This window comes from Dromiciops gliroides, chromosome 6 (assembly GCF_019393635.1).
Source record: "Dromiciops gliroides isolate mDroGli1 chromosome 6, mDroGli1.pri, whole genome shotgun sequence".
NCBI classification, from domain to species: domain Eukaryota; kingdom Metazoa; phylum Chordata; class Mammalia; order Microbiotheria; family Microbiotheriidae; genus Dromiciops; species Dromiciops gliroides.
In genome coordinates this window covers 243,262,490-243,406,448 of record NC_057866.1, presented here as the reverse complement: position 1 = coordinate 243,406,448, position 143,959 = coordinate 243,262,490, and the positions used below count along the sequence as shown (strand labels likewise).

Genomic DNA, 143,959 nt, shown 5'->3' with positions numbered 1-143,959 from the left:
GTGTGTATGTATATATACATGTGTGCATATGTATATGTGTGTATATACATATATATGTATAGATATAAAGTCAGGAGGATGAGTAATCAGATTAAATTTATCTACCACCAAAGTAAGGGTGTTCCACGCCAAATTCTAATTTTAGATGTGAAAGGACCTAACATATTCTACAACACTCCCTTTGACCTGCTGAAATGAGTTAATTTGTTAGTGTGTTGGGGGAAAAGAGACAAAAGGTTTTTTGGAGGAATTGAGACCCATAAGGCTCACTTTTGGCCGTGACCTCTGAATACAACCCCCTAATACTACTACCCTTTGGGGTAAACTTTAATAGCCTGTGCTTGCTCTTTCCCAGCCAACATTCCTTATCTCTGTGCCTGTGATGCCAAAGACTAGAAGCTAATTTGCTATGCCTGATAGAGAACCATCCCCCTATACAATGGATGGCTCCTTGCTTGCCTTACTTAGGAAGCTGCCCTGGTGTAGAGAGCAGAACGACCAGGGCCATCCCATGTATCAATTAGGAGAAATGACTGAGAGCTGGAAGAGCTAAATATGGCAAGTCCAAAGTTAGCCCCTCTAAGACCATCCCTGACCCTGTTTCCTCCTCTGCTTTGTCCTGAAGACCATTGCACTGGAAATCCAGTGGCCTCGCTACTTGTATCCTTCCATTGTTATTTTTGCCCTCACGTTCTCAACTGCATAAGATAGAATTTCAACAACTTTCCTTGTATAGATGAGAACATATCATGAGAAGACATCTTGCTTTGTCAGATAGGAGGTCTGACTCCTTTTTGTGAAAACCCCCAAGGTAAGTCTCCAAACTTCTTAGAAGAGACTTGGAAAAATTAGCAAGTTCACTTTCTTTTTTCCTTCCTTCCTTCCTTCCTTCCTTCCTTCCTTCCTTCCTTCCTTCCTTCCTTCCTTCCTTCCTTCCTTCCTTCCTTCCTTCCTTCCTTCCTCCCTCCCTCCCTTTCTTTCTTTCTTTCTTTCTCTTTCTCTCTTTCTTTCTTTCTTTCTTTCTTTCTTTCTTTCTTTCTTTCTTTCTTTCTCTCTTTCTTGTGAGGCAATTGGGGTTAAGTGACTTGCCCAGGGTCACACAGCTAGTAAGTGTTAAGTGTCTGAGGCCAGATTTGAACTCAAGTCCTCCTGAGTCCAGGGCAGGTGCTCTATCCACTGCACCACCTAGCTGCCCCAGCAAGTTCACTTCTAAGGCAGGGTATCAAAAATCTCCTTGTACTCCTGAAGAATATCATCTATGTCATTCCATGAGGTAGAGAGTGGCTCCATTAAGAACGGCCCTGGGGACAGCTAGGTGGTGCAGTGGATAAAGCACTGGCCCTGGACTCAGGAGTACCTGAGTTCAAATCCAGTCTCAGACACTTTATACTTACTAGCTGTGTGACCCTGGGCAAGTCACTTAACCCCCATGGCCCCACAAAAAAGAAAAGAAAAGAAAAAAGAATGACCCCAAAAGGCCATTTGAGTCTGGCCAGCAGAAAATCCCAAGAGTTGTAAGTCTATAAACAAGTTGTATTGGGCCCAAACCTCTGAGAAGTTCTCCATTCAGTCAGTGAAAAAGTCTTAGTGATGCTGAGTGTCATCTGGGGCCAGGGCTGCTGCCTCTAAGAACAGCCCAAGCCTTGGGACCTGAAGTGAGCTTTGCAACTAACTTGACCATGTTTTTAGAGGCCTGAGAGCAATGGTTGTCCTATTGTCAAAATCTCTGAAAACCCCCAAACTTGGTGGTCAGGCAATATGTCATACAAGAAATTTGTCATAGTCTATCTGGGGCAAAACAACTCGTGCTAGTAATTAGGAAAATCGCCAAATTGAAGTGGAAGATTTAATCCTTGCCTGTGGTTCGGGAAGGAAAGTTTGAGTTAGGAGAGCAGACATAATCCAAAAGTCACGGGGCATTAGTTCCTGGCATTCCTATCCTTTTCCAGGGCACTGAGATCTAAAGAGCTAAAATAGATGGGAGAACCAGTAATAGCAGATCAGAGGATCTGCCAGAGATTAGCAAGTCAAAATACAGGGGATGGGGAGATGATACTTTGTCCCCAAAACTAAAGCTGCCCCATAACATGTTTTAATCATAAAAGTATTTTATTATTTTCCAGTTACATTTTCAAATTTTGTTTTTATAAGATTTTAAGTTCCAAATTTTTCTCCCTGCCTCCCTTCCCTCCCCCCTCCCCAAACAGAAAGCAATCTGATAAAGGTTATATATGTACAATCACATTAAATATATTTCTGCGTTAGTCATGTTGTGAAAGAAGCAGAACAAAAAGGAAAACCTCAAAAAACAAAAAACAAAAACCAGAACAAAAGTAGAAACAGAATGGTTCAATCTGCATTCAGATTCCACAGTTCTGTTTTCTGTATGTGGAGAGCATTTTCCATCATAAATCCTTTCGATTTGTCTTGGATCATTGTATTGCTGAGAAGAACTAAGTCTATGACAGTTGATCATCGCACAACGTTGCTGTTACTGTGCACAATTTTCTCCTGGTTCTGCTGGCTTCACTCAGCATCAGTCCACTTAAGTCCTTCCAGGTTTTTCTGAAATCTGCCTGCTCATCATTTCTTATAATTCTTATTCATATAACACAATTTGTTCAGCCATTCCCCAATTGATGAGCATCCCCTTGATTTCCAATTCTTTGCCACCACAAAGAGAGCTGCTATAAATATTTTTGTACATGGGGGTCCTTTTCCCTTTTCTATGATCTCTTTGGGATATGGATCTAGTAATTGTATTACTGGGTCAAAGGGTATGCACAGCTCCATAGCCCTTTGGGCATAGCAGAACATCTCTACTTAATGTGGGAGCTTGTGTGCCTCATACCCAACTAGCAAAGGTGACCCCTGTGGTCCTGGGTCAGGCATCTCTCACTTTCTTTTGACTCTGATTCTCCTACTGAGCTTTGTGGCCATTGAGGGGAAAGTTGGATCCTTCTTCCACATACTTTTCATAGATCAGAGATTTAGAGCAGGAAGGGACTTCATAGGCCATCTAGTTCAACTCTACAATGGAGGAAAACATCAGAGAAAGGATTTGAATCTAGGTCTTATGACAACCCTTCTTTCTTTCCTTCTGTTCTGGCCACTCTCTCCTTACCCCTACCCTCAGGTATCTGGTGCCCTGAAGGGGTCAGAGAATGTTATTCTTCTCTCCTCTCTCTCTCTGTTTCCCTCCCTCCCTCCCTCCTTCCCTCCCTTTTCCCATCTCTTCTTTACTTTTTTTTTCATTCTTTCTCATATATGAAACACAACTCTATTACACAGTTTAAAATATTTTATTTTTTAACACCATGCTAACAAAACTATCTTGCTTGTTTGCATTCCTTTATGGCTTCTATCGTCTTTTGTGTATTTTTTAAAGATTCATTTGCTCCCTTTTCTTTTTTTTTTTACCCACTAACCTCCCTAACAACTCCCTCTCAAATAGAAGCCATCTCTTGTAATGAACATGTATAGTCAAACAAAACAAAGACATTGTGTGAAAATATATTTTTTTTATTTTGTACCTCTAATTCATCATTTTTTGACAAGAAGTGGGAAGCAGGTTTCATCATTCTTCAGAAGTTGATTAGTCATTGTGTAGACCAGAATTCTTAAATCCTTCATTATTTTTTATAGCATTGTAGTCATTATAGAAATTATTCTCACAATCTCACTCATTCATCAGTTCAGTACAAGTCTTCCCAGTGTTCTCTGAATGCATCATCATGGTACCATAATGTTCCATTCCATGGGATATTGCTGACCTCTGCTGACAGAGGGAGTTTCCTCATCTGGGGGAATTCCACCTGTACCAATGAAGCCATGTATCCAGCCTCTATCCCTATCCCCACCTTGATAGATCATAATTTGTCCCATTATTCTCCAGTTGATAGTCATCCCAAATAGCTGCTGTGAATATTTTTCTATGTACAGGTTGTTTCTCTGTTCTCTTTTGGGTACATGCATGGTAGTGGGGTCACTGGGTCCGAGGGTATGCACAGTTGTAACTTTTTTTTTAAGTACAGTTACCAATGGCTTTCCAGAATGATTGAACCACTTCAGGGTTCCACCAAAAGTGTGTTAGTATGTCTGTCTTCCCATACACACATCCCCAGAATCACTATTTTTCTTTTTTTAGGGTCATCTTTTTCCAATTGATACATGTGGTAGAACTTGAAATGTTTTAGTTTGTAATTTTTTTTACGATTAGTGCTAGCCTTATCTGCAAATTTAATATACCAAATGCATTTCACTGGTAAAATCAATGTGGGGGGCAGCTAGGTGGAGCAGTAGATAAAACACCGGCCCTGGATTCAGGAGGACCTGAGTTCAAATCCAGCCTCAGACACTTGACACTTACTAGCTGTGTGACCCTAGGCAAGTCACTTAACCTTCATTACTTCATTACTCCCCCTCCCCCCCAAAAAAAGATAAAAACAATGTGCTGAACAGCACAAGGACCAAGGACAAAGTCCCAGGGCCTCTACTACAGACCTCCCTCCAAGTCAACAGGGATCATTAAAAACCATTGTTTCTAAAAAAAATTAAAAAATAAAAAAAAAAGAGGGGCATCTAGGTGGCGCAGTGGATAAAGCACCAGCCCTGGATTCAGGAGTTCCTGAGTTCAAATCCTGCCTCAGACACTTGACACTTACTAGCTGTGTGACCCTGGGCAAGTCACTTAACCCCATTGCCCCGTAATAAAAAAATAAATGAAAAAAACCCCATTGTTTCTAATCATTCAATCAATTTTGGAATCTACCTAATCATAAGATCACTCACATCCCTCAATTCACAAGGATATAATAAGACACTTTCTCAAATACTTTGAGGAAATTGAGGCATACTATGTAAATAGCTTCTCTCTGAACTTCCATCCTGACAATTCCCATCAGAAAACAAAAGTAGATTTGTTTGGCATCATCTGTTCTTGAATGTACACAGTGCTTTTTATGCTTCCATGCCTTTGTATATGCCCTTCCTTGTGTCTAGAACACCCTCCCCTTCCCCTCTTCTTTTTTTCCCTCTCTCTCTTTTTTTTTGAGGGGTAGGGTGGGGCAATGAGGGTTAAGTGACTTACCCAGGGTCACACAGCTAGTAAGTCCTTCCCCTCTTCTTCTGTGGAATTCCTGCCCATCCTTTAAATCCCAACTTTAAAGCACCAAATGATACATTTTTCTCAGAGATCCTAACATTAGGATCATAGATTTTACAGCTAGGAGAGGCTTCGGTGGCTATCTTCTGGTATAATCTTCTCATTTTACAGATGAGGAAAATGAGGCTCAGAAAGGTCAAATGACTTGTCCAGGCTCACACACTAGTCTAAGACAGCGTTCAAATCTACACCTTCCTGACTCTAGTCTAGTGTTATTCGCCATGCCAGGCTCCCTGCTTCCTCCTTGCACTTCACATAAAACTTTACCTTATACCTCTTTGATATACTTGTTGTGTAATAGTACATATAATAATTTGTGATTCTTTGTGTCTTGGCATCAGGAATTCAGAGCTTCAAGGGACCCTAGAGAAAATGTCCTGCTCTACTCCTCAAATTCCCAAACTCTGGTTTTGGTCCAAATTTAGAACCCATTCTTTAAGCGACTGGAAGGTCTTAAGACAGCTTAAATCTAAGAATATGAAATTGTTATACAACTCCTATCAGATTTTTATTCAAATACTGCTGAAGTAAATCAGTGTTTTAAAATATTTTAATGTTTATCAATAGCTTTTGGCTTTGTATCACTTTCGTTTCCAAATCACTTTCATTTCCTCTCCTATCCAGAGTCATCTCTTGTAACCAAATAAGAAGGAAAAACAAAGTAGTATAGAAACCCATCCAATCAGCCAAGTCTGACAGTAAGTGCTGTGTTCCACATATAGACTTTAGTCAGCCACCTGTGCAAGAAAATGGTGGAGGCATATTTTCTTTTTCCTTCTTTAGGGTCAAGCTTGGTCATTAAAATGACACAAGTCAAGATTTTTTAGTTATTCTTTCCCTTTACATTGTTGTAGTTATTGTGTATACTGTTTTGCTAAGCAACTTGGCAAGACCTGGGGCCTGCAAGGTCTGAGTTCAAATATGGCCTCAAAGACTTACTAGGTATGACTCTGGACAAGTGACTTAATCTGTTTGCCTCAGTTTCCTCAACTGTAGAATGGAGATAATAAGAACACTTACCTCCTTGGGTTGTTTTGATGATCACATGAAATAAATTTATACAATACTTTTAATAATATGTAAGAACACTTACTGTGTTCCTGGCACTGTCCTAAACACTTTACAAATATTATCTCATTTGATCCTCATGACAACCCTTCAAGGTAGATGCTATTATGGAATTGTTTTACAGATGAGGCAGAGGTTAAGTGACTTGCCCAGGGTCACACAGCTAGTAAGTGTCTGGGGTTATATTCTTCGGGCCTCAGGTCTTCTGGACTGTAAGAACTGCTCTATCCACTGCACAGCTACCTGCCTAGTTAGCACATTGTAGGAAATCAATGCATATTTGTTTCCTTCCTTTATTTCTTGGCTCTGTTTATTTCACTGCACCAGTTCATGTAAGTTTTCCCCTGTTTTCCTGAATCCTTCATACCAAAGGGTATGGAAATTTTATTCAATAAGTCAATCTTTTTCAGGACCTGACAATAATGGCTGTACCGTTGTCTGGGTACACTCTCATTTGAACAATGCAGGTTAATGTTCCTTTATTTACAAGGATGATTTCTCCATCAATGCACTCTAATCTATGTTTGCCAGCCTTCTGCCTCTAAATGAAACAAACATCATGTTAGACTTAAGAGGCCTAACTCAGGTGAGATGACTAAAGTTTTTTCTCAGCAGGCAGAATTTAAAGGTGACTAAATTGAAAGGGCTGTGACAGCACTTCCAGTTACCTAGCCTCAGACAAACAAGAGATCTTAGCTTTGTGAGAAAATAATGGGATTTGGCAGATACTCAAAGGCTCTCCTGGAGATTAATCTAAACTAATTGAATTAAGTGAGAGTAATTGATTTTGCTGATTAGCCTACTTAAAGTTAATTAGATTGTAACCATAGTGGCCAGCCCTTAAGAAGGTATTGTTCTCAGAAGCTAAGGACTTTGAACTCAAGACCACCTTCAAGTCCAGTGAACCAATGGATTTGGATGACACTAACCAATCAACTTGAAGCAGTATGTAAGGACTGCCTTTGCTCTGGACCTATAATTTCCACATTCAGTTTGCTGAGCAATTCGTGGTTGAAGCAGACTCCTGGTGGAAGACTTGAGGAAAAACCCAACCAGGTTGGAACTCTAGGCTAGATAGGCCTTTTCTTAACTTTCTGAACTCCACGTGAATACCTGGTATGCTTTAATAAATGCTTAATGCCCAAAGACTGGTGCTAAAGCTTCTAATTAAGGTGACCACACATTTAGATTTTAAACCTCACAGCTCTTAGAGGAATAATCGGTTAAAACAGATAGCTACCAGATGGTGGGTTCGGGTGATTTCCTGCCTCACTATGTCCTGTTTCTTCTCCTCCAACTGATGGAAGACTTTATGCTTGTTTGCCTTAGGCATGGTAGATGATACTTGTCCTAGTTATGGCTCTCTAGTAGCCATGTAATTATCCTCCATGATCAATCAATAATAAACATTTATCAAGCACTTCCTATGTGCCAGGCACTGTGCTAAACACTTCAGATATAAAAGGAGGCAGTCCCTGCCCTCAAGGAACTTACCCCTAATGGGGGAGAAAAGATTCAAGCTGTCAAGATAATGGAATGTGATAGATGAGATTTGGCAGATACTCAGGAGCCCACCTGAGTGGATTACTGGCTGATTTGACTGGATTAGTAATTGACTAGATTCTAAGCACATCTGGCTGGTACTTGAGAGTACTTAAGAAAGCACTCTGAACTTCCGGCCCAATCAACCAACCAGCTTGAAGAACCTCCCCATTCTGGGAGGGGACAGGAAGGAGGAAAGGGGAGCCAGCTGGAAGAGCGCTGTCTTTTTGGTTCCTGACTTGGTGACGGCAGAGAAGGACAGAGAGGAGCTGAGGAAAGATAGGATTGAGAGGTTGTAGGAATTCTCTTCTCAATCTTTCTCTTTCTATATTTCAATAAACCCTTAAAAATCTAAACTTGTTTTATCGGTGATTTTAGTCAGTTTCCCCCCAAACTGGGGGAACAGATTAGAACCCACATTTAGAATTTTAAATTACACAAAGCAAATATACAAATATACAAAAAAAAATACACACAAGGTATATACAAATATTCACAAACAAGGGTAAATAGGAAATACTTAACAGAGGGAAAGCACCAGAATTAAGAGGGTTTGGGAAAGGCTTCTTGTACAAGACAGGATTTTAGTTGGAACTTAAAGGAAGCCAGGGAAGTCAGTAGGTGAATTGGAGGAGGGAGATCATTCCAGGCACAGGGGGCAGCCAGAGAAAATATCTGGAGCAGAGAGATGGAATATCTTCTGCATGGAACAGCAAAGAGGTCAGCGTCACTGTGGTGAAGAGTAAGGTATAATGCTGGAAAGGTAGCAGGCAGCTAGGTTATGAAGAACTTTGAATTCCAAATAGAATTTTGTATTTGATTCTAGAGGTGATAGGGAGCCACTAACGTTTATTGGGGAGGGGGAGTAAAGAAGGGAGTGGGGGTATACTTGTTAGACCCGTGTTTTAGTAAAATCACTTTATTGGCTGAACGGGGATGGGCTGCAGTAGAGACTTGAGGCAGCAGACCTTCCAATGGCTACTCCAGTCATTCAGACATGAGTTGATGAGGACCTGCCCCAGAGTAGTGGTAGTGTCAGATATAAGGGGTTGTATTTAAGATGTGTTGAAAGGCAATAGTTTGGATGTGGATGGTGGGAGATAGGGAGGAGTTGAGGGTGACTCCAACATTTTGAGCCCGAGGGACTGGGAGGACGGTGTGTTGTCCTCTAAAATGAATAATAAGGAAGGTGTGGGGGATAGCACAGGGAGAGTGAAGATGTAGAAAGAAAGATGGGTAAAGTTAATTAAAGATAATAAGAATAAGGGGGGGGGGGAAACAGTTCAGCAAAACTAACTAACCAACATCTCAATCAAGTTCGACATTATATAAAGTCTTTCACACCCATATTTCTTTATATCTGCAAAGAAGGGAGGGAGGTACATTCTCATCTCTTCTTTTAGGCCAAGTTTGATCATTATAATTGGACAGAGGTTTTCATATTTTTGGTTGTTTTTCTCTTTATTTACATTGTGACAGTCATCGTGTATATCGTTTTTCCTGGTTAGGTTTACTTTACTTCGTATTAGTTCATATGAGTTTTGCCACAGTTCTTCGGAACCATCATATTAATTGTTCTTTACTGCCTAGTGATATTCCATTCCTTTCATCTACCACTGATGGGTTAGCCACTCTCCAATCAAGGCAAGAAGCATTCAGTAAGCACTTACTGTGTGCCAGAAATAGTGCTAAGCCCTGAGGATACAAAGGAAGGGGAAAAAAAGTCCCTGCTTTCAAGGAGCAAATTCAGTTCAGGAGACAGCATGCAAACAGCTATGTCCAAACAAGATACAATATAAAGCAGCTCATCTTAGAGGAAAAACACTAACATGAATGCCCATTCAATAAGGTTTTCCCTTCTTCCCAGTTCTTTACTACCACAAAAAGTAATATAAATATCTTGGTGCACCATGGGACTTTCTTTTGTTAATTTTTTTTTCTGAACCTAACAAAGACCAAATAAAACAAGTTTTTCCATATATGTGTATGTGTGGGTGTGTATTGATAAACACATTGAGAACTTATTGACTTCATCTAGTTTGGTTTACAAGCCAATGAATTGCTGAGGCTGCCCAGACTGTTAATTCTAGCTTATTTTGTAGATCTCTCAAAACTCTTTCCTCAGGCAGCTAGGTGGTGCAGATAGAGCACCGGCCCTGGAGTCAGGAGTACCTGAGTTCAAATCCTGCCTCAGACACTTAACACTTACTAGCTGTGTGACCCTGGGCAAGTCGCTTAACCCCAATTGCCTCACTAAAAACAAAACAAAACCAAAAACAAACAAAAAAATCTCTTCCCTCCAAAGCAGCTTTCTTTATATGCAGTTTTCTTATGTAAAACAACTTACCTTATGCAACTATTACTTACCCCCTCCTAAAAATAATCTCATCACTCTTTTTTTTTTTTTGAGGGGCAACGGGGGTTAAGTGACTTGCCCAGGGTCACACAGCTAGTGTCAAGTGTCTGAGACTGGATTTTAACTCAGGTCTTCCTGAATCCAGGGCTGGTGCTTTATCCACTGCTCCAATCCTTCAGCTTCTTAATGTAAAAGACCTTAACTGGTGAAACCTATAAGGTAACCAATTCACTTTTGTCTTTTTTAGCCTATAAAAATTGTGCTAACCTCACTCTTTGGGTTTTCTCAGCATCTGCTTGCACTATTCTGAGTTATAATTCCTCTGCCCCAATTAAAGACCTTAATTTTATTATATTGATCCATTAATTTTTAGGTTGATGAAATTTATGTATATGTATATATACATATATGTATAGTTGAACAGAAAAAGAATGCACATGAACCAGCAGACCCTTATTATATACAGCTTGCTTGTGGGACCTTTCTTTTTATCATTAGCATCCTTGATATCAATGCCTAGTAATGGGACTTCTGGGTCAAAGAGCATGGGCATTTTAATCTTTTTTTTAGCATAATTCCAAATTGCTTTCCAGTCAGACATTATTAAGCATTCCTTACAGTAAAAAGTCCCAATGTTGTAAAAGTCCCAATGGAATTCTTAAGGAGATGAGAGCAGTCTCTCTTCTCTCTTCTTAAGCAACTCTCCCATCTATGTTACTGCATTCCCAGAGCAGTTTGGACAAACTCAGCCTGTCAGCTTCTGTCACCTCCAGGCTTTTCAGAGGTGTGTTCAACTTGCAACACAAAAAGTGGACTTGCTTCTTTTTATTTTGGAGGAAGAATATCAAGGGGCTGAAGAGAATTAAGAAACCCCTGCAGGGAGTGATAAAATAAATCACTGTCATTTTGACAGCACAAGCAAAAGCTTGTTGAATTGTTTTATTGAAAGCAGGAAAAAATTATGTGACAGGAATTTTCCCAGTGATATTTATATATTAAATATATACTAATCCAATATGGGAGAGTTGCCTTACTCAAAGCCTGTTTTCTTGCAAATCTCGGCTGTGTAACCACAGGGAAGTCATGGGATCTTTCAGACCAAGTCAATTCTCTAAGATTCTGGGTTATAGATAAGGTGCCAACATATATCAGTGGAGGGAGTTTCCACACCAGGAATTTCCTATAATGATGATGAAATCACATGACCAGAACACCACCAGAATAGACTGTACTCAACAGTCTTTGCTTAAATACAATTATATTAATAAGAAGACTGGTAACAAGATATCTTTGGTTCTACCTGGAAGGGCATACAAACTAAAGTTACCAGACATTATCAACAGACACATAGAGCTGAAGATATCAGTATAAATCTGGCTCTAGTAGTCCCTTCGGTGGAGAGGCATGGATAATGACAGGATAAATGACAGTTCACAGCCATCTCTGTAAGTAGCAAAATAAAGGGTTTTTCCAACAAGTTTGCAAGGGGGTGGAGAATCTAAAATTGTGTCACTCCTTTGGAAATAACTTTGATGAGTCATCAAATCTATCCCAGACTTACAGGGAGGGCTGTGCTAAGGGCACTTAGGCAGGCAAAACTTGATCCTATTTTTAAGGGAGCAGTTGACAATGAGCCAACAAAGTGAATTCTTCAGCCACTCCCAGGACCCAGTCCCAGCGTTTTAACTCTCACTATCAGGAAATTCTTCTTCATATCTAAGCTAGATCCTTCCCCACTTTTAAGTTTAGGACAGGGGGCAGCTAGGTGGCACAGTGGATAGAGCACCGGCCCTGGATTCAGGAGGACCTGGGTTTAAATCTGGCCTCAGACACTTAACACTTACTAGCTGTGTGACCCTGGGCAAGTCACTTAACCCTCATTGCCCCACCAAACAAAAAAAAAAGTTTAGGACAATTTCTTTGAATACGTCTTCATTGGAGTACAAGAACATATGATTTCCATCTATGAAAGTCTTCCTCATTGCTTGGAAGATCATTATTAAATTGTTCCTTGGTTGTCTCTCCTCCCACATAAATAATCTGTTCTTTTATTCTTTGTTCTTTGGTCATCTTTTCTGACGCTTTAATCATTTTTGTGGCACTCATCTGAATCTTTTCCAAGTTCTCCAATGCCTTTCAGTTGTGAAAGCCTAACCCTGGATGTGATATTCTTTTTTTATTTTTTTTAAATTTTTTTAGTGGGGCAATGAGGGTTAAGTGACTTGCCCAAGGTCACACAGCTAGTAAGTGTTAAGTGTCTGAGGGTGGATTTGAACTCAGGTCCTCCTAAATCCAGGGCTTTATCCACTGGGCCATCTATCTAGCTGCCCCCGTGATATTCTCTTTTTAAAAATTTTTAAAATTCATTTTAAACTTAAATACAAAATGAAAACCAAGAACATTTTCATGTACACAGCAGAACATGAGATGATTCTATATTAAACAATAAGTTTCCATTTCATGAAAACCTATGTAATAAGTCCTACGTGTTGTTTTCAAAGCAACCCAGCTTTTCTGTATTTCCTTCTAGGTTTTCTTTTATTTCCTGCTGTTGTACTTGTTATTTTAGTGTATTTCCCCCTCTAGAAAAGGCTACAATTAAACTCAAACATATATGTATATAGAAGAACACATATATATATATATGTATATATATATCTCCATACACATATATATTATGCATATATGTGTATACATATACACAAATAAACATCCATGTAAGACCATACTAAGCATATTTCTATTTGTCAGTTCTTTCCCTGGAAGTGAATAGCATCTGTCTTCAAAGGTCCAAGTCTTTCCATGTTTTTCTAAATCAACCAGCTCATTACTTCTTATATCACAGCAATATTCTGTTACAATCATATCCTATCTGAGAGATTGTCTATGAACATCTTTTCCAAATTTTCTGCCTTCCTTCTGATCTTGGATACATTTGTTTTATTTATATAAGAAAATTTTAAATTTAAAAATAATTGAATTATTCTGGATGTAATATTCTAACAAGGCCATAGTCAATGCTAATTAGAATGGATGACTATATTGTTTCAATATACTGCATTCCTATTTATACATCCTAGTAAGGCATATACCTAAAATCTCATTATGCCAAATTCCATAGGAGTGCCAGATTGCATTCTAAATTTTTAGAGGTCCATTAGGGGGGTGGGGGTGGGGCAGCTAGGTGGCACAGTGGATAAATCACTGGCCCTGGATTCAGGAGGACCTGAGTTCAAATCCAGCCTCAGACACTTGACACTTACTAGCTGTGTGACCCTGGGCAAGTCACTTAACCCTCATTGCCCCACCAAAAATAAAAGTTCCATTACAGCATGTCGATTTATAAGTCTCTTGGGGTTAGATTTGAATGGACTCTAGTAAAAATTACACAGTGATCCTCCTATCCTCATTAACACTGATAATGATTAGAATATGATGTTGAATATGAGGCTACTGAATTCATGAATGAATTTGTAAAACAAATCTAGATACTGGAGCAGTTCTGAAGGACATTCCTTTCAGGTTCACCCTGATCTGCTCATTTATCCATTCAACAAACATGCACTCTGTCTACTGTGAGTGAAGCACTGTCCTGGGTGTCAGAGAGATTTATTTAGGTAATACATGCTCCCTGCCCCCGTGGAGCCCTCAGTCTGGCAACGGAACATTGAAAGCACTAACAATTGTAATATAAAGTACTTCTCTTCTTGAGGTGAAGATCAAGTGTCACTATAGTCCTCTTATTATTATTATTTTATTGTTTTTCTGATGATATAATGGGCAATATATTATATAGATTCCTCATTGTCTATCATATATAGGAAATTATATATAATTGTGAGATATATTAATATATATCATACAATATAGTAAACATACTATATACATATATACTATACCAAGAATAACTATAATATATAATATAAATTATATATGTATATATAAAAATATTACTCTATATGGAAAATCAGGAAAGGCCTATTAAAGGAAATTCCACTTTAATAGAACTTTAAGGAAGAGGTAGGAATTTAACAAGTAAAAGAGGAGAGAAAAAGAACATTTCAAGAACAGAGAATAGTCTAGAAAGGGCAAGACACATTTGAGGGGGAGAAGGGTTGGGTCTGGCTGGAGTGTAGAATGCATAAAGAGAAGTAAAATGAGATGTGGCTGAAAAGGTAGAGTGGAGGTAGATTGTGTAGTATATGGAATAATAAACCAAGGAGTTTGAATTTTACTTGGAAGGCAATACTGTTGTTGCTCAGTCGTGTCCAATTCTTTGTGACCCTTTTTGGGGTTTTCTTGGCAAAGATACTGGAGTGGTTTACCATTTCTTTCTCCAGCTCATTTTACAGATGAGGAACTGAGGCAAATAGGGTTAAGTGACTTGCCCAGGGTCACACAGCTAGTAAGTGTCTAAGGACAGATTTGTACCCATGAAATCTACTTCAACACCAAGCTGACCATTGGCAATAAGAAGCCACTATTTTGATGAAAGGCGTGGCATGTCCAAGTGAGGGAGATCTTGCTGGCAGTAGTATAAAAGATTGAACGGAAAGAGAGTGAAGCAAAGAAGACTGTCTTAGATGCTAAACTAAGCATGTGGTATTGAAAGCACAGGCTATGTATGGTTCTGGTAGTGTGCACAGAAAGGGGACTGAATGTTCAAGATCCTGTGGAAGTTGTATTTACAGAACTTGGAAACTGATATGATTTGAGAAATGATGGAAAGAGGCAAAGATAATCCCAAGAATTTAAATATGGGAGATTGGACTTTTGGTGGTGCCATGGATAGAAAAAGTAAAGTGAGAAGAGGTTCAGGGCTTGGGGAAAAGATAAACTGATCGACTTAGCCAATAAGCATTTATAAGCACCTACTATGTGCCTGGCAAAAGAGGCGAAAGACAGTCCTTGCCCTCAGGCAGCTCACAATCTAACCAGGGAGACAGCAAGCAAACAAATATGTACAAACAAGGAAATAAATATGAGAGGGAAGGCACTGGAATTAAGAGGTGTTGGGAAAGATTTCTTTCTTGTTGTGATTTAAACAAATTTTGGGGGGTAAAGATCAAAGTTGTGGGTAGAGGGGTTGACCTTAGTGAAAAGTAGGGCTACCTTTTCTTTTGTGATTTGATTTGATGGAATGGGATGGAATGAGAGGCTAGAGCTCCTTACAAGGAATTGAGGAGAAAGTAAGTGGGGACAAGGTGGAGGCATTAGGACAAGTGTCAGGAAAGGAGAAGTTGAGAAAGCTTACGTTAATGATCTCAGTGAGGTAGCAGGCTATTAGAAGTTGGTAATTATCCTCAGTATTACCTCCCATTCTGATCTGATAGGTGTGTGAGCCAGACCAGAGGTGAAAAACATGAGGCCAGCAACACTCCAGAGTGCAGTCCGAACCAGATTATAATGTAATTGGGAAATGTTTAACAAAAGAAACAAAAATATAATAAGGCATACATAACATTGCATTTTAAAACTAAGTCCAGATATGGCCTGCAGAGATCCCTATGTACAGTTTAGAGGCCCCTGTTTCTATTTGAGTGTGATACCATTGCTCTTGGTTTTAAACATGTAGAATTGGGACAGCTAAGTGGCAAAGTGGATAGAGCACAGGCCCTGGATTCAGGAGGACCTGAGTTCAAATGTGACCTCAGACACTTGACACTTACTAGCTGTGTGACCCTAGGCAAGTCACTTAACCCCAATTGCCTCATTAAAACAAAAACAAAAAAAGATTAAACGTGGAATTAGAGATTCTATTAGAACAGGCAGGTAAAAATACCCCACGTGCAGTTAAAAGATGTTTGTCTGGAGTTTAGACTAGAGATAAAACCGTAAGACATAGACCTAGAAGTCATTTTCATAGAGGTGGTAGTTGAAAATGTGGAAGTGAATAAGAGGCTTAAAGTAGCAAGTAAAGAAAGATAAGAAGAAAGCAAAGAACCATATTTTGGAGAAGACTCACATTGAAAGGCTTGGAATAAGACAAGGAGCAGTTCAAGAGTTTGGAGGAAACCAGGAGAATATTGTTTCTAAAGCTCAGTGGAAAGATTCTATAGAGAGTAGGTTAAGGCACTTAGCAAATGGAACAAGACCATTTTAACTGGTGACTAAGTCGCTGATGACCTTTTCAAGTATAGTTTTAATAGAGTTGCAGGGATGTAAGTTTGTTACAAGGAACTGAGGAGTAAAGGACAAGGTGGAGGCAATAGGGAGAGGCAATTTTTCCTCCTAGAAGGTTGTTGACACAAGCAGGAGAGAGATGGAAGAGGTGCTGATCCAGAAGCAAAGTTTATTTCAAGATTAGGGAAACTCTACTATGCTTGTAGGTGGATGAGAAAAAAAATCTAGGGAGAGTGAAGAAAATTAGATTTAGACCTGGTTTCAAATCTGGCTCAGTAATTATGTGATCACGGGCAAGTCATTTAACACCTTTGAGTCTCAGAGTTCTTATTTATAACTTATTTGTTACAAGGGGAAAGCTTTTTTTTTTGGGGGGGGGGAGAAGGATTAGCGGGAGTTGTGACAATTACACTTTTTTTAAAAAAGTGTCAATATATCATTTAAAAAGTAAGTCAAACAGGATGATTTCAGAAAAGCCTGGAAAGACTTGTACAAACTGATGCATAGTGAAGTGAGCAGAACCAATAGAATGTTGTTCATAGAGACAGCAATATTGTTTGATGAAGAACTGTGAATGACTTAACTATTCGCAACAATACAGTGATCCAAGACAATCCCAAAGGACTATTGATGAAACATACTATCCACCTCCAAAGAAAGAACTCAGGGAGGGGGAAGGGGAAAGAGGGATAAAAATTGGAACTCAAAACTGTAAATAAAAATATATATTATTTAAAAAAATTAAAATTACACTAAAGAAAACAGAAGAGGACAAGCCAAGAAGTGTTGGAACCATACTGTTAAGTTTTAATTATATTAGAAATGCAAATTACACATAGTGGGGGAAAAGCCCAAACTTTAAATAAGTTCCCGGTTTCTCATGTGTATGTATACATACATATATCCCTGTTTTGTTTTCATTTGTATTTTGACATGTTTATCTTGGTTGGTATTTAAATCCATAATAAAAAAATGAAATAAAAATTTTCAAAAAGATTGGGGAATGCTTAGTATGCAGGCAGATAGGAAAAAGCCAGGGTGAGGGGAAAAGCACTGGCTTTAATTTCAGAGGATCCTGTGACCTTGGGCAAGTCACTGGGCCCCAGAGTCCTCACATGTAGGATGAAGGGCTTAGAGATTCCACTTAGAAACTCTAAGATTGGAAAAGATGACAAAAAAGTTTGAGGACAATTGTTGGAAGGGTTAGGAGAGGACAGGCACACTAATGAACTGTCAATAAGCTATTGTAGAAAGTACACCTATCAAAAGACCTCACTTCTACCCTGTTAAAGCTCTAGTTTCATAAATGGCAGATCTTCGAAATACTGAGTAGTAGACAAAGTGAAGAAATTACTAATAATTCATAGGACCTAAAGAATGACAAAAATTAGGATTGACTCAAAATAATTCATAGAAACTGACTAAATACAATTTGAGTAGCACAAATGATTTAATCTGGATGAACAGAAAAATGGAGGTTTGGGCTTGAATTATTATTATTATTTTTTTTTTTGTGGGACAATGAGGGTTAAGTGACTTGCCCAGGGTCACACAGCTAGTAAGTGTCAAGTGTCTGAGGCCAGATTTGAACTCAGGTTCTCCTGAATCCAGGGCTGGTGCTTTATCTACTGTGCCACTCAGCTGGCCCGGGCTTGAATTATATTGAGATGAAAGTTTTCTGAATAATATAGTAGAATTGTACCGATATTATTTTAATGAAAATATACTAGAGACAACTAGGACAACAAATGAACCATAATATTTTCAGGTCCAATGTTACTTAACATACAAATTTGTTTTCTGGAACCTTTTTTAAAAAATTGTTTCAGAGATAACTGAAATGCTTTATTTGTAACCATATAATGTCAAGGGAATATAAGGAAGGCTCTCAGACACTAGGTGTGTTTGTAGTAGATTTTTTGAGAGGAAGTGGAAAAGTTGCATAGAATAGGCAAGCATGGCTGGATTATAATCTACATTGTTGGTGGTAGTATCCAAAACAAGAAGAATACAGATTCATTAGAGCACTGAGGATTACTTTGAAATTTTCTTCTTTAAATGGATACATGACAGAATTTGCTTTAAAAATTAATTTATTTTAAAAGGTTATTTGCTTTATTGAACTAAAGCCTCAAATTCATTCAATGTTGCGTAATGTACTAGACAGTTGTATCATTAGACACTGCAAATACCCAAACAAATGAAGAAGTAGGGGAACAAACTTCCAGAAGTTCTGATCAAGAAACCAGGTGATCTCAAAAGAATTGCAAAGTATTCATAACCACATGAAAGAATGCTCCAAATCACAAAAAAAATAAGATAAATGCAAATCAAAACAAACCTGAGGTTTTCCTTCTTACCCTGTAAATTTTCAAGGTTGAGCAAAACAGTTAATAATCAATATTGGAGGGATTGATAGGGGATGATTTAAGCACAGTAATAACATTGTTGGAAGAACTATGAAATGGTATAGCCATTTTGGGAAGCAATTTTGAATTAGGTAAATAAAGTGTCTAAAATGTTCATACCCTTTGAACTAGAGACTCCATTGCTGGGTTTATGACCCAAAGAAGCCATTGATAAGAACAAAGTCCCCATATGTGTTAAAATATTTATAGCAGCTCTTCTTGTGATAACAAAGAATTGGAAACTAAGATGTCAATTGACTGGGGAATGGCTAAACCAATTGTGGTATGTGAATGTAATAGAATATTATTGTGCTGTAAGAAATGAAGTATGTGTTGAATGCTAAGTAACAGAAAAACCAACATGAACTGATACAGAGTGCACAAAGCAGAGCCAAGAAAACAACATGCACAATGACTCTATAAGAATGTAAACAAAGAACCACACACACAGAGCAAAAGTGAATATAACAAAAAGATCAAGCATTACTCAAATGAAGAGAAGAGTGGATACTCCCAACCCATCCTTATGTGGAGGTGGGAGGTTTACCGGTGTTGCATGTTGCACATTTTCAGACTTTTTTTTTGTTTGTTTAGACTTTTTCAATGTATTAAGCACTTTTGCTGATATTCTTCCCTTTTTTGGGGTGTGTGTGTGGGGTGGGGCTTTAAATATATTATTTGTTATATGGAATGGCTCTCTGGGAGGGGAGAGGGAGGGATACTAGAAAAAATATGAAAATGTAAAAACCACAGAAAACCAATAAAAAATTATTTAAAAAAGAAAATGAAATTGGGCAGTTCTAAGCCATGGGATTCATTCATCATCATTGCCTGGGAAGGAGAGAAACAGAGAATAATGAGGGAAGGATGGGCAGGGAAAGAGGGAAAAAACCAAAACAAAGGTGCGATCCGATCCTTGGATCAGGAAATTTTACAAAGTTCTAGTACTGCAAAATACTCTCAGGCTACAGCACCGAGACCTGTCCATCAGTGATTACCTCACATTCACAGTGTAATATGGGTAAGGACTATAACTAGTGTATTGCTAAAGGTGTTCAGATGTAAATCCCCTTTCTTTTATATGCCTTTAGTAAGTCTGTTTTATGTAAGTGCTTTGAAAACTTGAAGCCTGGAGGTTTAGGGGCCCATGAAGCAGGCTTCTAATGACCCCAGTGAAGATCTCTGGAGGGGGACCATGAGTCAGATTTACAGTTATGGTTTTATTCCCCTCCCCCCCAGCTTAACACAATGTCTGGCACCTGATAGGTGATTAATAACTTGGTGGATTGTTAAAGATTCTTTTAAAAATAAGTTTTTATGCCTTTTGGCTTTATTTGCCACTCCTTATCCAAACTGAAACCCTCTCTTATTACAAAAACACCAAATACACAAATCTCATCTGACAACGTAACATAAGTATTTTGTTCTGCGTTCTGCCCACCTCTCTGCAATGAAGAAACAAGTCTCCACATTTCTTCTCCAGATTATTCTCATTTCCCCCCATTATTTAGAATTTAATTTTTAGTGACTATATTTGTCATTCTTTACTGCATGATATTCTATTACATTTATATACTTTTTAAGTGCCATTTCCCAACTGATGGACACTCAGTTGTTTCTAGTTATTTGCTAAAATAAAAGTGTTAGTGTTAATATGGACATTGGACCCTCGTTACTTGGGGTGGGGAAACTTAGAGATTATTAAGAGAAGCCTTCAAGACTGAACCCTCTTTTTCTGCCAGAGGAGAGGTCTCAGGGATCCATTTACCTTTGCTACACCATCACAGAGATGTCAAAAGAAACAGAAGTTAGCCAGATGCTACCAAAGGAGATATTGAAGGTTATTCTGAGGGAAGTTCTGGCCAAGAAGAAGGCTGCACTACGTACTTCTGCAAGAAATGGAAAATCTTAAATTAAGGGTTAATGACATCAGCTAATGGAATCGTGCCAAGGGGATTTACTAGGAGGTAGCTGGTTAGCTGGTCTTTTGTTCTCAGTGTATTGTGAGATTTAAAATTGAATATACAAGCATTAAACTCCCCCTTTAACTTTTCCCTTATATATCTCCCAGACCACTAAGAAAAAGAAGCCCCTGAGCTTTAATCAGTGAGGGATTAGCTTTTATTGTTTGGGAATTAATTAGACAACAAAAAGGTGATACCAATTAGGGAAATAGGAAAGTAGAAATACAAATGAATAATCTTAGATCTAAGCATAGTCTATATTCCCTTATAAAACTCACGGAATCCCAAACTGCCTGCCAGGCCAAGAACAAGCACCGAACACCAAAAGCATGCGCTGTCACGACTAAGCTGAAACGTGAGAGAGCGAGAGCGCGAGAGCGAGAGCGAGCGAGCGAGCGAGCGAGCGAGAGAGAGAGAGAGAGAGAGAGAGAGCGCGAGAGCGAGAGAGAGCGAGAGAGAGCAAGAGCGAGAGAGAGAGAGAGCGAGAGAGAGAGAGAGAGAGAGAGCAAGAGAGAGAGAGAGAGCGAGAGCAAGAGAGAGAGCGAGAGAGCGAGAGAGAGAGCGAGAGAGAGAGAGAGCGAGAGAGAGAGCGAGAGAGAGCGAGAGAGAGAGCGAGAGAGAGCGAGAGAGAGAGCGAGAGAGCGAGAGAGCGAGAGAGCGAGAGAGAGAGAGAGAGAGAGAGAGAAAGAGAGAGAGTGAGAGAGAGCGCACTTCCGTTCCACCCTCAGTTTTTAAACTGCTGTCCCTGAAGTTGGTGCCCTTGGACACAGTGTGACAGGAGTGCTTAGTCGAGGTCTCCTCCCCAAAAGGTCGGTCCTTCAAAAGCCGCTTCAGTAGCATGCCCTCGACTCTCAAATGATTTAGCTAAAACTTCCGTTTCTTACCACAGTATGCTGGAAAGACAATGAAGAGAAAAAAATGAAAAAGCAATTGACCTAAATCAGGTGTACATAGAATTCTTTGCTGTAGGTAATAATTTTGAGGACACTGAGATATTGATTATCAAGGTATCTGAAGGAAAAATACCAGTGAAATGCAAAACTGCTGATATTATCAAATAAGGTGACAGAGACTGTTAATTATGAAATCACATATGCACTTTCCCATCTATAAGATTTTTATGAGAATAACCTACATATGCATCAAGAGCATACTTGATGAGGGTTGTAGAAGGGAAGAGGTTGTTTTTTCTAAGGAATTTATGCAAATAAATCACATTTTTACTCATACAATTGACAGTAAGATAAAAAGATTGAGATCCCACCAGTGTTCAAATATTAAAAAGCATTTCCTTTGGTAGTGCAAAATGTTATCTTAAAGGAGAGATTCTTAATCTTTTTTGTGTTATGGACTCCTTTGGCAAAGTCTAAGGCCTCTGTTTCAGAATAATCTATTACAAAGAAAACCAATTCTATTGAAATGCAGTTATCAAAATATTTTTAAAAAACACACCAAGTTTTCAGACACCAAATTAAGAACCTTAAAGGTTTTCTTCCAAGTAAGAAGTACATCCTATGAATGTATCAAAATTATACAAGATTCCTTGAATGCCTAGCAGAAGTAATTGCGTTTAATGTCTTGTGATTATTCATCCTGATGGTCATTTGTAGATGTCCACATACGATTGGCACAAAGCCTCCAACACTGCATGGCCTCCAGAAAGAGAATCATCATTGCCCAAAAAATTTTGGCCTAAGAATCCTCACAAGAAAAATCAGGTGGATGAAGAATGCCTATCATTCAGGTATGTTACAAATTACCTATTAGTATGTTCATCAATCTATGTCTTAGACAAACAGTGCAAATGGATAATAAATTGGGTCTATAACTTAATGTAAAGGGAAGTGGCTGAATTGACTTTGGGAAGTTCTTTTAAGGACACCAAAACTTCTCCCTGAAGCAAAAGCCCAACCTTTTAATATTAATGTTCTTCAGGTGTTGTATGTCTGTAAGTCACTGAACATTTGAAGAAATAAAAGTGAAACCTCAAACGATAATGGAAACACTGTATATGGTGGGCAGAAAAAGATGATGTGTAGGGCTAACATGTAGTTGATACTCAGGAGTCAGGAAGATTGAATTCAAGATTCCACCTCAGATACTTACCAGCTGTGTGATCCTGGTCAGGTCACAGTCTCTTTTGGCCTCAGTTTCCTCTAAAAAGAAAGACCCAGACTTCATGATCTTTATATGATTTACTATGATCTTAAGATCAAATAAAGATGGGGTGGTCATGTTTGACCAAATACCTATTGAACAGACCATAAACTCCTTTAGTATCCTCAATCTGTTAAGAAAAAGGGAGGTAGACCACCCCCTGCCGTGAATTTATGGGTGTAAATGGTAAACATTATTTAGGATAAGTTACAATCTGTATTGTTGGGAGGAAAAATGCCTCTGTAGATTTTTAGATCACAGAGCTGAACCCGAGTTGAATTTATATTTTGTAGAAATCTAGATTATTCTGGAAAAACTGCTTTAATTGAAAAACATGTTTAAGATAGTGAACCCATTAAACTAGTGCATTCCTGAAGTGGCAATTCCTGGTCCCTAATTCTTAAAACAGAAGCAAAACATATTACATATAATTTATATATATGCAATATACATACATACATGTATATCTATATGTGTGTGTATATCTAGCAGATTCCCACTTTGAAATTATATACAATTACTATTTTTGAATATCCTTCCTTCCCCATCCATATCGTATCCATTCTTCAGGATTCAATTCAAGTCCCATTTCCTTTGTGAGGCATTCCCCCAGTGGTATCTAATCTATACTGATCTCTTTTTACAAATTCCTTTAACACATAAATTAGATTATGCATTTATTTCCTTGTATTTTTACTTAACTTTAAACACGTCTACTTATCTTTTGACTACTGCGTAGTAGCTGTTTGTCCTTCTCCAAAAGGATCAGACATCCGGGTGATGTCATGACTTGCGGCAAGTGAGGGAGGGGCTGAGCAGTCACCAGCCTCCCTCTCTCCCCCAGAGCCATCTGGTTGCAGTGGCAAGATAGAGATCAGGACGATGGGAGATGGCCCCCCAGACGTTTGAGGGAATCAGGGTTAAGCGACTCGCCCAGGGTCACACAGCTAGTAAATGTCAGGGTCCTCCCAACTTCAAGGCCAGTATCCCACCCACTGCCCCACCCGGCTGCCTCGCCTAGAATGTGCCTTCAGGGGGCTAAGATAGGGTCTTAAGGCCCACCACCCCTTCTTCCACACTACCCATTACGTATACTTCGGGTTTCAGGGCACCGCTCTCCGATTCCATCACCACAGGACTGATACTTAGTAATTGACGCCGGAAAGGACCGTTGGCTTCTGTCCGCGGTAGCGCGTGGATTGGCGGCCTGGGCACGATAACCATCAGCTCAGGCAGCACCTCGGGGTCGCCCCGTTTCGCTCTCACCGTGACGCAGGCGGGTGGGGGCTGGGGCCGTCACCCCCCTCCCCCTCCCCATTTTACAGATGAGGAGCGAGGCTGGCAGGGCCCCCGCGCCATCTCGGGCAGCCACGCCCCCTTCCCTCCCCACCCCTTGCGCCGCAGGACAGAAACAGACAGCACAGACGGACAGCGGTCAGGCGGACCCCCGCGTCTCCTTTATTGACTGTTTAGCGTGCCGCCCCCCGCCCCCCTCCCGCCGCCTCCCCCCACCCCGCCCCTTGGCCCCTCCGAGGGCGCCCCCGCGGCTCTGCCGCTGCCGCAGCCGCCACCAGGCCATCACTTGTAGGTCTTCATGTGCCAGAGGCCGTCGTTCAGGTAGTGGATGTTCTCGATGCCGATGCCCTTGTTGACCCGCTCGATGTCCTCGGCCGACATCTTCATGACGCCCACGCAGAGCGCGTGCTGCTTGCCCTCGGCCATGATGGCCACCACCGTGTCTGCGGCGGCCGGGTAGAGGCGCGCGCCCGGGGAAGTCAGGCCGGGGCACATGATGTTGGCGCCGCTGAGCACGAACTTGATGGCGCCCTTGTCCACGCGCTGCTGCGGCAGGATGAAGGGGTACTTGTGCAGCAGCCGCAGAGTCGGGTAGAAGGGCCCCTCCCGCTGCCGGAAGAAGAGCAGCTCCCCATTGACCGTCAGGATCTCGATGTGCTCGTGGCAGCGCACGATCTTCACCGGGTCCTTCTTGGGCATGATCTGGTTCAGCCACGGCTCGATGCCCGGGAACTGCTCCAGCAGCTGGTTCTTGATGCCTTTGATGACCGACGTCTTCAGCTGGATGCAGTTGGACACGTTCTCCTTCTCGTCAAATTTCTTAAACATGATGGCGTTCACAGCGGCTCGGCACGAGTCTCTCACGGGGGAAGGTCCACAGGCGACGGCGGCCTCCTCGGTCCCTCCGCTAAGCCTGGTCTGAGCGGAGCCCGGAGTGCTGCACTCTCCCGCCGACCCACCTCCTCAGCCGGTGAGCGGGGACGCGCTTTACGGCTCCGCACACGAGGGCGTGTATAGAGAAGTCCTTTACGGCTGCAGGTCCTGCACAGGCGCGTGTTGGCTGCAGACCAGGCTCTGCGCCTGCGCACTTCCTTTTAATTTTGCGGGAGCCTTACCACCTAAGGATTGTCAAAATATCACACAGGCACTTTTAGTTCTCAATCAAAAAAAAAAATCAAGTGAGATTTTCTTTCTGTCTGTGGGCAAGCATTTATTATGGGCCAGACAGTCCTGGCTCCACGAGTTCCTCTAAGGGGCCAACCACAAGGCGCCAGTAAGCCACGTGGGGGCGGTGTGCGGAGGCTGGCTTGCCCGTCCGAGCGTAGGAGCGCAGAGAACCTAAGGGATGGGGGGTCGGAGCAAAGGCAGGGGGACAGGCCGAATCCTAGGTAGAGAAGACTCCCAGAGCGGCTGGAGTTCTAGAGTGTCAGGGAGGAAATGAGCTGGGAGAGGCAGGAAGGTGCCTAGCTGTGAACAGCTTTAAATGCCAAGTGGCGTGCTGATGAGGATTTAGGGTGTGGGAGGTGATGGGATCACACTGGTACTCTTAAGAAAACCACTGTCTGTGGTACAGAGCCTTTGGATTGAAGTGGAAAGAATCAGGGAATACTAGTAAGACCATTCAACACCCATTCACCTAACAACGGCCAAATAAACCCTTTAAGAACTGTAATAATGCAATTTGTCTTCAAGCTAATTAAATTAAAAAGACAAAACTACAAAGGGTGGAAGGGAGAAGACAACCCATGTATACACTCAAGTCAAATACTAGAGAGGATAATAACAAGGAAAATTCTTCTATTCTTAACGGTGGACACAGCAGCTCAGAAGAAAAACAAGAATAAGGCCAATAAGTGAAACCCAAGGCTTCAGTAACTGATGGAAACCACTCCTCAGAGTAAGAATAAAGGAGAGGAAATCTAAACATAGTCCAGCAGGCACTCCAGGTTATGGGAAAGCAGATTTCAAAGGGCTCAGAGGAAATATAGGATTTCATGTAGGAAAAATGGGATCTGTCAGACATTTGGGTGTACCGGAAACTCAACAATCTAAGACTCAAATAAGAAACGTACAAAAGATGGAAACGAGGATGAATGTAAGAATGTGTGGCAAAGTCTGGAAAAAATCATCAGGGATGCTAAAGCTCAGAATGGACCTTCTGGCTGGTGAGAGAAGCTAAGGACAACTGAAAGTTTTTTCCTTTTCTTTTTCAAAACTATACTGGGAGGAAAAAATTGTAAGAGCCAAGAATTTTTGCTTGGGGCAAGTGTACCAATTAAAAAAAAGGCATGCAAACTATTGGCTTCTGAGCTTGACAGCAAAATTCCTGGGAAAGTTCTACAAAGGATCATTAAAGAGCTAGCTGTGGAATATTTAGAAAGTGGTAATTTATTACAAAGAGCCAAGATGGCTTCATCAAGAACAGATTATAAAAGATTAACCTCATTATTTTACTACAGGCGGGGAATGCTGTTAAATTTTTTTTTAACAGGCTTTTAAAAAAAATAAGCTTTATAGGGGGCAGCTAGGTGGCGCAGTGGATAGAGCACGGGCCCTGGAGTCAGGAGTACCTGGGTTCAAATTCGGCCTCAGACACTTGACACTTACTAGCTGTGTGACCTTGGGCAAGTCACTTAACCCCAATTGCCTCACCAAAAAAAAAATAAGCTTTATACAAAACTTTTTTTCTTCATAACAAAACTTTTGATAAAGCCTCTGATGTTATTCTTATGGATAAGACAGAAAAATTAAGATCAGACTATCATACAATTAGATGAACTCAGAACTAATTGGATGGATGGAATGTTAATGGTTCAGTATCACTGGGGCAGAAGGTATCCAGTGGAGTACTTCAGGACCTCTTAGCCCTGGGCTCTTTAATATTTTTTATTAATGACTAGAATAAAGATATAGATGGCATTGTCTTCGAATCTAGACTTCATCTGTAATATTTTATTTGGTTCTGGTCACCAATTTGGAGAATGTCAAAATGAAGGCAACCAGGATGGTGACAGGCCTGTGTTTTTGTCACATGAGGATTAGTTGAAGGAAATGGGGGTGTCTGTCTTGGAAGACTAAGAGGGGTAAATGATAAGCTGTTCAGGTTCAGGGATGTCAAGTGAAGGTATCAAATCTGTAGGTTGGTTTCAGTGTCAAGTCAGAAGCAGTGGGTGGAAATTGGAAAGAAGCCAATATAGACTTGCTATTAAGAAAGATTTCCTGACAATCAGCTGTCCAAAAGTAGGATGAGTTGCCTCTCTGGAGGTCATGGGGTCCCCATCACATTTACAGTGAAGGCTGTATGATCCCTTGTGGATATGTTATAGTAGGGAGTCCTTCTGTGTTTAGACTGGCTACCAAAATTCCTTCCAATCTTTTATTCTGTGACTTACTGAATACTATATATGTATGTATATATGTAATCATAACTAAGGAAAACTGTTTATATCCAAATTGTATTTCCTAGCTTAAAAGGTTATTTTTAACTAGTGTATATTCTCTTAGGCCTATCTCAGAAAGGATAAACTGTCTGTTTCAGAATTCAAATTACCCATTTCTGTTGAGGGTCCCATGTTTGTAATCACCCTGGTTTATCACCTCAGTCATCTATGACTTTTCTGACCCCTTTGGAACATCCCTTGAATCTATCTCATCTCTTCACTTACAAAAGACCATGGATCTCATTCAGGGCTTCACCAACTCTTGCTTAGAGTACTATTACAGTAAAGACTCCTTTTTGTTCTCCTAATACCTAGTCTCCCTCCTTTCCAATACATTTGACCCATAGCTGGCAAAAGTAATCTTCCTAAGGTCCACGTCCGTTTCTTTCCCACTTTAGGATCTTCAGTACTGTCACTCTCCCTATTTTTTTGCTTCTAGAATATGCAAACTCTTCTGCCAGGCACTTAACCCCCCCCCCCATTTAATGTCACGCTCCCCCTATTCTACCCCCAAATGACATTCCTGGTCTATTCTCATCCCTTTGTACAAGTTCTTATCTGTCTGGAATATCATTCTCATGTCTGGTGCCACTGATGTACAAACCTTTTCTAAGACCCCCTAATGGCTAAGTGGTCTCTCCTACTTTGTTATTTTTTATTTATTTAATGTTGGGTTTCTTTGGTGTGGGAGTTGACCTAGAAAGCCAATGAGTATGTCTCCCTATAACTTTCAAATGGGTTGTCTCCACAAGAATATAAGATCAAGGGAAGTAACATTTTGTTTCTTGTCATTGTTCAGGATAATGTATGCATTTGTTAAGTACTGCATTTAGGTTTTGTTTGTTTGTTTGTTTTGTTTTTTTGGTGAGGCAATTGGGGTTGACTTGCCCAGGGTCACACAGCTAGTGTCAAGTGTCTGAGGCTGGATTTGAACTCAGTTCCTTCTGAATCCAGGGCTGATACTCTATCCACTGCGCTACCTAGCTGCCCCAAGTACTGCATTTAGTAAGTACTTAGTTGTTCAATTCAAAGCCACAAAATTTCAGAACTGGAAGGGACCTTAAATTAAGCTCAGCTACCACTGATCCAAACCATATATGGGGAAAAAAATCCCCTCTAGAACATACCTGATATGAAGACCTCAGTTAAGGTCGGCGGAAGGGATTGATCCATTATCTCCCAAAGCAACCCCTTCCACTTTTTGGTTAGCTCTATTGTCAGAAGTTTTTCTGTACAAAAATCCAACACCTGCTTTTCCACAATTCCCATGTGTTGCTCCTAGTTGTCCCAGAACAAATTTAATCATTCCACCTGACAGTCTTTCAAAGAAATACTCAGTTTTCATGCTTTTACCTTGCCTTTTCTTCTCCAGACATCCCTACCTTTTTTCATATGACCTTCACTGTCTTAGTTGCCCCTTTTCTGGACCCTTGTTTATTAATGGAGGCAAAATGATGAAGGTGGAAAAAGACAGCATTTGGAATCAAAGGTCCTGGGTTCAACTTAACAGCTCTGCTGCTTACTATTCCCTGTGATGGTGGGCAAGTCACTTCTCTGGTCCTCAGGTTTCCGCATACGTAAAATAAGGGGGCTGGACTAAATCATCTCCAAGATGTATGACCCTAGGATATGTCCTTCCTAAAATGTCATGCCCAGAACTGAACACAATCCCTACAGATGTGGTCTGAACAAGGCAGAGTACAGTGAGACAATCACCTACTTATTCACACACCTCTCTTCATGAATCTCAAGAATGACTTCACTTCTTGGCTGTCATGTCACTCTTTTTTTTTTTTTTTTTTGCGGGGCAATGGGGGTTAAGTGACTTGCCCAGGGTCACACAGCCAGTAAGTGTCAAGTGTCTGAGGCCAGCTTTGAACTCAGGTACTCCTGAATCCAGGGCCAGTGCCTTAACCACTGCGCCATCTAGCTGCCCCCTGTCATGTCACTCTTAACTCCTACTAACTGAATTTTCAGGTAAATAAATTCCCTAGTTTTTTCACATGAATTGCTGTCTGGCCACACCTCCCTATGTCATGTATTTGTGAGGCTTTTTCAATGTGCAAGACTTTACATTTGTTCCTATTAAATTTCGTATTATTAAGAGTCAACCCAGTGTTCTAGCCCATCGAGGTCTTTTGAAATCCTGAATGTCAACCAGTGTGCATTAGCTATTCCTCCCACCTTTGTGTCAGCTATGAATTTGACAAATATGCCAACCTGGTCTTTATCCAAGACTTTGATAAAATCCTTGGGGCATGCGTACCATTGAAGATTTCCTCCTAAAATGACATAAAGCCATTAATGCTGACTCTTTTGGTTCAGCCATCAACCAGCTATAAATTCTTCTGCATTTTGTCATATAGCTTATGACTCTCCATCTTTTCCACAAGAATAGATGCCAAATCCTTTGCTAAAACCTAAGTAAACTATAGCTATAGCACTGCCCTACTTTAATAGCTTAATAACCCTGACAAAAAAAGGAAATGAGGTTAGTCTGGCATGACCTGTTTTTGATGATGCCACACTGACTTTGTGGTCACTCCTTCCTCTTCTAGATGAATATATAGATGTTTGAAATAAATTAGGAAACTTATCTAGGTGAATGATCTTAAGACTCCTTTCAGCTGCAACACTAACTGGCCTACTATTATTGTTTTTGAAATTGTTCACAATTATTATATGAAGACTTAGTTACCTAGTACCAGTCAGAGAATAAGAAAGATCTAGTTAGAAATGGTGGATACTCCCTTATAAAATCTTTAGAAATTACCTCCAGAATAAGCTCCTTTTAAGGAGCAACACAGTAGCAGTAGCAAATTGTGAGCACGTAGTCAAGGCAGCCAGGAATCCCTAACCTTTATTACCTTGTTTTTGTCTGAAGGTACCAAAAGAGAATTGGTAAATCAGTGCATGTATTGAATAGCCACTCTGACAGAGGTAAGGAAGATGCTGCAAGGGGAACAAAAGTTATAGGCATTTGGTGGTTTTTTTTGACAAACTTTACAATCTGCTAAAATTATTTTAACTATATGAAAGATGAGGTGAAAAATACACTCAAGAAAACACTGGATCTAAACAAATCCAGCTGTGAAGAGTTTGGTATATACATCAATACCAGGGATATGGTGGAGGGATTAGAAATTCATCTTTTTGTCAAGACTTCAAATCTTTTTTTTCCTCATGGAAACAGGATGTGGACTCAAGGAAGATGATTAACAACAGGGGAAGTCTTTGTCAAAAGCTTTATTATATGAACTGATTTAAGTTTTATGGGGATTTCCATTTCTGCTTCAGACTCTTCCTCTGGATCTCATAATAGTCTGGCATTATGAAAATAGCCTTATGCATATTGTAAGAAGGTGGTCTGATGGTGGCTACTATCAAAAAGAAAGTACCAGTAAGATCAGAAGTTACTGCTTTGACTATATTAATGTTCTTGCCCTCTTATTTTCTCAGAACTCTCCAACATATCTGTACATAATGGAAGTCTTTGATACATTAATTACCTTTGACACTGTGGGGGAGTTTAGATATCAAAAGATGATGACTTTGGGGCTCGTGGCCAGCCCTAATTATGTGCAGGCCAATCCATCTTCCATTATGCACTCAACAATAGGCATGACCCAGCCCCGGCCACCAGCTTCACTAACAGCAAACAGGTATATGGCAGAGCTATGATTTTCTGCGACAACATTCTTAAAAGCATGGGCAAGAGTGGGGAGGGGCGTCGTTCCTCAAAGGGCCCTCTCAGTGGCCCGTGGTTAGATTTCTTTTTCTGTACCTGCCTTATTAATAAACAGACCCTGTGCAATGGCACCGACCTGGACCACGATAGGTACCGAAAGCTGTCGGCTGGGGGCGGGGAGGAAGGCCGAGGGTAAACTCCACAGTCATAAATAACCTTTTACTGAAGGCGAACTTACCTGGGCTGGGCTGGGGGTGGAGGAGCGTTGATTTTTTTTAATTATTAGGGAAATTCAGGGTTACCCAGCCCACAAACAGAGGGGAAAGCCCAACAGGTGGTCAGGCGGCGCGGCGGCCGGGCCGGGCTGGGCCGCCTCTTGGGCCGGGCGCGCTCACAGCCCCGGCCCGGCCCGGCCGCCGCGCGCCCTTGTGAGGTAAGTCATCTTTGGGCCGCGGGCGGGAAAAAGCGAGGCCCCGGCCAGGTGGTCATTGTTAGCCAGGCCCCGCCACCCCCGGCCGTCAGTCCGGCGCTGGGTGACCAGGGCGGCCGGGTGCTGCTCCGGGGGGGGGGACTGGCCTCAGGCGCCTGACGCGGCCGGACAGCGAGCACCGAGCCCCGGGCCTGCGAAGCCCGACAGTCGCCTCCGCTGCTAGAGCCCGCTCCGGGCAGGTCGCCCCCGCCCCCGCGCAGGCATGGCCGGGAGGCGCCGGCGCTAGCCGCGCCCGCCCCGCGCCGCGCCGGCCGCACGTCCCCGCTGCTCTTTCCGTTCACTAATGAAAAGAGAATGAAGGCGGCCGTGAGGACCAGGGTGGCGGGAGGAACAAACGACTCCAAGTGAGAGCGGCCCCGGGGAGCCTTGCGGAGGCGCCCAGCCAATGAGGTTTCTTCCTGTGAGCTGAGCCCACGGGGACGATGGGAAGCCGGGGGAGCCGGGGGCCGGCGGCGCACGGGCAGCTGTAACGCAGAGGAAGAACGCAAGACGGAGGAGACCCCCTCCCGCAGCAGCCTCACTTTCGCAGTCGGACCGAGCCCCACTCCTGCCTCACCTTCCTAGCCCCACTCACCCGCCCGCCGCGCAACGCCGCACCGCCTCCGTAGACACGTGATCAGCCCTTCTCTTCCCAGCTTTCCTCCTCACTTTAGGGGAGGGGGGGAAAGAGAGGGGGGGAAAAAAAAAAAGACTCCACTTCCCAGAAGCCCTCAGTTACCCACACACCCGCCACCTTGCGCAGGCGCTGCCCGGGCCAAACGGACACGTTCGTCACGTGGGGGGCGACCGGCCAATCCGGTTTGAATTTCATTTTTTTACTCTCACCCCCCCTTCAGGAGCGGTTGTCTGATCAGATCGATCTAAGATGGCGACTGTGGAACCGGTGAGTGTTGCCTTCGGCCCCCCCCACCCCCTACCGGGTCCCCGCGCCCGGTTCCCCTGGGGCCCGGGAGACTCCTCGGGACGGCGCTCCCAGCGCGCACGCAACTCCTCGCCACCCCCTCCCCCTCTGTCGGGCGCTGACCCCCTGGTGGCGGCGGCGGCTGGGGGCGCCGGGGAGGCGGCGGCGGCGTGTAGCGCACACATTCTAGTGGGGGCAGGCGAGACGGGAGAAGTGAGGTGGGGGAGGGGCGGCGGGGAGCCGGCGGTGGTGGGAGCGCGAGGTGCCCGGATGGGCGGAAGGGGGAGGGGAGGGGGTCCGAGTAGGGGCCGGCTGGAGAAGTTGCCGGCCCGCGGGGGCCCGCGGTGGGGAGGAGGCAGGATCGGGTCTCTGGTCGGGGCTGGCGGGCTGGGGGCGGGCGCGTGAGGCTCGCTTGTGACGGGAGTCGAGGGGAACGGGGAAGGTTGGCGGCGGGGCTTCGGGGAAGCCGGCCACCGGCCGCCGTAGGGGCGTGCGCCGCGGCTTCGCGAGGTGTCGGGGGTTGGCCGGGCGGGCGGCACGCGCGGAGGGCCTGGACCACGCCGGCCGCGGGGAGCGGAGGGGCGGGCGCCGGGGCTCGAGGAGCGCGCGCGAGCCGCGGACCGGGCTTGGCGGCGCGTGGGGCCGAGGGCGGTGGGCGGCCCCGGATCGCGTTTCGCCCAAGTGGCTTTTGGGGGAAAGGAGCGTGCGAAAGTCGGGGCGGGAGCACTTTGTCTTGGCTGCGCGGCGCCGGCCCGGGCTGTCAGGGAGGAGCGCCGGGGAGGGGAGGGGGCAGTCGCGGCCCCTCCTGGGCCTCCTTCACGCGCCGCTGGGGCCCGGCCGGCTCGCGCTTCGGGCTTTCGACTGCCCTCCATTCATTCATCCTTCCCCCCGTTCTGCGCATTGCGCATGCCTTGGAGCCCTGGTAAGGAGGCCGGAATCTTCGATTCCTCCCAGTCCAGATGGATTGGGAAATTTGCCCTCTTGGGCTGTACAGGGGAGGGCGGAACTTCTTCCAAAACTGGGTCTTTTATTTTCTTGCCGGTTCCTTCTCCCCACCTTACTCGTTCCCCTCCCAATCACATTTCAAGCAGGCCTCATTTTAGACTGTGAGAAGCAAGCTGATGTAGGGTAGGAAATTAGACTACACTCCTACCCCCCAAAGGGAGACTGAAACATGTGTCACAATGTGGGACTTGCCATCTGCCCTACTGGCTGAAACCTCTAAACCCCTACGTGGCAGTTTTAAATCTATATAACGCCCAGACTCTAAAGCTACCTCAGTGGTAATTGAACTGAATTATCACTTTTATAGTAACTAACTTAAAATCCTAATTCCTTCAGAACTTTTTTCCTTTCCGGGTATCAGTTCTCTCCATTTTATTGAGGAATACTTTCCTAGTCCCCCACCCCAAGTTGTGTTCAAAGGGACCATAAATTTCTGGCATACTTGTTATGTGTTTAGAAAAGTAGTTGCAGTTGTGAAACACTTTAAAATTGAGCATATTGGTTTTCTTCTTGTGATTGGAAAACCTATTTACCCGTACCGTACTAAATTAAAGTTACTCTTTTTTTATAAAGACATACATGAGATTTAAATAGAGCTCATTTTACATGAGAAAACCGAGGTCCAGAGAGCTTAAAAGATGTGGCTTAGTAAGTATCTGAGCTAAGATCTTCATCTAGGTACTCAACGTCCAATTCAGTGCTTTTCCTAATATATCTTACTACTTTCTTTTGGGCCTTCTTACTAAATATTTTCCCCAGGCCTGCACAGAGTAGATTTTTTTTTTGAGAGTCTTAATTGCTTCGACACTATATTGATGCTTATTCTTTTCAAAACTATGCACTATTGCTTTAATTATCACATAGCCAGGACCAATTAGTTGAGTAAATATTGAAAGTCTAGCACTCTTGAGGAAGACTTCTGTAGGTTGTAAAATTGTTCAAAACAACATCCCTTGGTTTCTTTAATGAACTTAATGAAATTCTTGCAAGATTCTGTTGCATGTTTACATTGTATGGCAGTCCTCTGAGCCTGCCAAACAGTGTATGTCTGTGTGTATACATACACATGTACATATGCATATACACATAATATACATACATACTTACAGGTGGTGTGTGTGTGTGTGTGTGTGTGTGTGTGTGTGTGTGTGTACACAACATGGGTGGGGTGGGAATCTGGAGGCCATAGTGGATCAATGTAAATTCAGAGTTTGTATAAATTTGTACTTGGATTGTTTTGTCCTCCATCTTTATGGGTTTTTTAATATTTTAAAGATCATCTTGTGTTTCTAAGTTAAGACTCTTAAAACCCCCTCTGTGCCTCAGCTTTCCTTGTTTATAAAAAGGAGAGGTTTGGACTTAGAACACTTAAGAACTGAAGTTCTTAATTTTTATGTCAGGGACCCCCTTTGATAGTTCCATGAAAACTGTAGACCCTTTTCCAGAATAGAGTTGTTGGTGTTTTTTGTTTTTTTAAATTAGTATTAAAGAAAATGCAAAATTTCAGCCATAAGTTAGTGAAAATAAAAAAAAAATTCATCCAAATATATGGACCCCCTACAGAACTGAACCTTTTAAGTGGGTGATCTTAAGAGCCTTTCCAGACCCCTAAATAAAAGGTTTTCCCCACTTATTTATAGTTAAGGGAACTTGTTGACCCTGGGGAGTAGTGGTTATTATTATATTTTAATTATTATAGGCATTTTGGATTACTTAATTTTAAATGAATGTTCTCTGTAAAACGCCCAGTTTTGAGAGAATTCTTGATTTAAATAACAAATGAAACAATCCTGGATTGCATTCTATCAGATCTGCAGCCTATAATTTGAAAAACTAGCATGTTGATTCAAGGCTGATTCAGAGGTGGCTTGTGAGTCTCACCATGAGCATTTACTACCATGGCTTCTTTCTACCTGTCCTCTTTTCAAGTACACATTTAAGAAAGCTTCTGTGTATCTGGATTACACCAAATAATGAACATTTGAGTTTTGTTACTGCTTCTAATTTGATATTAATGGAAATACATTAAAAAATGTAACCTTTTGGTTTAGTTTTTATAAAATATCAGTGTATTTGATGATGTTTTCAACTTTGAAACAGACTTACCACTCTCTAAATGTTTGATAACAATTTAATGTTTATCTAATAACCCAGTAAACTGTAATTAAAATGTAAGTTGCTTTATTCTCATTCATGTGCTTTATACTTAAATTCAAACTATACACTTTCTCTTCATAGACTGCCAAGTAATAATTCTAAAAAAGTTTTACAAATAAATCTGGTCACCTTTGGTTTCAATTTGGTTTGATTTAGTTTAGTAATGATGCGGGCCCCCTAAGCCACTACCTTCATTCTTTAGCTCATTATACAACATTGTACTTTTAAATTTTCAGCCTCAGCCAGAGGCAGTCAGACTTTCATTATGTTTTTGTTTTTGTTTTTGTTGAGGCAATTGGGGTTATGTGACTTGCCCAGGGTCACACAGCTAGTAAGTGTCAAGGGTCTGAGGCAGGATTTGAACTCAGGTCCTCCTGAATCCAGGGCTGGTGCTCTATCCACTTCGCTGCCTAGCTGCCTCAGACTTCATTATGGTTTTTGTTGTTGTTTTTTGTGGGGCAATGGGGGTTAAGTGACTTGCCCAGGGTCACACAGCTAGTAAGTGTCAAGTGTCTGAGGCCAGATTTGAACTCAGGTACTCCTGAATCCAGGGCTGGTGCTCTATCCACTTCGCTGCCTAGCTGCCCCCAACTTCATTATGTTTTAAGGGAAAAACAACTTGTGTATAAAAATCTTAAAAGAAATTAACCATAATTAAATATTAAACTTGCATTTTATGCAAATGTAAAATGTATTCTTTATGGTTCAGCTTCTCCTAAGGCCCCAGGCCCCCCCTCTCTCCCCTAACCAAGCACACCTACATCAAATGGAAAGAGAAACATTGAATTTTCTAATTTTTTGAGAATTTTCTGTCAAAGTGAATTATTTGAGGTAAAATATCACTTTACTCTTTTGCCATTTTAGTTATCTCTTGGCTAAGCCATAGCCAAGTGTTGCTGCCACAGGTGATGAGGTTACTTGATAGTTAATTTTCTTTTTTGTGAGATTTTCTCCTGTTTCTTTACTATTTAATAATAATAATGTCATGTAATATGTATAATTATGTTTATATAACAATATAGAATAAAAAATAATGTAATACAAGCCATTGAAATTTGGTTTTTATTGTTCTCTTTGATTGAATTGCTAAATGCCTAACAAGGTACACTACATTGTAACTGCTTAATAAATTCTTGTTTAATACAATTCTGGATTTCTTGGGGGTGATACCTTTACAGTTAAGGATTTTAGAGTCTAGTATATATAATTTCAGATTTTGAGTTGAATTGGCTGTTTATTTACCTCTTCCTTTAGGTTGTCTTTTAGCCCTAACTGTATGTTAATATCCTGTGAACCTTTTACTTTGAGAAACTTTTCTTTGGTTTCCATTTTTTGGTAGTATTTAGAAAAGCAACTTTAGTTTCTCTGCAGGTTTATTTACTAGAGGGAAATGCTTAAATTGCATGTGTGTATAATTTAATTCTCTAATGATGGGTAATGGATGCCAGTCGACTGGCATACTTTTGTGCAAAGTTTTTACAGGCATTCTTGTTTTAAAGAAGCCAGCACGTGAAAATCCAGATTTTTAACATAAAATGGTTAAAGTGGACATCTGTTGAATAAAGTGAAAACGTACTTTTAAAGTGGTTGGATTTGTACCATGTAGAAGATGTTAGCCAAGAACCCAATCTATTAAGTTCATATGAAAAGGGGTGATTAATATAATCAGTTCTGTAGTAAACTTGCTGTCATAGGATAATGGATTAAATGTGGGAGAGACCTCAGAGTCCACCCAGTTCTACCCCTTTATTTTATAGATGAAACTCTTGAAGCCCATCAAGGTTAAGTGACTTGCACAAGGTCACTTAAACAGAGAGGGGATTTGAGCCCAGATCCTCTGACTCTTCTTTTTTTTTTTTTAAGTGAGGCAATTGGGGTTAAATGACTTGCCCAGTGTCACACAGCTAGTAAGTGTTAAGTGTCTGAGGCTGGATTTGAACTCAGGTACTCCTGATTCCAGGGCCCGTGCTCTATCCACTGTGCTACCTAGTTGCCCCCTGACTCTTCTTTTGACTATGTCATGCTGCTCTTTTCTTCCCCGCTGTTCCTGGGACTTCAAAATTCATTTCTGAAAGAACAGTAATATTCCATTAAATAACAATAGCATTTATGTTAATGTTTGCAAAATGCTTTACAAATATTTTTTCATTTGATCCTCACAAACCAATAGGTAGGTGCTGTGATTATGATGATTATTTGGGCTTACAGATGAGAAAACTCAGGCAGAGAGAGTTTAAGTGACTTGCCAAGAGTTACATGTACAGTAAGTGTCTAAGGCAGAATTTGAACTATTTCCCTGATTCCCTTTCCAGTGTCTATCCACTGTGCCACCTGACTGTCTTCAAATATCAGTTTAACAATTCCCCAATTAATGAGCCCTCATTTTCTTTCCATTTCGTTGCTAACAGAATAAAAGGCTCTCGAGCGAGCACACACACACACACACACACACACACACACACACACACACACACACAATCTTTTCCTTCTGTCTTTGATCTGCATGGGATAAATTCTGAGTAGTGTTTTATGCTGATCAAATGCTATGTATGGTTTAGTGAATTTTCTGGTTTCCTATTTCTTTTTTTTTTTTTGGCAGGGCAATGGGGTTAAGTGACTTGCCCAAGGTCACACAGCTAGTAAGTATTGAGTGTCTGAGGCCGGATTTGAACTTAGGTCTTCCTGAATCCAGGACCTGTGCTGTATCCACTGCACCACCTAGCTGCCCCCTTCCTATTTAAGAAAAATTGGATCAATTCACAGGGGCACCTAGGTAGTGAAGTAGATAGAGTGCTGGGTCTGGAGTCAGGAAGACTCATCTTTGTGAGTTCAAATCTGGCCTCAGATACTTAATAGCTGTGTGACCTTGGGCAAGCCACTTAACCCTGCTTGCCTCCGTTTCTCAGGTGTAAAATAATGAGCTGGAGAAGAAAATGGCAAACTACTTCAGTATCTTTGCCAAGGAAAGTCAAGTGGGGTCTTGGAAAGTTGGACAGGACTGAAAAATTACTTAATAGCTTGTCAACCAGACTTTTTCCAGAACTGGTCCCTAACCTCTGTATGGCCGGAGCAGCACAGATTAGGCCAGAGACAGGTATCAGGAGTTAGAAAGTTTATTTTCTAAGTGAGGAAAAAGGCCTGCAAGCAAGGTGGAGTTATAGACACATGTGCCAGGGCCTCATCCCTAGTGGGAATTCCAAGGTAGCTTGGGGAGATCTCCATTCTTAAACTAGTGACTTCTCAGTGAACTGTAGCCCTAACAATGAGGGGGCAGCAAGTATGATTCACTTGCAGGATGTTCAGACTTTGTCCAGCGTTTGTCTTTGACCAGAGAGCACCTGCTGAATTCTGTGACTAGCCCAGAGGGTGATTGCAAAGGATTGTTGTCTGCTAAGCTGAGGGTGCATCTTACTTGCTGGGCCTTAGCTCTGGAAAGCAGGGAGTCTATGTTTTATTTTGTCAAGCTTGACTTGGACCGATTCACAGCTTTACCGATGTTGCTTTAACCACCCCTTCTAACCACCCCCTCAATTTATTAATTTTGTTTATTAGTATGACTGATGAAAACCTCCAGACTTTTTATATTTTTGTAGTGTATGTAGACCTGGATTCAAGTCCTTACTCTAGTATATAGTGGCTGTGACCTTGGTCAAGGAACTTTGATATGTGCTATAGGCAGATCTCTTAAGACTCTCAAGTTGAAAAGAAGGTGCTAATTTGCATTGATGGAGCAAGTTTGCTCATTTAGGTGTTTCCTATACGAAGAAAGCACAAGTCTAATTCTAGTCTCTTTTATTAGCGATTTGGGTCATTCATATGTGATTGTTAATAGTTTGCATTTCTTTTAAAAACTGTCTGTTTGCTTCAGTTCCCTTTATGTTGGTGATGCCTGGATGCTGTTCCAACAGCTCTTTGCTGAGATTCACATATCTCGGTATCCAGTCCTCTCACTCTAAGCTCCAGTCCCCATCACAAACTCTGCTGAACTTCTCCTTTTGGCTGCTTCCATGGGCTTCTTACACTCCACTTGTACAAAATTGAACTTCTCCCCTCGTTCCCAATCTCCTTATTCTCAACATCTCTTTCCCTTTGTCAGGAGTGCCACCATCCTTCAGGCCTACAACCTTAGTCATCCTCTTGTCTTCACTTCCTCATTCTGAATATCCAGTCGCTGTTCTCCTCTTGTCATTTTTACTTCACAAACATCTCTTATGTTAATAGTTCCTCTCTAGTTAACTCAGCCATCACCGCTTCTGGATTATTTTATTGCAGTTGGCTACCTTATTAATTAATTTCCCCACAGCTGTTAGATTGATACTCCTAAAGCACAGGTCTGACCAAGTTACTCTCATGCTCACAAAGTTTCAGTGCCTCCCTGAATATATATATGATATATAGCCAACTGCAATAAAAGTGAAGACAAGAGGATGACTAAGGTTGTTTCAAAAGAAGCAATATAAAGTCAGTGTAAAAAAGCTGGAGCCAGATCATGAAGGGCTTGAAATGCCACACAGACAAGGGGTTCATATATATTGCTTCTGCCAGGTATTCTATTTGCCAGGCAACTGACCTCCTAGGTATTTTCTATCCAGGACCTTCCCTCTCTTGCCTCAGTGAGTGTTTTGTACAGGCTGCTCCTGATCCCCCCAGTTGCTAATGAATTCCTGGCATAATTCCCCTCTTTCCCTGGTATAATTTTCTTTGTATTTAGTTTATGTTTGCTTTACTATTCCTTATATACAACATTTCATCATCTCCCATTTCTAATCTTTTGCACTGGCTGTCCACTGTTCCTGGAAAGCAATCCCTTCTTCCTTTGGTCTCTTTATGTCCCATCTCAGCACAGTCTTTCCTGATCACCTAGTCGTTAGCTGTTGGTGCTCACCCTCTTCCTCCTCTCTTTTTCCTTGTACATGGCATTTCATTGAGAAATGAATGAGGGCAGGAATTCTTGCATTTTTGTCTGTGGCACAGCACCTAGCACAATAATAAGCATTTATACCAGGGAAAGGGAACTTAAGAGAAGGAAGCCATTGTATCCTTTTCACAGTGACTGGAGGGGGTTGTAAAGAGTAAGAATTCTGGAAAGGTAGAACAAAGCTAGTAAAAATCCACTGAATTTGGAGATGAACGATCTTGTGCGAGGTTAGCAAGGAAGGCCAGGGTCCATAGATTGCAGAGTATGTTGAGGAGGAGAGGGGTGGGGTAAGGTGTAGGAAGACTAGCAAGATAGTACAGGGATCAGGTTGTGAAGGGCTTTAAAAGCCAAGCAGGATTTTTTATGTTCGATCCTGGGGAATGAATAATAGAGAAGTGCTGGAGTTTAATTAGGAGGGTGACATGGTCAGCCCTATGCCACACATCACTCTGGCAGCTGAGTGGAAGATGGACTGAAAGACTTGAGGTTGGAAAACCGGTGAAGTAATGAGAGCTTCCCTCATCAGGTGGCAGCTGTTTTGAGTAGTGAGCAAGGGATATACACAAAAGATGCTGATCGTTGCATTAATCAGAGTTCTTCATTCTTTCAAAATGTTTTTTTTTTTGCAATACTGCTGTCCTTATAGAAAATATTCTCTTGTTTCTGCCTCATTTTACCCAGGATTCCCTAAAATAATCTTTGACAATACTGAGGGCACAATAATAGTGAATCACATTCATCTACCATAGTTTGTTTAGATATTGTTCGGTTGTTGGAAGAGGCAACCTGAGGCACCCTTTTAGTTTGTAGTTCTTTGTTTTTCTTTTTTCCTCTCCCCTTCAGCTTCAGCATCAGGGATTCTTTTGCTTTTTCTTGTGACTATTTCTTTCTTAGTATTATCCTCCTTCTTGATAACTACTTTCCCCTTTTCTTATCCCTGCTTTTTTCCCTGTTGAGTTTAATATTTCTATGTCAGACTCTTTAATAAACCTTTGTCCGTTTCAGATGAGAATGTTCAGTTGATGTCCACTCCCCCTCCCCCTCTGTAATCTTCTCATGCAACCTGTTACTAGAGATAGCAAGTCCCATCTCCTTCTTTTCTATACCAGTATATATCCCTGTTACCTTCTCTTGTCCTTCAAATCCACAGAATAGAACCAATCAACCAGCAGAATCTGTTTTTCTTATTTAATTCTCAGTACCCTCTGAAGGTATTAAGATTCTGGTGGTATAATTGTTTTTTGCCCCCCTATTAAAATGTTAGCACCACATCATCATTACAATTGCTCAAAAAATTTTACCTTTCTAGGTTCCCACTTGGAGTTCTAGGCTTTTCATCAAAAGTTTTTGGAAGTATCCAATTCTATTAGTGGATCACTTTACCCAGTTTTGCAGGGCAAATTATTTTTGGTCTATATCTTTTACTTTATGAGATACTGTATTCTAAGTAGTAGTTGTCAGGTCTTTGGCACTTCTTCTGTAGCTTGTGGTGTTTGAAGTATTGCTTTGTATTTTTTTTTTTTTTGTAGGGGGAGGCAGGGCAATGAGGGTTAAGTGACTTGCCCAGGGTCACACAGCTAGTAAGTGTTAAGTGTCTGAGGCAGGATTTGAACTCAGGTTCTCCTGAATCCAGGGCTGGGGCTCTATCCACTGCATCACCTAGCTGCCCCCGAAGTATTGCTTTCTAGATGCTTGTAGTGTTTTTATAGAAACTCCAGGTAATGTTTATGAAATGATTGGGACTTTGGGACTTTCTTCCAGGAGGTGATTGGTTACTTCTTTCTATCTTCATTTTGCACTCTATTTCTACTTGACTTTTAGCTCCTTAAAGTGGGGCACTGTTTCCAGGCTGCACCATCCCAAGCTTAAGGAGTCCCAGGTGGTATGATTTAAGGAGGAGCAGGTTCTTCACTTGCTTGGCCTGTTCCCTGGTCCATAGATGACCCCAGACCAATTTGCTAATCAACCAGCTTTGTGTGTTGTGGTTGTCAGCTCCAACGAGCCTGTGCCCTTCCCCCACCTGGGCCACTGCTAGTCAAGCCTACCTCCTGGTTCCCAGGATGGGTGAAAAACCCCAGTTCTGCCTCAGCACCAGCAGAGACCCCTGCAATCTCCCCCCTGCTAAGGGCTCAGCCTTCTTACTACCAGACTGTGAACTTAGTTCCAGACAACACTGGTGCTTCAGCTGATTCAGAGGCTGTGGGGGGGGGGGGTCTCCTTCTCTGGTGAGGCCTTCCTGGGACTGGATCTGTGTCAGGGTGACTGTGGGATTGGGCTCTACTCTTGTCTCAGCACAGCAGCTCCCTCCTTCCGACTTTTCAAGCTGTCCTTAGTTGGAAGATGATTTCAACACATTCTTTTGTGGGTTTTGCTGCTCTGGGAATTGTCCTGTGGCATTATTTGGATGTTTTTTGGAGTGATCATGTCAGGAGTTTGAGAGCTCACTGCCTTTCCTCTGCCATGCACTCATTTCTTTTTTCTTTTTTTTGCACTTTTATTTCTAAAAACAATTTTTCAATTATGAATTCTTGCAATATAGTGTCCAGGCTTTGTAAAAATCATGGTTTTTAGGTAGCACAGTGATTTTCAAGTTATTTTGTGACCTGTTTACCAGGTCATTTTTAAAATCAGTCTTTTGAGTTATTCTAATTCTTGCTGTCATTTTACTTCATATTTCTCTTGCTTAAATTCTTTTAGATATTCATGAAGTCACTTCATGTGGAAAATCCCCCCCCCTTTCATTCTTTCTTTGCTTGCAGTTTTTACAGAGTTGAGTCTTTAATGATTTTTACTAGTTTTTGATAGTTAACCTCTCCAGCTTTATTTAGTTCTTGATTTGGGGCTCTTAACATGGGTCAAGCTTAACTCCTTGGTGAGCTTTTCTAAGGATTGGTTGGGCCTTTGTTTTTGTGCTGACTTCCACCTTCTGTCATCTTTGAGGTTTAAAATGCTAGATATTCCAGGACCTAGCTCTGTCTTCTCCAAATAAATCTCTGAGCACCTTGGTCTGGGGCTGTCATCTCTGTGTCTGGGGCTCAACAAGGGTTTGGCTGTGGTCCCCACTCTGGTTTCTTTAGGAATTCCTCATTACTGCCTCAAAGCCACTGAACCCTGCCAGGCTTTAAGTAGCCAGTCTGCTGTCTGCAGGGCTATTCAATCCTGGTTTTGGCTTTGCTGGAGAATCCCCATTTGTTTTATTTTTTTTGGCTTATGGCTGATTTTTTTCTAGTTTGCTGTTGAAGACAATGTAACTTGATATAGTTTCTCATTGGATAGATTTGTTGATCATCATTCAGTCTGATATAACATGGTTTTCAGAGTTTCATTGCAATAGTAAGTATGTGGGAGCTAGGCAGGGTTGCTTCCCATTTCAGCATTCATCTAGGCAAGAAGTCTTTACATTCTCAATTGTCTTCTGTGGGATATTCATTCATATTTAACTCTGTAGAGATATTCTGCATCTCTTTCATATAGAAAAACTGGCAAAATGTTAGTATTTTTAAAATGGGCCTTTGCTTTTATGGGGATCTTGAGGTTAGTAAGAGTTTTGTAATTTCCCAAAATCCAGCCTGCAGTCTTTCTTCTGCCTGCCCAGAGAAGAGCAGTGTTCCCAGGACCAACAGTTCTGCTACCAGACTAGTCATAAGAGTCGTCATTCAATAAAACAACCTTTAGAGAAGGATCCCTCCATCCTCACTACTACCACCAAAATTGCTCACCAACTGCCACACTCATGGTAAACCTGAGAGCCCGAGGAGCCAGCACCTTCTACCTCCCCTCTTTCCCAAGTCATTAGCTGTGCCCCCCCCCCATCCCTCAACTATTGTACTGAATTGTAGCATTTCTCAGCACGATTACCCCCCATCTCTTCATCAACAGCAGCTACTGAAGAACTAGGAAACAAAAGTTCTTATTAGAGGTCCTTGGCACCATTGATTCGTTTGCAAAAGAAACTAATGCGGTTTTATTAGTAGACGTGATATCGAATACAAATTATCTTCTACCAAGTCATTGTATTTTAAGGACCTGGCCCTTTTAGTCTGATGTGCCCTTCAGTTGAAACTTAGCATATATATTGGCTCCCCTCATTAGAATGTGAACTACTGGGAAGCAGTTTTTCCATTTGTATCTGCTGACTCACTGTTCTGCCTAGTAGATACAACTCTGAGTTGTTTGTCTAGTTGTTTATTATAAATCTAGACAATGGGTTTTCTTTATCCATTTGGTTTTTCCTGTGTAAGTAACTTAAGCCAAACTTTTGAGTGATTATGAATCTCATTTGGGAAGCTTTAAATTCTAAAGTTTGATGCAATTGGTACAACGTCATGAAAATGGGAGGCTCTGGAAGATTTCAGTTTATAGGGAATTCCTCTTCCATATGGAGTTTGCACTGGGCATCCTCCGTGATAATGGCAGTTTTAGTGAAAACTTTTTAAAACCGTGCTTGATGCTATAATAATAGAGAATTGTTAAAGCTGTTTCCATTATGTCTTTTAAGGAATTTTATATGAGGTTTTTGAACAAGGTCTACGGAAATAACTTATTGGGGAAGAACTTTTCACATATTTGGGTTTTAAATAGGGTTTAAATGATCAGCACAAGATCTTTTATTCTTTGCAGCTTTCAGTTTTTGACTGAAAACTAATCTGCTACAAAATATTGCTCATATTACTTTGCATCAATTCATAAAAAGTCTTCCCAGGCTTCTATGAACCTATCCCTATGATCATTTCTTACCAGCATAATAATAATAGTATTGCATTACATTCATATACCATAATTTGTTCAGCCATTCTCCAATTGATGGGGCACCCCCTTAGGGTTATTTATCTTTTCCAAGGATTCTTGAATTATGATTGAAGATACTTTGCTGTTAAAGAGCATATAAGGCATTGTTTTGTTCTACTGAATGACATTTTGTATGCAAAGAAACAGTAAGCACCAGATCTTACACATACTTTACATCTTTCTTAGTTTTGAGATGATGGTAAAGAAGTCCACTGTTGAATATTGCTTGCAAAAAGCCTGCTTGTTTCCTACTAATGCCTTCCTTGAGGATTCCCTCATTTTCTATATAGTAGATCCATAGATTTTCTTCACATGGAAGAGTGAATGCATACAGCTTTGTAGTTATTGGTTTTGTCTATTTTTGATATTAAAAAGTCTGAGGTTTTTTCTGCGCTTTTGGTATTTTCCTCTTTAGATACATACAACTTGTATGTACATACCTGTAAAATGAGAGAACAAGAAACGGAGGCTTGGACAGATTATGACATTGCCTAAGGCTAATTAGTGGCAGATTGAGAATAGTGTTTCTGATTTCTGCTAGATCAATGCTCTTTGTATTTCATCAGGCCAAGTTCTGAATTGCAGGTACTTTCCAAAGTGTGGTCACACCTGTAAATCCCATTTGTTGGTCTTTTCCAGTGGACAGTGACAGAATCTGTGAGACATCTACCACTTGGGGTTAATTCAAATTAACCTTTTCCTAGTCTAAAAAGGTACTCTTTTCCCAACATCCTAAATAAAAAAGCTTTAGTGGTGGGTGCTAATTTGGTTTGGTCTCCCCATTGGTGAAGTGGTGTGCTAAGAATTGATTTCCACATTCATGACTTTTATATCTTTGAACAGGTCAACTTATGTGATTCTCTTGTTTTCTCCTGTGTAAAATGGAGATGATACCAATCTAGCCTGTTTCAGAACTATAGTGAGGATGATAAGACTTGAAAGCTATATATAAATTTGTAAGCTTCTATACAACTATAACTGCTGCTTATGAGGATTGAGGAGAGGCTTTGAAGTATCTTATTGGATAATCTGTCAGTTAAGAGTAATTCTTGCTTTTAAGTGTATGGAAAGAAGCCTTAATAATACACATTTTCCATTTAGATTCCTCTATTCTTGTGCTTCTACCCTTCATATGCAGAGATGATGTTCCTGACCCACTCTCAGTAGGTGATTAGTTTTGGTTCTTTTTTTCCCCTTGTAGCTTGAGGGTTGGGTTGTGCTTTCCTTATCGGTTTTGGTGATTGGTGGCCATGATTAAGGGGGTCTAGTCTGTGACCATAGAATAGTATTTTATTTGTGAAGCTAACTGTGAGGATTAAAGCTCTACTATGCTCTTACTGATTATGTTGACAAATGAATTCTGAATAGAAAATATATGTCATACTGTTATCAGACCAGGCTTGATTAATTTAGGCTTGGTAAATACCGTGATGTCCTCTGAGTGTGAAATCTTATCAAAACGATGCTTTAAACTAGAATACTGAAATCCTGGCACTTCCCTTTAGAGAACTAAATGTTTCTGGTTTATAGAACTTTGTGTTGGGTTTCTTGATTAAAAATTATAATTTTTATCAAGATTACAATTTTCAATATTTAGTATATGGGCCAACATGAAAAATTACTAGATTGTTTTCTAAAATTTGTTTGTAGTTCCTTAACTGGCTGTTAAACCATGTTTGATTTAAGCCACATCTGTGATAAGAGAACTTAGTTGTTATCAGCCACTGGTTTTAGTTATTTCGTGTTTCAAAATTTAATTTGAAAGGAAGCCAGTTTTATTTTTAAAAATACCGTTTAGAACTTCTGTTAAAATGTTCTACTCATACCTCCTCCCACTTTGCTTTAGATATTATTCCTCCAGAATTTTTAGAAATCATTAAAATGGAAATGTGAATATTAGTCACTTGACGCTCATAGCTCCTAATAGTTCTTATTTACTACTTTCTTAATATTAATTCTGGGTTTTTGTTTGGTCTTTTAGATTTTGGTAGCTGTTTATATCTTGTTAGTTTGTTGATCATAAGTTTCCAAGTTTTTAAAAAATGTCCTCTATTTTTAAAAATAGCTTGAAAGTGATTGGTCATAATTTAGCTAAGCAGAATTGGCATATTAACCTTGTTGAACTCTATTATAGTTTGAAGACTTTAATTTGTGCCATTTATTAGTGATAATTGCCCAATAGTGTATTGTTTTCCCATGTGTCTTCAATTCTTAGGTCAGATCTTCATCTATCTAGTTTCATGAGATGTTTAAGTAAACATTTATCAAGTACACACGATAGAGAGCCAGGTTTTGGCTAGATATAATGAAGAGGAACCAAAAAGGAGTTGTCTGGAAGCAGAATGAACATGTTTCTCCTCACTAGTAAAGGCTAGATGACAACTGCTAGGGATGACAAGGACTTTTTTGTTAAGGTACTAGCCAAACCAGAAACCTTCCAAGTTCCTTCTTTCCAACTCTGAGATTCTGTATTATTTGCTAAGCAGTGTGCCAAACTGGGGGGGGGGTGTTGGAGATAATAAGCATTTACACTTTGAGGATGGTACATGGAATAGGTATAGGAGTAAGATTTGGACATGGACATGTGATTTTATTGGTACAGGGAACTCCTCCTTGATGAGGAAATACTATTTTCAGTGTTTCTGCTGCGATTTAGTCTCAGAGCTATCTAGAGCTTGTGCCCCAAATCCTACAACCAGTAAGTGTCAGAGGTGAGACTTGAAACCACCATTCTTCAACTCAATTTCAGTGGTTCCTTATTTCCTCTAAAAATCAAACCTAAACTGTTGTGTTTAGGTTTTGAAGTCTGTCAAGACCTGCCAGCAGCGTCTTTTCCCTCCCTCCCTCCTTCACTGCATCCAAACTGGCCTTCTCTCTCTTCCTCACATAAACATTACATCTGGCTGCTCTTCATTCCTGGAATGTCCTCCTTCCTCACCCCTGCCTCATGGAATACCTCTTGTTCTTCAAGATAGCTAACGTCAGCTTTTACATGCGCTTTTTCTTTTTTTTTTTTTTAAACAACAAAACCCCCTTTAATAAGACTGCCATCGTATACACTGTCACTTCTGGAATTGCAAGTCATGGATGCTTAAAAGTAAAACCTCGTTTTTCTGCACTCCTGCACACAGCAGGCTCTCTCCCCCCCCCCCCTTTTAAAGTATTTTATTTTCCAGTTACGAGTAAGGATAGTTTAAACAACATTTGTTTTCATAGGATTTTTAGTTCCAAATTTTTCTCCTACCTCCCCAAGACAGAAAGCAATCTGATAAAGGTTTATACATGTACAATCAGTTAAACGTATTTCTGCATTAGTCATATTGTAAAAAGAATCAGCACAAGAGAAAAACCTCAAAAAAGAAGAAAAAATAAACAGCCCCAAAGTAGAGGCAGTATGGTTCAATCTGCATTCATAATCCATAGTTCTTTTTTCTGGATGTTGAGAACATTTTCCATCATGAGTTCTTTGAAGTTGTTTTGGATCATTGCACTGCTGAGAAGAGCCAAGTCTATCAGCATTGTTTATCACATAATATTGCTGTTACTGCGTACAATGTTCTCCTGGTTCTGTTCCTCTCATTCAGCATCAGTTCATGTAAGTCCTTCCAGGTTTCTCTGAACTCCTGTTCCTTTCTTACAGCAGCACAATAGTATTCCATTACACTCATATACCACAACTTCTTTAGCCATTCCCTAATTGATAGGCATTCCCTCAATTTCCAGTTCTTTGCCACCACAAAGAGAGCTGCTATCAATATTTTTGTACATGTGGGTCCTTTCCCCTCTTCTATGATATATATATCTCTTTGGGATACAGACCTAGCAGTGTTACCACTGAGTCAAAGCTCTTTTTTGATTCCTTTAGTTGCTAGTACCTTCCTTCCCCAAATACTTTATATTTAACTACTTTATCTTTATATTAATTCTGTATATATTTATGTGCTCTTATAGCTCTTCCCTTAGATTGGAATTTCATTGACAGTAGGAGGTTGCATTCTTTGTACTTGTATGCCCAGGTGCCTCACACAATGCCAGGCACACAGTAAGCACTTAATAAATGCCTGTTAATTGATTCCTGGATCTAAGGTTCCTCCCTGCCCATCAGACCATTCTTCATCACATGCAGTTCATGAAATGTAAAGCTGAAATTCAGGTTAGTTTAGCAAAAAAATTTAAATGCTTACCTTAGTCTGGGCAAGCATGAGCGTCAGTATGGCTTGGTATGGCCAGAGTGCTGGCTTTAGTCATTAAAACCTGGATTTAATCTGACAGTTGTTTGGGTGCAAATCTTTTAACTTCCCATTTTTGCCAGACAGTTATATGAGAATTAATTTTATTTTACTTTACTTTATTTTGTGGGGCAGTGAGGGTTAAGTGACTTGCCCAGGGTACCACAGCTAGTTCATTTTATTTTTAAATGGTATCTCTGCACATGGCTGCCTGTTGAAGTGTGAAGCTGAATCAGGGGTAGGAGATTTTGTTGTCGTTTAGTGATTTCAGTCGTGTCCAACTCTTTGTGACCCCGTTTGGGGTTTTCTTGGCAAAGATAGAGTGGTTTGCTATTTCCTTCTCCAGCTCATTTGGCAGATGAGGAAACAGGCAAACAGGGTGACACAGTGACTTGCCCAGGGTCACATAACTAGTAAGTGTCTGAGGCGGAATTTGAACTTAGGAAGATGAGTTTTCCCTATTCCAGGCCCTGTGCTCTATCCACTGCACCACCTAGGTGCCCTGTGGTATGAAATACTCCCCCAGAAATTGGAAGACTCGTGACTAGGAGGACAGACACAGACACACACACAGACACAGACACACACACACACACACACACGGTTTTTATTTTTGGACTGAATCAGGGATTTTATCTATATAGGGAATCCTCTTTGCATAAGCTCTCCTATAGAGTCTTATCAGCAACTTTTCTGAAATAAATAATCTTAGTTGTATAGTATCACATACTGTGTGTCAGGAATAGAATTTGAACTTGGGCATTTCTGACTCCAGAGTTGGCCTTCTAATCACTTTACCATAATACCTTTCCTGGTTAGTGGGATCTCCTTTACTCCTTTCAGAAAGAAATAGGAAAGAATAAATCCGATGTATATCCCCCTGGTTGTATTAGATAAGCCATGCAAATTTGGGTTGTATCATCTTTTAAATTATTATCTATTTTATCTTTACCTCTTGTGAGGTAGGTATTATTAAATAACTCCTAATACACTCATTGTGCTTTCTGCTTGTGTTGGGATAGGTATATATACCTGAAGCAACTGAGCTTCTCTTGCTTGTACGGATAATGCTTTAAAGTTTGACTTCCACGGTATTGTGCAGTAGGGTTTTGGGTCTTACTGTTATTCGGGCAGAGAGAAACGGTTTGGAAGCATCTTTTTAAGTATGAATACCACCAGTAAGTGTAAGGCTGTATATGAGAAGTTACTAGAGTCTGGTGGGTTTTTTCCCAGTGTTTTTATTTGTGCTTTTGGTGTGTTTATAATTTGAGTGTATCTTTACATGTCCTATAGTAGATACGGTCTGGCAATTTACTTAACATAGGCCTTGTGGGTCTCGTTAGTTTGAACTGATAGCCCTCTGTTGAGATGCTGACAGGTTGACGTGCTTGGATATGTGTGGAGTGTAGTTGGGAATATTTTTACTTTTGCACAGTAGAGGGTGTTGATGTGTTGATAACGGAGAGCACCACCCAAGCAAACACACTGCATATTTACCAGGCAAAAGTCAGGCGGGCAGAAATGATAATAGTTTTTCTTTCTATGACATTACCACCATCTCTTAATGCAAGTGACGTGTTAGCGCAGGCGTGTCTAGTATACTGTAGCTTGCAGTAATTCAAACCTCATGTGAAAGTAAAGACATTTTTGCTGTAACATCATTTGATTATCTTATTCCTATGGAACTTTTTTTCATGGAACCAATTAGAGATTTTAGGAGGTATATACCTTAAAACATGGCATGTTGTAATTAAAATTAGTTACTATGTAATGAAACATTTTGCAGAGCGTCAGCAGGGATTGGGGGACATGAAATAGTGACAGGATCGCCTTTACATAATAATAGCTGCTTTAATGGTTTGTAAAGCTCTTTGTTCATAATAGCCCTATAAGGGAGGGCAGTACAAATAATAATAGCTTCACTATACAGATGAGGAAACAGGCTCAGAGTTAGAGTGACTTGTCCAAGTCACACACCTAGTGTCAGAGCCATCACAGACCTAGATCTTCCTGATTTGAAGTTTATGCTTCCTCAAAATATGAGGTTGTTTGAAGTTGATATTCCTCTTGCAGACAATTTACAGTAACCTAGTGTGGATGCCATATGATTTGGATCTGGAAAGGAGACCACCCCCCCCCCCTCAGTATCCCTGCCTAGTGAAATTGCTGAATAATACTAATAATAGCTTCCATTTCTTTTGTTTTTTATTTTTAAAAATAGCTTCCATTTAAAAAGTGTTTTACATGATCTGAGTTGATTGTCACAACTTTGCAAGCTAGATGCCATTATTATCCCCATTTTATAGATAAGGAGGCTCAGAGGTTTATATTATGTTACCAGTTCTAAAATGGGGATAATTAATAGCATCTGTCTCCCAGGGTTGTTGTGAGGATCAAAAGATACATCTGTAGAGCACTGAGCACAGTGCCTGGTTCTCTCACCTTGTTCTTCCCTTCAGGTTGTGACTAGCTCAAGGTCATACAGCTATTGAGTGTCTGAGGTGGGACTTGAACCCAGTTCTTAATGGCTTCAATTCCAGAGCTTGAAGTGCCACACTTCTCTAGAAATGAACAGATGTACTGATTTCATGGTGTCTTTCTTTCCCTGCTCCCTTCATATTCATAAACCTGCAACCTTACTACCTTTTTAGTCTTACAGTTTACTTTCCTTCTGTGATTTAGGGACACTGGCTTCCTTGCTATTCCTCAAACAGCATACTCCATCCTAATTCCTTTAACTAGGCATTTTCACTGGCTTTCACTCCATGTCTAGAAATCTGGCAAAAATCTGGCTTCCTTGGTTTCAAGTCTCAGCAAAGGCCCATCTTTTGCAAGAAGTTTTCTTAGTCCTTAATCATAGTACCCTCTGAGAGAACCCTCAGTTTATCTCTTATATGTATCTTCTTTATATATAGCTGTCTGCATGTTTTCTCTCTCATTAGGCTATGAGATCCTTGAAAGCGGAACTATATTTAGCCTTTCTTTGTGTCCCCAGCATTTGGCATTGTGTCTGGCATGTAGTAGTAATTAATAAATGCTAGTGGATTATCTGTCTTAATAAGCTGGTGAACTTGACCTCTCTATTCCTGGCAGAATTGTAGAATTAATTATTTAGGGAGAGATTTGTAAGCAATGTAATGTAATTATTGATCATCAAGATTTACTTGGTTTTATCAAGAAAACAAGTCAAGCTAAATTAATATCCTTTATCTTTTCAACAGTTAGATTTCTGGTAGATTAAGAAAATGTTTTAAGTTTAATAGTTGACCTAGATTTCATAAAAGCGTATGGCTAAATGTGTTTCATGTTATCCTTGGAGAAATGATGGTCAGATGTGGAATAAATGGTAGTACATTGAAATTGATTCAGATTGATGATTGACTGGACAGCCAAAGTCATTAATGACTTCAACATGACCTTATGGGGTTGCATACTGTACAGTGTCTCCAGGATCTTTCCTTGGCCCTTTGACATTTAGAATTTTTATTGACTACTTGCATGATTAAAGCCATATACTTAACCAGATTTGCAGATGTTTATGACGGTGAGAAACTTGAGTATCTTAATTGCTAGAATGATCTGAATATATTGAAATCGAATAAGTAAAATTGAGGGGGATGGTGTAGAGAGTCCTATACATGGGTAATGTAATATAGGAGGGCCCTGACTAAATATAATTTCCTGTAAATAATGATCAGTGTGTCAGCAGTGTAACAAGGCAGTCCAAAAAACTAACTTAATAGATTTTTTTTCTTTTTGGTGGGATAGTGGGGGTTAAGTGACTTGCCCAGGGTCACACAGCTAGTAAGTGTCAAGTGTCTGAGGTCAGATTTGAACTCAGGTACTCCTGAATCCAGGGCCAGTGCTTTATCCACTGTGACACCTAGCTGCCCTTAACTTAATCTTAAGAGAGGTAATGTCCAGAACCAGAGAAATCAGTAGTTCTCTGCTGAGATCCGATAACTAGAGTATTATGCTGCCTGAAATAAACACACATTACAGTATTCATTGATAGAATGGAGTCTTCAAGAGGGTAACCAAGATGACTAGAAATGGTGTCATAATGAAGGAACTGGGGGGGTTTAGCCTGGAGAGGAGAAAATTGGTTTGAGTGGGTCACAGTGGCCTCCATTGGCATTGGAAAAGCCGTCTTGTATGTGGAAGAGACTTTGAATGTCTTCATAATCTTCACAGTTAGTCATTAAGCAGGTCCTAGATAACTACTTCTCAGGGCAATGCTCAAGGTTATGATAGGTTCAGAGAGAGTGACTCCTATTTAGGTAATAACTTCCTCTCTCATTTGGGGGTGTGGTGGTGGTGGTGGTGGTTAAAAAGGGGATTACTATAAACATAAATAAAACAAGCATTTCTAAAACATAGTGTAATTAAAAACATGATTGTACATGAAACGGCAAATCTATTATGTACAACTTGCTATTTCTTTTAAATACATAATAGTTTTATGTTTCCTTTTTTCCTTCTTTCCCACTTTCCTGACACCCCCCCCCCCCCCGCAAATGGCTACCATTAGACACAAATATGTCTATATGTGTATGTATATAAAATCATTTTACATGTACTTTTATTTTATCAGTTCTTTCTCTGGATGTAGAGAGTGTCTTCCTTCATATGTCCTTTGTAATTAATTTGGGTATTTATAATAGTTGAAATGACTTACTTGCTCAAAAGTTGTTCTTACTATATACACCATTCTCTTGGTTCTGCTCATTTCACTCATTTCATGCAAGTGTTTTGGTTTTTTTGGGGGGGGTGAGGCACTTGGGGTGAAGTGACTTGCCCAGGGTCACACAGCTAGTATGTGTTAAGTGTCTGAGGTAGAATTTGAACTCAGGTCCTCCTGAATCCAGGGCTGGTGCTCTATCCACTACGCCACCTAGCTGCCCTACTCATCATTTTCTTTTTTGTCCTCGAGGGACTCACCTTTTTTTTTTTTTTTTTTTACATATAAGGTATTTTATTTTTTCCGTTACATGTAAAGATAGTTCTCAACTTTTGTTTATACAAGCTTTACAATTTCAGATTTTTCTCCCTCCCCCTCCCCTAGACAGCAGGTAATCTGATATAGGTTATATCTATATATCTATATACATATATATATACACCTATACACACACACACACACACATATATATATATATCCATAATAACATTAATCCTATTTCTGCATTAATCCTGTTATAAGAGAAAAAAATCAGGGCAGTAATGCAAAACCTCACAATAGAAAAAAAAAAACAACAGCACCCAAAACAAAAGAAATAGTATGGTTCAATCAGCATCTATATTCCACAGTTCTTTTTTTTTCCCCTTGGATTTGGAGATCCTCTTCTATCATGAGTTCCCTGGAACTCTTCTGTGCCATTGCATTGGTGAGAAGAATATAGTCCATCACAGTAGGTCAATACTCAGTGTTGATGATACTGTGTACAATGTTCTTGTTCTGCTCATCTCTCATCATCAGCTCACGTAAGACCCTCCAGGTTTCTCTGAACTCCTCCTGCTCATCATTTCTTATAGCACAATAGTATTCCGTTGTATTCATATACCACAACTTGTCCAGCCATTCCCCAATTGATGGGCACCCCCTCAACTTCCAATTCCTTGCTACCACGTAAAGAGCAGCTATAAATATTTTTGTACACGTACTCATCATTTCTTAAAGCACATCACAATCATGTACCACAACTTGTTCAGCCATTCTCCAGTTGATGGGCATCCCCATAATTTCCAATTCTTTGCCACTAGAAAAGAGAGCTGCTATAAATATTTTAGAACATATAGATTCTTTTTTTCTGATCATTTTTGGAAATAGACCTAAAAGTGATATTGCTGGGTCAAAGAGTATAGACAGTTTAGTAACTCTTTGGACATATTTCCAGATTGTTCTCCAAAATGGTTGGATTAGTTCACATTTCTAGCAACAGTGAATTACTGTCCCAATTTTTCGACATCACCTCCAACATTTCCTGCTTTCCTCTTCAATCATTTCAGCCAATCTAATAGGTGTAAAATGGTATATCAAGGTTTTAATTTGCATTTCTCTAGTCAATAATGATTTAGAGCATTTTTTCATGTCATTATAAATTGTTTTGATTTCTTTCTCTAAAACCTCCTTTTACCATATATCATTTAGGGAATGACTTGTATTCTTTTTTTTTTTTTTAGTGAGGCAATTGGGGTTAAATGACTTGCCCAGGGTCACACAGCTAGTAAGTGTTAAGTGTCTGAGGCCAGATTTGAACTCAGGTACTCCTGACTCCAGGGCTGGTGCTCTATCCACTGTGCCATCTAGCTGCCCCATGACTTGTATTCTTATAGATTAGACAAAGTTTTTTTATGTTTGAGATGAGACTTTTATCTGTCTATAAATTTTTTCCTCAAATTTTCTGCTTTCCTTCTGATCTTGGCTACATTTGTTTTATTTGTACAAAAATGTTTTAATGTAATGGTATCCACTTTACACCTCACTCTGCTCTTATCCCTTGTTTATTCATAATTGTTCACCTATAAGTCTGATAAGTAATGTATTACATGTTCTTCAAATTTTCTTTTAATATCTTGGTATATCATTGTCTCGGATTTGGCTAGCATGGCCAAGGCGGGGCCTTTATTTATTTATTTTTGGGTGGCTTCTAGTTGGGAGCTGAAGGCCTAGGCAGTTAAATATAATTTTCTACCTCATTCATTCTCTGGATATCTCATCCCAATCTACTACTACTGCCCATGGGCTAGAAAAATCACACCTGGATCTTGCCCTTGTGTTTCTAGCAGAGAACGTATGTATGAGGAGTTGATAACTGATTGTAAGGTGAGGAACCATACACTGGGGTCATGAAATTTTCTTCTCATCTAGGGATTCAGCCACTTCTTTAGCTTGTAGTAATGAATCTTAGACTCATGTGGGCCCTTTGAGGTGAAACTTGAAGGCTGTTACTTCCCAATAGCCACCCTTTGTATACTGTTTCATACCTGCTTCCTGATTATAGGTATAGGTATCTGCTATGGGTTTTCCCCTCTCTTTTTTAATAATCTCTTCCCTGATGATTTCCCATGGTTTCAATTATCACCTTCTGTGCAGATGACTACTATATGTATATGTACATTCCAGATTTCTCTTGAACTCCATGACCACATTATCATCATACCTCATGGTATTTGTCCCAATAGTACCTTAAACCAGAGCTTCTTAAACTTTTTCCACTCAACCCCTTTTTGCCCAAGAAACTTAGGTATATAAAATAGGTATACATAACCTTTTACTGTTGCCATATTTTTCATGACCCCCACATTCAGTTACCGGACTCCACATATAGGGTTATGACCCATAGTTTAAGAAGCTAGTCCTTTACTAAACATGACCAAAACTGAACTCATCTAACCCTGACCTTTAAGTACATAAGTCCTCATCTTCCATACTCTTAACTGTTTCTGGGAGGGGTACACAGTCACTCAGACTTAAAACCTCAAAGTCATCTATGACTGTTCTTTAACTATTTAAATAATCTTGATTATTTTACCTCATATCCATTCACCCTCATAGTCACTAGCTAGATTTCTATAATAGCCTCTTTACTGGTCTCTGTCTGCTCTCATCAGTTGTAATCACACCTCCCATTACTCCCCTAATGAGAAACTTTCAGTGGCTCCCTATTATCTCTAGACTCTACTTTAACCCATCACAATCTCATACCAATCCACTTTTCTAGACTTATTTCACATTAGTAATTGTTATGCCAAATTGGGCTACTTCCTAGTCATCCTTTGATTGTGAAATAGCCTTCGACCACTTGAATGCATTTTCACAGGCTGTATTTTCTCCACTGCCACCTTCAGCCCCCCAATTCTGCCTTCCACATTTCCTCCCTTCAAAGCTCAGTTTAGGTGTGCTGCATTCTTTACTTTGTATCAATACCTATCTCTCTGATAGACTGGAAATAACTGGAATGCCAGAACTGTTTAGGTCTTTGTTTCTTCAGCACAATGGACTATCAACCTAATGCTGTACCTGGTACATAGCAGTAACTTTATGTAAGTATCTGTTAAATTAATCTCAAATCTCCGCTGTTTCCTTCCAGAGGATTGTTTTTCCTATAAAATATTCTTTCAGCGACATTGATATTTAAGGAGTCTAGAAGTCCTCGTTCAAGCCTTACCTCTTATACAGACTGACTGAGTGACCCTTGGCAGGTCATTTAATGTGCCCTAGGCAGTTTGGAGACTTCATTGCAGAATTAAGTACCGATCTACTTTCGTTTTGATAGGAGTTGCTTACCATGGACTCCCATTGCCAGTGAAGTTACAGGTCCAGTGTCTGTCTTTGTCTCTGTTAAAACTTATGTGTTAGAGACATTGTGGTATAAGAGAAAGGGGCAAGGAATGTGGAGTCTTAGGGACTGGGGCTGGAATCCTCTTTCTGCCATTTGCTGTCTCTGTTGATTTGGGGTAAGCCCTGGGCTCCTTTTCACTTATCTTTAAAATGAAGGAGTTGGAATTGACGCCTTTAAGACCCCTTCTGGTTTTAAAGTCAGAATTGTTGTGAGGGTTCTACTTAGTAATAAATAACAAGCAAGTTTTAAAAATAGCCTTCAACTTTGTTGAAAGGCTGTTAGCAAACTTTTTGCCACATGTAAAGTCAGCAAGCATTTATTAAGAACTTAACTGTACCAGGGACACAAAGGCAAAAACAAGCCTTGCTCTCAGGGAACTCCATCTAAAGGGAGAGCTAACATATAAACAACTAGGTAAAAACGGGTATACAGGATAAATTGGAGATTACCAATGTAGGGAAGGCGCTAGTTTGGGGAAGGGGAAAGGAACAGGAAAGTTTGCTTTTAGAATGAAGATAGGATTTTAACTGGGACTTTTATGTTAGCATTTTACAGTGTGAATGTGATCTTATCTTACCATTCTTACCTGGATTTCTTCTTCCAACAAATAGCCTTAAATGAAAAATTGAAATATCATCAGTAAAAATTATCTTTATTCATTCTTTGTATGCCAGTCTTTTCATTATCTTGTCCATGACATGTCTGTCTGTGGCTAGGTCTCCCCACCTCACCCAGGCTGGAAATGTAGCAACCATTCACTGGCCCATTTGGTTGGGTTGGCCCAGAAGCTTTGACCTTTTCCTTTTCCAATCTGGATTGGTTTTCCCCTCCTTAGGAAGGCTGCTGGCTTCCTGTGCTTGGGGGCTCTACCTTGGTGTGAACCTTAGACCTGTTGTAGCTCAAGAGTTCCGCTGGCCTCAGCCTCCCTGGTACAAAGATTATTACTAGTCTTCACCACTGTACCTGACTTAGAAGTTGTTTTTGACTGGTTATCTCACTTTATAATTTCCAAGAAGTCTACTGTAGGAAGAACAGTAACAATTGTTGTAGCTTCCATATTCTTTTGAAGATCTTTGCTTATTTTCTATGGATCAGTTAGGCTATTTCCCAGCAGTACTTTATCAATTTTTGACTTTTATTTTTATCCATATTTTTCATTTGAGCTTGAGTTTAAATAATCTAATTTTTTTGTTTGTTTGTTTTTAATGGGCTTGAATGATCCTTGAAATGCCTGACACCATACCAACTATCACTGCATTATCTTTGTGGTTATTAAAGTATGTTCTTTAAGAGCTACAACTTTTGCAAAATTTTTGCATATTTTCTTGGAATAACAGCCATTCATAAAAACCGTATAATTAAAAACACCACGAAAGAGAGCAGTGACTTAAGTGTGTGTAGCATAAAATCCAGCACTCGTTTGACAGAGAACTAAGCAAATTTGGGGAAATTAGTTCAGTCTAATTTCACCTGGTTACGGTCAGCTATTCTTGTCAGCTTCCTGTCAGCAGCAGCAGCACAGGTGTGTGCTGTGGCCATTTTGGTCACAAAATGAAACCATCTCAAAATCAGTGCTTGTCCAAAACAATTTGCACAGCACTTTAAACGGTGGTCTTTCAGTCTTCTTCCAGTTTACAATCTATGGTCCTGTAGTAATATGCTATGATAAAAAATTATCACTAAGGTCCCTTTCAGTTCTAAATTATCCTAATATTGTAGGGGTAGCAAGTATAAAAGATTATTCCTGATTCCCTGACATGCATTGCCTAAGTGGTATTTTTCTTGGTGTGGATTGTGAAGCACATAAATACATATATAAGTAACAGAATCTGAGAATTGCTAAGGGACTTAAGTGGTCATTTAGTTCAACCCATACATGAAAGAAGTCCCTACTCATCTCTTTTCAAGTGATCATTCTGCCTCTGTTTGAAGACTTCAAAGAGATGACTGGAACCATCCCCTCTCTCGGGGCAAATACAAAGAAGTAATTTCACTTTTTTGCCAAACTGTTTACTTTATATTAATTTTAGATAAGCAGAGCTTACACAAAGACCAGCTGGCCCTTCACCTGTATCCTGCTTTTTGTCATTTTGTCTCATTCATAATATTTAGATCCAGCAAAAAGTAGGGAAAAGATTTGTAAGTTATTGTGGTAGAACTAGAGTAGCATTTTGATACCTTGATAAGTCTTAGTCCTAATATTTTAGGTGTCTTTAAATTTTGGCTCAGTTAATAGATGTTTAGTTCTGAGTCTGTCAGAATTATTAATAACTAATAATTTATTTTTTCCCCATTTTATTGCCTAACTTTTCTTTCCCTGATCTATCTTTAAGGAAAGCAAAGTGAAACTTGAATGGATGTTTTTACTGACATTTGCAAGTAAGCTCTGGTGTCCTAAAACATTAAAAGTTATTATCAATATTAACCTTTGGAAATTTAATCTGTGATTTTTCATTTATTGATGTTCTGTTCATTCCATCACAGAATCTGGTGCCTCCTGTTGGAAGTAGTAATCCTAGGTCCTTGAAAACTGTGTCAACTGAACACATACTCCAGCAGGTCCTAGATTGTAAAGATTGACACAGTTCTTAGAAATCTAAACATTGATGTCCTGGAATTAGTTTGTAAATATGTAACCTTTATACAGCAACCAAGTTGATACAGTATTGAAGGCCCTGCAACATCGATGTTGATGACCACATTCATTATATAAATGAAATAAAATACAGAAGTTGCAGGTGAATGGAAGTTTAATGACCTCTTTAGAATTATGCAAATAAAGTGGCAAAGTTGGTTTCTTTGTACACCCAGAGGGCTATAAGAAAGAAACAACTTCTCTTTTAAGACTTGGTTATCACTCTTTTAAGTGCTCCTGGTGAGCATGACAAAGAGAAACTGCAAAGATAATTATGCACTAACATCTTTTTCAGAAGATCAGAAACTTGTGAAGATCTAGACAAGATCTTCCAAATTTAAGTCAGTTTGGCTTGATACTTCATGGCTTCAGTGGTGGACACAGTGGGGAGAACAGTGAAATTAGTTTTGGGAAATAGGACTAAAAATATAATAAATGATTTTTTAAAAATGAAAAAGATCAGGGGCCAGTTAATTCAAAAGCATGAGGCTTTAATGATAGTTCTTCCTAGAAGTTGGAAGTGTTGGATGAACAAACCATTGAATAACATGGAATAGGAAATTGAACAATTATGTCAAGTCTTAAGGCAGGAAAGACTAGTTACTGACAAGAAAGCAATTTCAGATTCAGCTTTTTGTGTGAAGTCAAGTCATGACCAATTAGGACAAAGGTAAACAAAGTTGACAAAAAAATTAAGGATGAACAGGATAGATAAGCCCGGATTCAACTTCACTGTTTAAATAGACTTGTTCTCTTGGAAATTCCACAAAAGGGGAAAGTGCCAAAGTAAAAATAACTTAGCGTGGCATGCTCTTGGAGTTGAACTGCTCCAGGAATCAGCTGCTGCCATCCCTCTTCCTTAAGGCTATAAGATCTTGCTCTGGCTAGGTGTCTCTCCAATTCTAGTTCTATAGCCAAATAAAAAGCTGCTTGTAACAGTGTAACTAACCTCCATGTGTTCTAACCCACCCACTTCTCTCTGTTAGGATCTCCAGTGATGGATGCCTGTGAAGTCTCAGTCATTTTTGAGGAGTAAATGAGTTATTAACCTTTTTTCTTCACAGTATATAATATCTTCAATATGCTCAAATCCAAGAGGCAAAATTTCCTGCAGATACCTCCTGTTAAGGGCTAAAATTCTAGCTAAACTGTCTAAAATATCTAATGAGTGGTCGCCAATAAATTATAAGCTTTAGCAAGAGTTAGACTTTTAAGCATTTATTAAGGAGAATAAGAATTTGGTAAAGAGAGAGAAAGGCCTAGATTCCTATCTATTAAAGGGAGAGCACATTTCTAGCTCCGCTCTCCACCGGAGTACAAAGGAAAGAGAGTCAGAGCGAGTGCCAGTCTCTTCCTTCCTCCTCCCACTAGCCCGCGTCACTTCCTGACGCCAAAGAAAAGACTCCTGGTCTTGCCCTCAAAGACCTTCGCTTCATGGGCGGAACTCTTCTACAGTAAGTCTCCAGCAGGTGGCGTCATTCCAATCGTTACACTCCTTTTATGTTATTTATGCCTGATCTAGAAGAAAATTTAACCAATTCAATTCTCTTAACTTCCTAGTAAATATCAGTTGTAAAGAGTTCAGGAAAAAGTGGCTAACATCACTGGGAATGTGTTTTGATTATTGGTGGTGTCAGCAGTAGGAGGCAACTGGATCTTACCTAGTCACAATAGCATCATTTATTTCCTTTCGTTGCTTTGATGAATATAATAATTTACCAAATTTCTAAGCGATTTTGGCTTTCTTAATACAGAATTTTTTAAAGCATAACTGTTAATAGTAGATTTTTTCAAATTTTTATCTAAAAGCTTGTATACATTTCTATGAATTCAAAAGGTTTTTCACATGGAAAGGAAAGGTACCAATCATTTTATAAGGAGTAGTTAACCTGATAATAGAAATAATTGTTATTCCATTTTCTTGGTAATGAGAACCTAACACAGAGACTTGTACCTAAAAGTTTAAAAGGGGGGGGGGGGAGGTCTGTTGAACTTAGAGTGACAGGTAAACTTGTAAAAAAGTTTCAATCCTTGTATTTTTTTGGGGGGGGGGGTGAAGCAATTGGGGTTAAGTGACTTGCCCAGGATCACACAGCTAGTGTTAAGTGTCTGAGGCAGGAGTTGAACTCAGGTACTCCTGAATCCAGGGCCGGTGGTCTATCCACTGGGCCATCCCCATAATCCTTGTATTCTAATAATGATGTCTAAACTAAGGGGCTTTACTTGGATCATGCCACTTTTTAAAATAAGATGTGAGCTACTTTAAAGAATTGGAAATTGAAGGGATGCCTCTCAAGTGGGGAATGGCTGATCAAGTTGTGTATGTGATTGTGGTGGGATATTATTGTGATACATAGAAATGATAAGGGAGATGGTTTCAGGAAAAAAAACAACAACTTGGAATGACTTATATGAACTGATACAAAGTGAAATGACCAGAATCAGGAGAACATTGTATACCAGATAGCAACAATGATCAACTGTGAAAGACCTAGCTACTCTAATAAATCTAAGATAATTCCAAAGGGCTCATCATAGAAAATGCTATCTACCTCCAGGGAGAGAACTGGTGAGCTCTGGATGCAGATTGAAGCATAATTTTCTTTTTCTTTTAAAATTGTATTTTATTTTCATCCAGTTACATATACAGATAGTTTACAACATTCATTTTTGTAAGATTTTGAGTTCCAATTTTTTCTCCCCCCTCCCCAAGACAGCATGTTAAACATATTTCACTATTAGTCATGTTGTGAGAGAAGAATCAGAACAAAAGGAAAAAAAAACACAAGAAGGAAGAAACAATAACAGCAAAAAACCAAAAGTGAAAATAATATGCTTCAATCTGCATTCAGACTCCATAGTTCTTTTTCTAGATGTGGAGAGCATTTTCCATCATGAGTCTTTTGGCGTTGTCTTAGATATTGCATTGCTGAATATTACAGTTGATCATCACACAGTATTGCTGTTACTGTGTACAATGTTCTCTTGGTCCTGCTCATTTCACTTAGCATCAATTCATGTAAGTCTTTCCAGGTTTTTCTGAAATCTGCCTGCTCATTTGTCTTATAGCACAGTACTATTCCATTACATTCATTCACCACAACTTGTTTAGCCATTCCTCAATTGATGGGGAATTCGCTTGATTTCCAATTCTTTGCCACCACAAAAAGAGCAGCTATAAATATTTTTGTATATGTAGGTCCTTTTCCCTTTTTTTTAATGATTTCTTTGGGATATAGACCTAGTTGTGGTTTTGTTGGGTCAAAAGGTAGAAGCATATTGTTTTTCATGTCTTTTGGGGGGGCAGGGAAGAAGGCAACCTAGCTGATACAGAAGTCTTTTTCATGATTTCATGAATTAGGAAGTATTGTCTGCCTTTTCAAAGGGTGGGGGAGAGAGGTAGAGAGAATTTGGAGAGCAAAAAAAGAGTGTTATTTTTTCTTAAAAAAGACTTATGTGAGACATTTAATCTCTGTACCTTTGCTTGTAAAATGGAGTTGCTATTTGAAGATTGTTACATGAAAATTACTTATTGGAGACCAGATTTTAATCATAATATTTGGTTATTTTACTGTAGGAAACCACCACCACTCCTAACCCCCCACCTGCAGAAGAAGAAAAAACTGAAACCAATCAGGAGGTTGCCAACCCTGAACACTACGTTAAACATCCACTACAGAACAGGTAAACCTTTTGAGCGTGGTTTGTTTTGTGCAAAGCTCTAGGCCTGTGACTTCATCAGTGTAGGGCAGACCTGGTGTGACAGCTCCCTCCATTTACCTGTACTTGATAGACTTAGAGAGTTACCAGACTTGAACCTAGATTGTGAAGTTTTTCCTGCCTTCAAAACTACTTCTAAAACTTGTATGCCTTTTAGGAGTTTATAACCAATAAAAAGAGAATCTTTCAGTCCTTAATCTTTCGTGCATGTGTCTCCTTCTGTCTTGTCATCTCCATCTCCCTTCTACTCCATAAGTAATTCGTGTACATTAATAGGATCATACAGTTGTCTAAGTTACTTGAACTTTTAAAATTATAGGTTAAGTGGTTCTGGTGACAGTATAGGACATTCTGCATGACCCATGTACAGCTTGAGTGTATTAGAGCATGCACTTAAATGGCTAACTTTAAATAGTGCATATTTTGAGTTGAACAATGTTCTTGTTAGGCACTAGAGATACAGATTTTTTAAAAATAAATTTTTACTGCTGTTTTTATATAGCAGTCTCTTATAACAAATAATTTAAAAAAAAACACAAGAAGAGATAAATATCAACACTCAAAAAAATGACACTTTATGTAGTATTTCATGCTTGCAAATCCAGATTTCATTTCTCTGTAGGAGTAAGAATGGAAAGGAGGTATCTCCATATATGTCATCTTTGGGACCATGTTTGTCATAATTTCATAGCATTTAGTTTCATTTGTTTTGTGCTTATTCTTTAATCCTTATGAAGGTATGGTTTTTGTGACTGCTTATTTCATTGCATATTCTACTATACTTGAGCATCATGCTTTGCTCAGCAATTTTCCAGTGACTGTTATGTGCCATCCCAAAATGTGCTGCTGCGGATATTTTGGTGTTTGTAGAGCCTTTTTTTGTTAGTAACCTCTTTGGGATATATGTCTACTAATGTAATCTCTGGGTCAAAGGACCTTTATTGACATAATTCCAAATTGCTTTCCAGAATGGTTTTTATAAGTGAACAATTCTAACAATGTGTTAGTGGTATATCTCCACACACCCTCCAATGTTCATTGACTTCCTGTTTTTAATTTTTGCCAAGTTAGTGGGTGTTGGAAATAGAAATATTAAAAAGAATGCACTAATTTTGCTTTAAGGAGCATATATTCTGGTGGGTGGTGGTATTCAAATAAAAATGTTATATGGTAAACTGTGATAAAGACAAAAACATAGTCTATAGCTGATGGCCAAAGGAAGGTAGTAATCCAGGGAAAGCAACTTGCATTAAGCACCAGATGTCTGCCAGAAACTGTATTATTTCCTTTGATTAGAAGGGATCTAGTTATTTGGGAAGACTAGAGAGATAGTGTGGCATAGTGAAATAAGTCAGCAAACATTTATTATTATCTAAAAAGGGGTGTGTGTGTGTGTGTGTCTGATCTGAATCATTGATAATATGCTGAAGGTAGGAAATACTACCAATGTTGTTACTCTTACATTTGTCTTCTTATGGATTATAGGCCTCAAAGTAATATACACCTGGTGTCAGTTCCGTAATAACTAGATCCCCAATTCAAGGTTCCAAATCAAGTAGTCTTTCCTGATCCTCAATCCTATTGTATTTTCTTTTTTTTTAAGTGAGGCAATTGGGGTTAAGTGACTTGCCCAGGGTCACACAGCTAGTTAAGTGTTAAGTGTCTGAGGCCGGATTTGAACTCAGGTACTCCTGACTCCAGGGCCGGTGCTCTATCCACTGTGCCACCTAGCTGCCCCCTATTGTATTTTCAAGGAGGTATAGTAATGCACACACCCCGCCCCCCAACTTCTCCAGCATTGTCAGAGAATGAAGAGTTTGCTTACATTTGTGATTCAGGTAACTGACTTAAAGTTACATATATACTATGTTGTGCCTCACAATATAGAGGCTTTTCCTCACAGTCCTTTGAAGTAGGCCATATTATCCCCATTTTATAGATGATGAAACAAGTCAGAGAAGTGAAGGAACTTTGCCAGTCTTATAATTGGTAGTATTAGGAATGACAGTTGAATCTTGGACTCCCAAGTCTAAGGTGTTTGTTGTACTTTGACACACTTAAGCATGATGACCTTCTGGTCTCTGTATCATTGAGAACCTCCTAATACTTAATGAATGACACCTTTAAATATAAAAGCACTTTTTAAGTAAATTAATATGAGGCAGATGCTTTTGTGGACTGGATTTGTGTTTTCCATTAATTAGTATTGAAGCAGATCACCGACTTCTTTGTTATAATCTGGCCATGTTCTTTGTGTCAGAATGGTTAAAGTTACTTGACATGGCTACACAGCCAGTATGTGTAAAAAAATGAAGGGCTCCAGATTAATGAATTTTCCAGATTCTTAACTCAAGTAGCAGAACTTTTTTTTTTTTATGTATAAGGTATTTTATTTTTTCCATTACATGTAAAGATAGTTCTCAACTTTTGTTTATACAAGCTTTACAATTTCAGATTTTTCTCCCTCCCTCCCCTCCCTCCCCCCTCCCCTAGACAGCAGGTAATCTGATATAGGTTATATCTATATATCTCTATACATATAGATATAGATATATACACACACATATATATACACATAATAACATTAATCCTATTTCTGCATTAATCCTGTTACAAGAGAAAAAATCAGAGCAGTGATGCAAAACCTCAAAATAGAAAAAAAAAACAACAGCACCCAAAACAAAAGAAATAATATGGTTCAATCAGCATCTATACTCCACAGTTCTTTCTTTTTTTTTCTTGGATTTGGAGATCCTCTTCTATCATGAGTTCCCTGGAACTCTTCTGTACCATTGCATTGGTGAGAAGAATCTAGTCCATCACAGTAGGTCAACACTCAATGTTGATGATACTGTGTGCAATGTTCTTCTGGTTCTGCTCATCTCACTCATCATCAGCTCACGTAAGACCCTCCAGGTTTCTCTGAACTCTTCCTGCTCATCATTTCTTACAGCACAATAGTACTCCATTGTATTCATATACCACAACTTGTCCAGCCATTCCCCAATTGATGGGCACCCCCTCAACTTCCAATTCCTTGCTACCACGTAAAGAGCAGCTATAAATATTTTTGTACATGTGGGTCCCTTTCCCCCCTCCATGATTTCTTTGGGAAAAAGACCTAAAAGTGGAATTGCTGGGTCAAAGGGTATGTGCACAGCTTTATCGCCCTTTGGGCATAATTCCAAATTGCTCTCCAGAATGCTTGGATCAGCTCACAGCTCCACCAACAATGCATTAGTGTTCCAATTTTCCCACAGCCTCTCCAACATTTATTATCTTCCTTTTTTGTCATTTTAGCCAATCTGATAGGTGTCAGGTAGTACAATTTGCATCTCTCTAATCATTAGAGATTTAGAGCATTTTTTCATATGGGAATAGATAGCTTTGGTTTCTTCATCAGAAAACTGCCTATTCATATCCTTTGACCATTTCTCAATTGGGGAATGACTTGGATTCTTATAAATTTGATTTAATTCCCTATATATTTTAGAGATGAGGCCTTTATCAGAAGCACTGGCCTCAAAAATTGTTTCCCAGTTTTCTGCCTCCCTTGCAATTTTGGATGCATTGCTTCTGTTTGTACAAAAATTTTTTAATTTAATATAATCAAAATCATCCATTTTGCATTTTATAATATACTCTATCTCTTGTTTGGTCAAAAACTGTTTTCCTTTCCAAAGATCTGATAGGTACACTATTCCTTTCTCTCCTAATTTACCTAAGGTATCACCTCTTATGTCTAAATCATGTATCCATTTTGACCTTATTTTAGTATAAGGTGTAAGATGTTGGTCTATGCCTAATTTCTGCCATACTATCTTCCAGTTTTCCCAGCAGTTTTTGTCAAATACTGAGTTCCTATCCCAGAAGCTGGAGTCTTTGGGTTTATCAAACACCACATTACTAGTGTCATTTACTACTGCATTTCCTGAGCCTAGCCTATTCCATTGATCTACCACTCTATTTTTTAGCCAGTACCAGATAGTTTTGATGACTGCTGCTTTATAGTAAAGCTCCAGGTTTGGTACCGCTAACCCACCTTCCTGTGAATTTTTTTTCATTATTTCCCTGGATATTCTTGATTTTTTGTTTTTCCAGATGAATTTTGTTATTATTTTTTCTAGCTGTATAAAATAATTTTTAGGTAGTCTGATTGGTATGGCACTGAATAAGTAAATTAGTTTAGGCAGTATTGTCATTTTTACTATATTAGCTCTGCCTATCCATAAGCAATTGATATCTTTCCAATTATTTAGATCTGATTTGATTTGTGTGAAGAGTGGTTGGTAGTTGTGTTCATAGAGTTCCTGGGTTTGTCTTGGCAAGTAGACTCCCAAGTATTTTATACTATCTACCGTTACTTTAAATGGAATTTCTCTTTCTATCTCTTGCTGCTGGACTTTGTTGGTCATGTATAGAAATGCTGATGATTTATGTGGATTTATTTTATATCCTGCTACTTTGCTGAAGTTGTTAATTGTTTCAAGTAATTTTTGACTTGATTCTCGAGGATTCCTTAAGTATACCATCATATCATCAAGTAGCAGAACTTTTAAAGGGAGTATTCAAAACCCTATTATAATCATAAAATATTGTACCAGACAATAATACAGCAATATTTTCATATGCACTAAGAGTCATATTTTCCTTTGACTGTCCTTTTCTAGCTGACATTTCACAACTGATTCCCTCACTATAGAGTATCACATTATTAAATTGTTGTGTTTGCTCTCTTTCCATTTGTGGCTTCTAATCTATGACCCATCATAAGAACCGATAAGAAAAGGCTAGGAATATTAATTTTAAAGTATAATATAAACAGAACTTAGAAAGAAATTTTTCTCCTTCTGGTCAAAGGCTCTTTTCAATGGACTTAAAGTTTCCTGGTTGTGCTACACATTATCTGTATGTACATAAAATACTAATGAACTACCTCTGGGGCAATTCTTTTTAGTCAAGACTGTATTCTTTGTTGGGTGTTCTTATCAATGGCATGGAACCAACTAAAGCTGGGATGGTCAGTAAATTATTTTAGAAGGACTGTTGCTACTTTGTATTTGATTATTATTAAAGTGTGTAACAATCATTATGAGAGGGGGAAAAAGGTCATGGGAAAATGGGATTTTAAGTATGTAGAAGTTACCTAGGTGTAGCTACAAACACTAGTAAAAGGCTGTTATCATGATTGATAAGAGGCTCAACTTTAGATTCAGGAAGAAATCTGGGCTTAATATATGAAATTTGAGAAATTACAAATATTTGTAGGATAGACTAGAACTCTTATAGTACAAAAGTCAACATCTCATTTTCCTTAACTCCTGTATAAAGTTCTTGTCTATTAGTTTTCCTTATTGGAATAAAAATATATGTTCCTTACTACATTCATCTCTGATTTGAGTTAACTTTTAAATTTTTAGATGGGCGCTCTGGTTTTTTAAAAATGATAAGAGCAAAACTTGGCAAGCAAACCTTCGTCTGATCTCTAAGTTTGATACTGTTGAGGACTTCTGGGCGTAAGTAATCTTTTTATTTTGGGGTTATTTTAAAACTATAATTAATTTTTATGGTGATGTTACATTGGTCGTATTCTTATGCACTTTGGGGCCATAATTTAAATCAGTCTTGTAATTTAATTCATGGTCTGAATAATGTGAATATTAAAACTTTCCTAAGAACTGCACATGGAAGTCCTGGGAATCTGCCCTTTTTCCCTGACAAGAAAATATTTGACAGTGGTAATTAAAATCTGTCACTATGTCACATATTTGTCACTATATGCCTTTTGACTAGGAGTTCTAGAGAAGAGAGGATGGGAGAAGACAGGGGGCTACCTAGTGGTTTGAATCACCCTTATAATCCTTTTCATGTGTTACTGCCCTCAATCTGGGAATCCTATATGTGTTACCCGGGTTTTTGCCTCAGTGAAAAATAGTGACCAAACTTGTAAGAGAGGTCAAATTAATGGCCATAATTTGTTTTTCTTTTGTACTTGTGGGTAGCTTCTGGGAAAGTTGATGATATATTTCTTCTTTTTTTTTTTTTTGTGGGGCAATGAGGGTTAAGTGACTTGCCCAGAGCCACACAGCTAGTACATGTCAAGTGTCTGAGGTTGGATTTGAACTCTGGTCGTCCTGAATCCAGGGCCTGTGCTCCATCCACTATGCCACCTAGCTGCCCCCGATGATATATTTCTTAATTCTTTTCACTGTAAAGCAAAGAACTGGGCAAAATATAACTGGAGTAGGACTTTAGTTTCCCACAAGGTATAAGTTGATCAAGAGTACTTACTATCTTAGAATTGTCTGTTGTTTCTAGGAACTTAGCTTTGGAAAGAACCTGTCTGGACATATAATATAATTCAGTCCCTTATCTACTCCATTTCTGACAAGTATCCTCCCACCCTCCAGGCAGTTCAGTCTTTAGGTTAAACTGATACCTGATTCCCTCAGGGCTTCTTAAATTTTTTCCACTTGTAACTCTGAATCCTTTTTGCCTGTGGAATTTTTTGTTTTGTTTTGTTTTTTTGGTGAGGCAACTGGGGTTAAGTGACTTGCCCAGGGTCACACAGCTAGTAAGTGTTAAGTGTCTGAGACCAGATTTGAACTCAGGTCCTCTTGACTCCAGGGCCAGTGCTCTGTCCACTGTGCCACCTAGCTGCCCCCAGCCTGGGGAATTTTTAAGCCACCCTGAGTATATAGGTATATTTGAAGACAGCTGTCCTTTTTTCTCTAAGGTCTTCTTATCTTCAGGCTTAACACTCAGTTCCATCAACCTCATATGGGATGTTATGACTCCTCTCTTTTAGATCCTGGCCATTCTTCACCCCCAAACAGTGACCCTTCTAAACTCTACTGCTCTATTCAGTTAGTGCTACTGAAATCGAATTAGCTCTTTTAAATGTCATATTATTCTGCTGACTTATTTTATAGTCCATTAACATCCCTAGATATTTTCTCTTTTTTTTCTCAATCCCATTTTGGGGGTGAGGGTAGTATGAGGCATAACATTTAAATAAGTGAATGTAAATAAATGTTTAAAAATTTTATTATGTAGTTAACATAAGTTTTTTTTCAGTTGTGTTTTTTAAGACTGTCAGGATTGTTATTTACTTATTTTTTTTAATGGTCATAATTAAGCATCATTGTTCATCTGGTTCTCATTGTCCATATTGTATTTCATAGGTGGCCTGATTCCTTGTACTTGAAGATATTTTATCATAGTATATTGCTTTTTTCCTCCCCTGTAATTAGAAATACTATGCCTATGAAAATTTTGTAGTAACTTCTTTTTATTTTTTGTTTTGTTAAAACTCAGGGTCTCAATGGTGATTTAAGCAACATAATTATTAGATTAATAAGTGTAATTGCTTTATGCCTTTTTCTTTTTGGAAAACAACCTTGTTTGTTATACAAAGATTGTATTGGTTTGCAGTTGTACTCAGTGAATGAATATGTAAGACTGTAACCCTGCTAGCGTTGTATTTCATTGCTTTTAGTTATTTTTGCTAATTTGATGTGTAAGATGGAATCTCAGAAGTTTTACTTGGTGTGTGGTTATTTTTGAAGTTGAACTTATTTTCAAATAACTTGATAATTTTTTATCTTTGATGAGTGACCATTTCATTTATATCATTTGACTGTCTAAAGATTTCACTTATTTAAAGAATTTAAAGAAATTTACCTTTGTAAATTTTTAATAATTCTGTGAGATGCTAGGTTGCTAATATGACATTTACCATAAATTTTTTTCCATTTGTTATTTTTCCATCGGATTTTTAAAAAACAGGTTTATTTTGCTATTGATATGTTCCTTATTAATTTTGTTTGTCCAACAAAACAAAGTAATTGCTAGTCCATTTTCTTTCCTTTATGTAGTTTGTTGTTTTTGTTTTAGGCTTATCATTCAGCATAAGTTGAGAGATGTAGGTTTAAATCACCTAGGTGGTGCAGTGGATAGAGCACTGACCTGGAATCAGGAAGACCTGAGTTTAAATCTGACCCCAGATACTTACTAGCTTTATGACCCTGGGATAGTCATTTCACTTCTGTTTGCCTCAGTTTCCTCAAATGTAATGAGATAGAATTGGTTAAGTGCTTGGCACAGTGCCTTGTACCTAGTAAGTGCTATATATAAATGCTTAATCCTTTCATTTCTCCCTTTAAATCCATTTCCCACCAAATTCCTTAGACATAGTCCAGATTCATTTGTTAAATAATAATTCCTTATATAGATATATAGATATAACCTATATCAGATTACCTGCTGTCTGGGGGAGGGGGGAGGGAAGGGAGGGAGGGAGAAAAATCTGAAATTATAAAGCTTGTATAAACAAAAGTTGAGAACTATCTTTACATGTAACGGAAAAAATAAAATACCTTATATGTTAAAAAAAAATAATTTCTTTATCCTGTTATATTTTGGTTTATCAAGGTTGCATTCAGTTAAGTATTTTTTCACATACTTTTCCCTTGCTATTATAGTGTACAGTTGTTGTTTTAGCCAAATGCAAGATTTTACTTGGGGGGGGAGGGGCGGGGCAGTGGGGGTTAAGTGACTTGCCCAGGGTCACACAGCTAGTAAGTGTCAAGTGTCTGAAGCTGGATTTGAACTCGGGTCCTCCTGAATACAGGGCTGGTGCTTTATCTACTGTGCTACCTAGCTGCCCCCCAGGATTTTACTTTTTAACCATGTTTAAGTTTTATCTTCTTATTGTCAGCCTATTATTTCAGTTTGTCAGGATCTGTGTTGGGCTCTGAAATGGTAACTTTTGGTCACAACTTCTTGTCATTTGCAGATTTGATGAGCATGTCACATGCTGTCATCCAAATCACTGTTTAAAATTTTGAGGGGCAGCTAGGTGGCGCAGTGGATAAAGTACCGGCCCTGGATTCAGGAGTACCTGAGTTCAAATCTGGCCTCAGACACTTAACACTTACTAGCTGTATGACCCTGGGCAAGTCACTTAACCCCAGTTGCCTTACAAAAAAAAAAATTTTTTTTTAACAAGAAAAGACCCTCTCTACTTCCACTAGAATATTTCCACCATTTGGGGAGGTCAAAAGTTTGTGTCTCATCAGTTATAAAATTCTTAACCCAGCTAACCATTTTACTACGTAGTATATCCCTCCCTCCTTTGCTTGTTCTTTTCTGTCTTTTCCTTTTCCTTTCATAAGGATAGCATGAGAGATTTTGGTCAGATACCTTGATGAAATCCAGGCATGTCCATGACTTTCCCCTGAAAAGCTTAATAGTCTTTGAAATCAAAATAAGAAATTAGTCAGCTTTGTTATGACTTGTTAAGATCATCTGCTGTCTTTGAAATGCTCACAAATTTAATAATTTGCTCTATAATCTGGACTCTCACATTTGATCCTTTCTCAACTTAAACAGCTATCACTTTAACTCAGGCCCTCAGTCTAGATTATTGAACAGCCTCCTAAAATTACCTCCACCACATCTGTCTAATAAACTACACACTATGCCTCTCTGATCATGTCTTATCAGCTCCTTAGTGGCTCCTTATATAAACTCCTATTTAGGAACCCTTCACAACCTGGCCATCAGCTACTTGATATTACTTCCTCTCTTAAACTAAACAATCCAGCGATACTGACCATCTTTCTGTTCTTTCATGCCACTTATACAAATTGCCTGGAATACATTCCCTTTCTCACTTCTTCTACAGAATATTTCTCTTCCTTCAAGACAGAGCTCAGAGCCTTTCCTGATTCTCCCAATTGCTGGCGTGAAGACCCTTTCCCCATTTATTTGTATGTGTATTCTCTTTATCTTTATTTTACATAAAGTTATGTACTCCTCTCTCCTTCTTTTGAATATAAACTACTTATGACTAGCGGCCTTTTTTCTTTTTATTTGTATCTTCAGTGACTAGTACAGTGCTTGGCAGATAGATAGATAGATAGATAGATAGATAGATAGATAGATAGATAGATAGATAGATAGATGCAAATGAGCATTTATTATATGCCAGGCATAGTTTAAAATACATAAGCATATTTATAAATCCTTTGTTTGCTTGCTGACATTCAGTTTGGGATTTACATCAGTAGGTCACTACTTTATTGTTTGAAGTACCCACATCCTTTTTGAAAATGAGGACATTTGCCCATCTTTGGTACAGTGGTACCTTTCCCTTTTATTGATTCTCAGAGTTCATTGGCAGCTCTTCAGCAGTTAGGTTAGCAAATACCCCCAAGGTGTTCAGCTGTGCCAGGTAACTTAAACTCATTGAGAGCCCCTACATATGCTCTACTGTCTCCTCAGATGCCTTGGTTTTCATTTTTCTATTAACTATTTATTTGTATTCTGTCTTTCCCAGCCTGAAGGGGATTTTCTACTTATGGAGAGGAAGCAAATATAAAAAAAAGTATTGCCTAATGTTTTCTCCATTGGTATTACTGTCATACCATTTATTCCAAATAAATTTTGTGTCCTTTTTGATTTTAACTATTCTTCCCTCCTCATTGTGGTGTAATGGAAAAAGTACAGGAGCTGGAAGACCTGGTGCCAAACCCTGCTCTGCCACCTGCTACCTGTTTGACCTGGCAAAATACTTAATCTTTTTGAGTTTCAGAGTTTTTTATCTTTAGCATGAAAATATTTTCCCTAAATACTTAACTGAATTGTTATGAGGGAAATCTGTATAAATAATCTTGTTTTCCTATCTTAACCTGTTTGGTCCAAGTATGACATTTTTCTGAAGCTATAAACTAGTTTTTCTCAGATCTATAGCTATTTAGAAAGCAATGTTCAACTTTCAGTATATAATAAAGTTTTGAAAATGAACTATTTATTATCATTTTCCCTTTAAAATTTAAGCTGAATCTTATGTTAAATGTTTTTTTTAAAGATTTTCAACAGTCCACTCTGCTGACCCTTCCTTGTACCACAAGCATTTATTCAATGCCTGCTGTCTGCCACGTATTGTGCTAAGTGCTGAGGGTACAAAGAAAGGCAAAAGACACAGTCCCTGCTCTCAAGAAGCTCCTAGTTTAATGGTGGAGACAACATGCAAAGCACTACATGTGAACAAGCTATATACAAGAGAAAGAAGGCATGAGAATTAAGGGGGAATCAGAAAGGCTCCCTATAAGAAGATAGGGTGTCAGCTGGGATTTAGAGGAAACCAGTAAGAGATGAAGAGGGAGAACATTTTATGTCCTTCTTAAACAGACAGTGAAAATACACAGACTTGGGAAATTGAATATGTGAGGAACAGCAAGGAAATAGTGACCTTGAATCACTGACTATGTGGGGGTGTGGTATAAGAAGACTGGAAAGGTAGGAGGCAGCTATCTTTTGAAGAACTTCGAATGCCAAACATGGGATTTTGTGTTTGACCGAGGAAGAATTGGAGAGCGATTGGAGTTTATTGAATAGGGATATACGTAGTCAGACTTAGGCCGAGTAGAGGGTGGACTAGAGTCAAGGGGAGGGAGTTCCTCCAGTAGGCTGTTGGATCAGGATGGCGACAGTGTCAGAGGCCAGAGGACATATAGGACAAATGTTGTGAAAGCAGAATCAACAATATACTTGAGAGCTGATTGGATATGGGGAGTAAAAGTGAGAGTCAAGGGTGATATTCAAGTTTTTAGTTTGAGTGACTGGGAGAGTTGGGGTACTCTCAACAGTACTAAAGAAGTTAGGAAGATAAAAGTTTGGGATGAAAAAGATAAATGAGCTCAGTTTTGGACACATCGAGAGTTTAAGATGTCCGTGGTGTTCTGACATATGTGATAGACATTTGGAGATTGGGAGGTTAGGGCTGGATAAGTAGATTTGAAAATCACCTAAACAGATGATAATTGAATCCGTGGAAACTAAAGCAGTCACCAAGTAACATAATATATGGAGAGAAGAGGGCCCAGGACAGAGCCCCGGGGGATGTTCACCACCGACTAGTGTGACCAGGACGAAGGAGACTGAGAAGGGGCAGTCAGAGGAAGTATCGAGAAAACAAGGAAGAAGGGGGATGACCAGGATGGAGAAATAACCTTTAGATTTACTAGTTGAAGATCATTGATGATTTTGGAGGGAGCAGTTTCAGTTGAATGATGAGGTCAGAAGTGAGACTGCGGAATTAAGAAAAGGAGAGGCCAGGAGTAAATGGTCTTCTGGAGGATTTCGGCCGTGGTTTCTCATGAAGCAGTCGTCCTCTTTCATGCTCCCTTTCCTCCATTTATTGACACCCTCTTTCTTCCCCTCCCCTCCCCTGCTACCACACAGTCACAGAAATACTACTACAAACATTTTGGTATGTATGCTTTTCTTTTGATTTGTGACCTCCTTTAGGCTATGTACCTAGGAATGAAATTATTGAGTGGAAGTCAGAATTCAGTGCCTTTTTCATAATTCCTTTTTTTTTTTCTATAGGTAAGGGGCTAAACCACAGTTCCACTAAGAGTGTATTTATTAAGGATGCTTGTCTTCCATTGGCCCCTCCAACATTGACTATTCTGTCCTTTATCATCTTTAATTTTGGTGGATATGAGGTGACCCCAAAGAGTTGTTTTAATTTGTACTAGATTTGAAGCATTTTTTCCCCATATGGCTAGGGATAGTTTATATTTCTTCTTTTGAAAACTTTTATACCTTTTGATCTCTTTATCTGTTAACCACATAGGTTTCTTCCCCTGTTTTTCATTAATTTACTCCTAGCTGTTTTCCGGAGAGGCTAACAGTTGTGGCCATAGGGCCTTACATTGTTGGGACCAGACACTTGGCTTTCTAAGGGTGTGGTGAGTTTTCCAGGATTCCTCTAAGACAGTTCATGCTCATGAGAAAACTATAGGGCAGGGAGAAGAAAGGGTAATGTATTTTGTCCCCTTAAGATACGTGAGGGACACTCTATGCCCCTCTCTTAAAGCATAGCAGTATTTATATCTATCACAGTTACAAGGTCCCCTTCACTTCCAGAATAGTGTTACTTCCATAAGTGTCTCACCCAGAAGTGTTTAGTGACACATGAACCATAAATTGCCAAATTCCTGTCCTACACTTGTCTAAATTGTCTAGAGAAACATATAGAGCAGTGTTTGTATTCTTTAATTCTTTGAGGCATTTTCCTCTAAGTTAAATTTTTAAGGAAAGCCATCTGAATCTTTTTCTTTAGTGATGGTTCATCCTGGCATGGAAATAACCTTGATTCAACTTGGCAGAAGGCAGGCTCCAGCAGATTCCATTAAGATGGAAAAATAAAAGCCTGGTGACAGACCTTTTCTGTCCCTCATTCATGGACCAGCCTACCTAGGGTGGAGAGATGGTATTACTACTTTTATCAAAGAGTGATTTAAGGCCATAGCAACCAGCTTGTGCTGTTGGAGGGAGTATCTGCACTACTAATAAAATCTTAGGTTATTTAAATATTTGAAAGCTTTTATGTAGAGCTTCCACTCTACATATGAACCTACTATTATAGTCATCCTTTCTGTATAGCTTTTATTTTTAATCTGTGTGAAATATATCCTCCCCAAAACTGTCATATAGGGAGTCCCTAATTCATTGACAGGATCATATAGCTGAAAGGGGCACATCAGGAGATCATCTAGTTCAGCCCCCTTTTTCCAGCGAAGTGAGTTATCTACATCATCTCAGATGCCTGCTCTCTGTTCTGGTTTTGGTTATCTTTGGGAATTGAGTACCTTTTCAGTGTTCAAGATAATCTTCCTTACACCCATCAAAATATTTCATTTTATGTCCTATTTCTGGTGCTTTCTTCCAACATAGGCTAATACTAAATCACTACTCAGCATCTTCTTGTAAAGTTAATTCTTATCTCAGTAGTATGACATGTCAGCCAAAAAAGAATGCAGACTTAGGCTACGTGAAGAGAGGCACGGTGTCCAGAATACCACAGAGCATAGTTCCATTGTGTCCCCTTCGTCAGACCACATAGTAGTGATCATTTTGTGACACATTTTGGGATGTACATTAACAGAGCCTACAGAGCATCTAGAAGAGGTTGAGAAGGATGGTGAGGGTCCTAGAGGTTACACTCTATAAAGGATCAGTTGAGGGGGCAGCTAGGTGGTACAGTGGATAAAGCACTGACCTTGGATTCAGGAGGACCTGAGTTCAAATCCGGCCTCAGACATGACACTTACTAGCTGTGTGACCCTGGGCAAGTCACTTAACCCTAATTGCCTCACCTCCCCCCCCCAAAAAAAAAAAAAAAAAGGATTAGTTGAAAGATCTGAAGATGTTTAGCCTGAAATAGAAAAGATTTGATCAGGAAATGATAGCCACTTAAAGGATTTGAAAGACTGCCATATGGAAGGAGCTAGGAACAATTTATGTGTTGCAGAAACAAATTTTTAGGCTTGATTTGAGGAGAAAGCTTGTTAACAAATAGAACTATTCAAAGGTATAATGAGATGCATTGGCTAGTGTGAAGGGGTGTTTTTTAAATCAAAGTCTATGTGACAACTTGTTAGGGCTTATTGTAGCCAGGATTTCTAGCCAGGCATCTGTGATGGGCTCTCAGGTCCTTCCACTTCTTGAGAGTTTGTGATTCTACATTATAAGTTTAAAAACAGGAATTGTCGCTGTATAGCTCTCTCTTCTGCTTCAGGCTCAATAATTCATTTTACTTCAATCTTTAAACCTTCATGGGCATGTAAACTCATACATATACCAGGTTAGATCAGATGTTGTGATAAACTGATACTCAGCATTACAAACAGTTTGCACTATTAGAAGAAAGTTCTTGAACTTCATGAAAGAAAATCTGATTAATAAACCCATTTAAATTGATTTGTATGAATTTTAAATAATCTAATTTTGTGGTTTATGTTTTCAGCATAGTCTTTAAAGGTGATACTTAAAGCTCTTGACTGTGCCTCATTTTCTTTTGTTCATAACTGTCATTTTCTTTTATGTAGTTTATACAACCATATCCAGCTGTCTAGTAATTTAATGCCTGGCTGTGACTACTCACTTTTTAAGGTATGATTTATTAATTGCTGACTTTAAAAATAAGTGGACATGGATCAGATGATTTAAGCTAGGAAATATTGTTTGTTGTAATACTGCTTTGAAACGTAGCCTAATAATATGGAAATATGTCTATAAATACATATAAGCATTGCCATTTAGTTTTTGTAGGTATATTTTAGAAATAAGGATCTAATATCCTTTTTCTCTATGTAGTATGTAATCATGATGTAATTTCAAGGGACTGTGCATTAATGGAGTAATTTAAGTTCCTATTCTGTGGGAATATTTATGGAAATTATGGAGACCAAGGAAGTTTTTGTTTTGCAAAACTACATTACAGGGAGTTATTTTTGAAATGTAATGATTTTTTGAAACAGTGTCTGATAATTTGCCCTTTGATTTTACAGGATGGGATCGAGCCTATGTGGGAAGATGAAAAAAACAAACGAGGAGGACGATGGCTAATTACATTAAACAAACAGCAGAGACGAAGTGACCTCGATCGCTTTTGGCTAGAGACAGTAAGATTTTTAAATTACAAATAATATTTCAAGAGGCAATTTTAGAATACTGGTTATATTCCAATGCTTTGGAAATAATGTTTCATTAAAATAATGTCTTTCCCTTGTTTGAAAAGAGAATAAGAAACTTCCATTTGGGAAAATGTGAATAATTGCTAATATAGTATATTGGATATATACAGCAATTGGCTAATGTAATCCATGTAGCTAATACATTTTAGGAGGTATGTTTGCTTGATTAGTGAATCACCCTAAATATCCTGAGATAAGTACTTTGCCTTTAACAAAGATAACTTACCTTTTCTTTTTATAAAGATATATAGTTAGGGATTATGATAGGTGTTCTCATATTTAGAGATTTTGATCTTAAACTCTTGTCTTTTTTCTTGATAGTCTAATTATTTCTTTAATACGTAGTTGAGATAGGCAAGAGAGGTTATCAGTTGAAAGCAGTTTAAAATGCAAATTTAAAAAAATTCTTTTCAAAATCACAGGAATAGGGTATTATGTTAATTTGTAAGCTAATAAAACTTTTATTTATATATATAAAACAATTGCCTGCTACATAAATAGAATTGCTATTCTTTTCTTGAAAGAATTACAAACTAGCAGTTTATATAGCAGGTTTTCTTGTGAGTTGAATTTCATTGGTTTCTCAGTCATCTGAAGAATTGTACTAAATGACTGAATAAAAGATTAATTTAAAAGCAGTAGAGTATCAAGTGGCTTAAAGTTTGAAGCGCTATCTCTATGTGTAACATGTACAGTTTTATGCGTCATTTGTAATGGAGGTTTTTTCTTTGTTAGCTGCTGTGCCTTATTGGGGAGTCATTTGATGACTACAGTGATGATGTGTGTGGAGCTGTTGTTAATGTTAGAGCTAAAGGCGATAAGATAGCAATATGGACTACTGAGTGTGAAAACAGAGATGCTGTTACACATATAGGGTAAGCTGCATTTCAAAATATTTATTAATATTACTAGGGTATTAAAAGATGAAAAAGGAAATTTTTATTTATGGCTTGAGAATTAACCTAGATATGTGGACTTGCTTTCCATTGGCTTTCATAAACACTTGATCTTCATTCTTAGAAATTCCTAAGAATTTACATTGTCCTATTCTCACACTTGATTTATTGTTCTGTCTCTATAAAACATTTATACAAAATCACTTAAATGCTCTGCCATTGTGTGGAGTGCTATTATAACAAAATTTAGTTCAGCAATGCTTTCCACACTTATTTTAGTACACATGGTTGTATTTTTGAAGTCATTATCATTGATAATGATATTCATCAATATCATTAATATCCTTGATAGTCCAAAAAAGTCATATATACCTTACCAAAACAGGACTTTGAGCTCTGGGTTAGTTAGGGGTTGATAGGGGGTGGTGAGGAGGGTGGGGAGTAAAGGGGTAGTCAAAGAAACCAAATTATGGACTAATTCCATGCTAGATTTTCCTTCAGAATGTTTATTACTTCAGTTTTGATTGTTGCTACAGATCGATGATCACAGGTATTTGGGCATTTTGTTATAGATACATCTAAAGGAATACTACTATTACTTTAAAAATCGAACAGGAAATTTTATTTAGGATAACCTTTATACATTTGCTGAAAGTAATAAATAAATGAGATGTAGTCATGGCGTGGTTCATAGAGGCCTTGAAGTAAGACGGACTTGGGTTGAGTCATACTTCTGGCACATACTAGCTGTGACCTTATTCAAGTCATTTTCTCAGTGCCTCATGTACCTCTCTTAGATTCTGAGTTATAGATGACTTGCCAATCTGCATTGGTGAAGGCACTTCCCATATACTAAGGCCTTCCCTACATTGAAAGAATCACAGAGCCATCCCCTCCCCACCCCTAAATATAAATGTGGTGGTGTGTGTGAATTGGATGTCTTGGTTTTTATTTTACACACACACACACACACACACACACACACACACACACACACATATACACACACACACACACACTATTAAAATTAATATATGAAAACTTTGGTAGTAGTGTAACTCTCATCCCACTCAGTCATACCTAGGTAAATGATGTTAGATCCCATCACAGTTGAATGTATGGCAGTAGTTGTGGTTGGTTTTTTAGGTTTTGTTTTATTTTGTATTTTTTTTTAAGCCTCCTAATGTCTTAGTGTGTGGCTTTTTTTTTTTTTTTTTTGAAACTGAACAATTTGGGGCTTCCTTTCCACCCCCACCCCTTCAAGTTGCTTCGAAATTCACTTGATTACGTAAACCTCTTAGCTTAATTTTCCAAGGAAAGATTTCATTCCTCATCTTTCATTGTTTGATGGTATTCCTTTGCATTAATATGTTAATGAATTTAATATAACCCAAGACCTGCATGACCAAAGAAGAAAGAGGTATGGCATGGTAATAGTCCAGACAGCCACCAATTTATATATATACTTTCTGTCGAGAGGAGATGGGTGTTATAGTGTGTGGCAGGGAAAAAGGCATTTGTTGCAACAAAGTTTTACAAAGTTTATTAATCTAGTTCTTCAGGAAATGCTTTGTCAGAGAACCATATTTTTAAGGATTTAAAAATTTTGAACCATGTGGAAACCACCAGCTCATGAATCTTTTTTTTTTTTTGGCAGGGGGGTGGGGGGCGGCTGTAGTTTGTTCTTCCGATTTCCCTGATAGAACAGTTTCATACAAATATATTCCTCTTGTCTAGAATTTTGCTTACTCTGCTCATGTATTTGTTATAGCACTAGATTTGGAAACAGAAGAAACTTGGTTCAAATTATATCACTATTAGCTGCCTTATTTTCCTCTTCTGTGAAATAGTGATAATAATACGATAGCAATAATAATGCCTTGACCACCTGCTTTACAAGGTTATTGTGAGGAAAGCACTTGTAATTCTTGAGCTGCATTGTTATTTTGCTTGCTTGTTCTTACCTATTGATAAAATTGAGCAGATTGATATGAAACAGAAATAATCAGCACTAGAAGTTAACATTAACATGTAAGTGTGTATCAATAAATGGAAAAAGAAAATGCATGCATTTGTCTGTTTTATTCTGTTTCTAATATGTTTTCTCGCCTAGAAGAATGATACATAAAATATTTCTCTTTGAATACAAAAGTAATGACATCCTTTTTCTTTTTTTCCCCCTTTCAGGAAGGTATACAAGGAAAGGTTAGGACTTCCTCCAAAGATAGTGATTGGTTATCAGTCCCATGCAGACACAGCTACTAAGAGCGGCTCCACCACTAAAAATAGGTTTGTTGTTTAAGAAGACACCTTCTGAGTATTCTTTCATAGGAGACTGCGTCAAGCAATCGAGATTTGGGAGCTGAACCAAAGCCTCTTCAAAAGCAGAGTGGACTGCATTTAAATTTGATTTCCATCTAAATGTTGCTAAGATATATGAGAAGTCTCATTCGCCTTTGTCTTGTACTTCTGTGTTCAAATGTTTTTCTATTTTGACTAGAGTAACCATTATCCCAATCAAAGAATTACAGTACACATCATCCCCAGAGTCCCTAAATGTGTCCCTGGCCCACTCTGTAATTGCTTAGTAGAAGCATTACTATTACACAAACATCTATCTATCCACAATATTCAAAAAAGAACTTGCATTTCTTTACCTTACAGAGAATTACTTCTGTTGTACATTGCATTATATGCAGTAACATATTTTACTGGTTTGAAAGAGTATGATGCATACCATTTTCTAGCAATTTTCTTTGTTTCTTTTTTACAGCATCAATTTTTGCTGTAATCTATGCTGATGGCTGCTAGATTTAATTTATTTGTTTCCCTACTTGATAACATTAGTGATTCTGATTTCATTTGGTTTTTTTTGTTTTGTTTTGTTTTGTTTTGTTTTTTGTTTTATTTTTTGCTCATGTAACATTGGTGAAGGATCTGGGAATATGACATAAAGGTGGAATAAACATTAATTTTGTGCATTCTTTGGTAATTTTTTTGGTTTTTTTGTAACATTAGAGCTTTGCTACAAATTTATGCATTTCAGTCAAATCAGTGATCTATGTTTGTGTGATTTCCTAAACATAATTGTGGATTTTAAAAAATGTAACATCATAATTACATTCCTAACTAGATATAGTATGTCTGTTTTTGTATCTTATGCTGTATTTTAACACTTTGTATTACTTAGGTTATATTTTGCTTTGGTTAAAAAATGGCTCAACTAGAAAAAGCGGTCCCATTCATATTAAGACAGTGTACAAAACTGTAAATAAAATGTGTACAGTGAATTTGTCTTTTAGACAACTAGATTTGTCCTTTTATTTCTCCATCTTTACAGCCAGTATTTGTATGTTTTTGTTATGAGGCAGTCTCTACTGTGTCTTCTAAGAGAACAGCATAAGTTTGGAGCTCTAGTTTATTATGTTTATTAAAATTTTTAATAAATCAAATAGGTAGTACCATATGTATGGAATTAAATTGATGTGGCTTATCTTTTTTTTAAACCAATGTCATTTTCATATTAACTTAGTGTATTTTGATGCTACTTGTTTAGTACTTAATTTGTATGAATATTTTGATTCTTAAAGTGCATCATTGTCAGATTTGAGGCAATAGCTATTATAATGGCTAGTTGCTAAACAGTGATAACATAGGAATGTAGTGAAAAGGGAGAAAAAATACCCCAAGAATCTAAATTGTTTATTTTTCAGTCCATTAAGTTTGTTATAAATAGGTATAGAGTTTGGTTTTTTTGAAAGATGACATATGGAGTATATTAAAGTTCTTATATACTTTGAAAACTTAATATCTGTAAAAGTAAAATATTAAGCTTAGGAAAATTGTATTGTACTGTTTAGGACAGTATAATAAAGTTATTTCAGAGCCTATGAATTGAATACGACTGCCAGAAATGAGGATATAAACTTTATATAGAATTAAAATGAGAAGAAAATTATATTCCTTTAAATATAATTTATAACCTAAGCTGTTAAACCATAAAATTACATATAGACTTTATAAAGCTCCTTGTACACTTAAAACTAATATGGAATTTGTAGTGGAATGGTAATATTTTAAATTTTTTAAAAATGTTTCAAGATTTTAAAGAATATTTTAGATTAGGGATCTCAAACTCAAGGTCATACCAGCTTGCCATCCCCTTGTTCAGACAAATATGTAATTTTTAAAATTAAGACTTCTTTGTAAAGAGAAACAAAGAATTAAATAATGGTGGCATAAATACATGAGTACAACATAATTTAGTCAAATATATAAAATTTTAGAGCATGGTTGTAAATTAGGCTAGAAAAATTATGCCAGTGCCTCAAACTTATTTTCTGTTCTAGACTTGCATGGTTTAATGGAAAGGGCATTGTGTATCGAGGCAGAAGGCTTGGGCCCAAATCCTGGCTTTTTCGTTTACTGACTAAATTACCATGGCAAGTTATCTAACCTTTGAACTTCAGTTTCTTCATAAAATAAAGGAGTTGGACTTGATCACTTCTGAGGTTCCTTCCAGTTCTAGATTCCTATATCTTTGATATGTATAATTTAGTTAAATATCTGTTCCCATTGAAGCTTATTATGGACTGTGACCCTCATAGGGTCATAGGTGATCTTGTTAGCATATTCATCCATGCTTTAATATGATATATTGGAAATACTGAGTAAGTTGTTTAAAAGGATAGAATGAATGTGTCTATACATTTTGCTATATTGTGGGAATACTGAAATCTTGATGTCACAAAATACCTAGGACCGAATTTGCTCAGCTAGTACTTGAAGTAATCATTCGTTTTAGGGGAATTTAGAAGCATTGTTTGTAGTGGCAGCTATTGACACAATATTGCAAGCTATTTAAAGTTAGGGAAAAAAATTGTCATATAACTATACCTACTGCTGCTGAGACCTCATCTATCCACTTAAGTGGATAGAAATCAATTTCTGTCTACTAGCAACTGGTTGAATAGTTTAATAGCTGGTTAGATATGCACATTCACAAGAAGTATAGGCTAATGAGTTAAATTCTTTGTATACTATTTCAGATGCATTCCACTATATGTTGAATTGTCTTATGTCCCAAGAATATAACAGAATATAATAGAAAAAGACTTTCAGTATAAGGACAGTTGTAACATAATGTTAAATGAACAGTTGCATTTAAAAAGAAGCATCTGATTTCAGTTGATAAATGATGTGAATTTGTGAGAATTACACATTTTACTTTTTGAAAATACCCTGTCAGAAGTAGCTGCAAAATTTATGACTTCTCATTGAAATTGTTGCTCAGTATTGACTACATATCCCCTTTACCATATTACATTTGTGTTTCCATCAAGCCCAGCAGTAGTCTTTCAAACCCAGATAACTTAGGATAGTGCATTTTAATGCAGAAAGAGTGTTTCCCTCCTGTCACAGAGTTGGGAGTAGGGAGTGGATAGTTCAATTCCTTTAATAAAGGAATACCTTTATTAAAGGTGTCATTTTAAAGTAAACTCTTAAAATTCTAAAACTAGTCAGTTCAGTTCTAAGATACAGCCTATGATGGAATAGTACATGGAATCTGCCCCACATGGACACATTTTTAAAATAGCCAATGTACACCGAGGAACTTCGCACAAGACATCGTCTCTGATTGTCATTTACAATCACCAGTAAGAATGAGGACATCCATCATGCTGAGATGAAATTAAGTGTTTATTTTTCACAGCTATGCCTGCGTTTCAGAAAATTTTTGCTGGTACTTCAATACTTAGGTGAATCTCCAACTTGTAGATCCAGCAATGCAGACCACAACTCATCAAAACCCGTTTGATATGTGATGACTAATCCATGTTCCATTGTGAATTTCCACCATGTGTCCCAGTGGGCCTTTGTCCTATAGATCTGACATTTTCATGGATACTAATAGAGTATGCAAGTTGTGCTGTGAGTGTCCTGACTGCCCATAGTTTTGGTTATATGTTGCTTCTCTTATGTAGTTCTTGATTGGTAATAGTAATAGCCCCACATGCACCTCTCTCTATTTCTCCTTTGGTTAAGCTTCAGCTTTAATTCTCAGGTGCATATGTTATGCCATAACACAGTGATGTATTATCATTGGGAAAATATTGGTATTCAGCCTTCATTTCAGTGAGGAGCTTGGAATCATTAAAAGAACCATACGTTTTCCCAAAAAAGATTTTTAAGGAGGCTTATTAGTGTTTCCAGTCTTGATATAATTAATACAATATCATCTATAAATGGAAGATTCTGGAGACTTATATTTGTACTCTGCCTACACATAATCGTATTTTATGGCTTAGCTCTTTTTTTGCCACTGTTGCGTCCTTCTGGGAATCCTTGTGATTTTGACTTAAGGCATGGGAGACAACTTTGTTGAAAAAAAGCGTTTAAGGTGTCATTTACTCCACCACATCTTTCTTTTTGGTTTAAATAATGAGCACATTATTTCAATTCACTTTTGAGTCATTTTTACTTTAAAGATGTGGTCTACTATAAGGGCTTCTTAAACTTTCCACTTGTGACCCCTTTTCACCTGAGAAATTTTTATGTGATCCTGGGTATATAAGTATATAAAGTAGGTATACAATTAAGACTTTTACTACCTATTTTTTTGTAATCCCATATGGGTTCCCGACCCACAGTTTAAGGTTTGTACTATAGAATGATGAGTACAAAAACCTGCTTGTGACTTTCTTATACCTTCATCAAACCCTATGTGCATGCATATATAGATTTTTTTTCCTCAAGTAATAGCCATGTGGGCTGGTAGTTATTAGTATTTAGATTTTTTTCTATGCCTTTTACAGTTACAGAATTGGATCATAAGTTTTCAACAGTCATCTAGTCCAATACCTTCATTTTGAAAACAAGGAAACTGGGGCACAAAGATGAGGCATGGGTTGGTAGGATTTGTACTAGGATCCTCCACCTGCAAATGCAACAACCCTTGATGTTTTCAGCTGTCACCTGCACATAGCCTTCCTCTAGATGTACTTTTATCTAGGTAACCTGCTCTTTTCATTTTGTTCTTTGTATTACATTGGAGATGGATTTTAGAATCTAAATGTAGTTCTGTTGTCATTGATGGAGGGAGTTAAATATTTTCAGATCTTTTCTGTTTTTCATCTGTTGCTTTCAGTTAAATGCCCTTGGAATGGTTTTGCTTACTGGTGACTCTTCAGCCCACCAAAAACCTCTACTGCCTTTTGTTGTTTTATGGGCTGTGATACTATTACCACTGTTGTTTTTAAAGAGAGTTTATATTTTAAACTGATGTTGCCCTTGGCTATAATATTTCACCACTTGGCAAAGAGATTGTGTTTGCTGGCTCAAGTGGTTTTTAAGCTGTCTTTCACATTTCCTTAGAAAATATCTGTCAATATATACTAATGTATTTCTCTCTTTTCAACTGTTTACTTAAATTGGTTAGGTTAGAGTTTCTTTAGTTCATTGTCTTCTCGTTTTTTTTTCCTTCTAGTTTGGAACTTGTTTTGACTTTTAAGTCCATTTTGTACACAGCTTATTTGGAAATGATTGCCACCTACATTAACCACAAATCCTACTCTGTGTCAAAAGGTTTGGGTGGGAAGGAGTGTTTTCTTGGAGAGACTTTGGTCATTACAGAATTTGTGGTTCACCATGCTTCACTTTTTTGTTAATAAAAATCCATTTTCTCCCTCATGTCCCTCCTCCATCTGGAAAAACCGAAACAAAATCCTAATAGCAAATGAGTATGTATAGTCAAATCAAATTCTCACATTGATCTTGTCAAAAAATAATGATTCAAACTGAACCCTGAGTTTATCAAACTTCTTTCAGGTGGGTAGCATGTGCTTTATTGGTCCTCTGGAATTGTGGTTGGTTGTTGCATTGCTTATTCTTATTAAAGAAAGTGTGACATGGGCATGAGGCTTTTATATAGTCTATAAACCTTTGAATTTTCACATTTCTTACTCCTGATCCATTTTTCCTAAGCATCTTTTTGGGACAGGGCACTGAGACTAATCCAGAGTCACACAACTAGTAAGTGTCAAGTGTTTGAGGCTGGATTTGAGCTCAAGTCCTCCTGAATCCAGGGCCAGTGCTTTATCCACTGCGCCACCTAGCTGCCCTTAGACATTTAAAAAATGTTGTTTCATGCCTACTATTGCATTGAAATTAGAATAACATTAACTCGTGTTAATATCAAGAGTATTACCATGTTCCTTATGACTGTCTCTGCCTCATTCAGATTTCATTGGTTTTCTAGGGGTTTTTTGGTTTGTTTTTAATAATTATTGAGGAAAGTTTAGACATGCAACCTCAAGATTTTGGGTTGTCTCATCTAATGAAATAATTGTTTCTATGATTTTGGGGGGGGGGTTAAGGCAATTGGGGTTCAGTGACTTACCCAGGGTCACACAGCTAGTAAGTGTCAAGTGTCTGAGGTGGGATTGGAACTCAGGTTCTCCTGACTCCAGGGCTGGTGCTCTATTCACTGTACTACCTAATTGCTCCTATTTCTATGATTTGTGGCTTTGACTCATTCTTTTATGATTAACTTGTTTAGTCTCCAATTGATTTTTAGTCTTTGTTTCAAAGGCCTTAATTTAATATGTTTTGTCTTGTGATCTGTAAAAGTTTCATTAATTCTGTTTTTCTACATTTGTTAGTAAGGTATTTTTGTCCTGATAATCAGTTTATGTGAAGATACCATACATAAGCTGGGAAATGTGAATGTTCCCCTTTTTATTCCCATTCAACATTCTCTAGGAATCTATCATTTAACTTCTGAAATTCTATCCAGCTACTTCATAATTTTTTTGGTTAGATTTTTTTTTTTAAAGTCTTGGAGTAATTGAGGTCTCACTGTCTTTCTCTCCGTAATTCATTCTTTTGAGAATTTAGATACCATGCCATTTGGTGCTTATATGTTTAGTATTTCTATTACCATTTAGTATTTATATCACTGTCGTCTGTGGCCTAGCTTTTAAACTCTGGGTTGTGGAAAATTTGGCAACAGTAATAGGTTATGTATACCGTTTATATGTCTATCTACCTGAGGTCATGTAAAAGTTTCTCAGGCAAAAATTCTCAGGGGAATTGAAAAAGTTTAAGAAGGCCTGGTCTATGGTACTTTTCAGCCTTGATGTAGTGTTCTATTTCTCTATTTTTGCTTTGGCTTTGTCTAATATGATTGTAGCCTGTGTTTTTTTTTTTTCCTTTAGCTGAAACATATTTTGCTCTAGCTCCTTTTTAAAAAAAACGAAACCGCGTGCATCTTTTTGTTTTAAGTGTGTTTCTTGTAAATATATTATTGGATTCTGGTTTCTAATCCGCTTGCTACCCTCTTCTTTTAGGTGTAAGTTCATCACATTCACATTCTTCTAATTAATTATGTCTTTCTGTCCATTTTATTCTCTTACACTTCTTTTGTTTCCTGGCCCTTCTTTAAGAATTTGTTCTACTTCTGACTAATCCCTGCCTTAATCTGCACTTCCTCTTTTTTCCACTCTTTAATTGCAGGTTTCCCTTTTGAGTGAAATGTTATTTCTGTACTCAAGTGTAATATGTAGGGGTGTGTGTGTGTGTTTCCCCTCCCTCTGACTAGTTTATAGGAATGAGGTTTGTGTCATCTGCACCCCAATCCTCACTATGCCGATTTTTTTGCAGACCCCGATTTTATAAGATAATTTCCCCCAACCTTCATTCTCCCCCCTGCAAATGACATTTCCTTTTTCATTCTTTTAAGATTGTCAGAATAGAACTACATTCATGACTTCAGATGATGTTCTGTGGGACAAGTATCTCCCCATATAAGAGAGTAAATAGTTTAACCTTGTGCTAACTTCTCATTCACCCTTTTATGCTTCTCTAGACCTGCTGTGTTTGTATTTCAAAATGTCTGTGCAGTTCTGGTCTTTTCAACAGGAATGCTTGGAAGTCTTCTGTTTCATTAAAAATAACTTTTTGCCCTCTGGAGCATTTTCATTTTTGCTGGTAATTTATTCTTGGCTGTAAGCCTAGATTTTTGCATTCTAGAATGTTGTATTCCAAGTTCTCTGCTCCTTTTATTTGGTGGTTGCTAGATCTTGCATGATCCTTGCATTATTTTTGCTTTGAGCAGAAAGCTCTGTATTTTGATTACCTTCCTGGGGATTTTCATTTTGAGGATTTTTTAGGAGGTGACTGGTAGGTTCCTTCTCTTTCTCTTTTTGCCTCTGGTTCTAAGAGATCTGGATAGTTTTGTAATTTCTTGAAATATAATGTCTATACTCTTTTTGGCCATGGTTTTCAGGTACACTGATGATTCATAAATTATCTCTGATCCATTTTCCAGTTTTTCCTCTGAGATGCTTTACATTTTCTTCTGTTTTTAGTCTTTTGGCTTTATCTTGAAATTTTTTGATGTATTCTGAAGTCACTGGCTTCTATTTGATCAATTTCCAAATTTCAGGGATTTGTTTTCTTGTGTAAGGTTTTTACACAAGTTTCTGTAACTTTAAAATTTTTAACTCCTGCATCTCCTTTAGGAGTTCTCATTGAGTTTGTACCCAAGCTATGTTTTCTTTGAGGCTTTCTTCTACATGTTTTGGAGTTGTTCTTTTCTGAGTTTGTCTTTTGAGTGCTCCTTTCACCGTAAATAGCTATTTATGGTGGGATTCTTGCTCATTATTCCAATCTAGTTCCTGACTTTAGGCTTTATTGTTAGGACAAGGCTTTGTAAACTTGTGTGTGTGTGTGGGGGGGGCAGTATTTGAGCTGAACTTTTGTCCTTATAGGATCTCAGGGACAGCTCTGGCTGGGGTCCTAAAAACTAAGTGCTCCCAAAGTGGTGTGATCTAGTGCAGTGTCTGCTCCCTGCCTTGACTCATGTTTGGGTTTGGGCTTTACGTCTGTGGGCTTGTCCTTGTAAAGGAGTTGCAGTGACTCTTGCTGGATTCAGTCCCTGAGGAGCTCTGCAGGTTCAGAGCAGCTGAACTTCAGGCTCCCCTTTGGTCTGGGTTTCCTACCCTGGTTTATTCTGCTGAGTCTTCAGCCTGGCCCAGAGACTGGAACTGAGTTCCTACTCTGTCCCTGGGGCTAGAGCCACACAACTGTGTTTTGTTTCTGCTTAGTATACTCTCAACCCTGCCAGGCACAGACCCTTTCCTCAATCTGCCCTAGATCTGTGACCCAGAAATTAGTAGTGAGCAATAGAGCTGTCATTTGGCACCTGTTCCTCCTACACCTTGCATTAGAGCCTGGGAGCCTCTTGGACATCTTTGTGCCCCAGTGCACAACCTTGGTCCTCAGTTCCTGGGTGCTGGAATTCTCTGCGGTTGCTTCTGTCCAGACCTTATCCCCAGTATCCATGGATTTCTCTGCCACTCCTTATACTCAACCTGGACTGGGGAAATGATGCACTAGGATTTTTCCCTCCAGATTGTCCAATCAGGACTCAGGTCTAGTACATTTTAAGATCTTTGGGAGAGGATTGTATTGGGAGTGGTAAGATATATTTCTTGCTACTCCAACATTTTGACTCCACATTCTTCAAAAGATTCTGACTTATTTCATGGTGGTGGTTTTACATTTTTGATTGAGTTCCCCCAGGAATTTTCTTGGACAAAGATCAAGAATTCCATATTTAGAATACTGATGACAAAGTTAATATTTATGTTTATAGGTAGTGTTGAGACTGGTTTTTAGCATCCTCTTTCCCCCTCTCCATTCTGTCCCTGTCACTGAAGAGTCTAAAGGATGACTTTTAGAATCTTTTCTTTGTCTTGTGGGGTACTGTGGAAAAGAATCCATTACTAAATGGTCTACCTGCTGAGAAGCCAATGAGCTTTTCTGCCCATTTAAGTTAATCCTTGGAAAACAGACAAACACCTTTTCTAGGACCGTGCTTGAAACCGATACTTTCCAGAACTCGCTCTCCACTGACTTAGCTTTCCTGAATTTTGAGAGTCCCCACTCCCGTGATGATTGAAGTAAGATTTTCCACAACCTTCAATAAGTCCTTCAGTGAGGATGTAAGCTACATACTGGAGATCTTTCTCTGGGTTTTCTGATATTTCATGGTTATCACTAAAATGCTTGGGCTGTGCCAACCATTTGTCTCCCACTTTTGTTATGATTGACTAGTTAGTCATCCTTACACTTGCTGCTTCTGTGGCACTTAGACATAATCATTGGTCTGCTGTAAACTCTTTATACCTCCCATGTATCTTTTCAGCGCATTTTTAAACTACTTTTGATTTTTCTGAAGTCATGGTGTTCCATAAGCTTTCTTGGCAAGGGAAACAGCATGGGATTATTGGCATGACTGTGCAATTCCTAAAATGCAGTGCCACCCACACTTTTGATTTGGGGCCTAACTCATTTTCCATTTGTAGTCTGTATGATATTAAAATGCCAGTTAGACTCTAATATTCCTTGATCCACTTTTTTTTTCCTATATGGTTTTTCAGTCATAGTTTTATGACTGACTATATCTTGTTGAGGAGTCCCTGTGATGTTTCTGAATTCAGGGTCGCCCATAAACAGCAGCACATCACCTCACCTTCAATAGGGAAATCCTGTTCCATTTGGACTGCCTAGGACTGTGACACTGGTGAAACACATTTAGGATCTCTTCGATTACATCTGATATTTATACTCAATACATTGTCAGGGGGTCTTGTATGTTTTTAACACGGGAGATGCCCTTTTTTTAAGGGCCTTTTGACTGTTTTTCTAAATCAATTTTTTATTAAAATATCAAAAAGTAAAGAGCAGGATCTTTTTTTTTTTTTTTTTTTACTTCATGAGTCACTTGTGTGTGACTGAAGGTAGGATCTGCTAAACTGCCTGTATACTGATCAATTTTTTTTCAAGAATATCACCATTACGTTCATGGATTTTTATATAGGCAAGAAGGCAGGATGGGTAAATCAATATCTTACATGAATGTAATGGAATACTTTTGCACTGTAAGAAACAACATGAAATTCAGAAAAGCATGGGAAGACTTAATGAACTAATGGATAATAAAATCAGCAGAAACAGAGGAACTATTTGCCCAATGACTTTAATAGTTGTAAACAGAACAAATTAAAAAAATGAGCATTGTGTGATTATCGTGGCTGAGCTTGGACCCAGAAAATAGATGAAAAAATGCACCTCTTGGCTGAAGAGCTTGTGAACTGTGGCTATGGAATGTTGCATGTTTTTTCTAAATTGTGTTTTTTCTCAAATCTTGTTACGTGGGAAGGAAGACTCATTGGTTAGGGAAGAGGGAAGTGTGATTTGGAAATCAATGTAATGTAAAAGTTAAGAAAAATTAATAAAATCTGTATAAAGAATAAAGAGTTCCATCCCCTCCCCCTCAAAGTAGGTACATGAATTGATAGTAACTTGTCTTAAGTTTATTCGTTCATTCAACAAACAAACATGTACCAGGCACTCTGCTGTCCAGACAGTGGGAATACAAAGGGAAGGATAGGGAAGGGAACAAGCATTAAGTGCCTGCTATGCATCAGGCACTGTGCTAAGTAATTTACAAACATTTCATTTAACCAAAGACAAATGCTTGTTTAATACGATGACAAAAATGGAAGTTCCTGCCCTTAAGATAGTCTATTCCGATATTCTAGTGGAGGAAGGGAGAAAACTACATGTACACAAAAGACTAATAAAATATATGCTGAGTTATTTCTAGAAGGGGACCAACTCAACTGGGGAGGCAGTGACCCTCTTCTGTTAACATTTATGTATATTTTCTTACTCTTTGGAAATCTTTGGAATAGCTTATGTCAATCATGAGTGCCTTTAAAATTATTTATGTTTCAGTTGTATCTGACTTCATGATCCCATTTGAGCTTTTCTTGACAAAGATACTAGAATGGTTTGCCATTTCCTTCTCCATCTCATTTTCCTGATGCTGAAACAGGCAAACAGGGTTTAGTGACTTGCCCAAGGTCACATTGCTAGTAGGTGTCTGAGGCTGCATTTGAGCTCAGGAAGATGATGAGTCTTCCTGACTCCAGGCCTGGCGCTCTATCCACTGGACCATGAGGTAAAAGTGCTGGATGTCGAGTCAAGGGACCTGAATTTTAACTCCTTGCTATATGTCATTTAGCAAGTTTGGCCTTAATTTCCTCATTTTTTCCTTATTTAAAGAAGATGTGGTGGATTAGGTAACCTCCAAAGTCATCCATCTCTGGTTCTAAATCTGCTCTAGAATCTCAGGCACACATTAATTGTTAAGACCTATTTGGTCTGATCCAGTTGCTTTTTTCCACATTAGGTGCCTCTTCATCCTCCAATCCAAACCAGCAAACATTTATTGCCTACTACTATATGTGAGACACTAAAAGGTTGAAGACAGACCATCCCCTCCCCACAAAGTCCCAAAACAAAGCTCATATCTTTAAGGATATGAGATACACACACTATGAGGAACAAGAGCACCAACAGTTGGGGGGAAATTAGGAAAGCCTTGCATTGGTTACTTAAGTGGTTAAAGAGCTACTTCTTTTCAGTGATGAGAAGAAATTGCTATAGAAACATTGACAAAAGGGTTTTGTTGTATTTGTTGTCCTAGTTTCCTCAAAAGAAAATGTTTTGGGTCAATCTGGCCTACTTGGATTTCTTTCCAAGATTTCTTCAGGTTCATTTCCTGGCAATCTTTTAGCTTCCATAATATCTTACAACCAGGCCTTTCTCTCTCTCTCTCTCTTCCCCCCCCCCCCCCAAGCATCATGTAAATAAATGGCTGCTATCTTTGAGTTGAATTTTAATCTAGAATATAGCAACTATGGATTTACAGTATTTTCGGTGAAAATGTAATCATGAATAATAAACTAACACACTTTGAGATGAATCTGAACATTGTATAACAAGACAGGTATATGTACATTTAGTGATTTCACAGTTGCAAACAACTGTTCAAAAGCAAATTGCCTGAAATCATCCATTTCATCCCCCTTTTTTTTTCTGAAGCGAATTGCTAGCAACTAGTCATAGAAATAATTGACTAGTTTCTCTATTTAAGAGGAAAAAAGTGACCTAAGCAAGCTCAGGAGTATAGGGACAGCATGGAAAGTGACCCGAGATGGCCTATAAACTCCTTATAATCATGATGAAGATGAAAAATTTGGAGTTTGATGTCTTGTAGTAGTTAGTAAAAGCTACTGGAAATTTGAGGAACCTGTTCTCTAGAATTTGCTTAGAAACAACAAAATGTTTTTGTGTAGTGCTATATGAAGGTTGCTCAGACTGTCATTTGGACTTTGTATTTCCGTCTCCTAACACAGTGTGCTGCACACATTTATAGGCCTTAATAAAACTATTGGACTGAATGGATGACTTTTCTCATTGAGTATTCAAAGGAACTACTTACCAAGTTGGGAATCAACAGGCAAAAGAGGTATTAGCAACCCAATATAAATGTTTAGAAGCAGGTAATGTTGGATTTATTATTGAAAACTTTTCAATACATGTCACTGGTTGAATGTAAAGGGTTATTTGCTTTGGGGAATGTTGGGTTGGATGTCAGGAGACATCAGGGGCTAGGAACTACTGTACAAGTAGGTCTAGCCATGTAACCATGGGCAGGTCTCTCCCTATACCACTGCAAAAGAAGGACTATGTAGGGTTGCAAGCATAAAAAGGATAAAATGTTACCCTTTCATCTTAATTACAGAGATTACTTTGTCCTGCTTGAATCTTTTTAATGCCCTTAGGTGGCTAGAAATCCATGTTGATGCAGCTGCCATCAACAACAGTGTGGTTCTAGCCTTGGCACCAAGGAAGTCTTGAAGACAGCTTCCTTCTAGGGGAAAAAAATTAGTCTAACCTACGAGGGAATCGTAGGTAGATAGTGATCTAATCACATTCCTGGACCAAGTCAAGGATAGTTTTATTGCTGTTGGGTGGGGGGAGGGGAGGGACACCCTACCTATGTTCTTAACACCTTGGTGACAGGGACCACAGGCAGCAATGTGAATGGGCCTTACATTAAGAAAAGGGCCATAGTGCATCTGACTGCCCTGCTACCTTTGCTGGTGCCTGAGTATTGTCACTTCTCCCCCTTGCTGGGAGCCAAATACTACTATCCCCCTTTTTCCCAAGGCAAAACACTATTGTGGATGTCCTCCCCAACCCCTGTGATGGATAATCAATCACATTATTGGTTCAGGCAATTCCAAGGGGATCCGGGTAGTCACGGCTGAGCTTGGACTCTTGTCAGTGGTCATTGTCTCTAATGAAGAAGCTCTCCCTGACAATTCTGAGGGCCCTGGGAACTATAAACTTCTGGAGCTGTACCAGGCTTTTGCCAAGAACAGAAACATCCATCTCAATATCACTACTCACTCATCTATGATCAGAGAGACACAAAGCAACAGAGGTGGTCAGACTCATGTTGGTTTATACATGTGTGAGAGGTCATCAGCAGTTTACTAGAGGGGTGGCAGCTGTTATGGCAGATGGCAGATGGATCCACTAGCCCTTGTTATAGTGTCCCCAAATCCTTCATCCCTGAGTTTCATTCATGGCTGAAGATCCCTTGGATCACAGAAGGAGATTGACATTGAGAGAAATTATTTCTCTTTTCTATTAAATAGCCAATTACTATTGGAGAAATGGAGGATTATTTTCCCTCTTTCCTCATTCTCTATTAGCATCTGAAGAATAGGGCTGATAATGAGATTGGATTTAACCCACCCAACTGGGAAAGTTTAGATATGATCAAAAGGTAAAGAGTTTTTAGCCTAGGTGAATTCTGGCCCATGGTGTTCTACTCAGGCCTGGGGGAGGGAGGTGTAGATCCTTTATCTAGATTCCTTGGGGATGGTCTGGGAAGTCATATTCCCTCAACCCCCGCATTAGAATAGGTCCGCCTCATAATATTCATTTTCATTGTTAACCAATTATCCACTCTTCCAAAGGTATATAATCATCAATAAGCCGCCATGATCCATCTTTGGTTTATGAGAGATGGCCAAATGACCGTCCTTTTATTAATGATTGAATAGCCATAGTGTGAGGGAAAATCAATCCTCTTCTCAGTAATTGTCAGGAACTCAACAAGGATGTGACAAAGGCTCTTTATTTCCTTCTCATGAGGAGGAGGCACCCTAGCATGCAGCTAGTGGGTGCAAAGAAAGGGGGCTCGCAGGCCCTGTTTTATACCCTAGTCCCTAAAGTGAATGGACCCTCCCCTTTTTCATCACTGGTCCAACAAGGGTTACAATCTACAGCAAAACTAGCTAGTCTGAACGCAGTTATTCCCACCCCTCTTCCTTGTACAGGCATAACTCAGGAGTGAACCTTATACTTCCTTATATGGACACAACTCTGGAGTGGACCTTATTGAGACCAAGGCTCCTTGAACCTTGTGATTTTGTTAACCTGAGGGGGAGGAGGGGATCTGAGACCTTTGTCCTACAAACAGGTCAGGAGGAGTATGACTGTTATATCCACAATGAGAGGAGACAACTACCCATTTTCTCACAATAGTTAATCAAATGATTTAATTACCCAGAAATTCTCTCAAACTTTTTTTTTGGTCACAGCCTTTCTGCTCTCATTATACTCTTCCCCCTTTAAACATTTGCAAACCCCCCCCCCTTTTTTTTTTAACACTTGTAATCCTTAACCTGGATTAACCTTAACAACCTCCCCTCTTCCTAGGGAGCATTTGTTCAAATTCCCAATACTCAAAAAATGTCTGTGGTCCTGGAGAGGCTCAAGGATTATGCTTTTAAATACTTACCCCAGTGTCTTGTACAAAAACCAGGCACAGTTCTGAATGGCCTCCCAAATGTCATACAAAGAGTGCTTCAGTCCATTCAGAATAATTTTTAGACAATCTCCAAATTAATGTCCACTGCTGGTGGGTGTGGAAATTACAGTCATTCCTTGAAACAAATTTATTATATCTTGATCTATCCAATGATATAACACATTTTTGTGGCATGGTTCTTGAAGTCCCAACACACTTTCACATCTGTTCAGTTTCTGAATGCTAGCAAATAAGTTGCAATTTCCTAATCCTACTGGTTCCATGGAGCCCCCCCCCCCTTCAACTGTGTTCCATTGGGAAGACTAATACTAATAGAAACATGGTGGCCACAATGTGCAAGGTTGTTATATCTGAGCATCCTATCACCCGGGACTCCCTTTCCTTCATCTTGCCCTGTTTCAAGCACAAGGTAAGCCATAAGGACATTCGGATACAATCAAGCCAACTTTGGCAGAAATTCTGGACCAGGCCTGATTGAGGCCAGATCAGTGGTTCAGGTTCAAGGATTTGAACTAAATGAGACATTTGTAGAACATCTAACTTAAAAAAAAAAAAGGATTTACTTAATAGCAGGGAAAGGATATTCAGCAAGAATAAAGCACTGCATCTAAGTGCAGCTCCCACATCTCCCTACCTACATTCATATGCCACAATCTGTTCCTCCATTCCCCCAATCCATGTGCATTGATGTTATTCCTAGTTGTTTGTTTGTTTGGTTATCATGGAAAGTGCTTCTGTGAGTATTGATGGAGCCTTTCTGCCATTAACCTGTTTAGGGTATAGATCACCAGTAGTGGAACTCAATGGGTAAGAACAATTTAGGAACTTTTCTAACATAATTCCATTCCTTTCCCGCCAATAGTAGGACCATGTTCACAGCTTCAACAACAGTTATCAGTGTTTCTACAGTCTGTTCCATATTGATTCTGTTGAAACCTCAGAGTTATTTTCATTTGAATTTTTCTTGGTGATTTAGGGCATTTTCTCCATGTGATTATTAATAATTTTCATTGGGGGCGGCTAGGTGGCGCAGTGGATAAAGCACCGGCCTTGGATTCAGGAGTTCCTGAGTTCAAATCCGGCCTCAGACACTTGACACTTACTGGCTGTGTGACCTTGGGCAAGTCACTTAACCCCCATTGCCCCGCAAAAACAACAACAACAACAACAACAACAACAAAAAATAATTTTCATTTGTTCTTCTCTGTTCATAGCCAGAAAGTTGCCAAAACTGTGTAGGCTCAGATACTTACTAGTTGTGTCTCTGGGCAAGTGACTTAACTTCTGTCTGCCTTATTTCTTCTCAGTTGTGAAACGAGGATCATAATCGTGCCTACCTCATAGAGTTGTGAGAAAGAAAGATCATATCAGTACAGCACTTAGCATAATGCCTAGCACAAAGTACCTTAATGAGTATTTATTCCTTTCCTCCTTCTCTACCCTTTGATACAGCTAAACCTACAGTCCTACACTCAAAGAAATGAAAGAAGAAGAAAAGCATCTATATATACAAAAACATTTCTAGACTCTCTTTTCTTGGTAGGCAAAAATTGGAAACTAAGAAATGCCCTCTTACTAGTCAATGAATAAACACATTATGGTTATAATGTAAATGAATATTATTGTGCCATAAGAAATTATGAAATGCACAATTTCAGAATAAATTTGGAAGACTTTTATAAAGTGATGAAGAGTGAACAGAACTAGGAGAATATTATAATAACAATACAGAGAAAAACAACTTTGAAAGACTTTAGAACTCTGATTAATGCAGTGATAAACAGGTCCAAAAGAATGAAGATGAAATATCTCCTGACAGGTGAACTGAAAATGCAGAAAGTGATATAGTTTTTAACATGGTGTTAAGGGCTAAAATTCTAGCTAGTCTGTCTAAAATATCTAATGAGTGGTCGCCAATAAATTATAAGCTTTAGGGGGCGGCTAGGTGGCGCAGTGGATAGAGCACCGGCCCTGGAGTCAGGAGTACCTGAGTTCAAATCCGGCCTCAGACACTTAACACTTACTAGCTGTGTGACCCTGGGCAAGTCACTTAACCCCAATTGCCTCACCAAAATAAATAAATAAATAAAATTATAAGCTTTAGCAAGAGTTAGACTTTTAAGAATTTATTAAGGAGAATAAGAATTTGGTAAAGAGAGAGAGAAAGGCCTAGATTCCTATCTATTAAAGGGAGAGCGCATTTCTAGCTCCCCTCTCCACCAGCGTCCTAAGGAAAGAGAGTGAGACTGAGCCACCAGTCTCTTCCTTCCTCCTCCCACTAGCCCGCGTCACTTCCTGACGCCAAAGAAAAGACTCCTGGTCTTGCCCTCAAAGACCTTCACTTCATGGGCAGAACTCTTCTACAGTAAGTCTCCAGCAGGTGGCGTCATTCCAATCGTTACAGTGGTTAATGTGGGAATTTGCCAGACTGTGTAGATATGATTAGAAGAATTTGTTTTTGACTAATGCAGAAATATGTTTAATATTATCTATCTATCTATCTATCTATCTATCTATCTATCTATCTATCTATCTATCTATCTATCTATCTATCTAAAACCTGTATCAGATTACCTGCTGTCTAGGGGAGGGGGAAGGGAGGGGAGGGAGGGAGAAAAATCTGAAATTGGAAAGCTTGTATAAACAAAAGTTGAGTATTGTCTTTACATGTAATGGGAAAAAAACTAAATAAAATACTTTAAAAAAAAAGAATTTGTTTTTCAGGGTGTTTTTTAAAAATTTGCTCAGTTGGGGGCGTGGGGGGAGACAACTAGTTCCAGAGGCAGAGCCAAGATGGTGGAGTGAATCCAGGAAGCTGCCTGACCTTTCCCAAATTTCCTTCAGAAACAACATTAAATTAAGCCTCTCAATGAATTGTGGAGCTGCAAAACCTGCAAAATGATGGAGTAAAACAATCTTCCAGCTTAAGATAACCTAGAAGGTCTTCAGGAAAGGTGTATTTCATCTGGGTAAAAGGGTGTCTGGGCAAGCCAGCAAAAGACTCTTAGCTGGGCAGCTAGGTGGTGCAGCGGATAAAGCACTGGCCCTGGATTCAGGTGGACCTGAATTCAAATCCAGCCTCAGACACTTGGCACTTACTTGCTCTGTGACCCTGGGCAACTCATTGTCCTAAAAAAAAAAAAAAAGACAGCCACAGCACAGATTGGCAGCTAAGGACACTCGGTCCTAGCTCAGCAAGCTAGTGGCACAGCAGTCCCAATGCAGAAGGCAATCTTCCAGTTGGGGTATCTGTTACCCAACAGGCCCAACTAGGCTGTAAGCAAGCTACAAGCAGCTGAGGCCTTGCAGCAGAAAGCCAGTGACTGGGCCTCTGGCCCTCAGCAAAACAAGTTTGGAACAGTGCACACTGTACTGCAGGAGTAGAACTCAACTTTATAAGGCATCAAAGAAACTAAAATGTGAATAAGAAACAGAAAAGAACCTTCACTGTAGAAAATTACTATGGTAACAGGGAGGATCAAAACATAAACTCAGAGGAGGACAATAATGTTAAAATACCTACATGTGAAGCCTTGAAGGGGAAGGAAGAGGAATTGGTCTCGAAACCAAAGAGCCCTCTTGGAATAGCTCAAAAAGGATTTTATAAACCAAATAAGAGAGGTAGATTTTTTTTTTAAAAGTGGCAAAAGAAATGAGAGTTATGCAAGAGAGACTCAATAGCTTGGAAAAAGAAGGAGAAAAATTGAGGAAAACAACTCATTAAAAAAATGCAATTGACCAAATGGAAAAGTAGGTCCAAAAGCTGGCTGGGGAAAATAATTCCTTAAGAATCAGAATTGGGCAGATTGAAGCTGATGATTCCATGAGACAATAGGAAGAAGTAAAGCAGAAACAAAAGAATATAAAAGTAGAAGAAAACATAAAATACCTCTTCAGAAAAACAACAGACCTGGAAAATAGATCCAGGAGGGACAATTTAAAAATAATTGGACTGGGGAAAGCTAGGTGGCACATTGGATAAAGCACTGGCCCTGGATTCAGGGGGCCCTGAGTTCAAATACAGCCTCAGACACATGACACTTAGTAGCTGTGTGACCCTGGGCAAGTCAATTAACCCTCATTGCCCCTTGGCCTCTTTCCCCCCCCCCCCCCCCGACAAAAAAAAAGGGAATAATTGGACTACCTGAGGAGCATGGTCAGAAAAAGAACCTGGACAGTATATTTCATGACATCATTAAGGAGAACTTCCCCAATGTCTTAAAACCAGAGAGAAAAATAGTCATTGAAAGAATACACTGATCACCTCCTGAAAAAGACCGCAAAAGGAAAACTCCAGGGAACATCATAGCCAAATTCCAGAATTATCATGTAAAGAAGAAAATACTGTAAGCATCCAGAAAGAAACAATTTAAATTTAAAGGAACAACAATTAGGATCACACAGGACCTGGCAGTTTCAACATTAAAGGATCAGAGGGCTTGGAATATGATATTTCAGAGGGCAAAGGAACTTGGATTACAACCAAGAATGTACCACCCTGCAAAATTATGCATAATCTTTCAGGAGAAAAGATGGGAATTCAACAAAATACGGGATTTTATTTTGCTCAGTGAACATGATGATAGTGATGGTGGTGAGGAACAACAAATCAAATTTTTAAAACTTAGTTTGAAAAATAAAAATTAAAAAGAAAATTTGTTCATATTCTCTGGTCATTTGCCTATTTGGAATAGCTCTTGATCTTATATATTCATGTCAATTCTTGGATATCAGACTTTTATCAAAGATATTTGATGTAATAATTTCTTCCCTTCCCCCAACTGTTAGCTCCTCTTCTTATTCTAGCTTTATTGATTTTGTTTGTGGGAGGAAAAGTTTTTAAATTTTATGATAATAAAAATTGTCTATTTTATCTTTTATCATTACCATTATTCCTTGCTTCATTAAGAATTCTAGCCATTGATCTGATAGGTACCTTCTCCATCATCTTCTAATTATTTTAATATGATGTTTTTATATTTAGATCATGTATTTATTAGAGCTTTTATGGCAAATATTATATTAAAGGCTGATTTAAACCTAATTTCTGCTCAATTATTTTTTTGCTGTTTCCAATAGACTAACCTTTTCTCAGTGGTTTGTATTTGTGAGTTTACCAAAGGCAGACCTACACAAATGTGTTTGGTTGTTTTTTATTTTTGCTTATCTGTCTACTTTTCTATTACCAAGAAACTTTTGCCAAATATTTTTTAAGATTACCGTTTTATAATAGTTTGAGATCTGGTAATAGGCCCCTTTCATTCCTACTCTCGCCCCCCTCCCCATTGTTTATTTCCCTTGAGAATGTTTGTTCTACCAGTTTTGTCTAATTTTTACCTTCAGGTAGTTTGACTAGCATCACTTTCCAAAGGGAAGAAGGGTATCTGCTTTATTTGTTATTTTATTTTATTTTTGTGGGGCAATTGGGGTTAAGTGACTTGCCCAGGGTCACACAGATAGTAAGTGTCAAATGTCTGAGGTTGGATTTGAACTCAGGTCCTCCTGAATCCAGGGCCGGTGCTCTATCCACTGCGCCACCTAGTTGCCCCCGAGGTATCTGCTTTAACTTTGATAATGAGTTATTAACATTGACTATTGAGTTTGTCCATCAGTTTTGTGTTGTTGTTCTTTCCCATGTTACCATCTTTTAACTGGTGATGGTGAAATAAGGTTTTACCTATTGCTCCCATTCTCAGTATTATGCTTTGGGATGTTTGAACGTTACAACTGGTTGAAGAGGTAAAGGAAGATTAAGGATTGTAGGACAAAGTATAAATTACCCCCTGGATGGCCTTGCAAATTTCTTTTTCACTCCATAGAGACACAGGGATCTTTTCTAATGACCTTGTGCTGGGTCTGTGAGACGTTTTGTTATCTTTATGTTCCCAGAGGCAAGGGTGACAAATGGCAACAAGAAAATCAAGATGTTCTTGTTTGTCAATGGCCCCAATTTCACATAACTCTCCCAAGCCAATCTCCAAACTTTAAGACACGCTATAGAGGCACAGCTATTGTTTACCCATTACTTTTATTGAGGTACTATGAGATGAATCAGCAGGCAAGTTCAGGAGGCCAAATAGGCTCCCAATTTACAGCATCAAAACAATCTCAAAGGGGCAGCTAGGTGGCACAGTGGATAGAGTACTGGCCCTGGATTCAGGAGGGCCTGAGTCCAAATCCGGCCTCAGACACTTGACACTTACTAGCTATGTGACCCTGGGCAAGTCACTTAACTCCAATTGCCTCACCCCAAAAAACAAAACAAAAAAAATCTCGATATACTAGAAACTGGGATTCAATTTTATGTTAAAATGTAATGTTGTTTGTCCTTCATTCTCAGAGAGACCATGACATTGTGGTGATTTCTTGATTTGCAATGAATTGGATTTAAGTGAGTGAGGGCTGTGCAAGGTCACCAACCTCACTCTCTCCTCCTGAGCCATCTGGAGCCAGTGGCAAGGTATATATCAGGATGACTGGAGATGGCCCTGGATACTTAAGGCAATTGGGGTAAAGTGACTTGCCCAGTTAAGTGTCTCACCTCAGACATTTACTATCTGTGTGATCCTGGGCAAGTCACTTAACACCAATTTCCTTTAAAATGTAATAGGAATAGGGGCAGTTAGATGGCGCAGTGGATAAAGCACCGGCCCTGGATTCAGGAGTTCCTGAGTTCAAATCCGGCCTCAGACACTTGACGCTTACTGGCTGTGTGACCTTGGACAAGTCACTTAACCCCAACTGCCCCGCAAAAAAAAAAATGTAATAGGAATAGAGATAAGCACTTGGATTTAAAAAATTGATTTCCCAAGTACCAAATTGAAGAAGCATAGTGATATAGCAATTTGTCTATAAAAGATCTGAGGGTTTAAGTGAATTACAATCTCAATATGAATCAACAGTGTGATATGACAATTAAAATAATCTTGACCATCATAGAGAGGCATGGTATCCAGGACTAGGGACATGATTGCTCTGTCATTCTCTGTTCTGGTCAAATCACATCTGGGGTATTGTGTTCAGGCTTGGACATCACATTTTAAGAAAGATCTTAATATGCTTGGGAGCACCTAGAAGAGGTCAGTTGGGGTGGTAAAGGATTTTCAAAGCCTAGTATTTGATGATTCCCTTGAAGGACATGGGAATATTTAGTTTGGAGGAATATCGAAACCACATTGAAATATCTGAAGGAATGTCATGTGAAAGAAGGGATTAGATTTGTTCTAGTTGGTGCTGGAGGACAATACTAGAATAAAAGGTGGAAACTGCAAAAAAGCAGATGACAACTGTATCTACACCAATGAGATCTTTCTCATTATTGGAAAGAAGTCTTCAAACAGAAGCTAAATGGCCACGTGTCAGGTATGTTATAGAGGGAATTTTGTTGTGATGCAAGATGGTTGGACTAGATGATTGCTGAGGTCCTTCCAGATCTGCCATTTTCCAGTTCTGATAAATCTTCTATTGTAATAAATCCATCCTACTGTGTGCATGTGCATGTGTGTATATGCATACATATATGCACACACATACATATAGCATATGCAGGTGTGTGTCTATGGTCTCCATGTAGTATGTCCATACATGTATGTATTTGTATACATAGGTATAAGTATTGTGATCTCATAAAATATAGTAATTTCTATTTTAATTCTGAAGTATTATGCATTATTTCCTAATGTTGTTAGTCCTAAAATGTTATCCAGATTATTTATTCTTTTCCTAATGGACCAAAATGATCACAAATGTTTCTTTCTTTCTTTTTTTTTTTTCAGGGAAATGGGGGTTAAGTGACTTGCCCAGGGTCACACAGCTAGTAAGTGTCAAGTGTCTGAGGCTGGATTTGAACTCAGGTCCTCCTGAATCCAGGACCGGTGCTCTATCCACTGCGCCACCTAGCTGACCCGCAAATGTTTCTGAATAGAGCAATCCCATTTTCTAACTTCTGTGTTTCTTCAAAAATCAAGTTATTCTATAGACCAACTTTTTATGAGGACAATCCATTATTAGTTTAATCTACAACCTGGGTCTTTGAAAAGCTATCCTTCAGATGCTTAGTCATTTTCCATCCTGTCTTTTTGAGTCTCCTAATACTCATGTAACCTATACTCTTTTTTTTTAAAAATAATTTTATTATTGCATCCTGATGCATCTTTTTTTTTTTTAGGGCAATGAGGGTTAAGTGGCTTGCCCAGGTTCACACGGCTAGTGAGAGTCAAGTGTCTGAGGTCGGATTTGAACTCAGGTCCTCCTGACTCCAGGGCTGGTGCTCTATCCACTGCACCACCTAGCTGCCCTATTAGTTGAATTTAATTACATCAAGAGTATAGGTGGAGGGCAGCTAGGTGGTGCAGTGGATAGAGCACCGGCCCTGGAGTCAGGAGGACCTGAGTTCAAATCCGACCTCAGACACTTGACTCTCACTAGCCGTGTGAACCTGGGCAAACTACTTAACCCCCATTGCCTCACCAAAAAAAAAAAAAATCAACTAATATTTCTTAGGCAGCTATTATGTATTATGTTGGGTTGTATAAATGTTCAGGAAAAACAAGGACCTCTGGTGTGAGGGCTACTTTCCACCTTTCATGTCGACCTGACAACCAATTCTCACCTGTGACTCCAAGAAGCTGTAGCATGTGCAGTAGCCACACCCTGGTAAACTGGGCTCAACCAGGTTGAGGTAACTGAGGACCTCAAACCCATCAGTGAGTTAGGGTGGTTGCACATGGGCAGCCCAGACCATAGGGTCCTCTTCTCACTGGAAGCAGCAGTGGGATTCAGCAGACCCCATGGGAGCCTGAGAAGCCTTTTTAAAGGACCACGCTGCTCACCTCTTGGCATAGAGAAAGATGCCCTAGAAATTGTCTGCTTCACCTAACCTAACTCTGGATTGCTTACTGCAGCAGGCAGGATTACTACCCTGTGGTTGAAAAAAAATAGAAATAATTTTTGCAAAGATGATTCCCCTCACCATTGATAAATGGAATGTCCACATGCTTATGGAGAACATGAGATCCAGTAGACCTGAAAGACAAGCACCTCTCATTTCAAGAGAACTGCGTAGGTGTCGCATCCAAATAGCAGCACTAAACAAAGCTGACAAATGAAGGCCAGCTTAGCAAAGCAGGAGCTGGATACATGTTTTTCTGAAGTGGCCAACGTGATGAGGAGCACTGTGAAGGTGGCACAAGTTTTTCAATGAAACTAATCTAGTCAACAAGCAGGTATGCCTACCAAAAGGAGTGAATGACGGGTTCATGACAATGCAATTGCCACTTTCAGGAAGGCACCACACCACCACCATCCGTGGATTGACAAATCCCAATGATGTCAAAGAAAAATTTTAGGAAGACCTGGAGATTCTCATCATCAATGTACGAAAAGAGCACAAGCTTTTTAACATGATGTTCTCAGCAACGTTGTCAGATGCCTTCAAGGAGGACAAAAACAGCATCAAGGTCAGGTACCACACTGATGGTCAATTATTTAACTTGAAAAAGCTATAAGCCAAGACTAAAGTGGAGGGAGAGTCGGTATATGACTTTTTGTTCACAGGTGATTATGCACTCAGTGTAATCTCTGAGGCTGAGATGTAACAGAGAATGGATCGGTTCTCTACCACTTGTGCTCATTTTGGCCTAATAATTAACACCAAGGAAACAGGTTTTCCACCAAACAGTACCCCACCATCCACACATGGAACCATCCATCAGTTACAGCAAATGGAGAGATTTTGAATGCTATGGCTAAGTTCACTTACCTTGGCAGTTTGCTTTCTAGGGATGTACCCATAGATGATGTGGTTGAGACATGCATTGCCAGAGATAGCTTAGTATTTGGGAGGCTTAAAGCTGTAGAAGAAAAGAGGTATTAGGCTGCCTACTGTACTGAAGGTCTATAGAGCTGTTGTGCTAATTTCGTTGTATGCCTGTGAAACTTGAACAAAACCATGCCAAGAAATGGAATCTCTTCCATTTGAATTGTCTTAGGAAGATTCTGAATATCTCCTGGCAAGATAAGGTACCAGACACTGAAGTTCTTCTTCAGCTGAACTGCTAAGTATTCAAACTCTACTGAAAAAAAGCAAAACTTAGATGGGCTGCCTATGCTGTTTGAATGCCAAAAGTATATGTTTGCCTAAAAGATTATTTTACAGATAACTCACACAAGGCAAATGTTTATACAGAAGTCAGAAGAAGTGATACAAGGACACTCTCAAGGTCTCTCTGAAAAACTTTGGAATAGATTGTGAGACATGAGAGATTCTGGGAAAAGACTGCCCAGTGTGAGAAATAAGTACTTCTCTCTTGTATTTAATAACTAATCATTGTTTTAGGACCAAGGTTTTTTCCCTTTTCTACTTCCTCATCCTGGAATCAACCAGTGTGGGAAATTTCTCTTAAAGATTTACCAAGGCCAAGACCTAATCAGGCAGTAAAAGAAATTCTAAGTTTGGGCTAATGGGTACATTCTGGTTTATTGTGTTTGCTCAGACAAGTCTAGGAAAATGTGGCTTCTCCCTTTTGTCAGACAGGTGATAATGGAAATTGATGTCTCTTTGACCAAGACTGAGTGACCCAAGTCACATTTCCCAAGACCTTCATTTTAATATAGCCCACCTCTCATTGTAATATTCATTTTCTCATGAATTTCTCATAAATTGTTAACCAATCAGAGTTGATTGTCACCCCTCAAGAACACCTAGACATATAAACTGTGAGCCCACCACCATTTAGGGGTCTATGGTCTAAGAGAGACAGCTGAATGATCATCTTTTTATTAATGTGAGCCGATTTTATTAAGAAAATTATTAAATTACCCAGAAACTATGACTCTTAGAATTTTTAATCATCACACCAGCATGTTGTGCCTGCATCAAAGAATGTGATGTGCTCTATGAGCAAAGCAGAATTGCAGTAGCTCAAAAGAAGCATAAGACATTTAAATTTAGAGACATGTCTACTCCAAATCTTTATATGGACTATTTGTACCCGACTTATGGTAGAGCCTCCCAAGCCCATATTGCTCTGATCAGCCACAGTCAGACACACTGTACATTGGCCCCAACATAATGATGTCATTTTGGTCCTCTTTGAGAATGAAGGACAACAATAAACCACGTATAGTGCTAAGTGCTAGGGAAATTCTTCAATTTTTCAACGGATCTGTGGGTTCTAATCAAGATAAATATTCCTTCCATTTATATACATTGCAACCTATCCATGCCCATTCATCCTAAACAATTCTTCTCTGTGTTTTCCCATAAATACTTCATATTGTATCTACTCGGCACTCTGTAGACCACCTTCTGGTTCTTCTAATATTTCATGGATTCCAGGAAATCAGTTAGCCCTCATTTACAACATGTAGATTTTCTTCCCTTTCAGGTCATACATGTCTTTGATAATATCTTTGATATTTTTCATGGGCAAGTCATCCTTGGTGATATGTTGTAGCCTACCTACCAAGCATATTTCCACTATGGATGCAATGATTAAAAAAAAAAAAGTTCTTGGGGGCAACTAGGTGGCGCAGTGGATAAAGCACCGGCCCTGGATTCAGGAAGACCTGAGTTCAAATGTGGTCTCAGACACTTACACTTACTAGCTGTGTGACCCTGGGCAAGTCACTTAACCCTCATTGCCCCACTCAAAAAAAAGTTCTTAATGCCAAAGAGTTTGTAATTTAGTCTGGGTTAGAGGTGAGAAAGAGAAGAAGACATATTTACAAATAACTATGTTACATTAGAATTTATTATAAGAATGGGAGGATAACTGATGGGCAGCCCATCTGCTCTGATGGTAGCCACAGAATGTTAACAGACATAGAAGAAAGTCCCTTGAATATTAGGAAGGCCCTCTTTGGAGGATTTATGGGAAGATATGGACAACGGATGGATAATACAAAAAAGGTGTGAATAGATTAATTTCTATACTAATAGAGACAGTGTCCATTTGGGTTAAACCACTTGAAATGCATTAGAATATTATGAATTGCATGACGATGTCAATCAGAGGCATGATAGATTTTGGGAGTCAGGAGGGATTACTTTTAGCTCTGGGGATCAGGGATATTTTCATGGAAGTGGTGGCATATGAGCTGGGTCTAGAAAGGAACGGGAGAATTTCAATAGGTAAAAATATGAATGAGGGTACATTCTGTGCATGATGGAGGCCATGCAAATAGACATAGAGGCAATGGGAGCCAGGCTGCCTGAGTCATTGGAGTGGGAAAGGGGAAGAGGAATGAAGGGGGTGGGGGTGGGGAGGGAAGGGTGCTCCCTCTGCCCCATGTGTTCTCTGCAGCTTGGGTAGGTGGAGGGAAGGGAATGAAACGTGCTAGGTTCTGTAGGTCACTTGTCAGATGTATACCCAGATTAGTCCCTCACACGGAATGTCCCAGCTGGAAGCCATTCAGCCACTGAAAGCGGATCTTTAGCCACCTCAGCATATAATGAAGGAGCAGTGGCTGAGAGAAAATCATACATTGTGAATAGCAGTGACGTGTGTCAAGAAAGAAACTAATTTCCACATCATCTATTCATGCATGACACTTTTTAAGAGCATTACATTGTTGTCTATTGGCAACTGATAATTCTCCTATTCAAGAGAGTTAATCTCTTGTAACAAAAAACACTCAGCCTATAATAGACTTTTTAAAATAATTTCCAAATCCTTTAGAAGATAATGTGAAAGATTTGAGAACTTTCCTCATTATCTTTATTTATTTATTTTTTTGGCGGGGCAATGTGGGGGTTAAGTGACTTGCCCAGGGTCACACAGCTAGTAAGTATCAAGTGTCTGAGGTCAGATTTGAATTCAGGTCCTCCTGAATGCAGGGCTAGTGCTTTATCTACTGCACCACCTAGCTGCCCCCACTTTCCTTATTATCTTAAGAGTTGGTACTCAAAAGAGTGCCTGAAAAGACCCATAAGTTTCTTTTTTTTCTTTCTTTCTTTCTTTTTTTGTGTGTGAGGCAATGAGTGTTAAGTGACTTGCCCAGGGTCACACAGCTAGTAAGTGTCAAGTGTCTGAGGTTGGATTTGAACTCAGGTCCTCCTGAATCCTGGGCCAGTGCTTTGTCTGCTGTGCCACTTGGCTGCTCCCCATAAATTTCTTAAACAAAAAAAGTTCATGAATGTCTTTTTTTAGGGAGGGTAAGAAGGGGTGATTAGAACCTGTGATTTTATTGGTGTGGAAAAGTACTAATGTGGAAACTCCTTCTACCAGGCAGATTGGCAGTTCCTTTGTTTTAAAGAATTTCCTGGGACATTGAAAAGTTAGGCCTTGAACCCATCCTGACTCTAAAACTAGCCTTTTAAAATCAATCAATCAATCAATCAATCAATCAATCAATCAACATTTATTAAGCTCCTGCTATGTGCCAGGCACTATGCTAAGTTCTGAGGATACAAAAAGAGGCAAAAGACAGTCCCTGCCCTCAAAGGACTTAAATGTAATGGTCATTATGCTGCCCCTCAGGAAAGGCCTTGTTGTTGTTCCACCACCTCCCAATCTTTGCGACCCTATTTAATGTTTTCTGGGCAAAGATGCTGGAATAATTTGCTATTTTTGTTCTCCAGCTCATTTTACAGGTGAGGAAACTGAGGCAAAGAGGGTTAAGTGACTTGCCCACGGTCACACAGCTAGTAGGTGTCTGAGGCCAGATTTGAACTTAGGAAGATGAATCTTCCTGACTCCAGGTCTAGCACTCTATCCACCATGTCAGCTTGCTAACCCTAGGAAAGGCCTTATTGTTGCTAATTCTTACAGCTAACCTTAGCAGTAATTCGACTAGAGTAACTAACTCTATTTTTTCAAATCAATATTGAGACCTCTGTATGAGCTGACAAAGGTTATATAAGGCATAACTGAAGCTTTCTTTTTCCCTTCATTTCATGGATTGTTATGGGCAAAGAATTCAAATCCCAAGTGTCAAGATACTGGTGATGATCCTTTTCTAACTTTAGATTAGTCCTCAGATGATAGGCAGTCTGTCACAAGAATAATACTTGGAGCTCTTCAAACTTGTTAGAACCCATAAGAGCTTGAGGATTTCGGGCATGACCCTGAAGAATTCAAGGGTCAACTCCATGCCACAATGAGGCACTTACATGGACACAAAATATGAACATGAGTATACTTTTAAATTTCCTTTTTTTTTTTTTGCTTTTTTTTTTGTGAGGCAATGGGGGTTAAGTGACTTGCCCAGGGTCACACAGCTAGTAAGTGTCAAGTGTCTGAGACAGGATTTGAACTCAGGTACTCCTGACTCCAGGGCCGGTGCTCTATCCACTGCGCCACCTAGCTGCCCCATGAGTATACTTTTAAAAACAAGAAATGACTACTTTAAAAAGCAGCATTTCTGAATCAGCTTTGCATGGTTAGATCATTAACTAGTTAGATCAAGGGTCAAGAACTTTTAAGAAAAGTTAAACAGGAAAAGAAGATACTAGGTTCAGTTACAATAGATCCAGCTTACCCTATTCAAATAAACTATTGATGCTGAAAAATGGGACATAGGTAAAGAGAAAGACATTGACTCTGAAAGTATTGTGTACTATCAAAGTTTGACATATATAAAGCAATTACAAGAAGCCCAGAAACCACTTCAACTACCTTTTTACCAAAGAAATACTTTATTATAGTATCTCCTTGTTAAGTAGAGAAACATGGGAAAATTATTTAGAATTATCAACTTAATTTATAAATGTTATATTGATATATTATATTGATATTTCCTCCCCAAGCAGTGAAAAGCTATGACAAAGAAAAAGAGTATATTTAAAACTTGGTGTGAAATTCAACTTATCCAGATTATCCCAAGAGCCTTTATTAATGAAAATGAAAAGAAAGACAACACAAAAATGGAAAGACCAAATTTGCCAATATTTTTATAGTAAATTATTTTTTTCCATCAATGACAATAGAACCATGTTAACTCAAACACCTCTGTCACGAATGTGACATGTGAAGAAGTAGAAATGGCACCTAAGAAAATGAGGTGGAATTATACAAATTACAAATGAAATTACAAATAATTTCCAAAATTTTCGTATCATTTGACTCCCACTCTGTTTTAAATTTCTCAAAAGAGGTTAGTGACAGAGAAGAACCCAGTTGTATACAATTATAATAGCACCCCCCCCCCCAAAGTACTTGAGGCTGATTTGAACTCAAGTCCTCCTGACTCCAGGGGATGGTGTTTACTGGGTCACCTAGCTACCTCTCAAGTAATCATTGCTTTTTTGGTGAGGAAATTGGGGTTAAGTGACTTGCCCAGGGTCACACAGCTAGTAAGTGTTAAGTGTCTGAGGCCAAATTTGAACTCAGGTCCTCCTGACTCCGGGGTCGCTGCTCTATCCATTGCGCCACCTAGCTGCCCCTCAAGTAATCGTTTTAAATTAATTAATTAATTCCCAAATTAAATTAATTAATTAATTTAATTAATTAATCCCCAAATTGAAACTGTATTGGTACAAAACTCATGTTTGAAGTGAGCAATGTATTAAAAAATACTGAAGTAACCACTGTTCTATGTTGTGCATTCACTGTGATTACTATCTTATGTATATTTTCCTTGTTAGCAAGTATTAATTATCATGTATGCTGTGAGCAGTTTGGAACATTCATTCATTAGCTGGTTATTATGGAGATAATTTATTATCTTCACACCAGGAAATCTGTAGGAATGAAATGAATATATATTCAAGTTTTCATTGTGATGGGAACAACTATTAGAAAGAAGAGGTTGGTTTGTCAAAAAGGAAAAGGTCTTTAATAACAAATTAGCTTCCTCATTCAACCTTTCCATCTAATTTGGTGAGTAATCATTTGCACAGCATTTGCAAATTAAAAGGATTATTTTCACACCTGCTCACCTCCTTCACTGTCAAGTTTATTTTTACACTCATTTGAATAGGAAAACACTCCAATCCACTCTCAGCACCTGTTATTGAACTTGGAGCTCTCTGTATTTTCCCTGGGCCAGGACTTTTAGACCTGTTCAGGGAAGCAATATCAGGAAGTGACCATGGTCTCATTGCCATACAGAGAGGAACTCCCCCGGTTGCTGAATGCTTGATGGGTGGGAGGCTTAGTAAACAAAAGTGTTTTGCCTCTGGACCCCCTGCCTAGCTGGTGGCTGGCTGAGAATGTAAAATAAATGTTGTTGTCCATCCTTTGTTCTGGACCAGTGAAATTAGGAGGGTGAGGTCTTAACTTGCAAGTGATTTGGATTTAAGTGGGGCAAAGTCACAAGCCTCACTCTCTCCTCCAGGGGCATCAGAGTGGCAAGACGTTGGTCAGGATGACCAGAGATGACCCCAGATACAGTGGGAGACCTTGGCGTTTTAAAGTTAAGGTCCCTCCCAGTTTTCAGTTTGTCTGAGGCAAATCCATTCAGTGATTAAAGGCTAGGTAATGTCATGGGAGGATTATGGGCCCCGGTCACCCCAACAATTCTCTGGGGGGTTCAAGGAACTTTTTCCTTGAAACCTCAGGGGTTTTCCCTTGAAATCAAGTAGGCCTCTCCTTGAACACAATCAAGGACACACACACTCACCTAACGGAGATAAGTGACACAGATTGAACTGAGCATGCTCCAGGACCATCACCCTACATTCCAGTCATTCTAAGCATCTGGATGAGGTAATCCAGGAGAAGACCACCTGGAACCACCCATCAGCAGACTGCTTAGACCCATCAGGACAAAGTTGACACCCAACACTAGATCTCTCACGAGGGATTCTTCCAACCCCAGCGCAACTCGGGAAGACCACCAGCCCCTCATGCAATAAGAGACTCTTACCCACCCCCATCTAAACCCTATAAAATGGCACCCCACAAGTTAGCTGGGGGGAAAGCGTTTTGTTCTGGCAAAACCTTCCTCCCGGCCGGTTTCTCTTGTACCCCAATAAACCTGTTCTCTTATTCCTGATTAGGTCTTGTGCGAGAGTGTAATTCTTTACAGAGGAATCCTAAGGACCCACGTGCATTCTCCTATCGGGTTTCCCCCCCCCCCCCATATCAGTAAGAATTGAGACAAAAGATGGCTTAGTTTGACTCCTCAAAAGAAACAGTCTGAGAGGGGAAGACCCTCAGAGTTTCTGTCCAGAACAGAAAAAAAATTGCTATTTACACTCACTCTGAGCAAAAAAACATGAAAACCCAAGCAATGAGCGAAACTTGAAAACATGTGAGAAGGCGGTTGTTCCATCCATCCATCCATCCATCCATCCATCCATCTTCAGAGCACATTGGAAGCCGAAAGCCAGAGCCCTCCAGCCCCCAGAGGCAGTGGGGTCTGACTTCAGTTCATCCTAATGGTCACATTTGGGCTTTATGTATTTCAGGAAATTCCTTCCCCCACCATCCCAGGGGGTCTGACCAGAAGCCAGGGAAGATGCCTTGTCCTGTCTTCTTTGAGACTTTTCTAGGTGCCACAGTGAGGTGACCTCAGGCAACCTGTTGAGAATGTGTAATCTTCCAGTGTCTCATGATGCAGCAGTTTCTGGAGTCAGATGGTTATGGAAAAATCTTGATCGTTCAACATTGGCTTTGACTTCACAGACTGGGGGAATATCTGAGCTGAGCCTTGAGGGAAGACCAGGGTTCAGAGAGAAGAAAAAGGAGAGGAGAAAAGTCACTGCAGGCTGGGGGAACAGCTTAGGCAAATGTGTGTTGATAAAAAATGGGGTGTTGAATTCTATGAACAGTTCAGTTTAGTGAGAACATAGAAAAATCAACAAGCATTTATGGAGTGCCTATGAGAGAAATGATTATTTCTCTCATATTAATAACCAATTACTATAGGGGGATCTAAGATTTTTTATTTTGTTTTGTTTTCTTTTAAACTTCTATTTCCTCATTCTGTACTAGGTCAAATCAGCCTCTGAAGAATTGGGCTAACAATGAGATTGTATTTAGCATTTTCCTCAATTTTACTCAGACCCCACCCAACTGGGAAAGTTTAGTGGTGATTAAAGAATAAAAATAATCTAATCTAGGTGAATTCCAGCCCGTTGTGTACTACTTGAGGCTTGAGGGAATGGGGGTGGGGTAGATCCTTTGTCTAGATCAAAGCTTCTTTTTTCTTCTTTTTTTTTTAGTGAGACAATTGGGGTTAAGTGACTTGCCCAGGGTCACACAGCTAGTAAGTGTCAAGTGTCTGAGGCCGGATTTGAACTCAGGTACTCCTGACTCTAGGGCCGGTGCTCTATCCACCTAGCTGCCCTTTCTATTTTCTATCTTCTTTTTTTTTTCTTTCTTTTTCTTTTTTTTGTGGGGCAATGAGGGTTAAGTGACTTGCCTAGGGTCACACAGCTAGTGTCAAGTGTCTGAGGCCGGATTTGAACTCAGGTACTCCTGAATCCAGGGCCGGTGCTTTATCCACTGCGCCACCTAGCTGCCCCCTAGATCAAAGCTTCTTAAACTATTCTTAATTGAATGAGGGTCAGTGCAAAACTTGGCAACAGTAAAAGGTTAGGTTATGTATACCTATTTTATATACCTATATACCTGGGATTGCATACAAATTTCTTAAGTGAAAAGGGATCGATAGTGGAAAAAGTTTAAGAAGCCCTGGTCTAGATTGCCCAGGCTGAGGGTGACCTAGGAGTAAGAGTGACATAATCAAAGTCACATCCCCCCAGCCCCTCATTGGAACAGGCCCACCTCTCATTATAATATCCATTCTCTCATTAATTGTTAACTAATCAGATCTGATTGCTGCCTGTTGGGAACACCCACTCTTCTAAGGGTATAAAAGCCTTAAGAGAGGGCAGCTTGGTGGCACAGTGGATAAAGCACCAGCCCTGGATTCAGGAGGACCTGAGTTCAAATCTAACCTCAGACACTTGACAGTGGTGTGACCTTGGGCAAGTCACTTAACCTTCATTGCCCTGGGAAGAAAGAAAGAAAAGCCTTAAGAGGCCTCCAGGAGGGGTCTTTTGGATTATGAGAGACAGCCAAATGACCAGTCTTTTATTAATTTTTCATTGGTCATAATTAATAAAATAATTAATTACCCAGAAACGAAGTTTCTCAAACTTTTCATTTGTCACACTTAGCATGTGCCAGGCCCTGGAGTACAAAGAAAGGCAAAAGACAATCCCTGTTTTCAAAGAGCTCACAGTCTAATCGATGAGACAAGTAAAGTACGTACAAGTTATGTACAAACAAGCTAAATACAGCATAAATTAGAAAAAGGCAACAACAGGGAAGGCACCAGGAGAATGGAAACCCTTTCTGGAGAAGGTGGAATTTTAGTGGGGACTTGAAGGAAACCAAGGAAACCAGTGGAGGATATCAGGAGGGAGAGCTTCCCAGGCTTGGGGAACAGTCAGCGAAAATGCCTGGAGTCAGAAAGGGGAGTGTCTTTGGTGAGCGACAGCAAGGATTCCAGTGTCACTGGATAGAAGAGTGAGGTGGAAGAAGACCGGAAAAGTAGGAGGGGTCCAGGTTATGAAGGATTTGGAAAGCCATATTTTATTTAATACTGGAGGTGATAGGGAGCCATCAGAGTTTATTGAGTGTGAGTGTGTGTGTGTGACATGGACTCCCTATGCTTTAGGAAGACCCCTTTGACAGCTGAATGGAGAATAGACTGGAGTAGGGAGAAGATTGTGGCTGCTGGAATAGCCCAGACATGGACTAAAACAACACCAACCAGGAGATCGTTGCAATAGTCCAGACATGAGGAGATGAGAGCCTGAATCAGTGTGGCGGCAGTGACAGAGAAGAGAAGGGAGCATATACATGAGAGAGATTACAGAGATATAATCAATAGGCAAGAGAGTGGATATAGGAGTGAGGAGTCGAACATCTCAGTGAAACTTGGAGGATGGTGATAATATGGAAATTAAGAAGAAGGTGGGGACTAGGGGGAGGGATCATGAATTCTGTTTTGGACACGTTGAGTTTATGATGTCCATGGGGTATCCAGTTTGTGATGTCCAATAGGTAGTTGGAAAAGCAAAAGCAGTAGAGCGGTTAGCGTTCAGGAAGTGGAATAGTATGAAGTCATATTGCAAAGGACCAGGAAAGCCAGAATGTGGAGCATGTTGAATGCCAGGCTAAGGGGTCTGTATTTACATGCCTTTCTTTATATCCCCACTCCTTAGCATACTACTTGGCATGTAGCAGATGCTTAATAATTGCTAACTGATTGATTGACTGACATGATTAGGGTTCTGCCTTAGGATAATAATAATAACTAGCATTTATATGGACTTTAAGCTTTGCAAAGTGCTTTACAAATATTAACTCATTTGATCCTTACAACATCCCTGAGAGGTAAGTACTATTATTACTCCTATGTTACAGAAGAGGAAACTGAGGATGGCAGAGGTTAAATAAAGGAAGGGAGGGAAGGAAAAGAATAAGCCTTTATATTAAGTCTACTATATGTCAGACATAGTGACAAGCACTTTACAAAAATCACATTTGATCCTCACAACATCTTTGTAGGGTAGGTGCTGTTATTATTCCCATTTTACAATTGAGGAAACAGACCAATAGAAGTTAAGGGACTTATATAGAGTCACACAGCAAGTATTTGAGATTAAATTTGTTTTTTTATTTTGTTTTGTTTTGCGGGGTAATGAGGGTTAAGTGACTTGCCCAGGGTCACACAGTGTCAAGTGTCTGAGGCTGGATTTGAACTCAGGCCCCCCTGAATCCAGGGTCGGTGCTTTATCCACTGTGCCACCTAGCTGCCCCCTGAGATTAGATTTGAATTCAGGTCTTCCTAACTCCAAGTCCAGGATGCCATCTACTGCATCAGCTACTTGTCTCCTTTTCGGATGATTATTTTTTGTTTTAAGTTATTATTGTTATTTTGTGCTTTCATATCATCTTTATTTCTAAGCATATTCGGTTTTCCCCCCACTCAGTAAATTTTCTCACGTTAAAAAAAAGATTTTTAAAAAGAAGAGGAAAAGGTAGTTTAGCAAAACCAACCAACACATTGACTACATCTGACAGCAAAGTCCCCTACTTCTGCAAAGAAGGGAAGGAGATTAATTTTTTTTCAACTCCCCTCCAGGACCAAACTTCAGGATCATCAAAATTTAATAAGAAAATAATTTTGGCAACTTGTTCTGTAGACTACTCAAAACAATTTTGCCTACTCAAAACATATGCTTAAAAATTATGTAATGCATGTCAACACCAACTCTAAATGATTTCTTTCTGTTTTTTGAAATTATGCTAATCACTATTAGTGAAGGAAATTACAAATCACACATGTAGGGGTGGCCCTCTTCAGTAGCAGGAACAGCCTTATTTTCAAGCATTAGTCTCTGTACACGGTAACTAATTATATTCCAAATTTATGAGATTACTCTGTTAATCGTCTTTTTCTGTGTGTCCATACATGTGAACTGGGACCAATGTGCTTACTAACCAGTTTTCTGGCTGCTGATTTTTTTCTTTACCAAACTAATGTGGGGAATGAAGACACTGAAGCTAAAAAGCCAAGTGAGTGTTGGTAGCTGAAGCTGAATCAGTGGGGAGAAGAAAGAAGAGAAAGGAAAAGGGATGCAGTAACTGGACCACTCCTTGGTATCCTTTGCAGGATTATCATACTCTTCCTCTCCACTGAGTGGGGGATCCTGCAAGACCTTGGCCCTCCCCTCCCCATCTCTTCTTTTTCTCCCTCTCCTTTCCCTCCTTCCCCTCTCCTCTTTCCTTCTTCCTCTCCTCTCTTCTTTCTCTCAGTAACATCATCAGCTCCCATGCTGATGATGGACATTTCAATCTAGGTGTCCCATTGGTATCTCAAACTCAACTTGTCCACAAACAGAGCTCATTTTCTTTCCTCCCAAACCCTATCCTCTTCTGAATTATCTTATTTCTGTTAAGGGCACTACCATCCTTCTAGTCACCTAGGTTTGCATCCTCAGAGTCATCCCTGATTCCTCACTCTTCCTTACCCCACCAATCTAATCCATTTTCAATCACCAACCTCTTTCACATCTGTACCCTTCTCTTCTCTTACATGGAGAGGTTTCTAGCCCAGGTCCTCATCACTTTTTGCCTGGACTATTGCAATAGCTTCCTGATTATTGCTCCCCTGACTCTTCTCCAATCCATTCTCCATCCAGCTGCTGAAATTATTTTCCTATAAAGTGTGAACCTGACTATTTCATTTAGCTTTAAGCCTTTTCAGATTGTTGGAGAAGCTTCATGCTCTACAAATGTCCTTTCAGCCAATGTACTTGTAATAGGGTATGCAAAGAGCTACTCCGGATGCTTCTGGCTCACCATGTGCTAGCTCAGTGCTCGGTACTATAGGGCTCAATACCATCATCAATAAAAGCAGGCCTTTTATTGGCCACTGAGCAGGAAGAGTCAGTTACTCAGTAGACTTTGAAAAAAGGAGTGACTCCACCCTTATGTCTCCCTTCCTCCTACCTTCCAGGTAGCATCATGCAACTCTGGGACTTCCTGTGAGGTGTGGTGGAGGGATAGCCCTTCTTCTTTTCCCATAGCATATTGGGTCTTTCCATGTGGCAACTAGGGCAGGGGAGCTCAACTGAGATAGCTTTAGCCTGAACCTCTGGCTACTTCTCCATTGTGTTTCTTTGCCTGATCCAAAGTGACCAAACGTTTATCTTGAGATGAACATATCCAGGGGCAGCTAGGTGGCGTAGTGGATAAAACACTGGCCCTGGATTCAGGAGGATCTGAGTTTAAATCCGGCCTCAGACACTTGACACTTACTAGCTGTGTGACCCTGGGCAAGTCACTTAACCCCCATTGGCCTGCAAAAAAAAAAAAAAAGAGATGAACATATCCAGGTTTGGAGGTAATCTTGTGAGTATGACTGGAGATCTTGGGTTTTCAGTCAGTGCTGGCTACACTGTGGAAGAAGCCCTTGGCAACTATCCCATTTTCATTGTAGATGAGAACCACTTACTTGCCTCACTGTGAGTGAGATGGTGCAGAGCCAAGGTGAAATGTAAAATGCCTATTCAGGAGTTCCAGCAAATTCTTTGTGTTTTGAAGGGTTTTAGTTTTAACCTCAACTAGAGTAATTGCTGCTGTTTGTTTAACTTTTTTTTTTTGTCAGTGTCCATTCGTGAGAGCCCTTCTGGGTTGTATTCATTTTCCTCATAGAAATACTTGTTCCACATATGAATTACATTGTGCATTTAGTACCTTTCTGCTTTCCTTTCTTTGGGTAGACCCTAGGTACGAGCCAACTCCTAAGCTTAAAGTAAATTTTTACTTGGGAGTGGTGGTGGTGGGGTCAGGTCCATGGCTGGAAAGAGCCAAAGAGTGTGAGAAAAGGGGCTTAACCTGTTCCATCTGAATTCAGGTTCCCCATGGACTATGTGTAAGAATCCAGAGCTGAGGGGGCCCTTTGGCAGAAAAGAAGAGCATGCAGTGTCTTGGGTCTCTCTGTGCCCAGTAGCAGTTCTAGTGCTAGAGGTTGAACAAGACAATAAAGACAAGGAAAATCTAGCAGAAAATATCCCTCTGCAGTTGCTGCTGACTGCAGGTTCCCATTGTTCCTTTTCCGTAGTCACGGCTTTCTCCTGGAAAACAAAAAAAAGCACGTGTGGTATTCTCTTTGTCTCTTCCTCATCTTCCATTCTGTGCTGTTGCAGCCCAGAGCTTCATGTGATTAAGCTTGTGAATACTTCCATGGGGCCATCCTCTGTTTCAATAATTTAGCCCCAGAAAATGCAGGATGCCTTTGGAATTGTCAGGGAATGGGGTGGTTGGAGAATGATGACAAAAGTGTACATGCAAAGAGGGATTCTAATAGGAAATGAATTCATAATAGGTATCGGTCTCTCCAAAATCTGCCATTTTCCAGTGTTCCTTTAAGTTTTCTGATTATATCAAGGAGAATGTCTACTGGATTTATGGAGGGCTTGAAAAGTTTTGTTTTAGTCTTGGCTTTGATGGAAGCTGTGATTTCATCAAAATCAGGAACCCTTCCACTGGGGAAGCTCCTACCAACAATTGATACCTGCTCTGTGATTTATAGTAATAATTATAGCTAATATTTATAAAGCACCTACTACATTCCAGGCATTGAGTTAAGAACTTTGTAAATATTATCTCATTTGATCCTCGCAACAACCCTAGGAGGTAGATGCTATTATTATCCTCATGTTGGAGTTGAGGAAACTGAGGCAAACAGAGGTTAAGTGATTTCCCCAAGATCACACAGCTAGTAAGGATCTGAGGCAGGATTTGAACTCAGGTCTTCCTGACTCCACACCAAGTTCTCTCTATCTACTGTACCACCCATCTGCCTTTGAGAGATTTCCCTGGAGCAGAGAGTTAAGTGATAGTCTCAGGAACATAGGTGGTATGTGTCAGAGGTAAGACTTGAACCCAGATCTTCCTGATTCTGAGGTTTACTGCCATGCTGCCTGTCTGTTATTGCTCTGCAATTTTCAGTCATAGGCAGTTTCCTAGAACACTGAGAGATTTGTTCAGGGCCACTATCTAGCTTAGTCAGACTCACCTCCCCCTAACCCTACCTCAAAAATACACCACCAAATACCACCTCATAGCACACTGATGCACTGGCACTTGTATTCTTCTTGTATCATCACCCTTGAGGAAAGAAAAATGGATACAAATGTTACAATTCTATCAGGTAGTACCATGGAGATTAGAAATACAGGCATCTTGAAAAATAAAATATTATCTCTTAAGCATTATTTCTTAGATGCTGTCTTAGAGTCATTGGATTATACTTTTCCAGATGTATGTATGATTTTCTTTGTCATAAATAACAGACTTAATTTTTTTGTTTGTTTTTGGAGGCAATCAAGGTTAAGTGACTTGCCCAAGGTCACACAGCTAATGTCTGAGGTCAGATTTTAACCTGGGTCCTCCTGATTCCAGGACTGATGTTCTATCTACTGGACCAACTAGCTGCCCCTTACATAACACACTTACATTCTTGTAACACATATTGGACTAGTCACATAGAAATTTGGAGAGTTGTTGGTCTATGCTCTTCCCCACCAAGAGATGAGCACTTAAGGCCAATTTCAAAATTTGGTTTCTATTTCCTAATCACATGAGTTTACAGATGCCTTGGTCCTACTTTCAGATAGCTGTATGACACCTAGATACCATGGAATATGCCGAGCCCCTTCCTGTTCTACTACTATGTAAAACAGGATTTCTAGGGCATAGGGCATGGAGCCCCATTATAAGGAATAGGTTTTCCTGTAATCCTCAACCATAAGCAGGATTCATTTGTACTCATAGTTCTTTTATTCTCTAAACAGCTGCAATAGATTTCGCCTTGTGGCAGAGCCTCTCTCCTGGCATGAAAGGTTTCTATATACTTTGGGTACCTGTAACTTTTCTGGCTCATTTTTCTTGCCCAGGTAGAATTCAGCAATGTCAGCATTTGACAGTTCCCCAACGATGGCTACCAGTTCCCCTCATAATCTCTCATATTCACAAGGCTTGAAAACATGGGAATACATAGTAAAGGACAAAGAAAGATCTTTCTTCTGTTCAGGGGCAGGGTGCTTGCACCCTCTCCTTTAGGGATCTGCACAGTCTGTGACTTACAGTACTTCCTTTCATTGGCTTTCAGTAAGGGGCAAGGCTGAGATTTACCTCCATAGCTGTGCTTTGTGGCTTATTTTGTTTTTGTCAGTAATTCTCCTCCCTTCAGTCCTCTTACCTCTCATTGGCCTTTATTTGAAGCAGAGGTCATGAGTCTTTTTTTTTTTTTTTAAATCACTGTCTATGTCCTCTGCTCCTGGAAGATAACATTTAAAAATTATTTTATTACACAACATATGTCTTAGCAATAAGATTTAAAAATACAAATTACATCCATGTTAAATCCTGTGTATTTTTCATACTTTAAAAAAGAAATGCTCCCTATTCATTCTCATTCATTTTGTTTGTTTGTTGGGGCAATGAGGGTTAAGTGACTTGCCCAAGGTCACACAGTTAGTAGATGTCAAATGTCTGAGGCAAAATTTGAACTTGGGTCCTCCTGAATCCAGGGCCAGTGCTCTATCCACTGCACCACCTAGCTGCCCCTTCTCATTTGGTTTTGATGTTAGGATGAGATGATGCACTCAGAAGTCTTTGAACAAAGGAGGTTTATTTTGTCTAAACCCATCAAGAATACAGTGGTACTTAGCTTAGGTCTGGTCAGTCAGTTGGGTTATAGCAACTCAAGAGGTCTCAGAGTACCACCAACTCTGAAAGGCACTAGCCACTTGTAGGTGAGACCTTTCATGCCCCCAGGCTAGGAAGCTACATCAAGGGGTTGGATCAATCAGGTTATATGGAGAGAGGAAGTCAGAGAACTCAGGGATACTGAGTCAGGAAAACTCTGATCTTATCATAGTGAATTGAAATCCTTTTTAAACAAAATTGTTTTTTAGTAGAAAGATATGTATTTTCATCTTCTTTTTCTTTTTTCTTTTTTTTTTTTAGTGAGGCAATTGGGGTTAAGTGACTTGCCCAGGGTCACACAGCTAGTAAGTGTTAAGTGTCTGAGGCCGGATTTGAACTCAGGTACTCCTGACTCCAGGGCCGGTGCTCTATCCACTGTGCCATCTAGCTGCCCCCTCACCTTCTTTTTAAGCAGTGTGGTTCGGTGCCTGAGTTTAAAATCAACCCAACAATGTTATATTGAAATAGATATGAAGTATCACATCATAAATATCCTGTCTTTTTTAAAACCGATTCCTCCCACAACCCTCACCCCCCCATTTTAGCAAATACAAAAGGCAAACCCCCCAAAATAAGGCCCTATGAAGGGATCATGGATGAGGTACCAAGAAGGAACATAGACCCTTAAAGGATCACAAATTAGGCAGTTTATTACTCACAGATATGTGTGTGTCTCCCCAGCCCTACAGTTTCATAGTGAGCATACAGTGGGAGGCATATCCCAGTCAAGAGTCCAGATCTCTGGGTCTCTGCCCTTAGGTATGATTGTTGTTGCTGGGCAGGTTCACAGGGACTACGGGGGAGATCTTGGGGAGCAGTCAACCAGCAGGTACCCTAGACTGATCAGCCATGTCTAAAAAATATATGCTTCTTTCTGCGTTTTAAGTCTGTTACCTCTCTAATGTGAGGCAAGTGGCACATTTAATCCTTCTCTTTTGGATATGTGGTTAATAATTGTATTAATGAGAATTCTAAAGCCTTTCAGTGTCCAACCATCATCATGAGTCCTTGTCAGTGTCACCATCCGAAGGATGGTCTTTGTCGCTTCCCATTGTTCACATTTCCTCCAGTAGATGGTACTAATTACTTTCTCTCCATTCAACCATTGGCAAGCAGGGGGATTTCCCTGAAGCTTCAGCAGACAGTGTTACAGTTCTTTCTCACTTCTGGATGACTCGGGGCCTCTACTCTTTAAACCTTTTGCTGTTTTGTCCCCAGGTTTTGTATCTTCAGGTAGCTATGGCAATGATTCTCGGATAGCTCAAGGGGGTCATTAATGAATTGGTTCCATGTGACTCAATAGCTTCCTTTGCCCAGCACCTACCTATGCAGGGTCACTTCCTCCTCACATCAGCAGTCAGTCAATAAGCACTTATTAAGTACCTACTATGTGCCAGGCACTGTATTAAGTGCTGGAGATACAAAAAGCAAAAAAAAGGAGCTCACAGTCTAATGGAGTAGCCAATAAACAAATATGTACAAACATTATATTTAGAATAAATAGAAAATACTGAACAGAGGAAAGGTACTAGAATTAAAAGGGAAAACAAGAATTAAAAGGGGTTGAAAAAGGCTTCCTGTAGTAGATGGAGTTTTAACTGAGACTTAGAGGAGGGCAGGGAAGTCAGTGGGTCGAATTGTGGAGGGGGAACATTCAGGCATCGGGTTTAACCAGAGAAAATTGCCCCTCTCACTGAATAGTGCTGAAATCAGCACCTGGGTCAGCGCTGAATTTTTGTGTGAAGGAAATGACATTGATAGGATCGGAGATTTAAAGCTAGAAGGGACTTTAGATGGACCCTCATTTTATAGATGAGGAGCCGAGGCTAAGAAAGGCTAAGTGAGCTGCGCAGCATCACACAGTTAGTAGGCATTGGAAGTGGGATTTGAGCCTAACTCTAAGGCCAGCACTACCCCCCTACGCCATGATGGCGCTAAGCACTAGTCTTGTCTTTCTCCCACCTTTCTTTTCTTTTCTTTTCTTTTTGGTTGTTGGTTTTTTTTTTTTTTTTTTTTTTTGGTGAGGCAATTGGGGTTAAGTGACTTGCCCAGGGTCACACAGCTAGTAAGTGTCAAGTGTCGGAGGCGGGATTTGAACTCAGGTTCCCCTGAATCCAGGGCTGGTGCTTTATCTACTGTACCACCTAGCAGCCACCTGAGTTCAAATGTGGCCTCGGACACTTTTACTAGCTGTGTGACCCTGGGCAAGTCACTTAACCCTAATTGCCTCCAAAAAAAGTGGTCTACTCAAATTGTTAGAATTCCTTATCTTCCATTTCTTAACTATTAGCACTATGTCTTTACTTTACTGAATTTATGGTATCTAAGGTCTCCAGCAATTATAATTGACAATCTCAGGTTGATTTTCATCCTTTTCAGGTAAATTGACCCTGGCCTCTCTGAATTTTTCAACGTTATGACCATCCTTCTGTTTTGAAACCCTGGAACACTTCACTACCACTCTCCTGGTTCTTCTACCCTCTTAGCCATTTCTCTACTTCCTTGAGTTATTCATTATTACTATGGTTTGGTCATTAGCCCTGAGCTCTGGTCCAGTATCTCCAAGTGTGCACTGGATTTCACCTCTATGGTGTCCTACTGTTACACTAAGCTCAAAATCTTTATACCCTAATAAATCATCTCTCCCAAATGAGATTCCCGTCCTGTTTACCCTGTATCCTTCAGCGGTGCCAGAATTCTCCCCGTTAACTAATCTTGAAAATTCTCGGTCATCTTTATGATTATGCCAGCTAGTGTGGGGCCTGGAGTCAGGAAGACTCATCGTCCTGAGTTCAAATCTGGCCTCAGATGCTTACTAGCTGTGTGACCTTGGGCAAGTCACTTAACCCTGTTTGCTTCAGTTTCCCCATCTAAAAACGAGCTGGAAAAGGAAATGGCAAACCACTCCAGTGTCTTTGCCAAGAAAACACCAAGTGGGGTTATGATGAGTCAGACACAACTGAAAACAACCGAACAATAACAACCATTGTCCCATCCAATCAATCACCAAGTCCTGCCCACATTTTCCTTCATGATGTCTCTCAAAACTACTCCATCTTTTCCGTCACAAACTACCATGACCCCAAGGCAGAACCTCATTACATCACATCTGGTTTTTCTCACTCCTGTCTCTCCTCCCTCCAATTCATCTCATGTTGGATGAGAACAAATGTTTTTTACGTGAGAAAGGCCATTAGAGATTTCTAGTCCAATTCTTTAATTTTACAGCCTAGCCAAAATGTCCTTTCTTGCCACCTTCCATTTCTGTACTTTTGCACAGGTTGTCCTTGAAGCCAAGAACTTACGTCCTCTTTTGTCTCTCTCTCTCTCTTTTTTTTTTTTTTTTGCAGGGCAATGGGGGTTAAGTGACTTGCCCAGGGTCACACAGCTAGTACCAAGTATCTGAGGCCAGATTTGAACTCAGGTACTCCTGAATCCAGGGCTGGTGCTTTATCCACTGCACCACCTAGCTGCCCCCTTTTGTCTCTTAGAATCTGTGGATTCTTCCAAAATTCAGTCCCAGTTCCACTTTCTACATGAAGCCTTTCTTGATTTCCCAGCTATGAATGTCTCCCCTTCCAAAAATAAATTACTCGGCCTTTATTTTATGCATACTTATATGTGTACATCTAATCCCTCTTAATAGACTGTAAATTCCTTGAGGACAGGATAGATTTATTTTGGCTTTTGTATTACCAGGACCTAGCAGAGTACCTTACACACACAGGAGACACTTAATAATAAATGCTTATTGATTGGAGATGAGTCAAAAATATTTCGACTTATCTAAAGTTATACAGCGAATTGAGGCACCTAGGTGATACAGTGGGTAAAGTATTGGGCCTAGAGTCAGGAAGACCTGAGTTCAAATCTGGCCTTAGCCACTAGCTATGTGACCTTGGGCAAATCACTTAACCTCTGTTTGCCTAGGAGTATACTAGATGGCTCAGTGGATAGAGTCTAGAGTCAGGAAGGTCTGACTTCAAATCTGGCATCAGATACTTAACTGTCTCTGTGACCCTGGACAAGTCATTTAACCTCTGATTGCTTTAACCCAATGGAGAAGGGAATGGCAAACCATTCTAGTATCTTTGTCAAGAAAACCCCATGGGGCAGCTAGGTGGCGCAGTGGATAGAGCACCGGCCCTGGAGTCAGGAGTACCTGAGTTCAAATCCGGCCTCAGACACTTAACACTTACTAGCTGTGTGACCCTGGGCAAGTCACTTAACCCCAATTGCCTCACTCACAAAAAACAAACAAAGAAAAAATCATTGGCTCATAGAGTTGAAACATTGGAAGGGACTCTAAAGGCCAACCAGCTCAACCTCCTCTATGAAGAATGAATTCTCCCAAGAACATTTACCACTGCTTAAATTCTTCTAGTGATGGCAATCATTTCATAAGCCCATTCTGCTTCAGGCATCTTCGGGCAAGAATTTCTGATACTGCATTGGAATATATCTGCCTATACTGGTTAGTCCTGGTTCTCCCCTCTGGTGCCCCTCATTTAGCCCTTCTCATAAACTGTTGGGGCAGCTGGGTGGTATAGTGGATAGAGTGCCAGCCCTGGAGTCAAAAAGATTCATCTTCCTGAGTTCAAATCTGGCCTCAGACACTTACTCACTGTGTGGCCCTGGGTGAATCATTTAACCCTGTTTGCCTCAGTTTCCTCATTTGTAAAAGGAGCTGAAGAAAAAAATGGCAAACCACTTTAGTATCTTTGCCAAGAAAACCCCAAATGGGGTCATGAAGAAAGAGTTGGACGCAACACAAAACGACTGAACAACATAAACTGTCATATTACTATCTTACTCTTTTTTTCCATATGTCTTCTCTTCTCAAAATGATGTTGTAAACTCCCTGCATCTCTTGAGTTTCGGATTGTGGCATGTCTTAGTCAGTCTGACACTTGCTGTTAGGCAGGAAGGGATCTTACTCCAGAAAAGAGGGAAAAAAGCCTTATTTTATTGTTTCCTTTCCAGTCTGTCTTCTCACAGAGAAGCCTAGACATTCATTGGCAGTGAGAGGCTGGGCTATGTGCCAGCCTACCAAGGAAAGGGAGAAAACTCCACTAAAGCTTTCGAAGCAAGTCTTGACCCCTGCTCCACTCTCCGGAACTGGCAGCACTGTCTCTTGTTATCAGGCCCCTGAGAAGAGGTGAGCTCATAGCTTTAAGGTTTCTATGGTGACCAGCACTATGGTATGGTCAGTTAGCAGGTGTTTTCATATATTTGTCAGAAATCCCAGGATCCTGTTATGGTGCACAGTCTGTTGCTGGTGCAGTAGTTAAACTCTGGGGAATTTGCACTCTGGTGAAGTACTCTGCATCCTTCCTTGCAGATATTGTCACCAGCAATGCATATTTCAATACTTACCCTTCCCTGGCAGGCCATCCCACACTCAGCTGCTGGTTGAGAGCTTTGTCACATCAGGACGCCCAGGTCCTTGCAGACACTTATTGCTAAATAGCACGAATTCTGTGGCTCCTTGCAGTCCTCCATTGTAAATCCCTGCTGTCAGCATGTGTATTTTCTTGGAACAGACCTAATTCCTTCTACTATTGAAACTACAGCCTATATAAGCAGAGTGTCCTTATCTCAACTCTCACTCTCATAGATGATTCAGGTTCCAAAGCATTGCTGCATCATCCCTCCATGAGGGTTTTAAGTGTACCCCATGTGGAGCTGGGAGTGATTATTTAATGCCACTGTCTCAAGCCCCCATTGGTGTGCTTCTTTGCAAGATTATTAACTTCAGAATCAATTTAGTCAGCCAGCCTTAAATATATTTTTTCATTCTTTAATAGAGAATATTTTATTTTTTCCCTAATTACATGTTAAAACAATTTTTAACATTTAAAAAAGTTTTGAGTTCCAAATTCTATCCTTCCCTCTTCAAATATAAATTATACTTAGATATATTTTTGAAAGGCATATTTACTAAGGTAAGAGCATTAGACACAAAACATTACCCCCTGCCTCAAATTTGTGATATACTCTCTCACAGGCACATATAGAGTTCACATGAAAGTGGCTTCAAACTTGTAGGAAGGTAGGTGGCAGAGCGGTTAGACTTGAATTCAAATCTGACCTTAAATACTAGCTGTGTGATCCCAGGCAAGTGACTCACCAGTTTGCTTCATGGGGATAATAATAGCACCTACTTCTCCAGTTATTGTGAGGATCAAATGAGATAATAATTGTAAAGTGCTTAACACAGTCCCTGGCACATAGTAAACCCTAGATACACGTTGGTCATCATTATTATTAGGCACATGCTAGAAATACTGTTCTCCCAGATGGGCACAAAATTTTATTTCTTAAGCATGGTGAATCTGTCCTTGATTAGGAATGGATATGCCGCAACTAACTTAATCACTGCTATTTTAAGGGGACAATATAAGGATACTAATGAAAAAATGAGAAGTACAAATTCCTCCAAACTTTTGAAGTTTGAAATGTCCTCCTCCAGTCAAAATTGGAATGGAAGGAGGAGGGAGATAGTGAGGAAACTAGTCCTTCCCTTCCCTTCAGGCATTTCCGTATCAGGGAATGCTGGCATGCTCTCTCTCTCTCTCTCTCTCTCTCTCTCTCTCTCTCTCTCTCTCTCTCTCTCTCTCTCTCTCTCTCTCTCTCATTTGCCACTAGTTGAAAAACCCTATTTCATATAACTTTTTTATACAGGAACCAGAGAGCATGATGGAATAGAATTTCTGTCTGAAAAAATTTCACTTCCTCCAATGGCTTTCAAAGACTTTTCACACGTAATGTAAATCCTTTGGTTGAGATTGATTGATTGATTGATTGAGCATTTTAGCATTTATTTTTAGTGGGGATAGGATGACTTGATTGGGTAAATATCACTCAAGTCCACCCTTATATAATTAAGGACTTTCTATAATTAGTATCATCAGGAGGCTTTACTTTGTTTTCCAATTAAGACATCATCCTAAGAGGTTAGTTATTTTAAAAATGGAATCTGTTGTCCCTTGTTGCTCCAACCGTTGTTGCTATTCTGCTCTGATTTGGTTGTGTCCTTCAGGGTATCTCTATATTGTCCACAAATTGGCCTAGATGTATTATTGCATTGTGTGTTTTCAGCTGTATCAATAACCTTTTCACACACAACTGAATAGATTAGCAACATGAAGATTCAAATTGGATTCTGAAGGGACTGAAATAACCAGACTGACCATATCACTGTAGTTATTTCATCTGAGTTGAAATTGTCAATATATTCTTCTTAGAACATTCATTTTATGAAAACAGAGAACTTTTCTCTAATTAATTTCTGTAATATGCCCCTAGTGCAGCACCATCTGTATACAGAGCAAGTGCTCAGTATGCTTGTTGGACAGGATTATTACAATTTAACCATTTCTTTATTTGGTTCCTCCATAAAAGATGAAAGTGTTTTTTATAATTTCCTTTTCATCTTCCCTTGATGGTGGTGGTGCTGGTGGTGGTGGGGTGTGTGTGTGTGTGTATGTCTGTGTGTGTGTGTGTGTGTGTGTGTGTTTGTTGGAAAGGAGGAGAGAGGATGACTTCACAAACTGACAGGAGTTTTTCATAGAAAGAATAAATAATTTGCTTAATAGAAGGTTAATAAATGTTTAGTGAATTGAATTCTCATAGAAAATTTGTTCTTGGCCTTCCTAAAGAAAATGAGGGATAATGGCAAGGTGACCATTCTGAATGTTTAATTTAGTACCTAGGATGTGACTGAGTTCTAAGCTTTGTTTAAACCTTGTCACAGCTCAGAGGATTATATATGTATTTGTATGTGTGTGGGCAGAGAATAGTTTCCCAGCATTGTATGTATAGAAATGTGAGAGTCCCTCAGGGGCACCATGACATGATATGACATTAACCAGTCCAGGAAACTGGGCAGCTTTAAATAGATGAAGGCAACATTCACCAACAGTTTGGAGGGGAGTGTGCTTTGGAAACAGGATACTGATTTTCTGGTAAGGTTATAATTTAGGGAAGGGTCGAATCAACCTACTTCCCCCAAAGTATAGAAAAAATGGGACAGGAAAGGCTCTTAAAAATTAATATTATATATATATATATATATATATATATATATATATATATATATATATATATATATATATATATATATATATATATATATATAATCTTTGTGTCTCCTCCCTTCCCTACCCAGAGAGTCATCCCTTGTAAAAAAAAAAAAGTAAAAAAGGAGAATAATAAAGTAATTGGTTAAAACCAACCAACACATTGACTATGTCTGACAATATCTACATGCTTTATACACACATTCCCCTACCTCTCCAAAAGAGGTAAATTTTATCATCTCTTTTTCAAGTCCAAGTTTGGTCATTATAATGAGAGAGCATTCAGTTTCATTTTCCTTTTGGTCTTTCAATTTACATTGTTGTAGTTGGCATATATTGTTTTCTTGGTTCTACTTACTTCACACTGCAGTAGTTCATATTTCTTCCCATGCTTCTCAATACTCTTCATATTCATAGTTCCTTATAGCAGATTAATCTTCTATTCCATTAATGTATCATAATATTTAGCCATCTCCAATAGACAGGTTTATTTTGAATTCTTTCCAGCTACCAAAAATGCTTCTCTCTCTCTGTATGCATATGTGTGTGTGTGTGTGTGTGTGTGTGTGTGTGTGTGTGTGTGTGTGTGTGTGTGTATATATATATATATATATATAAACACTTTTATCTTTGGCATCCTTGGGATATATGACTAACAGTGAGATCTATGGTCAAAGGCTTTATTGTTGCTTTCTTTGTATATTTCCAAATTGCTTTACAGAGTAGTTGAAGTAATTTATAACTTCATTAAGTGTATTAGTGGACCTGTCTTTCTGTAATTCTTCCAACATTGACCATTTCTACCTTTTGTCAGTTTTACCAGTTTACTGGGTGTGAAATAAAGTTAGGAGTTGTTCTGATTTATTATTAATGACCTGTAGTTGCCTTCTATATGGTTGTTGATAGTTGGTAGTGCTTTTGAGAACTGTTTGTTCATATTATTTGACCATATATCCAATGGGGAAAAGTTCTTGGTCTTTGGAATTTGCATTAGATATGTGTGTGTATAAACACACACATATATAATGCAAGTACATGAGACCAAGAGCTCTATATGTGTGTACATCTATCTATCTATCTCTGTCTATCCACACACAGATACCTCTTGCATGTATATATGTATAATATAATATAGCATATACATATATTACATGCATGTATATGCACACATAATACATATATACACATAAATGGTTCATGGTCTTATGTGTGTGATAAAATAATGTAATTTGGCAGATGCCCAGGGGCCCCACCTGATTGATTTAGTATTGTTTGAATTGGGTGAGAATGAGAAACTGACTAAGTACCTGCTCAAGGATGATTGGATGGAGGCCACACCTGACCGGCCCTGAGTGACTTGTTGGTATACTATTGACGTCAGCAAGAGACCACTCTCAACTAACCAGCTTGAAGAACCTCCCCTTTGGGGGAGGGATAGAGGAACTAGGAAGTGGACGCTTGCTCATAGAAGAATTCTCTTTTTGGTAAAGAGGAACCAGCATGGTGGCAGATGGAGAACGGGGGGGCCACTCTTAGTTGTTCAGACACCGGCTCGAGGGTGAGAGATTTCACGTGGGCTGCTAGGAAAGGGAATTGCTTTCTTTATCTCTGGCTATATCAAATTATATCTGAGCTAGGATTTCCATGCTATAAGGAATCTGTTCTCAATCTCTCTTCACTAACTTACAATATATATTTTAATAAATCTTTAAAAGCCTAAACTCTTGCTGAATTTATCAGTGATTTTAGCCAGATTCCCCCCAAGACTTGGAGGGGCAGATTGGAACCCACAATTTAGACTTTAAACAACACATGTGTATATAGACACATATGTGTGTCTATATACATATGCATGTACACATATATTTATATTTACATATACACATATCTTGGATATCAGAACTATTTGATGTGAAGATTTTTTTCTTAATCCATAGCCCCTTTCATCCTGGTCACATGATTTTGGTCTTGCTAAAGCTTCACATAGTCAAAATTACCGATTTTTTTCTTTTGTGGCTACCTCTCTCCCTTGTTTGGTTAAGAGCTTTCTCTCTAGATTTAGCTGTGAAACATATGACACGGTTCCCTTCAAAAAACATTTTTCATGGTGGCCCACTGTTATTTTAGCCACTCTGCTTTCCAAGTCACTTAGTTTTGGATAATTGCTCCTGAAACATTTATTTTTGAGGCCTCTTCTAGGTTTGAATGAGGAAGTAAGTTTCTGATATTCAAGGAAAAGGAGACATCTGAGAAAACATGACACCTTGCCACATAAAGCACTTATAAGAGAATGCTTTTAATATGGGTTGTATATCTGAAAACAGTTGGTCTTCAAGATGTGTTGAAACTTCTCACTGGAAGAGTAAATCTCACTTGGGACTGTTGTGAAAAAGGACCCATAGCTTATAATTTAGGACAAAAGTCAATTAAAAAAAACCCAGTGATTTCATCAACAGTTATAAGCCACAACACGGAAAATGATGGATAAAGTGAATGAATAAGCATTTATTAACCACATACTATGCGCTAAGCACTGGAGATAGAAATAGAAAAATCAGGACAATCCCTATTCTCAAGGGGCTCGTCCTTTAGTCAGGGAAACCAACATACGTAAGAAAGTTTAGCTACAGAATAGATGGAAAGACCTGAGAGTCTTAGAGGTTCAGCATTGGTGTGAATTGGTCCAGAGGTCCTTAGGTTACACCTGTAGGTCAGGTGATGGTTCCAGGAGTCCAGAGGCTATGGAGGTAGGTCAAATGGTAAGACTTTCAGGATCTTAGGAGGCAGTGGAAGGGCAGAGGGTGAGGCGCAGTGATCCTCTGTCTCACTGGAATGAATAAAGCTGGTGATTCGCATCACATCCAAGCCATGCTAGCAATCAAGCCACTTTGATGGGTTCTGGAAGGCCTGGACCAATGGAGGGGGGTGAAGGTAGAAGGCAAGGGTTATGATGGGTCTTTATGATATCTGGTGTTCCACAGTTGGTATTGTGACTTCCTGGACCAAAGGGAAAGGGCAAGTGTGGTGGTCAGAGGAGGAAGGGTACCCCCAGTGGCATTAGGACTTCCCACTGCCCATGCCTTTGGGCTCCTTCTTTGAACAGCCTGGGATTGGGACAGGGTTCAAATCAAGTATGGAAGGGCACTCTTGGTAGTGCCAGGATTTCCCAACACTGAGCTGTCCTAGAAAAGAAGATTGTTTATTGTTCGTCATTTGTCCTTCATTCTCAAAGAGGATCAGGAAGGTGGTGTCATGACTTGAAAGTGAATTGGATTTAAGTGAGGAAGGGCTGTGCAAAGTCACCAATCTCACTTTGTTCATCTGGATTCAGTGACAAGATATAGATCAGGATGACTGGTGATGGCCCCAGATGCAGTGGAGACAAGAAGAGAAGTCTTTATGGAGGTTGAATTCAATTCAGAAGAATGTAAGCCAATTACTACAAGTTTTTATAGACTATAGAAAATGCTGGGTTCATAAACAGTCTGACACTAAACTTGAAGTTAGGGGGTTTTTTTGTTTTGTGTGTGTGTGTGTGTGTGAGGCAATTGGGGTTAAGTGACTTACCCAGGGTCACACAGCTAGTGTCAAATGTCTGAGGCTGGATTTGAACTCAGGTCCTCCTGACTCCAGGGCTGGTGCTCTATCCACTGTGCCACCCAGCTACCCCAGTTTGTTGTGTTCTAAGGAAAGAGAGACAGACAGACAGACAGACAGACAGACAGACAGACTGAGTTCCTAATCTACTAGTCTGCCATTGGCTTTGGTCTCTGAGACAGGATGGATTTTGTCGACCTTTGGACTAGCCTTGTACAAGAACTAAGAAGAAAGCAAAACTACAAGAGTTCAATGTGACTGCTCTGAAATTTAGCTCATTTTAAAATGGCATCAGTCATGTCCAAAAATGGAAAATAAAGGCTCCCCCCTCCACCCAGTGTCACCAGGGAGTTGTATAAGTAAGTATTTCTCTGGGATTTGATATTTGGTTCCATATACTTTTTCTCTGCTTGAGATTGATTTCTTTAGCCAACTGAGATTTTTCAAGTACTGAAGAATTTGGAGGTTCTGGCAATGAGTTGTGATTTCCCCTAGCTCTGTTTCTGTTGATATTCCTTTTGATCAATAGCTTATGCTGTACTTCCTTTCAAATTTGGTTTTGGGGTTGAACTCTGAACCTTGGCAACTAAGGACCATAGTAAAGAGAGTGTTGGACTTGGAATCTGGAAAACTTTTTTAAAAAATAGTATTTTTTTCCAGTTACACGTGAAGATAGTTTTCAACATTCATTTTTGCAAGATTTTGACTTCCAAAATTTTCTCCCTCCCTTTCTTTCCTCCCCACTCCCAAAGCCAGCAAGCAATCTGATATAGGTTATACATTATAATCATATTAAACATATTTCCACATTAATCATGTTGTGAGAGAAGAATGAGAACAAAAGGGAAAAAACCATAAGAAAGAAGAAACAAACAAAAAACCAACAAAAAGCGAAACTAGTATGCTTTAATCTGCATCTTCATAGTTCTTTTTCTGGATGTGGAGAATATTTTCCATCACGGGTCTTTTGCAATTGTCTTGGATCACTGTATTGCTGAGAAGAGCTAAGTTTATCACCGGTGATCACCACATGATGTTGCTATTACTGTGTACAATTTTCTCTTGCTTCTGCTCACTTCACTCAGCATCAGTTCGTGGAAGTCTTTCCAAGTTTTCCTGAAACCTGCCTGCTCATCATTTCTTATAGCACAAGAGTATTGCATTACATTCATATATCACAACTTGTTCAGTTATTCCCCCATTGATGGACATCACCTCAATTTCTAATTCTTTACCATCACAAAAAGAGCAGTTATAAATATTTTTGTACATGTGGGTCCTTTCCCCTTTTTTATGATCTCTTTGGGAAATAGACCTAGTAGTAGTATTGTTGGGTCAAAGGGTATGCACAATTTTATAGCCTTTCGGGCATAGTTCCAAATTGCTTTCCAGAATGCTTGGATCACTCCACCAACAATGCATTGGTGTTCCAATTTTCCCACATCTTCTCCAACATTTACCATTTTCCTTTTTTGGGGGAGGGGGTCATATTAGCCAATCTGATAGGCATGGGGTGGTACCTCAGAATTGTTTTAATTTGCATTTCTCTAATCAATAGTTATTAAGAACATTTTTTTTCCATATGGCTGTAGATAGCTTTAATTTCTTCATCTAAAAACTGCCTATTCATATCCTTTGACCATTTCTCAACAATTTGTATTATTATAAATTTGATTCAGTTCTCTAATATTTTAGAAATTAGGGCCTTATTAGAAACACTGGGGAGGAACTTCTGGGGCGGAGCCAAGATGGTGGAGGAAAGGCAGTGAGCTCCTGAACTCATGACATGATTGCTCCAAAAAACATCCAAACAACGCCATAGGAAAATGCCTGGAGCAGCAAAACTCAGAAGAATGTGCTGAAATCATCTTCTAACCAATAATGGCTTGGAAGGTCGGAAGGAGGGAGCTGCTGTGCTGAGACAAGAGTGGAGCCCAATCCCACAGTCACCCTGACACAGATCCAGTCCCAGGAAGGCCTCACCAGAAAAGCAGACCCCCAGAGCCTCTGAATCAGCTGAAGCACCAGTGTTGTCTGGAACTAAGCTCACAGTCTGGTGAGTGGGATGAGTCCTGGGCAGTGGGGAGACTACAGGGGTCTATGCTGGTGCTAAGGCAGAACTTGGATTTTACACCCCTGCTGAGAACCAGGAGGTAGGCTTGAGTAGAAGTGGCCCAGGTTGGGGAGGGGCACAGGCTCATCAGAGCTAACAACCACAATACACAAAGCTGGTTGATTGGCAAGTTGGTCTGGGGTCATCTAGGACTGGGAAACAGGCCGGGCAAGGGAAGAACCTGATTCTCCTTAAATCATACCACCTGGGACTTCTTAAGCTTGGGATACTGCAGCCTGGAAACAGTGCCCCACTTTAAGGAGCTAAAAGTCAAGTAAAAGAAAGGCAAGATGAGCAGACAGAGAAAGGAGAGGACCATAGAAAGTTTCTTCAGTAACAAGGAAGACCAAGGGGCACCCTCAGAGGAAGATGTCAACATCAGGGTCACTATATCTAAAGCTTCCAAGAAAAATACGAATTGGTCTCAGGCCATAGAGGTGCTCAAAAAGGACTTTGAAGATAAAGTTAGAGAGGTAGAGGAAAAAATGGAAAGAGAAATGAGGGTGATGCAGGAAAGACATGAGAAAAAAGTCAACAGCTTGAAAAGTCAAATGGAAAAGGAGGTACAAAAGCTCTCTGATCAAAATAATTGCCTAAGAATTAGGTTGAACAAATGGAAGCCAGTGACTTTTATGAGAAACCAAGACACAATAAAGCAAATCCAAATGAATAAAAAAAATAGAGGGTAATGTGAAATATCTTCTGGGAAAAACTGCCAACCTGGAAAATAGGTCCAGGAGAGATAATTTGAAAATTATTGGTCTACCTGAAAACCATGATCAAGGAAAGAGCTTAGACACCATCTTCCAAGATATTCTCAGGGAAAATTGCCCTGAAATTCTAGAAGAAGAAGCTAAAATAGAAATTGAAAGAATTCACCAATCACCTCCAGAAAGAGATCCCAAAAAGAAAACTCCTAGGAATATTATAGCCAAATTCCAGAGCTCTCAGGTCAAGGAGAAAATATTGCAAGCTGCCAAAAAGAAAGAATTCAAGTACTGTGGAGCCACAGTCAGGATAGCACAAGATCTAGCAGCTTCTACATTAAAGGACCAGAGGGCATGGAATATGATATTCCAAAGGGCAAATAAAATGGGATTACAACCAAGAATCACCTACCCAGCAAAACTCAGCATTATCTTTCAGTGGAAAAAAGAGGACTTTAATGAAAAAAGAAGACTTTCAGATATTTGTGATGAAAAGACCTGAACTGAATGGCAAATTTGACTTTCAAATACAAGACCCTAGAGAACCATAAAAAAAAAAAAAATTGTAGCTGGGGGACATACCTGGGGTCATACAGTGGGCGACTGTCTTGTGTCTGAGGCCAGGTTTTGGCTGGGATCCCCCTGGGTCCAGGGGTGATGCTTTGTCCACTGTGTCACTTAGCTAGGTGATGACATCTTTAGGGTTAAATTGAGGGGTGAAGGGAATTCATTGGGGGAGGGGGAAAGGCAGAAGCGAAATCCTACATTGAAAGTAACAGGAAAAGGCTTATGGAGTGGGGAAAGAGATGGAAGAGGAGCAGGGCAGTAAATGAATTTTATACTCATCAGAAAAGGCTCAAAGATCTTAAATTCATTGGAGCTGCCTCAAGGAGGAACTAACCTCCTTGACACACCCAACTGGGTGGAGTAATCTATTTAATCTGGGCAGTAAATGATCCTAACACTCATCAAAATTAGCTCAAAGACCTCAATCTCATTAGAATTGGCTCAAGGAGGGAATAATGTACACACTCAATTGGGTGGAGTAATCTCTATAACCCTACAGGAAAATCGGAGGGGAAAGGGATAAAGAGAGAGGGGCAAAAGAAGGAAGGGCAGAGTGGGGGAGGGGATAGACAGAAGCAAATCCCTTTTGAAGAGTGATAGGATGAAAGATGATGGATAATAGAATAAATATCATGAAAGATGATGGATAATAGAATAAATATCATGGGGAAGGGAATAGGATGGAAGGGAAATAGTTAACAATAGTAATCATGAAAAAGAGAAAAGGGGGAAAATTGTACAAAAAATATTTATAGCAACTCTTGGTGGAGCCTAAGAATAGAGAATCAAGGGAACGTCCATCAATTGAGGAATGATGGAAAAAGCTGTGTTATATGATTGTAGTGGAATGGTCTTGTGCTACAGGAAATGAAAAACAGGATGATCCCCCCAAACCTGGAAAGACTAATGAACATCTATGTATAGTGAAGTGAGCAGAACTGGGAGGACATTGTGCATAGTGACAGCAGTATTGTTCAATGAGCAATTGTGAATGACTTACCTACTCTCAGCAATGCAACGATCCAAGACAATCCCAAGAAACTAATGAGGAAGCTTACTATGCACCCCTATAGAAAGAACTGATAAAAAGAACACTTGTGGATTGTACATATATAACCTGATTGCGATCTTGTGGAGGGGGGAGGAAAGGGAGGGAGGGAGGGAGAAAAATTTGGAACTCTACATCTTATGAAAATGAATGTTGAAAACTACCCTTACATGTAACTGGAAAATAAAATAAATGTTTGTTGCTAAAACAAACAAACAAACAAAAAAAAAAAACAAAAAAAGGAGACACTGGGGGCAGCTAGGTGGTATAGTGGATAGAGCACCGTCCCTGGATTCAGGAGGAACTGAGTTCAAATCCAGCCTCAGACACTTGACACTTACTAGCTGTGTGACCCTGGGAAAGTCACTTAACTCCCGTTGCCTCATCCCCTCCCCCACCCCAAAAAAAAGAAAGACAGAAAGAGAGAGAGAAAGAAACACTGGCTGTAAAAATTGTTTCCAGCTTTCTGCTTTCCTTCAAATCTTGGTTGCATTGGTTTTGTTTGTGTAAACCCTTTTTAATTTAATGTAATCAAAAAGATCCATTTTGCATTTCATAATGTTCTCTATGTCATATTTGGTCATAAATTCTTCCCCTTGCCATAGATCTGACAGGTAAACTGGAATTGAGAAAACTTCAGGTCAAATCTTTCTGACCTATGTGATTTTGGACAAGTCATGTAACTGCTATCTGCCTCAGTTTTGTCATCTGCAAAATGAGGATAATAATGGCACGTACTGAGAATAGTAGCACCCAATGAGAAGATAGGACTCATTGGAAAAGACCTTGATGTTGGGAAAGATTGAAGGCAAAAGGAAAAAAGGATGGAAGAGGATGAGATGGATAGATAGTGTTATAAAAAAAATTAACATGAACTCGGATAGACTTTGGGGAGATAGTGGAGGATAAGGGCCTGGTGTGCTATGGTCCATAGGGTCATGAAGAATTGGACAGAACTGAAGAACAATAATAGCATCTACCACCCAGAGTTATTGTGAGGATAAAATGAGATAATATTTATAAAGCACTTTACAAACCTTAAAGTGCTCTATAAATATTATTATTTATTATCAGCACTGTATCATATTTTCTATGCAATAAAAGAAATTATACTCTCTTCTGGGAAAAAGTTAGTGGTTCCAGCATGAGAGCTATTCTACAACTAAAGAAGTTTAATTTTTTTCCTTTTAATTGTATTTTTAGTAAAAAAAAAATTTTTTTTACAGGGATAATTTGAAAGAGGAAGTGATCAATCTCTCCTAACTATACTATTTCCTATATTTAAGAGTGAATGCTTCTATAAGGAATGGTTCTTCTGTTAAATCAACAGTCTTCCTAAAGAAGAAAAGAGAGTCTGTGCACAAAACAAATATATCAAAGGGAGATTTACTAAAGGATCTTCTTTAGAGTTGACCAAGGCTCAGGCAGGCTCAAAACTGGGCATTCTATAAGTCTTCAAGTCTGTGTCTTGAGGTAGACCTCCACTGGCTGTCTGGGTAGATGCCTGTGATGGCAGAACAACTCATGGGTGTGTGGCAAACAACATAGCTTCCTAGTATAATTTAGGGACAGCTAGGTGGTACAGTGGATAGAACACTGGACCTGCAGTCAGGAAGACCTGAGTTCAAATCTGGCCTCAGATACTTACGAGTTCTGTGACCCTGGGCAAGTCACTTAACCTCTGTTTGCTTAAGTTTCCCCATCTACAAAATGGGGATAATGATAGCACCTACCTTCCAGGGTTGATGCAAAGATGGAATGAGATAATAATTGCAAAGCACTCAGTGCAGTGGCTGGTGCATAGTAAGCACTATATAAATGTTAGTTATTGTTATTACTGACACTTTATAGTTTATTGATGAGTTAAGTCTTCTCAGATTTCTATGAGAAAAAAAATTGAAGCAGTTACCTTCTGACTCAGAGGTCTGAGATTGTTATTACTGCTGAGATTTGAATTTCACAAGCTGATGTATACTGGTGAGATATGGATGACAGAACTGTTATAGGATTATTGAATAAATGTAATTTCTCAAATTATGGACAAAATAGTGGAATTTGATTTGTAACAATAAGCTATCAAAGATGAAGAAAAGTCCATACAAGAAATATGAGGAGAAGGAGGAGGAGGAGGAGGAGGGGAGAGAGAGAGAGAGAGGTAAAAGGATTGATTTCATGATTACATTAGTTAAATTTAGAGCTGGAAGTGTTAGTGGCTGTTGAGGAATGTCCAGATGACTAGAGGAACAGTTTGGAAGCAGAGGATCAGAGAAGTCATTTGGTGGTCAATTAGCTTGATTGAGATACCATTGCCTAATGACTTGTTAGTCAAGCACAGCTTGGATCAACTCAGTTTAGCAACATAGAAGCTATTTTCATTAAGGAACTTTTTGTGGACTGTTCCTGAGATCTAAATAAAACACAAGTTTATAATTCCATAGTTGTGAGTAATTCTGAGCACATCAATTTCCTTACTCATGTGCTTCCTTGTCAGGTTTCTATGTATGAGTGGAAATGTATGACTCAGGTTCATGTGTGTATTGTGAAATATTTTATTATTAATGTACTTGTTTTGATATATGAGTATGTGTGATGCTATTATTATTTCTTTTGACTTTATTGTTAAGTTCTAAAAGTATCATTATTGTGAGTGCCTAGTTTTGTGTAAATGGAAGCACATTAGTAGGGGCTCAAGAGCTAAAGTGGTGATTAGAAGAAGTATATTCCATCAAAATAGGCTTATGTTCCAAGAGATAGAGAATATTATAAAATGTAAAATGGATGATTTTGATGACATTAAATTAAAACGTTTTTGTACAAATAGAAGCAGCGCAGCCAAAATTAGAAGGGAGGCAGAATGCTGGAAAACAATTTTTATAGCCAGTATTTCTGATAAAGGCCTCATTTCTAAAATATATAGGGAACTAAATCAAATTTATAAGAATGCAAGTCATTCCCCAATTGAGAAAAGGTCAAAGGATATGAACAGGCAGTTTTCAGATGAAGAAATCAAAGCTATCTATTTTCATATGAAAAAATGCTCTAAATCACTATTGATTAGAGAAAT

General features: G+C 39.3%; 2 protein-coding genes across 2 annotated transcripts; one reads left to right on the top strand and one right to left on the bottom strand.

The window, feature by feature from the left end:
* Window positions 1-24,299: 24,299 nt before the first annotated feature.
* Window positions 24,300-32,361, bottom strand: LOC122732403 (malignant T-cell-amplified sequence 1). The gene is made up of 2 exons (XM_043972530.1): window positions 32,271-32,361; window positions 24,300-25,196 (listed from the first exon to the last, which is right to left on the bottom strand). The coding sequence occupies exon 2, from the start codon at window positions 24,904-24,906 to the stop codon at window positions 24,361-24,363; it is 546 nt and encodes a 181-aa protein (XP_043828465.1). The 5' UTR covers window positions 24,907-25,196; window positions 32,271-32,361; the 3' UTR covers window positions 24,300-24,360.
* An 81-nt stretch (window positions 32,362-32,442) lies between these two features.
* On the top strand, window positions 32,443-84,142 carry EIF4E (eukaryotic translation initiation factor 4E). Its single transcript, XM_043972529.1, has 7 exons — window positions 32,443-32,579; window positions 64,252-64,358; window positions 69,815-69,910; window positions 79,298-79,361; window positions 79,760-79,873; window positions 80,681-80,820; window positions 83,029-84,142. Exons 1-7 carry the CDS (start codon window positions 32,562-32,564, stop codon window positions 83,141-83,143), a joined length of 654 nt encoding a protein of 217 aa, XP_043828464.1. The 5' UTR covers window positions 32,443-32,561; the 3' UTR covers window positions 83,144-84,142.
* The last annotated feature ends 59,817 nt before the right edge of the window (window positions 84,143-143,959 follow it).

Coding starts and splice junctions, on each gene's coding strand:
- LOC122732403 (XM_043972530.1), bottom strand. CDS start 24,906: ATGTTTAAGAAATTTGACGAGAAGGAGAACGTGTCCAACTGCATCCAG.
- EIF4E (XM_043972529.1), top strand. Junction 64,359..69,814: donor AAACATCCACTACAGAACAG/GTAAACCTTTTG, acceptor TTAAATTTTTAG/ATGGGCGCTCTGGTTTTTTA. Junction 79,874..80,680: donor ATCGCTTTTGGCTAGAGACA/GTAAGATTTTTA, acceptor TTTCTTTGTTAG/CTGCTGTGCCTTATTGGGGA.